General features: G+C 50.8%; 6 protein-coding genes across 16 annotated transcripts; 4 read left to right on the forward strand and 2 right to left on the reverse strand.

Moving 5' to 3' along the window:
* The first annotated feature begins 6,268 nt into the window (after nucleotides 1-6,268).
* Nucleotides 6,269-13,067, forward strand: Tle5 (TLE family member 5, transcriptional modulator). 2 transcript variants are annotated; one of them, XM_021174432.2, is made up of 7 exons: nucleotides 6,269-6,506; nucleotides 8,088-8,185; nucleotides 10,993-11,056; nucleotides 11,571-11,615; nucleotides 11,747-11,809; nucleotides 12,193-12,267; nucleotides 12,375-13,067. In XM_021174432.2, exons 1-7 carry the CDS (start codon nucleotides 6,480-6,482, stop codon nucleotides 12,594-12,596), a joined length of 594 nt encoding a protein of 197 aa, XP_021030091.1. In that variant the 5' UTR covers nucleotides 6,269-6,479; the 3' UTR covers nucleotides 12,597-13,067. The 2 variants fall into 2 exon arrangements, with proteins under 2 accessions (XP_021030091.1, XP_021030092.1); XM_021174433.2 differs by having other exon boundaries at nucleotides 12,378-13,067.
* Nucleotides 13,068-22,570: 9,503 nt separating this feature from the next.
* On the forward strand, nucleotides 22,571-37,626 carry Tle2 (TLE family member 2, transcriptional corepressor). 6 transcript variants are annotated; one of them, XM_021174427.3, is made up of 20 exons: nucleotides 22,571-22,961; nucleotides 23,075-23,172; nucleotides 23,504-23,567; nucleotides 23,865-23,909; nucleotides 24,891-24,953; nucleotides 27,306-27,380; nucleotides 27,533-27,716; nucleotides 27,960-27,979; nucleotides 28,703-28,813; nucleotides 29,497-29,541; nucleotides 29,821-29,970; nucleotides 31,765-31,903; nucleotides 33,364-33,524; nucleotides 34,001-34,074; nucleotides 34,238-34,487; nucleotides 34,699-34,946; nucleotides 35,020-35,167; nucleotides 35,981-36,131; nucleotides 36,586-36,662; nucleotides 37,378-37,626. In XM_021174427.3, the coding sequence occupies exons 1-20, from the start codon at nucleotides 22,938-22,940 to the stop codon at nucleotides 37,483-37,485; spliced, it is 2,235 nt and encodes a 744-aa protein (XP_021030086.1). In that variant the 5' UTR covers nucleotides 22,571-22,937; the 3' UTR covers nucleotides 37,486-37,626. The 6 variants fall into 6 exon arrangements, with proteins under 6 accessions (XP_021030086.1, XP_021030087.1, XP_085699171.1 ...); XM_021174428.3 differs by having other exon boundaries at nucleotides 34,004-34,074; XM_085843045.1 differs by having other exon boundaries at nucleotides 33,364-33,488; nucleotides 34,004-34,074.
* A 425-nt stretch (nucleotides 37,627-38,051) lies between these two features.
* On the reverse strand, nucleotides 38,052-48,017 carry Tle6 (TLE family member 6, subcortical maternal complex member). Its single transcript, XM_085843047.1, is given in 15 exon segments — nucleotides 38,052-38,287; nucleotides 38,408-38,484; nucleotides 39,021-39,174; nucleotides 39,864-40,005; nucleotides 41,184-41,431; nucleotides 41,516-41,774; nucleotides 42,375-42,412; nucleotides 42,490-42,572; nucleotides 42,647-42,722; nucleotides 43,062-43,376; nucleotides 43,379-43,480; nucleotides 45,730-45,775; nucleotides 46,208-46,269; nucleotides 47,167-47,247; nucleotides 47,952-48,017. Coding segments are annotated over 14 exon segments (1,752 nt in total). The 5' UTR covers nucleotides 47,212-47,247; nucleotides 47,952-48,017; the 3' UTR covers nucleotides 38,052-38,182.
* A 20,337-nt stretch (nucleotides 48,018-68,354) lies between these two features.
* On the reverse strand, nucleotides 68,355-74,033 carry Sirt6 (sirtuin 6). Of its 4 annotated transcripts, none has more exons than XM_021174311.2 (8): nucleotides 73,922-74,033; nucleotides 72,945-73,072; nucleotides 72,198-72,380; nucleotides 71,525-71,584; nucleotides 70,609-70,704; nucleotides 70,454-70,534; nucleotides 69,319-69,442; nucleotides 68,355-69,249 (listed from the first exon to the last, which is right to left on the reverse strand). In XM_021174311.2, the coding sequence occupies exons 1-8, from the start codon at nucleotides 73,985-73,987 to the stop codon at nucleotides 68,983-68,985; spliced, it is 1,005 nt and encodes a 334-aa protein (XP_021029970.1). In that variant the 5' UTR covers nucleotides 73,988-74,033; the 3' UTR covers nucleotides 68,355-68,982. The 4 variants fall into 4 exon arrangements, with proteins under 4 accessions (XP_021029970.1, XP_085699174.1, XP_021029971.1 ...); XM_085843048.1 differs by lacking the exon at nucleotides 73,922-74,033 and adding an exon at nucleotides 73,698-73,813; XM_021174312.3 differs by lacking the exon at nucleotides 73,922-74,033 and adding an exon at nucleotides 73,346-73,689.
* Nucleotides 74,034-80,440: 6,407 nt separating this feature from the next.
* On the forward strand, nucleotides 80,441-94,721 carry Ankrd24 (ankyrin repeat domain 24). 2 transcript variants are annotated; one of them, XM_029482176.2, is made up of 21 exons: nucleotides 80,441-80,485; nucleotides 81,392-81,478; nucleotides 81,590-81,720; nucleotides 81,795-81,883; nucleotides 82,595-82,659; nucleotides 83,515-83,572; nucleotides 85,323-85,393; nucleotides 85,524-85,630; nucleotides 85,814-86,001; nucleotides 86,539-86,576; nucleotides 87,088-87,168; nucleotides 87,260-87,367; nucleotides 88,017-88,052; nucleotides 88,132-88,230; nucleotides 89,208-89,280; nucleotides 89,526-89,644; nucleotides 89,742-91,082; nucleotides 92,126-92,293; nucleotides 93,449-93,577; nucleotides 93,933-93,998; nucleotides 94,240-94,721. In XM_029482176.2, exons 1-21 carry the CDS (start codon nucleotides 80,447-80,449, stop codon nucleotides 94,315-94,317), a joined length of 3,171 nt encoding a protein of 1,056 aa, XP_029338036.1. In that variant the 5' UTR covers nucleotides 80,441-80,446; the 3' UTR covers nucleotides 94,318-94,721. The 2 variants fall into 2 exon arrangements, with proteins under 2 accessions (XP_029338036.1, XP_085699175.1); XM_085843049.1 differs by lacking the exon at nucleotides 92,126-92,293 and having other exon boundaries at nucleotides 88,008-88,052.
* Nucleotides 94,722-96,195: 1,474 nt separating this feature from the next.
* Nucleotides 96,196-107,614, forward strand: LOC110302713 (uncharacterized). The gene is made up of 4 exons (XM_029482623.2): nucleotides 96,196-96,317; nucleotides 102,895-103,021; nucleotides 103,224-103,284; nucleotides 103,832-107,614. The coding sequence occupies exons 1-4, from the start codon at nucleotides 96,315-96,317 to the stop codon at nucleotides 105,138-105,140; spliced, it is 1,500 nt and encodes a 499-aa protein (XP_029338483.2). The 5' UTR covers nucleotides 96,196-96,314; the 3' UTR covers nucleotides 105,141-107,614.
* Nucleotides 107,615-118,552: the final 10,938 nt, after the last annotated feature.

The following is a 118,552-nucleotide window of genomic DNA, read 5'->3' on the forward strand; positions in this document are numbered from 1 at the left end:
TATCTGCCTGCATGTTTGTACATGCTGTGCATGCAGTGCCCACAGTGGCCAGAAGGGGGTGTAGTGTCCTCTGGAGCTGTTGTTACAGACAATTGTGAACCCCATGTGAGTGCTGCGAACTCTGCCGTCCTCTGTGGGAGTATCCAGTGCTGTAGCCACTGAGCATTCCTTCCAGCTCCCTCCCTTTTTTTCTGGGCCTAGAGTACAGCAGTGAGGCCGAGCCAGCCAGGGCTCCCCGGGGCTCCCCAGGGCTCCCCAGGGCTCCCCAGGGCTTCCCTTGCCGTCCCTCCTGCCACCTGAAACATCATCTGGGCCACAAGCCCAGCCATTTGTCACTCTGAACCTGGGTCCTTGTAGGCCCACGATAAGCCCTCTACCCACTCAGCAAACTTTCCAGCCACAAAGTTTTGGGTTTTTGAAACAGGTCTTGTGTTGTTCAGGCTGGCTCCAAGCTCAATTAGGGAGCAAAGGATGCCCCTGAGTTCCTGATTCTTCTGCCTCTGCCTCTGTGATTCTCTGCCTCCCATAGGCCCAAACAGAGGCCTAGAGATGGGCATTGCCTCCCTCTAGGTGTTGGCTGCTGAGCACCTCAGAGACCAACAAAAACCATCTGGGAGCCCAGGCCTTTCTGTTCCCCAAATAACCCCAAGTGTCTCCAGAGACACACTCAACCTCAGAAATACAACGACAGTCCCCCTGGGAGGCTGGGCAAGACCTTAAAAGCCCTTAAGCACCCCCAGGTGACTCCCTGATCTGAGGTGCCAGCTCCCTCCAGTGGGTCAGGTAGCCCTGAGCAGAGAGAAATCTCAAAAACACAAGACGTTGTCCCTGAAGACATGGGGGGCGGGATCTAGTGGGGTAGGGATTCCAGTCCCCTCAGCCAGTCCACAGGCTCCTGTCAGCCTCTGCTGCCCCACATACCCAGGAGGATACCAGACTCCACCCCCAGTGCTGCATAAACCAGGTATGGAGGCAAGGGCCTCAGATGTTCAAAGTCAGCCTCAGCTACAAAAGAAGTTAGGGGCCAGCCTGGGCTACACAGACCCTGTCTCAAAAAGAAAAAAAATAATAATAACAAAATAAAACCAAGCATTTTGAGTGTTGGTCCTTGGCTGAGGTTTTGGAGATGAAAGGAATGAAGGCAGGATGGGCAAATTTAATACCTTCCTGGACATGGTATTTACATTACAACAGGTGGGGAGGGCAGAGGTCACGGCCACCACTGCCTGGGAGCTGGGTCAAGGCCAAGTGATGGAGGACTGGAAACCCCAAGGTGAGCCAGTGAAGGGATGGTGTGTGGTCAGTTGTTTTGTTGTTGTTGCTGTTGTTATTGTTTAAAGTGCTGGGGACCCCAGGGATCTGTGCTCACTCAGAGAAAACCAACCCCCCCCCAGCCTCCCCCCCCACCTCCCCGCAGCCTTGAAGTCTCAGCAGAAGGACTCACTCGGTTCTCCCAGACTGGCTTTACATTCACTAAGTAGCTGAAGATGGACTCCACCACGCTCAAAAAGGAGGAAAATGAGGGCTGGAGAGATGGCTCACCAGTTAAGAGCACTGCTTTTCCGAAGGTCCTGAGTTCAATTCCCAGCAACCACATGGTGGCTCACAACCATCTGTAATGGGATCCGACGCCCTCTTCTGGTGTGTCTGAAGACAGCCACAGTGTATTCATATACATGAAATAAATAAATTAAAAAAAAAAAGGGAAGAAAATGTATATAAAGTCCTAAAAATACTGACTATACGCACATCCAGTTTTGACTCTGCCTGGATTCCACAAAACAAAACAAACAAACAAAAACCCAAACCACCCACAGCCTTTGTGCAAAGGCCCTGAGGCAGGATTGTTGGAGGAGCAGAGGAGCAGCTGTCTGGTGCACAGGGAGAGCAGTGTCAGGGAGAGGGAGGCATGGGTAGGGGTGGGGTGGGAAGACAGGTGAGCGCCTCCTCGGGTTGAAGGCTGCACACCCTCACTCGAACCACCTGGCAGTCAGCACTTGCTTGCTAAATGCTCACAGAGGGGGCAAATGGGAAAGACTCCATTTTTGGAAGTGATCCCTTGGGGCAGCCTCTGCCTTGCTAATGGGGAACTCAGTCAGGCCAAGGTGGCCGGCCTGAAGCTCTAGACTTGATGGACAGAGGAGCCCCACTTCTACCTCACTCTGTTCACAGAGGGAGGCCTTGCCGCAGCCCAGCGGCTGCCTGCCCGTTTGCCCTGACCTGTCACTCACACTGGGTCCTCTATCCATCATCCACCATGGAGCCCTGTATTCTTCCATGTGGCTTGTTGGTCATTTGTATCCCAGCCAGAAGAGACGTGAGTATCCTACTATTGGATACTTGAGACAGGTCATCACAGTGAGTGGCCCCGAGGACCCAAAGCTGGGGACTGAGTATGTGGGTGTCAGGGGAGGCTGGACTCCCACAGTCCAGGCCGCAAACTGTTCTGTTTTGAGTGGCAGGTTGACAGCCCCCATTCTGGGATTTTTAGGTGTGGTTCTTTTGGGAGGGTCTCATGTAGTCCAGGCTAGCCTGAGACAAACTGTTTTGGGTGATGGCTCTGACCTCCTGACCTACTTGCTTCCACAGCTGGTTTTCTGTGGTGCATGCTGGGTACACTCTGCCCAGTGAACCCAGGTTTTAGCTGGGGGTGACAGTGATGTCACAGGACTTGATGCCTGGGGACATGTATCACTCTTCACATGGAGTGGAAGCCAGGCATAGTGGCCAGCACTGGCAGAGCCCAGGACACCCACAGAATTCAAAGGACAAGGCTAACAGAGAACTCCCCTCTCTCTAGCACCTCACAGGGTGCCCAGCGCCTTCTGGGTAATAGCTCAAATCCTAGTTCCCAGAATGCAGCTCACTCCAGCCAATGTCCTAGAGTCACCTGCCATCATGCCCAACCCTGCAAACAGGCCCAGTACAATGAAACGGAGACTACATCTGCCCCTGTGCCAACTGCTGTGTGATTTGGGCCATGTCAACTCCCCTCTCTGAGCCTCTAGTTCTTCATTCTTTTAAGGACACTGGTAGCTCCTTCCCATTCAGGTGTTTAAGCCAGAGCATGGTGCAGACAGAGGGAACTGGAGTGATGGTCCAGTGGTTACAGCACCATCTGTGACTCTAGCTCCAGGGAACCCAACACCCCCTCTGGCCACTGTGGGAAGTGCATACATGTGGTGCACATAGACATGCATGCAGGGATGCATTAAATAAATAAAAAACAAAAAACAAAGCCAAGAATGTTCTGACAGAGTCAGGTTGCATGGCCCAAGCCTGTTATCCTGGCTTTTGCAGGGGCTGAGGCAGAAGAATCCCAAGTTCAAAGACAGCCTGGGCAACTTAGTGAGACCCAGCCTGAAAACGGAGAGTGCATAGTAAGAGGTTGGAGCAGAGTCCATCCCAGACCTCCTAACCTGTCATGCATGAGGGAGAGTCCTTAGACATCACAGCCAATAAGTTAGTTTATATGTCAGCTCATGCATTAAACACATCTTGACAATAATTCTCTCCTTCCCTGCATGCTATAAAAAATTACTTGTCAGCCGGGCGTGGTGGCACACGCCTTTAATCCCAGCACTCGGGAGGCAGAGGCAGGCGGATTTCTGAGTTCGAGGCCAGCCTGGTCTACAAAGTGAGCTCCAGGACAGCCAGAGCTATAAAGAGAAACCCTGTCTCGAAAAACCAAAAAAAAAAAAAAAAAAAAAAATTAGTTGTCTTGGGGAGGAGGGCTGTGATTGGGATATAAAATGAATAAATGAATTAATGAATAAATAAATAAATGAATAAAGGGAAAGGGAAAATTGCTTGTTTGTTGTTTATTCATCCACCCACCCACTCACCCACCCATCTATACATCCATCCAACCATCCATCCATCGGCTTTTTGGGGTCTCACTATGTAGTACTGGCTGTCCTAGAGAGGTCTCTGTAGACCAGGTTGGCCTTGAACTCACTACCTCTTCCTCTTGAGTGATGAGACTTAAAAGACATGTGCCACCACTGCTCAGATGATAAACAAACAAATTCCTGTCTCAAAAACAGCAGCCATGGTGATTCCTGGGCCCGCAGTAGCCTGCCCTGCCCTCCTGTGTCTGGCCCTCCCTCAGTGGTGTCCAATCCTCTTAAGCTGCTGAGTCTGGCTGGGCAGTGATGGCCCACACCTTTAATCCCAGCACTCGGGAGGCAGAGGTAGGCAGATTTCTGAGTTTGAGGCCAGCCTGGTCTACAGAGTTCCAGGACAGCCAGAGCTACACAGAGAAACCCTGTCTCAAAAAACAAAAAAAAAAAAAACAAAAACAAAAACAAAAAAAAAAAAAAAAAAAGGAAAAAGAAAGAAGCTGCTGAGTCCTGTACTTAGCACCAGACTAACTAAGTAACTAAGTAACTACTTAGTAGTTACTAAAAGAGAAACTGTGCCATCCTGGAGGCTGGGAAGTCAAGGCAAGGATGTGGCCACATAGGACCAGCTGCTGCTGTGACACCTGACAACTCTGGCTGTGTTGGAATCAGGGACTGCCAGAAAGCCACAGAAAGGGGTCTGTATGCCCCAGAGTGGAACAGGTGGATGATCATAGGGAAGGCTGGTCTCATGCAGGAGGGCCAGGAGTTCAGGGTTTTCATGTGCTACAGAGTTCCAGACCAGCCTGAGCTACATGACACCATTTCTATAAAATAAGACAATGTCACAGGTCAACAGTGGGACCCTCATCCAAAAGTCCTGTGAGCAGGATATGGATAGGTACCAGGAGCAGCCGCGTGGACTCCTGCCTCTGGGGTACCAGAATCTGAGGCCTGCAGTCTCCAAGGCTTCCTCTTCCCTTCTTCTGCCCTCTGTGGCTGGGAGAGGTCCCAATCTCTCCCCACCGGGGTTTGCCATAGCCATGGCCTGGCTGAGCTTGGCTGGCCACTGTAACCTCTCCTCTCTAACCTTGTGGGCCATTTGAGTATGGCACTCAATGATATTTGTCTCTGTCTGTCTCAGGTAAGGAACTGTTTGAGACAGGGTCTTGTTATACAGCTCAAGCTAGCCTGAGATTGTAGGACTCCTCCTGCCTCAGCTTGCTCTGAAGTGTTGGGGTAAATAGTATTGGCCCAAAGAACTATTTTATGTATCTATTTTTTTTTTTTTTATTATTTTTAAGACAGGGCTCATGGAGCCCTGGCTGCCCTGGGACTCACAAGGTGGGCTTGAATTTACAGAGATCTGCCTGCCTCTGCCTCCCAAGGGCTTAGATTACAGGCTTGTGTTACCACACCAGCATATTTGTTTTATTCATTTGTTTTTGTTTTGTTTTGTTTTGTTTTTGGACAGGTCTCACCTCAGTACGCTGGGTCACAGGTTGATGCTGAATTTTTGATAATCCTCCTGCCTCAGCTTCCTAAGTGTTGGGATCACACTAGGACCTGGGGAACTCTTACGTTTTATTTTTATTTTATTTTATTTTTATTTTATTTTATTTTTGGTTTTTCGAGACAGGGTTTCTCTATATAGCCCTGGCTGTCCTGGAACTCACTTTGTAGACCAGGCTGGCCTCGAACTCAGAAATCCGCCTGCCTCTGCCACCCGAGTGCTGGGATTAAAGGCGTGCGCCACCAAGCCCGGCTCCTCTTACGTTTTATTTATGAGACAGGTCTCTCTTTGTAGCCCTGGTTGTCCCAGAAGTCTCTATGTAGACCAGGCTGGTCTCAAATCAGAGATCCTCCTGCCTCTGCCCCCTGAGTGCTTGGATTAAAGGTGTCCGGCCACCACCACCTCCTGTGGCCCGATTTAACTTTTTCATGTTTTGAGATAAGGGCTCCTGTAGCCCAGGCTGTATTCACTGTGTAGATCAGGCTGGCTTCCACCTATCTCAACCTACCCAGCACCCGTAATAGGTCTTGTACCCCAGCACAAACCATGTCTTACTTTTTGTTGTTTTAAGACAGGCTCTCTGGTAACCCAGGCTGTCCTGGAACCATTGATCCTCTTGCCTCTGCACCCCAGTCAGTAGATTACAGGCCTGGGCCCCCATCCTACCTCTGTGGGACAGGTGTCACTCTGCTGCCCAGTGTGCCCCCCAGCTGTGCCAACCCTCCCGACTCCAAAGAGGACCTAGCACACTGTAGGCACTCCATAAATCCACCGTGAAGCCTGGGCGTCCAGGCTGCGAGTCTGTGGCCTTGGGACTGGGGGCGGGGGGCACTGATGCAGGCCTCCGGCCGGGGTTCCGGGCCGTGGCGGGGGCGGGGCGCGCGGGGCCAAGGTCACGGGTGGGGCGTCCGGGCCTGCGCAGTGCCGGGCGCGGCAGGTGGAGCGGGAGCCCGGGCGGCACCGCGTCGCCATTACACAATAGCGCGGGCGGCGCGGGCGGGCGGCGGGCGGCGCAGGAGGCGGGACGCGGGGCCCCGGAGCTGTCGATCGGGGACAAAGCGCGGCCGCCCGGCGCCCCCCGAGCCGCCCGAGCCGGGGCGCAGCCCGCGCCCCCCGCGACTGACATGATGTTTCCGCAAAGCCGGCACTCGGTAAGGGGAACCCCGCGCACTGCACCCCAGAGCTCTCCCTGCACCCCCAGCTCAGCTCACTGCACCTCCGGCGCTCACCCTGCACCCCAGCTCAGCTCACTGCACCCCTTCTAGGTCGGATCCTGTCTCTCTCCCCGCCCTGGGCCTGTCCCAGGGGCTCCCTACGCTTCCCCAGCTCCCACAGGCCTGTTCTGTCCCCCCAGCCCTGGGCTCGTCCCCAGGGTCCTTGCACCCCACAACCCAGACCCTACGCACCCCACCAGTCCAGCACAGCATCCTTCAGCCCAGATCCCTGAACTTTGATCCCTGCCCTGAGTCCCCTCACCGCCTCCCCCACACCTCGCCCAGCCCGACTCCAAGGTCTTCTCCCCCACCCCCCCACCCCCCGGGCTCCGGATCAGCCTGTCTTCAATCTTGGGCCCGCACCCCACTGCGGCCGCCTTCGGCCTGTCTTCCTGACCTGGGGTTCAGGCCCAGAGCTGCAGCACCCCAGTCACAAGCCCATCATCCCCTCACCCCAGACCCGCATGTCCTCCAGCCGAGACCTTGCATCCCCACCTCGGTACACCCCCCCCCCCCCCAGGCCCAGCTCTATAAGAGCTTCAGACTGGCCTGCCACCAAGTCCAAGGCCCTGCACCCACCATCACCTCGGCCCTGCACTTCCTTACACCTCAGATCTGCCCTGGCCCCAAGTCTGGTGCCCTCTACCCCCCAATCCAGTCCCCACACCCCCTGTCTCTCCCTCCAGCCCTGTCGGGCCTGGCGTCACCATCCGGGCCCAGCGCCACCCCCAACCTGGCTCCGCGTCCCTCCTCCAGCTGTAGGCCCCGCACCCCAGCGGCCTTCCTCCTCCTAGCCCCCATCCTGCACCCTCAGCACTAGGGTTGGTGGGACCCTGTGCCCGTATAATGCCCAATGCTCCCTTGTCCGGAGCCGGATACCCCGCAGTCTCCCCCCCCCCCCGCCCCCTCTCATGTCCAAGCCCATCTGTCGCCTCCCACACCAGCTCCCAGTGGCCTTGCTCCCCACACCCTACCCCTTGCCTTGCTCCCCAGATCCGAGATCTTACACCCTAACTCATGACCCAGTGCCCTCAGATGCCGGCCCTGTACATACCCCACCCCACTCGCTCCCCAACCCCCCAGCTTCCAGCTCTCCCTAACTCCCAGGACATGATTTCTCTGTGGCTTTGGCTGGGGCCTGGGGGGGGGGAACCCCACAAGGCACCCCTGGGCCTGGGCAGCTTTGGGAGGTCCCTTCCTGAAAAGCACACCCGTGAGGAAACAGGTGTGATGGGGGTACTCCCAGGAAATGTAGGGTGGTAAGCTAGGTGCCTCTTCCATGCTGGCTTTGAAGGGAGGCCTGTGCCACCCTGATTGACTTAGAGGGGCTTTCTGGGGAATTCCTCTGGGAGCAGCTGAAGGACAGAGGTGCACCCCGCCCCATGGATGCCCGCCCTTCCCAAATGACCAGTGTGTAAAAGTGTCCCCACTGCCTAGGGGCCTCACAGCCCCTTCCTGGCAGCCCAGGAAGTGGGGCATGGGCGGGGCAGGACGCTGCTTACCCTCCTGCCCCCGCAGGGCTCCTCCCACCTCCCTCAGCAGCTCAAGTTCACCACCTCCGACTCCTGTGACCGCATCAAAGATGAGTTCCAGCTGCTGCAAGCGCAGTATCACAGGTGAGCCCGGGCCAGGGCACCTCCATGTGTCTGTAGAGTTGTCTGTGGCTTGAAGGAAGGCGGGGTGGGGGGTGCCTCTGACATCTCAGGGCTCAGGAGGTGGGGCCAAGAGGGTCAGCAGTTCAAGGTCATCCTCAGCTACTTAGCAAGTTGGCCAGCCTGGGCTACATGAGATCATGTGTCCAAAAACAATCAGCCCCATGGTGTGGAGGAAGAAAGTAAGGCATACAGCGTTCATGGTTCCAGAGGCCCAGTGCCTATGTTTAACACAGGCTAGAATGGGTGCCCAGAGAGGGTGAGTAATCGGCTCAGGGTCACACAGCCCTACCTTCTTCTGTCCAGTTTTGGAGTAAGGTCCCACAGACCCTCCAGCCTGGTCACTCCCACCACAAATACTTTTCTTGTTCCTAATGGGTTCCTCATGTGTGAAACTGAGCACTCCGAAGCCCAGGGTGTCAGCAGCTTCCTGGGGTGTACAGCACAGACGCAGGAAAAGCTGCAAGCAGCCTGAAGCTGGGGAGTTGGGGTCCCAGCACGGGTTCCTATCTAACCTAGGCAGGGTTTGAGTGGGCATGGAGATACAGGCCCAACCTTCCAGCTCTCACAGGCAGGTGAATAGAGTCGTTCTGGGCTAGCCTGAGGTACAGAGCAAACCTCTGTCTCAGAAAACAAACTAATAATAATGATGATAATGCCTTTATTTTTTATTTTTTTATATGTAAGTAGCTACACTGTAGCTGTCCTCAGACACTCCAGAAGAGGGCATCGGATCCCATTGTAGATGGTTGTGAGCTACCATGTGGTTGCTGGGATTTGAACTCAGGACCTGAGGAAGAGCAGTCAGTGCTCTTAACCGCTGAGCCATCTCTCCAGCCAATGACAAAACCTTTAAAAGACCCTTAGATTTCTCCAAGAAACAAAAAGTAAATCTCAGTGTTCATAGAGTTTTCTATTTAAAAAAAAAATGTTATATTTGAGTTTTTGGTATTTATTTTGAGACAGGATCTTAAGTGATCCAGGCTTCACCCAGCTCCCTATGTAGCCAAGGATAGCCTTGAGCTTATACAGTAGATGTCAGGCAAGGCCCAGGGTGCTAGGCCAGCCATCGACCTGCTTGGCTGCTCCCCCAGTGTTTGCCATTCTAAAGAGGAATTTAGGGCACCAGTGTTTGCACCCCCATGGTTCTGGGGCCAGTCTTAGGCTGACTTCTTCCAGGACCTGCAGGGCACACGGTGGCTACAGGGCTGTGTGTTGTCCCCTTGGCAGATGCCATCTCTGAGCTGCATTGTGCTGTGCCCTGTGCACTGGGCCTGGGCCGGGCCTGGGGGGGCTCCTGGAGAAGTCCCGTGTTGACTTTCTCCCATCGACCTTGGTGTTGGGCCTCGTGCAAAGTGCAATCACCGGTGAGGTACACTAGCCTTACTTATTATGTAAACGTGGGCTGGGGGCCCACCCCTCAATCCTGCGCCCCTGAGTGAGTGGGGATGTCAGCACTTGGGGAGCGTATCAGAAGCCTGCTGGCTAATAAGCACCATCCCAATTTCCAGGACAGGGTCTCACTCCGTAGACCAGGCTGGCCTCAGACTCACAGATATCCATCTGCCTTACCCTCCCAAGCTCTAAGGGCTGTTTGGATTTAGAAAGAAATACCCTGATTGGCTTGATGGCACAGGACTTTAACCTCAGCACTCGAGAGACAGAGGCAGGCGAATCTCTGAGTTCCAGGACAGGGCTATACAGAGAAACCCTGTATTGGAAGAAAGAAAGAAAAGGAAGGGAGGGAGGGAAGGAGGGAGGAAGGGAAGGGAAGGAGGAAAAAAGAGAAAGAAAGAGAGGAAGAAAGAAAGAAAGGTTACATTGGGGGGTCGTGCTGTTGTTCAGGTGTGGAGGTCCAAGGACAACTTGGGGGAGTCACTGCTAGGCATGGTGGCAAGAGCCACACCTAGGAGTAGCCTCCTAGGACTGGAGAGCGAGCCACAGGCCCAGTCCCTTGACTCCACTGACCTGTCCTGGTCCCTCCTGGTCCAGGAAGGTTGCCGCTACAAAGAGAAAGCAAGTGGGGCCCACAGAGGTAGAGCAGCCGGCCTAGAATCACACAGCATGGGAAGGCAAAGCAGCCCTAGCTGCCGGCTCTGATGTGACTAGAGAGAAAGAGGGGCTGGACATGACAAAGGTTCCTGAAGCCAGGACACCTTGGGGTGCTCTGTTCCTCTCAGCCCCAGGCCATCTCAGTCTTCAGCATCTGTCTGTCAGTGTGGAGAATTCTCCTCGGGTTTGAGTACTTGGGTTACTGCCCACTGTGTGACCTTGAACCTCTCACTCACCCTCTCTGGGCACCCACTGAGTCATGTGTTAAGATGAGATTAGATGGATGACAAGTTCTGCAGCCCTCATCCGCCCCGGAGGAGGGCACCTCTGACTATGGTGGTTGTTATTCCATTGAGAATGCTTTCATAGTTTTAGTGGAGGAGACCAAGTAGCCCCACCCACCTGCCTGGGATCGCAGAAAACCCAGGGGTGTCCTTAAATGCAGCCAGATGTGGTGTTTGGCCCTTCGCAGTTTGCAGCTTGGGGCAATAGCTCAGTTGGCATGTCCCAGCACTTGGTAGGTGGAGGCCAGGAGGATCAGGAGGACTTCTGAGTCATCCTCAGCTACACAATGAGTTCAAGGCTAGCCTGGGCTACATAAGACCCCGTCTCAAAAAACAAAAACAAAAATAAAAAATCCAAAAAGTTTTTAGCTTGACCCTCCAGAGGTGCCCCCCACCCCGAGGGAACCTCAGTTGGCTTCCCTTATGTGTCCTCAGCCTGAAGCTGGAGTGTGACAAGCTGGCCAGCGAGAAGTCAGAGATGCAGAGGCATTACGTCATGGTAAAGCCCCCTCTGGGACTGGGGGTGGGGGGTGGGGTGGCGACCCAGACTCCCCACATACCGCAGATGCCTGCTACCGAGTCCCCCACGGGCTAAGGGCAGCCTGGCCACCGGCCCAGGTGGTGGCCGAGGTGCCAAACCACCGGCTCGCAGTGTGGGCCGGCCAGGTCTCGGCTGGCCTTGGCGGCAGGAGGAGGAGGCAGCTGTGGAAGCCAGTCGCAGCCAGCCACAGCCAGCCGGAAGCAAGAGTCCCCTCCCTCCAGGCCAGGCATCCCTTAACCCATCCTTGACCAGAGCCCTCCTAACCTCCACAGGACCAAAAGGGGATTGTGCCTCGGCCCTGTAGTTCCCAGCAGGGGAGGTTGCTGGGGTCTTGGGGCATTGTGACAGGGGTCTTGAAGAACAAATAGGAGCTCACTGGATTGGGGGTAGCCTTGCTGGAATGTGTAGGGAGAGGCAGGCCACCCACAAGGCCACATCCCTTTGGTTCCTGACACCCCTCTCCACCTCACAGTACTATGAGATGTCCTACGGATTGAACATCGAGATGCACAAACAGGTAAGTCTTACTGTCCCTCCTTCATGTCCTCAATGCCCTGTGATTCCCAGACTGAGCGTTAAGGCCACTCCTGTTACCCCCTCCCACCCCTCCAAGTGCCCCAGGTACTGAGGGAAAATCATGTGTTCCAGGCTGAAATTGTGAAGAGGCTGAATGGGATTTGCGCCCAGGTTCTGCCCTATTTGTCACAGGAGGTAAGCAAGCCACCAGCAGGGGGCAGTGGGGTTCCCTCTGCACCTTGCTGAGCGCTCCCTGGGCACACACCTGCCCTTTCTGAGCTTAGCAAAGGTGAGACGTGGAGCAGCTGCACTCAGACCCCTGTGGCAAGGCAGAAAGAGCTCCCTGGGTGGGCGGGCACAGGCGATGGGAGCCCCCACCACCAGCTCTGAGGATATTCCTGTGAAGTTGAATTCCTAGTCTCCCACCCCAGCAGCCCCTGAACCCCTAGGACAGGACTTCTCTTGAGCATTTGCACTGGTTGCCCACTGCACAGGAGTCGCCGTTCCCCCGCCCCCACCCCTCAGTCCCTTTCCAGCTTTGCCTGAGAGAACTCTGTCTCCTTCCTTGCCGATTCCAGCATCAGCAGCAGGTCCTGGGAGCCATCGAGAGAGCCAAGCAGGTCACGGCTCCTGAGCTGAACTCCATCATCCGAGTAAGTCGGAGCCTCTGGTGGACTGGGGACCGATGGGTGACCTGGGTGGCCAGGGTCAGGTGACAAGACCCTGGGCTGACTCTGTCACCCCCACCCCCACCCCACAGCAGCAGCTCCAGGCTCACCAGCTGTCCCAGCTGCAGGCACTGGCCCTGCCCCTGACACCGCTGCCTGTCGGGCTCCAGCCACCGTCCCTTCCTGCAGTCAGTGCAGGCACAGGCCTGCTGTCACTCTCTGCTCTGGGTTCTCAGACCCACCTCTCCAAGGAGGACAAGAACGGACACGATGGGGACACCCACCAGGAGGATGACGGAGAGAAGTCGGATTAGCTCTTGGGGAGGGGGGAGGGGGGAGACCAGGGGAGACAGGCACAGAGAGCGCAGTGTTCTAAGGGCCACACAGCACACAGCTCGGTCACTACCCAAGCTTCCACCTCCAGTCCTGGTTCTGGCTGTGCACCCTGGGCCTAGGGGATGCCAGAGAGACACCCCAGGCTAAAGGTTCTTCCCCACCTTCAACATTTCCCTGGGCCACAGCCACCAATCTCGGCCCAGAATGTACACAACGCTAGCTGCCCCTTTCCACCCTGTGCACCCCGAATCTGCCCCCATCCCCTTCTCTGCTTCCTGCACTGCACACCTGCTAGTTCCAGACCCCTCCCCCCAGCTCACCCAGCTCCGGTTCCCTCAACCACAAAAGAAGGGGACAGAGAGAAAGCATTGGCTCGGGACTGCAGTGGGGGTGGGCACCCCACAAACTTCCCTCCCCTCTTCCCCAAATAAACATGAGGGTTAAAAGTTGGTTTGTTTATGATTTCTTTCTCGTGCCAGTATTCTATAGCTATCATCTCAGAAAGGAAAAGAAGGAAGCCCCAGGAGTGTCTGTGCATAGGGTTAGCTTTGCTGGTCGCCTTGGTCTCTGCCGAGAGGTCAAAGGCCAAGCCGCTGTACTGAGGATGGGGTCTAGCTGTGCCTTCAAAATAAAAACATGAAAAGGTTGGCCACTGTGTCCCTGCTTCTGTCTTGTGGGTGGGGAACCCCCTTTCCTCAGGGTACCCTGTGTCCTGCAATAAGACATCCCTGGAGCAACCAAAGACCCAGAGAGGGTGAGCTGGGGACCTGGGCCCAGACAGTGCAACTCAGTGCTCAGGTTTCACACTTTTTTGGCAGGGTGGCTGTGGTACCCACATGGATCCCTTGGTTACCTTCTGGGAGATGGCCTGGATGCTCCCTGTACCCCTCCCAAGCTAGGCTGTCCCCTGGGCATGCGCCTCAGTTTGGGGGCCTTTTCCTTTCTTGTTTTTCTGAAATGGTTTTCTCTGTATAGCCCTGACTGCCCTGGACTCATTCCTCAAACTCACAGAAATCCTCCAGCCTCTGTTTTCCGAGGCCAGGGATTAGCCTTGTGTGCTACCTGTTTTCTTTATCTGCTTTGTTTTCTGTTTTGTTTTTATGTTTGCTGGTTTATCATGTCTGTGTCCTGTTTGAGGACACCTTGCAGGGATCTGTTCTCTTTCTACCGTCTGTCTCAGGAATCAAACTCGGGGTGTCAGGCTTTGCAGCAATTGCCTCTACTGGCAAAGCCACATCTCACTGGGCTACTTTTTGTTGTTTTTAGGCTGGCCTGGAACTTGGTTTGTAGCCTAGGTTCACCTCACTCAGATCCCCAGACTGTTTTTGTGTTTTGAGGCAGGTGCTTACCACAGCCCTCAGACCAGGCACCAAGTGACCTGGAGTTCACCCTGGACCTTGGGGTTCTGTGCCCACAGGGTCAGAGGGTCTAAGGGGACCAAGGCTTCTCATCCCTCAACTGGGAAAAACAGTTTGAGGTGTCTCAGTGAGCGGGGTGTTGTCCTCTTTGCCTCTGGGGCTTATGGAGAAGGTCCTGCCAGCACCTGGCAGTGGGGGACCTCAGGGAGAGCACTGAGCCAGCCTGACTTTGTGTAACTGGTCACCAATGTTCTGGTCACCTGATGAAGTAGGGGGGAGGACAAAGAGGGAGCTGAGGGTCCCAGCTCCTTATGCCCAAGACTTGGGCCCAAGGCAGTAATGGTGACCAGGTGACACCCCTCACCCCACCCCCAGCTCCTTCCTTGAGAATTTTGCTGGCTCTCTGGAGTCCTCCTGGGGGACCTTCTGTGATTCCATCTCTGTGTCCCTATCTACTCGGTGGCACGAACATCCTCTATTCTGGGATTAAGCTGTGGCTTGGGGACTCGGGATTATAGGTCCCCACCCCAGGGCCAGGCCACTCCAGGGTAAGGCACCAGTTCCTAAGGCTCCATGGAGACTGGGACCCTACCCTGTACCCAGCAAGGAGAGGACACCTCAGGCAGCAACTGTTCCCCTTTATCTGGCTTCGGAGACTGCACCCTGAGACACATAAAATGACTCCCTTACCTGTTGTACAGACAAGGAAACTGAGGCCCACTGAAGTCAAGGAAACCATACAAGGCTACAAAAGAGTTGCTGCGTCCCCTCTGGGTGGTCAGTCTTTCTCTTGATGACTCTACAAAGAGAACAAGCAGGGGAGACCAAGACAGCACCCCAAACCAGCAAGACATTAAAGCACCAAGGCTTGCTGGGTATTGATTGCCCTGGCCTCAGCTAACTCTGAGTCCCTGTTGCCTCACATGAACAGGAGAGAAGCCCAGAGACAGCAAGCATCTGTGTATGTGGAAACCCAACTTTCTTTCTTCCTCCTCTCTTTCTTTCTCTTTCTCTTTCTCTCTCTCTGTCTTTCTTTCCTTCTCTCTCTCTTCTTTCTTCCTTCCTTTTTGTGTGTAGATTTGTGTTTTTCTTTTTCTTTTTCTTTTTTCTTTTTTTTTTTTTTAAACAAAACAGGGTTTCTCTGTGTATCGCTGGCCTTTCTGGAACTAACTCTATAGACCAGGCTGTTTTCGAACTCTGTCTTCTGCTGCTGTCTCCCAAATGCTGGGATCAAAGGCATCTGCCACCACTCTGCTCAGTAAAAACCCAACTTTTTCAAAATTCACTTAGTGTAAGGAGTCCATAATAGTGATGGCGTGGTGAAGAGGGGGATCTGAGGGGAGAGCAGATGAATGCCAGACTGGTGAGACCTGAGGGGGCGCTGGGCACAGGAATGCCAGACTGGTGAGACCTGAGAGGGCGCTGGGCACAGGAATGCCAGGTGCTTCTCTAGGATGCAGTGTTCCTGTAGATACTCAGAGCTCCGGAGAGGGGGAGGGAGGTCCTTGTGGAGTGTCAGGGCCACTAAAGCAACAGTGGGTGTTTGAACAGGAGAGTGGCACCCTCAGATGGGAGTAGCCCTAGATCATCTGGGCATGGGGATGCAGAGGGACCAGGATGAAGACAGAAACAGGCCCAGCTCCAGGGAGGGAGTCCCCACATTGCTGCTGACTCTCTGATTGCCCGTTCTGTTCCCTCCTTCCCTTGCCCCCCCCAGTTCCCTCGTTCCCTCAGTGAAGCTCTTTATCCTTTGCTGTGCCTGCTGGGTCCCTACTCCTCTTCCCACGTGTCCCCTCCCTCCCCTCCCCTCCAAACCTCTCCACAGCCTGTGGGGCCTGGATGCTGGCTGCCAGCCAAGCCCTAGACAACCTTGACCGCCTCCTGCAGCCACCTCCCCTCCTCCTCTCCCTTCCTGCTCTCCTTTCTCCCTCTCCCATCTCTAGCTTTATTTCTCTCCTGCCTCCTGCTTCTTCTCTTCCTCCTTTTACTAAAGCAAATCCTCCCTCCCAGCCCCCCCTCCAGAGCTGCAGGGCCTGCTGGGTGGCACTGTGGCCTCTCCCTGCTGCTAATGTCCAGCAACAGAGGAAGAGGTGGCAGGTGACCTGTATTTGGCCTTTAGATACAGATATTGGTGACCCCAATCCTGGGTCATGCTAAGAGCTACCTCACTTTGCTGTTGGGCCCCTGGCCTTTTCTGGGCCACTCTGACCACCCTGCAAACCAAGGTGAAACCAAAGGAGAAAGGACAGACAAGGGCCAGCAAGTGCAATGGAGGTGACTCCTGCCCAGCAAGGGCCAGGCTCCAGGTTCATCCCCAGACCCAGACAAGGAAACCCCTCCCCCAAATTTTACAAACCCTCAGGTCCAGGTAAGCAAACTCTTTTTTTTTTTTTAAAGATTTATTTATTTATTATATGTAAGTACACTGTAGCTGTCTTCAGACACTCCAGAAGAGGGCACCAGATCTCATTAAGGATGGTTGTGAGCCACCATGTGGTTGCTGGGATTTGAACTCTGGACCTTCGGAAGAGCAGTCGGGTGCTCTTACCCACTGAGCCATCTCACCAGCCCATAAGCAAACTCTTACCATGCAGCCATGTTCTTCTCATGGCTAACTTCAGTATTTATTAGGCACCTACTGTATGCCAAGGACTCCCAGTGCCGCGCCCCCCCCCCCCCAGGGAACACACAAAATGGGGACAAGGGCTGGAAGGCAAGAAAGCATGGGGCAGATTTCACAGACCTGTCACCAGGACACCAACCCCACCCCCACCCCGTGACCAAGATAAACTTGCCTGGAGCCCTGACTGCTGCAGAGTGGAGGCCTGTGCAAGCAGCCAGTGCTGAGTCTCCACCTGACCAAGCCCCAGGTCCCTCACTAGCCAAAGTCTGGCTTTCTGTATCCCGTGCAAGGGCACTGAGGTCCAGGTGTGGATAATTCCAGTTCAACTGAGCCACTTAGGAATTTTTTGAGGGCAATGGGTAGGTTCTTGAGCTTGTGGCAAAGGCTAGAATGGGATTCACACTGAAGTGGGTAATCACAGATGTTGGGGAAATCAAGTCCCCACCTCTCTGTGGGTGTGAGTTGTAGGTAGCAGTAAACATCATCCCTTTAGCAGGACCCTGTAGAACAGTCATGTTGGTTAAACATTTGCATCGTTTTGTCTTGGCTTTCTGCTGTGTAGACCAGGCTGGCTTCGAACTCAGATATGCTTGCCTCTGCCTCTTGAGCACTGGGATTAAAGGCATGTGCTACCATGCCTTGTGGGTAAGCATTTTCTAATCTCACTGAATGTTTTTGTTTTTGTTTTTTTTTGTTTTTTGTTTTGGTACCTCCAGGTTCGGGAGAAGGCCTGGACCAGGGCCTGCTTGGTTCCAGGGTTCACAAGCCCCCTTTGTCTATCTAGCTGTTCACTTACTGCCTACATCTTCAGCCAACCCTGGTGCTTCCTTCCCACATGCCAAGCTGCAGCCCACCCTCCTTCTACTTCTCCTAGTCTTTGTCAGAAGCTGAATCAGGGGCACACAAGCAAGGTCAGAGGTCAGGGCTCTCCATTTTAGTTTGACCAGTGTTTAGTTAGAGGGATTTCTAATGAGCCAACTCCTATGCCCTCTGCAGAGCCCCAGTATAAAACACCTACATCTAGGAAGTCTTGGGAATTTTCTAAGCAGCTTTGTGACTCCAGACTAGGCTGTCCCGGGCTTCTCCCCTCCTGAGCCCTCTCATTAGCCTAGCCCAAGCCACAGCAGGGGGCAATTCTATGGGAAAACTAAGCACTAGGTTGCGGGGAGGGGATGGCTCCCCCGTATTCTTAAGGAGAAAATGATTGTGTGTGCGCTCCTGTGCGTGATTTTTTTTTCCCCCTGCCAAGCCAGGCAGGGAACTGGGGCTCGGGGGTCACCCGTGAGCCCTGGCCAGCAGGAGGGGACCGGCCTGGCTGGTGGCCCAGTGGCTCAGCTGGGGGCGCGGGGAAGGGGGAGGCTGGCGCTGTCGGAAGCCAAAGGCTTTGGCCTCCCTGAGGGAGTCGCTTTCCCGGCCCGGGTCGGATCAATGGGCTGTAATTATACCGCGCCGGGCCGGGAGCCGGTGGGGAGGGAGCGGGAGCTGGCAGGAGGGAAGCGGCGGGCGGGGGCGCAGACCCACGTTACTTTGATTGACAGCCAGAGCAGATGCGGCGCGCGGGAGCTTCTGGGATACGTAGTTTTTTTTCCTTCGGTCCAGAATGCTTGCTCGCAATAGCAATGTCCACTCTGGTAAATTGAGGCACACCCGGCACCTCCAACCTCACAACTCCCTGTAAACCTATTCTATCCCCTCCTGTGATCTAATGGGTCAAACTAAATAAGCTTGGGAAGTTAGCTGGGACAAAAATCAAATCGCAGTCATTCCCTAAGCGGCCAAGGTGCCTTCTTTGCCTCAGTTTGTTCTATCTCTGAAACAGGCCGAAGGAAGCTTTGGCTGCTGAGTCTTGGCAAGGTAGCCACCGAGTCAAAGGACTTACTTTTATTTATTTTTTTAATATAAAATGTTTTGAGACAGTAGTCCACGTTAGGCTTGACCTCACAACGGTCCTCCTGCCTCAGCTTCTCAAGTGCTGGAATACCAGGAATCCGCTACCACGGTCAGCTTCAAGGGGCTTTTACTTTTAAAAGAGGGTCCATGATCCTCAGGGACCACCACGCGGGGCCCCACTCACGAGGGGTGGGGGGTGTCGGGGAGGAGGAGCTGCACGCCCCAGACCCATCGGGAGCTTTCCTATTGGACTATCCTAGACCACCGTTCTCTGCTATTGGCTACAGGGTACCTAGCGTTCATTGGTCAGTGCTTTTGGTGACGTCAGAGACCCATGTGGGATCTTCGGGAGCTGATTGGCTGGCATACCCGACCAACCACGGAGGAGATAGACGGGTCCCTCGGCAGCGGGGCGGCTAGTCTGATTTAAGGTGGTCCGAGCAGTCCCGGCTCCGAGTAGTAGCCTTTTCCCTTTTCTGTTTTTTATTTGCACCGCGCAGAACCGCGGAGCTTGTGTGCACTGAGGCAGGGGCTCACTTTGAGGCGCTGAGCCCCACTTTGCAAAGTGTAGGATCCAGGACCAGGCTGAATGGGAAAAAGTGGCCCAGGAAGGTGGGAAATGCTGAGGGTGCTCCCCACTTCTCCACTTCGGGTGTGGTGTCTGTGCACTCCAGGGATGGGGTTCAGGCATTCTAAAAGGAAACCCCAGATCATATCCTCTGCTTCCACGGAAGCTCAGAGGCAGTGGCTTCCCAGGCCGCACAACAGAGGGGCAGTGGCCCCCTCTTCCAGGAGCTCCCACCCTCTAGGGGGCTTCCTTTGGCCTTGGGTTCCTTCACAGTTGCCCTTCTGTGGGGAGGCTGCAGCGGGTGGCCTTGGGCTGATCTTAGAATAAGATGGAGATAGCTTTAGGGGGAGAAGAGATTCCAGGAAAAGAGAACTCAAATTAGGTCATTCAATCATGACAGGGTACCTGAATAGGGGAGGGTAGAGGGTGTGGCCAGCACAAATAGTGCAAAGAGGGAATGCCCTCCGGGTAATAGAAAACCAGCGGAGATTGTATAGGCTTAGAGAACCGAGGTTGAGGGTCACTAGCAGGAAGGGTGCTGCTTGGGACATGGGGGCAGGGCTGGTCTGAGCAAATCTTGGCAGTGTAAGCACGGTGACACACACCTGCGACCCTGACTCCCCAGATGAGACCAGCCTGGGTTAGATTGGGAAACACAACCAATAGCAAACAAGCTTGATTTGGGGAGATGGTGAGGGTTGGCAAAGGCGATGGCTCAGGGAGTGGAGTCCCGGGGGCCTCTGGAGATCAGAAGTTCTCAGACACCAAAAACCGGGAATCAGGAACCGCTGGGACCTGGGGACAGCTTGTGGGACACTGTTTTCTCAGACTTCCCAGGAGCCAGGTGTGTTCCTCGGTCTGCAAGGGAAAAATGAGTAAACAGTAAAGCAGAAACTAGGGCTGAGGAGTAAGATGCCGCCGTGTTCCTAGTAGCAGGTGCTGGGAGGCGCTTCAAGGCACCAGCACAGGCCTCTGCGAGGGAGAGGATGAGTGGCCAGAACCGTAAAGAATGGTCCATGTAAAAGGACCTGCACCTTGTACAGCGCCTGCGAAAGTCTTAAATCTGGGCAACGCCTTGGATGCTGGAGAGCATGGCGGTCCAGATAGTGAGAGTGCTCCACCCCGGCCATGGCTCCAGCCACTTAGGGTGGGGAATGGGGTGAAGGGGGGCTCCACTACTAATCATGCCCCAGCCTCCTCGCTGGAGGATTCTAGGCTGGGCTCCACCCTTGACCACGCCCCCAGTCTCCACTCTGGGGGATTCTGGCAGATGCTCCAAGGAGTTACTGAACACTCATTCTCAGAGGGCTAAATGTCTAGGTCAGAAAGACTGTCACTTTCTGGGCCCACGGACTTTGTAAAGCTCCATCTACAATGTTAACCTTACTGAGCGCTCTCCCACACATATGATCGCAGTGGCTCATGTTTGTTCCTCTGTCATCGCTTGTCTAAATTTGTTGCTTTTCATACAGCTCCTGACCAGCCAGCTGTGATCTTGGCTGCTCTGTGGCTTATCTCCCAGAGTCTGATCAGAGAGAGCTCCATTCTGTCCTTTTATCCTGGAAGTCCTAGGTTTTCAGCTAGTATCCTCCTGCTGGAGAGCGCTGGCCCCGTGCAAGTCTCATAAAGGCTCCTGTCCTCTGTAGTTGACTTAGCTGCCCACAGAGATCCAAACGTTAATGTGGGTGTGAGGTCTTTCCCCTGTGATTGTTGCCCACTGTTTCCCAGTGTATAGTAGTTCACAGTAGCACCAGGCATACATTTATTGATTGATTTAATGATGGACCAGAGCTCAGGTTTCTTTCCTTGGTTATTTTTTTTCCCCTCCCTGAGACAAGGTTTCTCTGTGTAGAACCTGGCTGTTCTGAAACTTTCTCTGTAGATATCTTAGTTAAGATTTTACTGCTGTAAACAGACACCATGACCAAGGCAATTGGGGCTGGCTTACAGAGTCAGAGGGTCAGTCCATAATCATCGAGACAGGTGCATGAAGGCCTCCAGGCGGGCATGGTGCAGGAGGAGCAGAGAGTTCTGTGTCTTCCTCTGAAGCCCCTAGAAGAAGTCTGACTAAGGCACTTAGCAGAGCTTCAAAGCCCACTCCTAGAGAGACATACTTCCTCCAACAAGATCACACCCACTCCAACAAGGCCACACCTCCAAATAGTGCTACGCCCTGGGTCAAGCATAGTCAAACCACCACAGTAGACCAAGCTGTCCTGAAACTCAGAGAGATCCGCCTGCCTCTACATTTCAAGTGCTGGGATTGAAGGTGTGGGTCTCCTCCTTCCTCTTCTGAGGTTTCTTCTATGTAAAATAAGATAAAGAGCTGTCTAGTCCTGCCAGAGTTGGAAACAAAGGATGATTCCTGGGGGGAAGGGGGTTTCCATGGTGACAGGTGGCTTCTCAGCTCTGGGGGACACCTTTTTTTTTTTTTTTTTTTTTTTTGGTTTTTCGAGGCAGGGTTTCTCTTTATAGCTCTGGCTGTCCTGGAGCTCACTTTGTAGACCAGGCTGGCCTCGAACTCAGAAATCCGCCTGCCTCTGCCTCCCGAGTGCTGGGATTAAAGGCGTGCGCCACCACGCCCGGCTACTGGGGGACACCCTTAAACTTGATGGGATGTAGGAGGTGGCCTGATGACACACAGTGGCCTGTTGTCCCAGCTACTACAGGGACTGAGAATTCCAAGCTCAAGCTTTGCAGGGGCAACTTAGCAAGACCTTGCCTCCAAACGTAAAAGGGGGCTGGGGGCGTGGTCAAGAGTGGAGTCCCTAATCCCTAGTGAGGGACTGGGGGCGTGGTCATGGGTGACTTCTGCCTAGAATCCAACGGCGAAGGGCTGGGGGTGTGGTCAGAGGTAGAGCTGCTGCCTAGAATCTCCCAGTGAAGGTCTGGGGGCGGGGTCAGTGGTGAAGCCCCTGCAGAAGATTTTCTAGTGTTCCAGTTCAAGATACACAGAGTTCTATGCACTAAGTTTAAGGAGTCTGGTCCTTTAGGAGCCCAATCTGGAAAGAGGAGGCCACCCAGTTGGCTGTGGTGGGCACTAGCATGCAAGTCTGTAGTGGGCTCTGAGCCTGACCAAGCTGCCCTGGGCTGTCCTGGAATCTCTCCAGAGTGGGGCAGCATTGGTTGACAAGCATAGCTTGGGTCTGCCCTTCCTGGGACAGGTGTGTATCTATCTCTCTTTTGAACTTGGGGATGTTTATCTTTCATAAGGGCACAGTGTCGCTGTCCCAGAGAAGCCACTTGCAGCCCCCAGGGCTCCGGAGGCGCGCACAGAGATTTTTTTTTTTTGCCTAATTTCTCTCCCCCCGTTTTTTTTTTTTTTTTTTTTTGAGTGGGAATGGGGCGGGAACACTAGGATCGGACCCAAGCCTCAGTTTCCCCAGCGGGTCTTGGAACCGAAGAAGCAGAGCAGGCGGGGGCGGCGGTGCCACCTTAAGGCGGGTCCCGCCCGCGGCTCCCAGCCGAGCCCCGCGGAGGGAGGCGGCTCCGCAGCCACTGAGGCCACCAGCGCCGACCCCGGGCGGCGGCCACGGACCTGCGGCGCTGACTGCAGCTGCCCCTGGGCTGTACAAACCGGGACGCGCTGGCTGGAGGGGGGGCGCAGCGCGGGGTCCTGGTTCCCTGCCCCGACAGGCTCTCCCTGGCTGCTCTTTCTTTGCGTAAAAATCCCTCCCCCAGCTCCGGCTTCTCTCCTAGCTTTTCCAGGCTCAGTCTCCTTGCACCCCAGCTCTAGCTTAGCACCCCAAATTCTACTGCCTGCTCCTCCCCGCACCCAATTCTCTCCCCAGCGCCACCCCTGCACCCCAGAGTCCCTTTGCTACATCCTCAAGCCTCCAAGAAGCTGGGGGGTCCCTTCTCTCACCCATCCATCAGCAGGATGTACCCCCAGGGAAGGCACCCGGTGAGTACGGAGACTCCCATCTCTGGCTGCAGGAGGTGGGGACCAGGGAGGGGACTCCTGCCTGCTGTTGCCCTGGAACTCACCCTAGTGTCCTTTCCCACTCTCCTCCTCAGACCCCGCTGCAGTCTGGCCAGCCTTTCAAGTTCTCAGTCCTGGAAATCTGTGACCGGATCAAAGAGGAATTCCAGTTTCTGCAAGCTCAGTACCACAGGTGAGGGAGCCCTAGTTCTGGGCCCTGGGAAGCCCCATGGGGGTAAGCGGGGCCTCTTGGGGGGGCGTGGTTTCTAGGGCAAGGGGCGGAGCTCATTGGGCCTACTGGAGGGCTTTCTGGTGGAGGCGGTGCCCAGAAGCCTGTGAGATGAGTGGATCCTGGGAAAGCCTTCCCTGAGAATGTTTTGGTCCCAGGAGTAGACCTGGGCTAGAGGACTGGGGACAGTTTCTAAAAGAGTAGGGAGCCAGCAGCTTCTGACTGTCACTGTGGAAACTGACCCATGTGGGGTGTGGCAAGTCAACCCCCATTTTTGTCTATTCTTCCTGCCCAGCCTCAAGCTAGAATGTGAGAAGCTGGCCAGCGAGAAGACAGAAATGCAAAGGCATTATGTGATGGTAAGGAGTACCTGCCCATTTTGCCCACCTCCATGTTCTCCCTAAAAAGGGCAGGCTGGGATACCAGGCACTGTTCTGTGGGTCTCCCCCCGCCCCAATTTGGGGGCCTGCCTGCTTGTCCTATCTCTCTGAGACCATCCGTGATCCATCTTGTGGGTTCCCTGTCTGGATCCCCATGGGGCTCAGGGTGTTTGTGTCTTGCCCCGATACTCGTACCACCCCCTCGAGGCTGCACCCCATCAGTGTCCCCAGGGTGGCACCAGCTGTCCACACTGGCCAAGAATGTCTCCTTTGCAGTACTACGAGATGTCCTACGGACTCAACATTGAAATGCATAAACAGGTGACCATGTGGGGTACGGGTGTCTGCCGGGAGGGTCTAAGTTCATCCACATTTCAGGTGGTCATCCCAAAGGTTCTGAGTGGATCTGAGATTTGAGATAACCCTGAAGGTTCTGAGGGTTCAAGGATCTGAGATAGCCCTGAAGGTTCTGAGATAACTGACAGTTCCAAGGACTGGAGGTTCTGAGATAGCCCTGAAGGTTCTGAGGACTGGAGGTTCTGAGATAGCCCTGAAGGTTCTGAGGACTCAAGGTTCTGAGATAGCATTTGGAGTTGCATGGTTGATCCCATGGGTTTCTGAGACTCCAGCCTGTGGTGTTAGGGTTCTGAGATACACTCTATGTGGAGATTGACTCCAAGGTCTGTAATTAACCCTGAGTCCCCAAAGTGGCCAGTGGCTCTAGGGGGTCCTGAGGGTTCAGAGATCTGTTGATGAGTGGATTTATAGGTTTTGCCCCCGAACACTCATGATTCCGTGCTGGAGCCCTACCCTAGGCTCCTTTCTGTGCAGGTAGATGCTGAGTGAGCCTCACCTGCCATTTGCTTCCCCTGGTTTCTGTGAGACTTGGTGCCAATGTGGGCAGCAGAGAGCTGGTCCTTACTGGTCCTTACCTGGTGGAGGACACAGGCCTTGTAGGGGACCATAGGCAACCACAGAACAGCCCCCCAAAGACCTGCAGAGAGCTGGGTCATGCCAGATGAACACACACCCTTTCACACAGGTTTCTAGGGCCTCAGGGAATGATCACAGTGCTGCCTTGGGCATCATCGGTCCATCTATGTTTGCATCTCTGAGGGCTTCGTAGGGCGGTGGGGAGGTATCACAGACTTGCAGGACTCCCTAGCCAGGCAGCTCCACGAATGCTCAGTCCAGCTGGGGGCTGGATGGTGGAGGAGACTGTCCCCCTCCAGTGCTGGGAGCTGGATGGTGGAGGTGATTGTCCCCCTCCAGTGCCACCCAGCTTGTTGCTTCTCTAACCAGGCTGAGATTGTGAAGCGCCTCAGTGCAATCTGTGCCCAGATGGTCCCGTTCCTCACTCAGGAGGTGAGTGCGAATAGTATATGTACGGGTGTTTTGTCCGCATATCTGTGCACCATGTGGTGCAGTACCCTCAGAGACCAGAGGAGGGCGCTGTGCCCTCTGAAATTGGAGTTACAGATGCGTTGTGAGCCATCATGTGGGTGCCAGGAATCAAACCTTGGTCCCTTGAGAGAGCAGCCAGAGCTGAGCCAACCCATAATTTATTTTTTGGGGGAAGAGGTGCATGGGCCATAGCAGACATGTGGAGGCCAGAGGTCAACTTGCAGGAATGGGTCCTCTCCTCCCACTATGTGGTTTGCAAAGATTGAACTAAGGTTGTTGTTGGCTTGGCTGCAATATCTTTACCTACTGAGACATCTTACCATCCCACCCCCTCTAAATAGGCAGGGACTCTGACTGGCCTGGAAGTGGTTGGTGAAGCTGTCTGGTCAGTGAGTCCCAGGGTCTTCCTGTCTCCTCACCGGTGCTAAAATCACACACACACTCCATGCCTGGCTTTTTTCAGTGTTTCTGGGGAATTGAACTCAGGTCCTTATGTTCCCATGACAAGCATTTTACTGACTCAGCCATTTCTCTAACCCTGGCTCTTTGCTCTGGATGGAGCTAGCTAAGGGTGCTCCTGTACTCATGGCTTACATCTGCTGGTACAAGTCCTGACTTGGTGTCCTCAGGCAAGATACATGCCTCTCTGTGCTTACCTACTGGTTAGGGTGCCCTGAGAGTTAGCTGAGCAATTATGGGACTAATCTTACAGGGTGACTCTTGGTGAGCCAGGGCACACACAGGACACTCTGCAGGTTTCCGTTCCCAAGAACTCTGAAGTTATCAAATCCAGGGCCAGGAGGTGTGATGGTGGGTGAGTGGGGCTGGGGAGAGAGCAGGAACAGAGCTTCAGGTAAGGGAGTTGGAAGCTCCAGAGATGATGGTGGGGAAAGCCACAGGGCCCTGTGAATGAGCTTCATGTTCATCCATGTGCTTGAGATGGCTCCGATTAGCAAGTTTTGTTAGGCATTTTTACGACAGTGATTTTGAAAACACAGCGTCAGTACAGACAGAGGCTGACCCACCAGTGTGACTAGCTCGTGAAACATCAGAAAGCTCCGTGGCTTGCCTTGCTCCTGCTGACCATAGGACCTTGGTGTTGGCCATTGCCACTTCTGTGTGGAGATGTTCCTCCAGAGACATGGGCAGGTCCCACCTCAGGGTGGGCATACTGGTTACCCCGACACAGCCAGTAGCCTCAGCTTTTCTGTGGGACCTGCTGCCTTTCCCCTGAGGGTGGGTGACAGATCATCTCACAGTGAGGCCACCAGCCATGTATGCTCAAGTTTATTGAATCCATCCATATTTAATGTTGTTGTGCTGGGGATAAGCATGCTGGGTGGGTCCTCTCCTGACCTGCATGCCCAGCCCCAGGCTGCACATTCTGAGGTGGGTGCTTAGTATGTGGGTACTTGGCAAGTGGGTCCTTGGTATGTAGGTACTTGGCCTGTGGGTAGTTGGTATGTGGGCACTTGGCATGTGGGTGCTTGGTTTATGTGTACTTGGCATATAGGTAGTTGGTATGTGGGTACTTGGCAAGTAGCTGCTTGGTATGTGGGTACTTGGCATGTGGGTGCTTGGTTTATGAGTATTTGGCATGGGGGTACTTAGTGTATGAGTACTTGGCATGTGGGTACTTGGTTTATGTGTATTTGGCCTGTGGGTAGTTGGTATGTGGGTACTTGGCATGTAGGTGCTTGGTTTATGAGTACTTGGCATGTGGGTACTTGGGCACTTGGCGTGTGGGTGCTTGGAATACAGGTATTTTATTTTCTATGTGGTGCTTATTCATGACACACTGTCTATGCAGACAGAGTGTAGTGTCACACGGAGCTCCTAGCAAGTGATTTGAGGCTGGGACACTGCCCAGCATCCCTCAGGGTCCAGTATGCCCTGCAAAGCATGACCTGGAACTGTGGCCCCAGAGCCTGGGGAAGAGGCCAGGTCTCTGAAGTGTCAGTTAGGCAGTCAGAGAGGGGCTGGGGAAGGTGTCCCACAAGCATGAGGACCTGAGTTCAAATCCCCAGCAACTGGGAAAAGTGAGGTGTGGTGTTCCTTGCCTGTAACTGCAGCAGGGGAGACAGGGACAGGAGGAGATCCTGGGGCTACTGGCTAGATTCCAGCTGGGCTGTGAGACCCACCTCAAAATAAGGTGAAAGACAGCAGCAGCCTCCACCCTCCACATGCAGAAACACACAGCAGCCTCCACCCTCCACATGCAGAAACACACATAGACAGACAGACAGACAGACAGACAGACAGAGTTGGACTGCACAGCCTGTGGCTTAGTGCCCACATCCCCTTTGGCCCTAGCATCAGCAGCAGGTGCTCCAGGCTGTGGACCGAGCCAAGCAGGTGACCGTAGGGGAACTGAACAGCCTCCTGGGGGTAAGTCACCCCAGCCGGTCTTAGGAGACGCCCTGCTCCCAGCCCAGGCACGCAGTGGGTGCTAACCTCCCTGCACTTAGTATTCACCCTCCGTGCACCCTGTACCCGCCACTCGCTGCCTGCCTCCCCCTGGCCATCCTCTCCCCATTCAGCAGCAGAATCAGCTCCAGCCGCTGTCCCACGCACCCCCCGTGCCTCTCACCCCGCGCCCAGCCGGCCTGGTGGGTGCCGGGGCCACTGGGCTGCTGGCCCTATCTGGGGCGCTGGCTGCGCAGGCCCAGCTAGTGGCTGCTGTAAAGGAAGACCGTGTGGGTGTGGACGCCGAGGGGTCCAGAGGTGAGTGGGTGACCCAGTGCTGGCGGGACGGTGACAGCTAGTAGGGGCTGCAGCTGTGGGGTTCAATGTTCGTGCTGTTTGTCCTTGGGAACACATTAGCTGTTTCTGCAGAGGCATCTGCAGAACATCCACATCCCTGGGATGTGGGAGGTCGGGTTCTGACCGGGAAGGAGCTGTTCCACCCACTGAAGCCTTGCAGGGTTACAAACCCCTAATCATCTGTTTCCTTTCGGCTTCCTACAGTGGACAGAGCTGCCAGCAGGGTGAGTGCCCGCTGTGAGAACCTGCTTGTGTTCAAGTAGGCTAGGGGATTGTGGGTGCGGCTTGTCCCCAGCCTTCACCACCTGGGCGCTGCGAGGACACCAGCGCCACCACATCCAATGTACAGGGTGCCAGGGATAGAACTCAGGGCCTGGTGAATGAGATATGTGCACTGTTGTTTTATGAGACAGGGTCTCACTCACAGAGATCCTCCTGCTTCTTGGATTCTGACATTAGAACCACTGAGCCAGCTATGGTTTATTTCATTTGAGGCATGGTCTTGCTTTGTAGCCCATACTACATTGAATTTAGGATAATCCTTCTGCCTCCGTGTCTTAAATTCTGCTATAACGTGTGTGTCTCAGCAAGTCCTGCCTGGGTCCTTATGCAGACAGACTTCTTGCTCAGCTGAGAGCTCCCATCCCCCACTCTCAAGGGGTTGGCAGTGAGTTTTTGGTGGGTTTCAAGTCTCACTGTAATGCATTTTCATAGGACTCAGTTTTCCCATCTGTACAATAGTTCACTACTCTATTAGCTGACGGGGCAGAGAATTTAGCAGTGAAGCTGAAGTAGAGCCCTGCCTAGAATCCTAGAATCCCCAGTGAGGGGCTGAGGGCACGGTCAGGGGTGTGCCCCCCCCCACCTAGGATCCCCCAGTGAGGACCATTCAGTGTTGGCCGGACAAGAATGTAGTCTGGGAGCCCACCTTACACCCTTTCTTGTAGAGTTCTTCCCCGTCTCCCCCTGAGAGTCTGGTGGAAGAGGACCATCCCAGCAGCCGAGGCGGCAGTGGGAAACAGCAGGGAGCTGAAGACAAGGATGGGTCAGCGCCTTATGTGAGTTCGGGAGAGAGAAGCAGAGGACTGGGGTGGACAGGGGTGGACCCGGACTGGCCCTGGTCAGATCCATGGGAACTGTGTCCATGGTGCTCACTTCTATAGCCTCCCAGAGTCTGTGGAGTGCCTGCTAATCAAAAGACACTTTGTCCTACCAGGCTTCACTGCTAAGGGGTTGAAGCCTAGGGACCATGCAGCTGTTTTGATATTATATTTCCACGGTGAGCTGAGTGCCTGCCTAGAGTCCCCCCAGTGAGGGTGTCGGGACATGACTCAGGGGCAGAGAGCTTCCAAGAGACCCTGGGCACCATGCTCAGAGCACAAGGGAAAGTATGCTTTGGAGGGAAATGGGAGGTGGCAAGTCTGCAGAGTTCAATTCATGTGGCCCCCTTGGCCCCTGCCAGCCGCGTGTCGTGTCCGCCTGGTCTCTCCTGTTGTTTGGGTCAGGAATCAGGTCCGGCATCTGGGAATGAAGCTGGAGCCTGGCGTTCCTCCAGAGGACAGTGGTAGCCACAGAAGGCTATAGAGCAGAGGCAGTAGGTGGTCAGGCTCCCTGAAGGCAGTGAGGCTGGAGTGGGGGCGCTGTGTGGGGGTTGGGGTGGGTCAGAGCCCCCCCAGAGGGCTGGGCATGGGTGTCGAGATAGGGGTGTGACTGAGGTTGTGTGTTCTCTGTCTTTTCCTAGGACAGTGAGGAAGACAAAAGTGACTATAACCTGGTAGTGGATGAGGTGAGACGGTGGGGGTCGGGCAAGGGAGGGGGATGGAGGGAAGAAATCCTTGCTATCTCTGGCCCACTCAGACTGGGGAACATGTGGGGCAGGCAGTCTGGAGGACTCTGGAATGCCTGTTACAGCACAGGTGGGGAAACTGAGGCCCACAGGACGATGGAAGAGGCTGCGCCCCACCGCAGAGGCTCCCAGTCTCCATGAGGTGGGGGCCACATGGCAGCTGTGGGAGTCTTTCCTGCTTCACTGGTCCCCAACCCAATGTCACCTTCTTGAATTCAGGACCAACCGTCAGAGCCCCCCAGCCCCGTGACCACCCCTTGTGGGAAGGCACCCCTCTGCATTCCTGCCCGCAGGGACCTCACAGACAGTCCAGCCTCCTTGGCCTCCAGTTTGGGCTCACCACTCCCCAGAAGCAAAGACATAGCCCTGGTAAGGAAGACGGGGTGCCTGAAGCCCCTTTTATTCGTCCCGGGGTGCAAACAGTTCAGTGAGCAAGCCAGCCGGGATGAGCCAGGGCAGTCTGCAGTTTCTTATTCATTTTATTTGCTTGCTTTTGTTTGGTTTTGCTTGTTGGTTTTTGGTTTTGTTTTGTTTGGGAGACAATATTTCTTGGCCTCCAACTCTTCATGTAGTCTAGGATGACACCGAATCCCAACCCTCCTGCCTCTGCCTTTGTGGTAAACTCCCTTACTACAAAGAACCCTTTTTTTTTTGATTCTTTGGGCTTCTCTCCCCCCTCCCCCAAGTCTCTGGTTGAGCCTCAGGAAACTATTTTAAAGCAGCTAGTTGACCAAGCTGGGCAAAGAAATAGGACTGAGTCAGGTTACTCGCTTTCTGCAATGGTGACCCCCACAACCACAGCACTGGCTCCTCGCTGGTCTGAGACTTGGTACCAGTGTTAAGTGCTCCTAGAACCCAGCAGAGGCGTCCACTAGATGGTCCACTAGATGCACGGAAGTCTAGCTCTCTCCCTGCATCTTGCCCAGACCCTCTGTCCTCCAAGTTACCCAGGGACAGAGAAGATTTGTTTCTAAGCCTCCCCACCCCTGCAGGTTACCATGACAACTGCCAGCCACTGTGGGCTCCCACTTTATCTAAACTCCTCCCCACTCAGAGAGACCTTGGGGATGCAAAGCCACTCTAGTCAGCTGGGGAAGCCATCAAGGGCATCCCTCAGCCCACAAGGGTCACTGTCACCCTGTGTAGGAGACAGACACAGGCCAGAAGGCATGGCAGCTCCCCATGGTGGCACATGTCAGCCCAACACTGAGAGGTTGGAGGTAGAAGAACAGGAATGCAAAGTCAGTCCAGGGCTAGCCTTGGCTACCTGAGCCCTGTCTCATGAAACATGCTCCCAAAAAGCAGAGGCTTGGCCGGCAGCCCTCTTTATCAGGGCTCCCCTTAGGGAGGTACAGAGGCGGGTGACACGTTTCACCTAGGGCTGAGGACCCCTCTTGGGCCAATAGTCCCATTGCTCTGGGAGCTGTGATTTTTGTTGATTGCCTTTTGAGACAGGGTCTTGCTATATAGACCAGATTGACCCAGGACTCAGAGATCTACCCACCTCTGCTCCGGAGAACTAGGATTAAAGGTTGCACCACCACATGTGGCCATGTCTAAATTAAAACATTTTTTAAAGCCAGGTGGTGGTGGTGCGTGTCTTTAATCATGGCACACAGGAGGATCTCTGAATCTGAGGACAGCATGGTCTACAGAGTGAGTTAGAAAGACAGAGCTACACAGAAAGACACTGTTTTGAAAAACCAAATAAAAAAAAATTTTTTTAAACTTTGTGTGTATGTGTGTGTCTACACAAGTGCTGTAGTGTGCATTTGGTGGTTAGCGTCAACTCTGGGGAGTCTGTTCTCTCCTTCTACTGTGTGGGTTTTGGGGATTCAATACAGAGTATAACTCTTGGCTAAAATCACTTTTACTTGCTGAGCCATTTTGCCAGTCCAATAGCCTCTAACCTTGCTGCTGCTATCTACTGGTAACACAATTGCTGTCCCCAAGGGCCCCTCTATGCACGAACCCTGTACTGTGGACCCAATTAACACCCACAATCCTGAGGATGTATTTATACCCCTGACCCAGTCTCACCCAGCTTTCCTCTGTGTGCCCACCAAGTGTCTGAGAGATTGGCTGGCCACTGTACATGTGCCCTCGATCCCCTCTGATGGCTTCAGTCCGCTATGGTGATTCGTGGTCTTTCTTTCTCCACAGAATGATCTTCCCACAGGCACTCCTGCCTCCAGGTCATGTGGTACCTCTCCACCCCAGGACTCGTCCACCCCGGGGCCCAGCTCAGCCAGTCACCTCTGCCAGCTGGCAGCTCAGCCGGCACCACCCACAGACAGCATCGGTGAGTCCCCACCTGCCCAGCATAGCTCCCCCAAACAGAAATGATAAGAGTTGGCCGTGTTGGCACATGACTTTAATCCTGGGTGGGTTAGAGGCCACCCTGGGCTACGAAGTGAAACCATGTCTGAAAAAAAGAAAAGGGTGGTAAGGGCCAACCTTGGCTTAGAGAGGAGTTCTGAGAGAAGGGGTGTCTGGGAGCGCTGAAAACAAGTGACTTGAAGTCAAACTGTAGGTCCAAGCTGGTGGCCTGTGTTGTTCTCTGTCCTGTCCTTTCTTCCTGACCTGGTTTCTCTGGAGATCTCCAGTCAGCCCCTCTGCCCCCCATGTTCTGCTTGAGACAGTTCTCTAAGAACTTTTCTCTTGGTATTCTAAAACCTTTCTCTAGTTAGCTCATCTCCTGCAGGTCATAAGCCCAGGCTTTTATTTTCCGTATCAATCCAGTTGTTTACTTCCTCTTGATTATCCTATGAGCCCTGTGACCCCAGCCCCTTAATCTTTAGGAGACAGCAAGCACACATTTCCTTTTAACATTGCAAAAAGGATTCAGAGATCTGCCTGCCTCTGTTAAGCATAGATGCTAAGCTAGCTGGGGAGTGGGGGGAACCCTCCCCCCCACACACACACCTGAAATTACCATTTTTACCACATCTGGGCCTGGAATCTGTATTCCAGGCTGACTTTGAACTCAGGAGTCTGCTTGCTTTTGTATCATTCTGACAAGCTGGCTCCTAGCGTAGCTACCTCTGTTCCTTTAGATTCGTGAGGCTCCTTATACACTTTATATTGCATCCTTATATTTTTGCATAGTTGAGAAATTATGTATTTTCAAACTTGGGTTTTTAGCCTTAAAGGCTGTCCTGAAGGTCCCTGAGTTTACCATTTTGCTAAGATATTGGCTACACCTTCCGCTCCTGGACTCAGAGCTGTCTGATTATCATGGAGTCACTCCTGTTAACAGGGAGAACATTCCTTAAAGGAGGAATGTAATATCTGTCCGTTAGTATGCACACAAGTCTTTTGGCCTTGGCAGCTCTTGGAGACCACATCTGCTCGTCCTGTCCCAGGAGCAGGAACCTTGTCAGTCTGTCCCTACCAAGGCCATGCCAAAGGAAAAAAAGATAAAGGGCTAGAGAAGCTGACGGCACACCCCAAATTTACCACCTGGAACTGCTTATAACCCCCGACCAGGTGCTACCTGGCTCTGGGCTCAGTTTCTTTGTTGCTGCTGCTTAGGTGAGGACACTGAGGCCCAGAACACCAATGTGACTTCCCCAGTTTAATGATTGTGAGACAAACGTGTGCCTTCACTAGCTGTGTGACCTCAGGCTAGTCGTCCAACCTCTCTAAGTCTTGGCTTTTCCTCTCACTGGGTCTGGGTTTTTAAAGACTTTGTTCATCAGCTGAAGGCAGGGAAAGTGTGGCTTGGGTATCTGAGCGTGTGTCCCGGCCCTTTTCACTCAGCCCTGAGGAGTCCCCTGACCCTGTCCAGCCCTTTCACCTCATCCTTCAGCCTGGGCTCCCACAGCACCCTCAACGGGGACCTCTCCATGCCTGGCTCCTATGTCGGCCTCCACCTGTCCCCCCAGGTCAGCAGCTCTGTCGTGTATGGACGCTCACCTCTGGTGAGTCCTTGGGGAATGGAGCACCAGGATGGTCAGCAGAGTTCAGAGGTCTGGGGGGTGGGGGAGGAGGAGGAGAAACCAACTCACCCAAAGAATGAGAGAGAGGCTGAAGCTGAACTCAGTGTAGGGCGCTCACCTGGCACGCACAAAGCCCCAGGTACATACCCAGCACCATATAAACCAGGCATGTGGTGCCAGCCTGTCACCCCAGCATTCAGGAGGCAAATGCAGGGCAATCAGAAGTTCTAGGCCAGCCTAAACCACACATTAAGTTAGCACTTGCCCTGTGGGCAAAACAAAAGGAATAAAGCTGGGTTAAAAAGCCTGGCCCAGGAAGTTACTTAAAAAAAATCCAAATAGCAATTTTGCAAGCATTTCTGCTTGCTTGGGGAGGGGCCGAGGGACAGAGGGGTGTGGGCTGGGGCCTGGGTGAAGGGGTGCTGGCCCCCCCTGCCCTGGGACTCTCTGCCCTCCAGCAGATGGCATTTGAATCGCACCCCCATCTCCGAGGCTCATCTGTCTCCTTGCCTGGCATCCCTGTGGCTAAGCCGTGAGTAGCACATGGGCTGGGCCATCTCCAGGGTGTGTTGGAGGCCTGAGTCCCTTCTTCCTGGGAACGCCCCCTGGGTTACACCTTGAGTGCCTGTTACTGGCAGCATGGGTACCTGTGCTGGGGTTAGCCACCCACCCACCTGTCTCTGCGGCCTCCACAGGGCTTACTCCTTTCATGTGTCTTCGGATGGCCAGATGCAGCCTGTGCCCTTCCCGTCGGATGCTCTGGTAGGCACAGGCATCCCTCGCCACGCGAGGCAGCTACACACGCTGGCCCACGGTGAGGTGGTGTGTGCCGTCACCATCAGCAGCTCCACACAGCACGTGTACACAGGCGGCAAAGGATGCGTGAAGGTGTGGGACGTGGGCCAGCCGGGTAGCAAGACCCCTGTGGCACAGCTGGATTGCCTGGTGAGGGTGGGGCCTGTGCGGCTGGGTAAGGTTTTGGGGTGGGGGCGTTGGGCAGGGTCTTTAGGATTAGGGCGGGGTTTACAAGGCTGGGTGGGGTTTGTAGGGGCTAAGCCAGGTCTTTAGGGTCAGGGCGGGGCCTACAGTAACACATGGATCTGTGGAGACCTGGGGGAGTACCAACCCTGCCTGGCCCTGCTTCTCGCCGTGGTAGAACCGAGACAACTACATCCGCTCCTGCAAGCTGCTGCCCGACGGGCAGAGCCTGATTGTAGGTGGCGAGGCCAGTACCCTGTCCATTTGGGACCTGGCAGCACCCACACCACGGATCAAAGCAGAGCTGACTTCGTCCGCCCCGGCCTGCTATGCTCTGGCCGTCAGCCCGGACGCCAAGGTCTGCTTCTCCTGCTGCAGCGACGGTAACATCGTGGTCTGGGACCTGCAGAACCAGGCCATGGTCAGGTGTGTGGGGCGGCCCCGGGGGTGGTGAGTGCACAGGTGACTGCAGTCTTGGACGTCTGCTATCGCCCTGTAGACAGTTCCAGGGCCACACGGACGGGGCCAGCTGCATCGACATATCAGACTACGGGACCCGGCTGTGGACTGGGGGCCTGGACAACACTGTGCGCTGCTGGGACCTGCGAGAGGGCCGCCAGCTACAGCAGCATGACTTCAGTTCCCAGGTGCGCTCACAATCCTTGGCCTCCCCGGGGGTGCCCCTACCCGGCCTGAAACCGGATAGGACACGGGCTCTGTGGAGACAGCTTGGTGGGTAAAGTATTTGCCTCGATGGCATGAGTTCAAATCTCTAGAATCCACATAAAAAGCCAGACATAGACAAAAAACCTGCCTATAACTCTGGGCATGCCAAGAGCTGGAGGGTCAGAATAGTCAAATAAGTGGGTTCCAGGTTCAGTGGGAGACTGACTGCCTCACACACGCCTTTAAAAATAAGATTTACTTATTTTACTTATATGAGTACACTGTAGCTGTCTTCAGACACACCAGAAGAGGGCATCGGATCCCATTACAGATGGTTGAGAGCCACCATGTGGTTGCTGGGAATTGAATTCAGGACCTTTCTCCAGCCCAGGACATGTCTTTAATTCCAGCAATGAGAGGCAGAGCAGGTGGATCTCTGTGAGTTCCAGGGTGGTCAGAGCTGCATAGTGAGACAGTCTCAACACCCCCCCCCATACATAAATAAAAATAAAAATAAAATACCACTGCTAGACTAAGAGTGACTGCAGCTTCTACCCCTGATCCTCCTGACTCATCAGTCAGAAGCAGGACACAGCCTAGGCTCAGCCCTGGACCTTGAGCCACCTGTAGAGCCAGCTCCCTCTGCCCAGAATCCCAAGGTTCTATGTTCCTCTGATGAATGCTAAGGTGTGACACCTGTCACTGGTCACCTTGTCCCCATATGGGGCACCTCTGGGCCTTCTTCCAGCATCATGTGTGACCCTAGGGTCTCAGTGCTCTCTCTCTTGACCTAGATTTTCTCATTGGGCCACTGTCCCAATCAGGACTGGTTGGCCGTGGGGATGGAGAGCAGTCACGTGGAGGTCCTGCATGTGCGCAAGCCTGAGAAGTACCAGCTCCGCCTCCATGAGAGCTGCGTGCTGTCACTCAAGTTCGCTTCCTGTGGTACAAGCCTGGGAGACCCCTTGGCACAGCAGAGGGAGGGCGGATGGATGGGGGGGGCGAAGCCTCAAATTAGATAACGAATTACCCAGGCCTGCCCACCCAGCTGCTTATTCAGGACAAAGCCAGTTTAGATAAATGCAGAGACACATTTAAAAAAAAAAAAGATGGACCAGGCAAGGTGACTTGCTGCCTTTAATTCCAGTACTCGGGAGGCAGAGACAGGTAGATCTCGGAGTTCAAGGCTAGCCTGGTCTGTAGAGCCAGTTCAGGACAGCCAGGGCCACACAGAGAAACTGTCTCGAAAACAAGACAGCTATCAAGGACACTCCATGTTGACTGACAGCTCTCAGCTTTTTGATACTGCATAGTAGGTGGCTTCCGGTTGGAATGAATTTCTAAGGTTTCCTACCCTGGTGGTCACTCCCATCCTCCTCTCTGCCTCCTCCCCTCCCAGGACGCTGGTTTGTGAGCACAGGCAAGGACAACCTGCTCAATGCCTGGAGGACACCTTATGGGGCCAGCATTTTCCAGGTACCTGATCTCCCCCAAATGGAGGCCAGCTCGACATTTCCTGTCCTAGACACTTCCTGTTACAGAGCCCCACACCTTGGGTCCCTCTGTGTACCACAGTGGATTTACTATAAGTACACTGTAGCTGTCTTCAGAAGAGGGCATCAGATCTCATTACAGATTGTAAGCCACCATGTGGTTGCTGGAATTTGAACTCAGGACCTCTGGAAAAGCAGTCAGTGCTTTTAACCGCTGAGCCATCTCACTAGCCCTAGGCGGCAATTTCTAATAAGTCTCTTGAACCTTCTATGGATGTGCTATAATGGTCTTTCACATTTCCTGTCCTTCCTAACCATCAAAGACCCCAGGAGTCTCCAATCCAGAGCAGTACCATTATCAACCCTTCATATGTCAGGGATACCCCTGTCCCTCCAGGACATGGTGACACAGATCTGTAATCCCAGCACTTGGAAGGATGGGGCAGAAGCCTGGTTGGTTTGAGAATGAGGGAAGAGGAGGGAGGTACTTTGCTGTGATGCCACCTGAAGTCGAGCTGTGATGAGTTAGGTACCATCTCTTAAGTCACTAGTCAGGCTAGCTCAGTCCCCAGCTACAAGGCCCTGGCAACAGTCACATCTACCAGCCTTTGTTGTCCTCCCAGCCCCATGCTTCTGGTCTGTGAACTTGGTGGTGGTGACCATGTGGCCACCCCTCACCTCTCCTTTCTCTGTCCCAGTCCAAAGAATCATCTTCTGTACTGAGCTGCGACATCTCCAGGAATAATAAGTACATCGTGACAGGCTCAGGGGACAAGAAGGCCACTGTGTATGAGGTGGTGTACTGAGCCATCTGCTGCCTTTTCAGGTCACCTGCCCTGGATGGCTGGCCACTCGGGACACGGGCCCCTCTGCTCATACCTGGCTTGCTCCCTCCTGGCTGGGTGGGGCTGGGGCACTGGGGAAATATAACACATTTATCAACTTGCTTTCTGTGTGTGTGTCAAGCGTACAGGTGAGGGGCCCGCCTGGGTATCAGCCTTCATTTCTCTTTGCCCTGATTTTCAGAGTGTGGACCTCACTAATGAGCCTGGCAGACAGGTCAATATGCCCCAGGAATCCTCCTGTCTCTACCTACAGAGCTGGATCAGGGATTTACACTCCTTATCCTGCCTTGCTCGGGCTTTATCAACTGAACCATCTTCCTGGCTCTCTTTAAAATAAAAACAAACAGGGTGGGGCTAGTTTCTTAGTGTAGCACTGGCTGTCCTGAAACTATGTAGACCAGGCTGGTCTGGAACTCAGAAATCGCCTGCCTCTGCCTCCTGAGTGCTAGGACTAAAGGCAAACACTCAGAAGTTGGAGGGCTCAGAGCTACAACGTTCTTCCAAAACCTGGGTAAAGGACAAATCTCTGCCGTTTCAATTGTTTTATTACATGCAATTCAGGGTCTGCACACCCCATGGAAGTCTCTAGAAGCACTGCAGACCCATCACACCCATTGCCATCCACCACTGTGCAGTTAGGGGAGGGGAGTTGAAGTTGTCAGTACTTGATATGGTACACCGAGGCACAGTCCCCGGATCCTGTGACGATGAGCCTGCCGTTCTCAGTCATGTCGAAGCATCTGACAGAGCCAACCTCAGGAACCTGAGACAGCAGCTGAGTGAGCTCAGTTCCTCTCCACCCAGAGCTTCAGAAATGACCCCTGTGGGGATGATGCCGAGGGTCCCGCAGACAGAGCCCCCAGTGCCCCCTGCACATAAGTACCTGGAACAGTTTTGCTCCCGTGGGCATGCTGTGGACCGTGATGAAGTTGTCCATACCGATGCTCGCCCACCACTGGCCTGGAAGGACAACAGGGAGGTTACAGCAGACCCCACCCATTCACTAACATCCAGCAGCACCCAGGAGGCTGAGGCAGGAGGACAGAGTTTGAGATGAGAATGAGTCTTGCCTACATGAGACCTTGCCTCAAAAGACCAAGGCAGAACAGCAAAAAGTTCTACTGTTTTGTCTTTTGTTATGTTTTGCCGTCTGAAGCCTTTTATAGCTCAGGATAGCCTTAAACCCCCCAAGTAGCCAGAGAGGACTCTGAACTCCTGATTATGATTATGTTAATAAAAGATGTTGGGTGTGGACAGTACCCAAGCCCTGACTAGGCATTAATTAGTAGGGTCCTCTGAGAGGCCAGTGGCCACAGTGCGCACCCATCCTCAGTGGACTGGTTTCCCAGACAGGGTTTCTTTGTGGAGTCCTAGCTGTCCTGGAACTCACTCTGTACACCAGGGCTGGTCCTGAACTCAGATCTGTCTACCTCTGCCTCCCCAGTGCTGGGATTAAAGGCGTGTGCCACCATGCCCAGGCTCAGTGGACTCCTTACCATTTGGGGAGAACTTGAGGCCTAAGATGGTGCTGTCCTTGGTGTCCACAGTGAGCACCTGGTCCCTCTTGCTGCTGTTGAACAGGCAGTGCTGGCCATCGGCCAGGCCCAGCAGCAGCAAGTCTTCAGTCGGACTGTGAGCCAGGCTCATGATCTGGGTGAGCCAGGCAGAGGGAGCAATCAGACCCCAGCTGGGCAGCCAGGCTGCAAGGCCCCTGCCCGCCCGCCCCATGACTCACTGGCCGTGGCCTGACTGTGTCTCCACACCTTCCTTCTGTGAGGAGTATGAACTTCACAGGGTTAACTACGGCAGTGACAAGTCTGTCTCCCTGGTTGGTTTTATTGGGACATGGTCTTGCTCCATAGCCTAGGCTGTAGTGACTTGTTCACATACCCCAGGCTGGCCTTAAACTCCAGCATAAAATATTTGCAATGATAGTCTTTGAGACTGGCTTTCATGTAGCCCAGGCTATCCTTCAGGTTCCTGTGTAGCTGATGAGCACCTTAAACTTCTGACCCTCCTTACCCCAGCTCCCTAGTGCTGAGGGACAGGAGTGGTGGTGGAACCCAGAACTTGGAAAAACATTCTACCCCCTAGATCCAGATCCTTCTCCACTATGTAGCCCAAGAGGGACTCACTTTTTCATCCTCCTGCCTCAGCTTGAGTACTGGGATGACAGCCTTCTCCACCATTGTCCAGTATGACAAAAGGTATTTTAAAGCCCCCTGTGACTTCTCAAAAAATCCCTTGAGCTGACCTGGGCTGTTCCCTCTCCTGACACTGAGTGCACATTGTCATTTTACCCAAAGGCCCACGCCTGTGCAGCCACCCTTTCTGTGCACCTGGGACTGGAACAGATACTCCAATGACATCTTGGCCATCCGCAGGTCCCAGCATCGCAGGCAGGCGTCCAGACCCCCTGTCCAGACATTGTTATCTTTGACCACAAGGTTCTTGGCCGAACTGGTAGGGCCTTTGAGGTTCCTGGCCAGAAAGCAAAGGGGTAAGCCTAGGCTCGACAGTCTGTGTCTACGATTCCCTCAAAGCCGTGGGACTAAGCCAACCTGAGGTACTCTTAACACCTTTGGCAAGAAGGTAACAGTGACATCATCCTAGTCACTGCCTCTAAAAGGTAATGTTCCAATACCTATAAATCCAGTACTGAGGAAGTTGAGGCAGGAGGATTGCCATGAACTAGTTCCAGGCTAGGCTGGGGTACATAGAGACCCTGCCTCAAAAATGAGGGTGATCGAGAAGACCCAAAGCTGGCTGTGGTGACTCACAATTGTCATCCCAGCTACTTGGGATTAAGAGAGGATGATTGCAAGTTAGAGCCATCCTAGGCTACAGAGCAAGTTCAGCATCATCCCTGAAAACGTCACCTGATCCAACCTTAAGATAAAATCTGAGCGGGGCTTGGCAGCACAAGCCTGTCATCCCAGCACTCTGGAGGCAGAGGCAGGTGGATCTCTGAGTTCCAAGGTTAGCCTGGTCTACAGAGTGAGACGCTATGCCAGATAAAATGAATAAAAGTGTTGACCAGATGGCTCCCAGGTCACTCAGTGGGTAAAGGAGAGCCGAGTTCCAGGAACCCACTTAGTGGAAGAACAGGAACAGGCTCCTGCAGGGTGTCCTGAGCCTCTGTTCTCCCTTGTCCTACAAGAATTACAACGAGCTGGGCGTGGTGGCGCACGCCTTTAGTCCCAGCACTTGGGAGGCAGAGGCGGGTGGATTTCTGAGTTCCAGGCCAGCCTGGTCTACAGAGTGAGTTTCAGGACAGCCAGGGCTGCACAGAGAGAAACCCTGTTTTGGAAACAAAACAAAACAAAAACAAAACAAAATAACAACAACAACAAAAAAGCCCACGAAAAACAAGATTTACGAATAGGCGGGACACACAGCACTTGGAAGGTGAAGGCAGGGTAGATAAGGAGAGTTTAAGGTTATCCTCCTCTGTGCTTGAGGGCAACCTGGGCTACATGAGACACTTACCCTAAAGGTAAGCAAGCAGGCTGGGGCATGGTCAGGGGTAGGGTAGAGTCCCACCCAGAATGCCCTAGTGAGGGGGGACTAGGGTGTGGCTCCACTCTGGGGGAGTGGGGTTTGGGTAAGAAAGAGCTTATAGTCCGCAGCTCACAGTGCTCCTGTCCCTGTGTCTGCACCTGACTATTTCCTGAGTCCGTAGGTCCCATATCCTGACCGTGCCATCTGTGAAGCCGGCAAGGGCCATGTTTTCCTTTGTGTTGGCCAGTGCCTGGCAGGACAGGCCCTCGCAGGGCAGCTGGCACTTCTCATACAGGGATGGGGCTGCCAGGTCCCACACGATCACGCCAGGTAAGTTGTATCCACCCGCGAACAGGGTCCTCCTGTTGGAGGACAGCAGGCAGGTGCACAGGTACACCTTGTCGTCCTGCAGAGGATCGTCCCGGCGAGTGAGGGTCAGCCGTGGCTCTCCCAGCACATCCCATCCCCAGCACTGTCCCTGCCCTGTCACCTGGACGCTGCATTGCAAGTGGCTTTCAGGGTCTCTGTCCTCGGCCACCTGGTTCGCGAGGTTCCACACCTTGATGCCGCTCTGGCTGCAGGTGAAGACGTGCCGCGTGAAGGAGCTCACGGCTATCACCAAGAGCAGTTCCTGGTGCTTCAGCACACGCACCTTCTGCAGCGCTTGGGGGACAGTGAACCTCTCTAACTGCCAGAGTGGTATACCAGTTTGATTACAGCTGCTCTCTAAGACTTCAGAGCCCCAGGACCTAGGGATATGGGACAGAGTGAAGTTTTCAAGACAGGGTCTTAGTCCAGGTTGGCCTTGAACTTTGTATGGAGCAAAGGCTGACCTTGAATCCCTAATGATCCTGCCTCTACCTCTTGAGTGCTAGGAGCCTGGCTCCAATCACATTCTTCAGTTCTTGCCATAGCCACGCATGCTTCCCTACTCTAAAATGCTTTGCCCAAGTCGACTGAGCTCCTGTGCACCCTTATAGACCTAATTATTACAGCCCCTTCTCCAAGACATCGTTCTTCAACTACAAGACTTGAGAATCTAGGTTGAGATTTAACCCTTTACAAGTTATTCTTACATTTACTCATTAATGGGGGCGGGGGGCTGGAGGGTAGAGAGGAGGCAGTATAACCTGTGGGAGTCAGTTTTCACTTTCAACTGTGTAGATCCCCGGGATCAAACTCAGACCTAGGCTTGGGAGCAAGCACCTTTACCTGCTGAGCCCTCTCACCAGCCCCTCCATCTTCCACCACCAGTTAAGAACACGGAAGAGGGACAGAGACAGGGAGGCGGGGTGGGGGAGACAAGGGTGAGGTAACCCCGCTTTCTCCCTGCAGAGGCCAACACTCACAAGGGCTTCAGAAATGTATCGGCTCTTCCAGAAGATTCCTGTGGTACAAAGAAAGCAGCTGACTCTGCTGGCTTGTGACCTCCCCTCCATGTCTGCATCCAGGTCTCCCACTCACCTGGGTCTCAGGTTGGGGCCAACTGATGTCTTCTTGGTAATAATCTAGAAGATCTGAGGGAGACTTGATCAGAAAGGGGTCAGCTGTGTGGAGGAGACAGGATTCAGGGGTGACCCAGGAACTATGGCCCTGCCCTCCGAGGCCACACCCCTCTCACCAGAGTCACTCAGGCTGTTTCTGTGCCTGGGCTGAGGTTCTGGTTTAGAGTCACACAGGCCTGAATCTTTGCTTTCCTGGGAGACAGAATTGGGTCAGATGAGGGACACGTCACGGTGTGTGTGTGTGTGTGTGTGTGTGTGTGTGTGTGTGTGTGTGTGCCGGGGGAGGGACCCAGCAGATGCCTGGGGGTTCCTGGCTGCAGCGGGGATGCTCCTGAGGGGTCAGAGTGCAGGGATGAGGAAGGAGGGTACTGAGGGGACACTATGGGGTAAAATCCTTTGGGGTTCCAGTCAAGGGTACTCACCAATTCCAGCAGCTTCTCTGTTGCCATGACAACAGGCAAGGGTGGGGGAGGAGAGAGAGGGAAGGAGAAAGAGAGAGAGAAAGGCTTGTGCCTGGGAGTTCCCCCTCACCTGTGAGGAATCCTCACCCCCATGTTCCTGTTGGTTCTTTTGGCGGCTGTCCATGAAAAGTTCCCAGAGTCCCCGGATCAGGAAGCCTTGACAGAACTGGGGCTCTGCGTCCCAGACCGGCTGTGGGTCCTGGAGCTCATCATTTTTTGAGAGGAACCGACGTCTGGTGGGCAGCTGAGGCCCTGGGGTGCTTTTGAACTTGGGGTGCTGGGGGGCTGCAGACTCTGGGACCTGCTTGTCTTCTTCCTTAGCTGAGTTCTCGGTGGTCTGGGCAGAGCCCGTTGGGGCCTCATGAGACACATGGCATGGCCAACTTGGCGCCTGTTCCCTCCAGCCCCAAAACCAATACTCACCTTGTTCCTCTCCAGGAGGTCTGGGGTCCTACTGAAGCGCTCTATCGCCTGGAAGAAATTTTCTGCCTAGAACAAGTTAGGATGGAGCCTTGCTGAGGGCACGGATGTGGGGAAGGGGAGCCTGTGCCAAAGCTTGGCACTCGGTAAGCTCTTCACGCCAGGATAAACCACACCCTACACATCCAGGCATGGTGGTACACACTTGTTCACCCTTCCCTTCAAAAGTTGAGGCAGGAGGATCAGGAGTTCAGGGTCATCCTTGGCTATAGACTGAGTTTGAGATCCTATCTCAAAAAACTTCAAAAAGAAGAAAAAAAGAAAACCAGTATCACCATCATCAAGGGCTTAGATGCAGCCCTTGATGCACAAAGCCCTGCCCCTCACCCACAGCAAGGCCTATAAACAATTTAGTGTTATTTTGCACATTGGAAAACTGAGGCCCAGAGACTCAAGCAGCAGCAGCAGTAGCTGTTGCCGCTGCTGCCAGGCGCTGTTTTTAATTTATCCCTGCTCCTCCCCTGGGAGCTTTTGGAGAGCACCCAGGATAGAGAGGGGAGCACCTGGGATGGAGCTGGAAGGCCCGGGATCTGCCTCCCTGGGAGATGATGGATTGCAGGGCAGCGCCAGCCTGGGGCTGCACAAAGCCCAGGGGAGCCCTCCCAATTTCTCCCGACTCATTATTGTGCAATTTACTGGCATTCTAGTGTGCCTGGAGCTCAGTGGGAATGGGGGAGAGAGCTGTTGCTCTGGGGGATTTGGGGGTATAGAATTGGGGGGGGATGTTGGCACAGCAGGGACTGGAAAGTGAGGCTGGGGGCAGTTAAAAGCCTGGGAGCTCAGGAAGCCTGGAGCTGCGGGGAAACTGCCCAGGATATCATAGGCTCCAGCCACCCCCACACACACTTCAGTCAGTGGCCGCCCCACACACTGGTCAATCATTCCCTCCCCCTTCGCCCTTGCTGCTGCTGCACTTGAGACCTGATCATCTCCACCCACCCCACCCACTTTGGTCAACCACAGCCTTCTAGGGCTCCTACTGCCCACAGGGTCAACACTTAGAACTTGCCCAGCCTCCAAGTCCGAGTCCCCATCTCTGCCTTCCGCCTTCCCACTCACTGCTCCTCCTGCCCCTCCCACTCCAGGCCTCATCCCTGCCTATGGGCTTTGCAGAGGAGCTGTTCCTCTCCTAGACAAAACCATCCCTTCTCCCACTGCTGACCTACTCAGTGCACCTTCCGGTCCACCCTCTGCTGTAGTTCACACTCCAGCCCCTGCCTGGAGCTCTTGGCTCCCACCCTGGGCCCCTCAAATGTGCCCACAGCTTCCTTCAGTCCCCAGTCTCCTCTGGCTGATGGTGGCAGTTGAATGAACAACTGTGTTCTGGTGGCTTCCTGTTCCCCTGCTGCCCACTCCCCCCTGGGCCCCCGCTAAGCTGCAGTCTTGGCTCTGGCTCCCTGCCAGTGACATCTGGCCTTGGGCATCGCCTCCTTCCTGCCAGTGCCCTTGAGAAAGGGGCCAGGTGGCAGGGGAAAGGCTGCTGGGGACACACGTGTCTTGGCTTGGGCAGGGGTTTGGGGTGCGGGGAGAGCCGGGTGCCCCTCCACAGGCCTGTCCTCTAGTCATGCTCAGGACCTTCAGGGCACCTGGGAGCCAGGTAGGAAGGATGCTCTACAGCAAGATGTGTGGACCCTAAATCAACTCCCTCCCTGACTCTGTCCCCATCACTCTGCAGCCCCTACTTCCCTGGAATCAAAGACCATGTCCTGCCAGAGGCTGACAAGGCTCCCATTCCCTGCCTCTGTCCTGCCAGGGGACGTGTACCTAGCTCCAGTCCCCAGTTCACCTGTGTGTGATGATGTTCTAGGAAGGGCTGGTTTATAGTGGACACCTGAAATCACACAGCAGGTGAGAGGTAGGTCTCAACAAGGAGTGACCCTGAGCAAAGGTCTTCACCTCTTTGAGACTATTTTGGAGACAAGAGTCCCAACATAGCCTGACCTGGTTTTGAATTCACTATAGCCAAGAACAATCCTTCATCTTCCCAGTGCCAGGATGACAGGTGAGTGCCACTTTGCTCTATCTTAGCTTTTAAATACTACTTACTAGATTGTTCTTAATGAAAAGCCACGCTTAATTTTCTTGCAGTCCTCAGGGCCCTGCCTGCCTCCCTCTCCCTAGGTGACATACAGAGCATTTTCTTGCTGCCTCACCCCCACCCCCAACCAGCCAGGCTCCCTCCTGCCCCAGGGACTTTTGTACAGGTCATGCCTTTGCCCCACCCCCACCCACCTTGGCTGCCACCAGGGTGGACTCACCAGGCTGAAGATGTTGTCTAGGTGAACCATCATTTCAGAGACGATGCTGAGTGGGGGAAAGAAATTGCACATTCTTCTAGAAAAAGCCCCTGCATCTACCCTAGGGTGGAACCCCAAGAGGATGAGCTGCCTAATCTATAAATGAAGGGGAAGACGCCATCCAAACTCTCAACACTGACCCCGGCCTTTGCCCAGGCCAGGCAGGCAGGCAGGCTTGTTTGTTTTTTTGTTTTGTTTGTTTTTTGCCCTTGAGCATTCTCCCAGCCAGCAATCATTTGAAGACAGGTTTGGTGGCTTAGAACTTGCCATCCTCCTGTCTCAGCCTGCACCACTACAAAAAACAACCCCTGGGCTTAAAAACAAACCCAAACATTTCACTGGAAACCAGGCTGACTGACTTCCCAGTGTCCAGGCACGGCTGGTTCTTTGGGGACAAGGATCCGTTCCTCAGATGTGGGGCCCTGAGAGAAACCCTCACCTGCTGAACTCCTCCGGAAGCTGGTTTATGATGGACAAATACCGACTGGATAAGGTGGAAGGCTGGAAAGGTCAAAGGTCAAAACTATAAAGTCTGCATCTCCCTGAAGTCCCAGGTGTGGAGTCATGTCTAGCTTCAAGCCCTGGATCTCTTTAGGCATGGAGGAGCATGGTAGAACCTTCAAGGCTCTGGAACAGTGGTTCCTAATCTTCCTAATGCTGCGACCCTTTAGTACAGTTCCTCATGTTGTGGTGACCTCCAACCAAAACATTACTTTTGTTCCTATAACTGTAACATTACTAGCGTTATGAATGCAAAAACCTGACATTCAGGATATGGAACCATGGAGGGGTCGCGACCCACAGGTTGAGAACCACTGCCCTACAGTCAATTTAGTACACAGACTTCTGACATTACCTTAACTTTTAGAGAAACAAGGAAGGAAAAGGAGAAGGGAGGAGATATTAACCCCCCCCCCCCAAAAGGGTCTATGTAGCCGATTGTTCTGGCATTACCTAGAGCTGGCTGTCCTTGAACTAAAAGATCCACCTGCCTCAGCCTCCCAAGTGTGGGGATTAAAGCTGGGCACCAATCTTTAATCCCAATATAGTGTTAACTCATGGAACTAAAGATCCATTTGCTAGGAGAGGCTCAGCCCTGACCACACCAGGTGAACACCTAGTGTTAATAATCACTTGATTGACATTGGGAAAATGTGGGCCCGGTCTGGTCTATGGGGGTTTTCACCTGGGCTGTCAGGGATCACAGGTGCAGGCACTGAGGGGCTCGGGCTGGGGTGCAGGCCTTTCATCTTAGCTAGGCAGGCAGGATTGCATGAGTTCCAGGTGCACAGAACTCATGGGGGTGGGGGGCGGTCAGGGAGACCTAGTCTCCAAAACCCCAAACCCAGTAGGAAGAGAGGAAGCTGACTGTGCCCCTCACCACCATTTCTCTCTCACCAAAATTCCACCAAAGGTGCCACTGCTCTGTCTGTGGGAAGCCATCTAGAAGATTCTTGAGGTCACAAATCTGATTAAGTCCTACAAGAACAGGTATAGGTTGTTAGAAGGCAGAAAAGCCGACCCCCACTCCCATCCCCATAGCCTCTTCATCATCTGGACCCAGCTGGGGAGGAAGCCCCTTCCCCATCCCCATGTCCTCTGTGCTCCCTTTCCCTAAGACCCGGCTTTACTACTACTAAGGTTTCAGACACACACCCCCAGCTAAGCACCAGGGCCTCATTAGTATCTCTTCAGATACCAAGAATAAAGAACCAGGCACCTCCAACTCCCTAGAGAGATCAGCCAGAAATGTGGCTAGTCGTGGACGGTTTGGGCAGTGGTGGCACACGCCTTTAATCCCAGCACTTGGGAGGCAAAAGCAGGCGGATTTCTGAGTTCGAGGCCAGCCTGGTCTACAAAGTGAGTTCCAGGACAGCCAGGAACCAAAAAGCCAAAAAGAAAAACAAAAAAAACAAACAAACAAACAAAAAAAAAGTTTGCCAGGTGTACTAGTTAAGCCTGCATGTGGTACACATATATACGCCCAGGCACACACTTAAAACATTTTTCAAAAAAAGAATAAAGGAGACAAGAGAAACGACACTTGGTTCACTCCCAAATCACTCAACCTGGGTAAAATCCCCGCTGAAGTCGGTTTTGTGAGGGTCCACATCCCTCCCTCGGGCCCCCTCTTCTCCCGACCCGCGTAAACCGCCCGCAGGAAGCGGGCTGCCCTCACGCACCACCTCTGAGGTTAGGGAGGCCCCAGGGATCTCAGAGGAAGGTCTCTGAGGTCAGCCAGAGTCAGGCCAGGAGGAAGCCCCTCCTGCTGGACCCCGGACCATTTGACCCCTCTCACCCCGCCCCTCCAGCCCAGGCCACGCCCCACTAGACCACACCCACACACACCACGCCCCCTTCACCCACCGAGGGAAAGCCTGTATCAGGGCCCAGGCCACGGGTGCACGTGGGCCCCGGACTCAGCGAGCCGCCCCTGCAAGCCCTGACCAATCAGAAGGCGGTGAGCCCACGTGGGCTGCGAGCCAGGATGCTCATTGCTCAGTTTGTGGCCGTGCTGTCAATCACGGAGTTCCTGCTTCGGCTTAACCCTCGCGTTCCAGGTGTGGCGATTCGGGAGCTGGGAGAATTTCAGAGTATTTGGTGAAAAGTCTGATTATTTGGGGCATTCGAGAAGGGTCAGCAGGCGAAGGTGATTGCGGCCTAGACGTTTGATCCGAACTCGATCCCTGGGATCCACAGGGTGGACCGCGAACTCTTGCACGTACACACACACACACACACACACACTTTTCTTTTAAATCTTACTGAAACAGGAGAATCAGGATTCATCCTGGCTGGCCCGCATGTGCCCTGGGCCCTATCCCCAGCACCACTTGAACCTGGCATGGTCAGACACCTTCATCACCCCAGCACTGGGGAGGTGAAAGTAGGAGGGTTAGAAGTTCAAGGTCGTCCTGAGTTAGATAGCAAATTCCAGGCTAACCTGGAGTACAGGAGACCCTGTCTCAAATGAGAGAGAAAGGAGAGACATAGGGCACAAAGCCACACAAGGGCAGACCCCCATATTCAAGGACAGGAAGTGAGGCAGACCCCTGAGCTCCCTGCAAGGCTCAGCCCCCAATCCCTGGCCCTGGATGGAGGATCCTGGAGTAAACTGAGGGTGGCCTGGGTTAGAGTGGACTCTCTGGACCTCTCTACCCTCACTTCTACATTCACTCTAGCCACAGATGGGGGATGTGAAATTAAACCAGAGTCATCACTTTGGACTCGGAGGCAGGGGCAGTGATGGTGAGTTTGGGGCCAGCCTGGTTTCCATAGTACAAGCAGGTGTAAAGCAGACAGGGCTGTGAGAGGGCTTAGTGGGTAAAGGCCATTGCTGCCCAGCTTGAGTTTGATCCCTGCGACCCACACTGTATAAGGTGTTCTAATTCCCAAGAAGTGTCCTCTTGCACCCACATACCACACATGAACAAGTGACTGCAACTCAATTAGGCCTCTGTCACAGCAACTTTTCCTTCATTGAAAAGTATTTAAGGGACTGGAGAGATGGCTCAGCAGTTAAGAGCACTGGCTGCTCTTCCAGAGGACCCAGGCTCAATTCCCAGCAACCACACGGTGGCTCACAACCATCTATAATGCGATTTGATGCCCTCTTCTGACTTATAGAGCACTCACATATATTAAATAAATAAATCGTTTTTTTTTTTTTTTAAATGGTTTTTTGAGACAGGGTTTCTCTGTGTAGCCCTGGCTGTCCTGGAACTCACTTTGTAGACCAGGCTGGCCTCATACTCAGAAATCCACCTGCCTCTGCCTCAGGCCTTAAATAAATAAATCTTTAAAAAAAATTTTTTTAAGGCCAGGCAGTGGTGGTGCATGCCTTTTATCCCAGTTCATGGCAGAGGCAGATGAATCTCTGAGTTTGAGGCCAGCCTAGTCTACTGAGCAGGTTCCAGGACAGCCAGGGCTACACAGAGAAACACGGTGTGGAAACAAACAAACAAATTAAGTGTACAAATGTTTGCTTGCATGCACTCAAACCATGTGTGTGCCAGGTACCCTCAGAAGCCAGAAAAGGGTATTGGGTTTCCTGTAACTGGGGCAGACATGTGGTGCTGGGTCCCCTGCAGGAACAGCTAGTGCTGGTAAGAGCTGAGCTGCCTCTCCAGCCCCATATACATATATATTTTTTCTTTTTATCCCAGTCCTGCTTTTGACCCCAGGAGTTTTGCCCATACTAGGCCAGTGCTGAAGCCATTACTAACCATTTCAGCCAGGACTGTCATTGAAAGGACCAGTGGGACTATAGGATCTTCATTTCCAGAGGGCTGCCCATGGCAGGAAGCTGAAGGGGGAGGGGTAGTCTGTCTTTCTCTCTCTCTCTCTCTCTCTCTCTCTCTCTCTCTCTTTCTCTCTCTCTCCCTCCCTCCCTCCCTCCCTCTAGTGGTCATACCTACTAAGACACATTAACGACAAATTTACATGAGATGATGTCACCACCACAGCTCAAGATGCAAAAATATTCAATCATTGTATCAGCTCTAGCCACCATCCAAGTCTGAAAAGGTTAAGTCTCTTTTGCTGGCTGTGGTGGTTCAGGGCTCTAATCCCCACACTCAGGAGGCAGAGCCAGGATGATCTCCCGTGAGTGACTTCATGTCTCAAAATAACAATAGCAACATTTTTTTAAAAAGTCCCTTTTGTCTTTTTTTTTCAGTCCTGAGAGAGTCAGGGCCTTATATATGTTGTTTATTGTATTTAATTGTTCTATTTACTTGTTATTTTACTTAATTCTCTCTTTCCTCTCCCTCTCTCTTTCCAGAGGGTTTCTCTGTGTAGCCCTGGCTGTCCTGAAACCCACTCTGTAGACCAGGCTGGCCTGGAACTCAGAAATTTGCCCCTGCCTCCTGAGTGTCTTACTTAAATTTATTTAATTCCATAGTGTTGTTTTATTACCACATTTATTTTCTTTATTTCATTCTTTTCTTTCTTTCTTTCTTTCTTTTTTTTTTTTGGTTTTTCGAGACAGGGTTTTTCTGTGTAGACCGGGCTGTCCTGGAACTCACTTTGTAGACCAGGCTGGCCTCGAACTCAGAAATCCACCTGCCTCTGCCTCCCAAGTGCTGGGATTAAAGGTGTGTGCCACCACCGCCCGGCTTATTTCATTCTTGTTACATATTTATTGCAGGTTCTTTTTTTTTTTTTTGTCTTTTTTGTTTGTTTGATTTTTGAGACAGGGTTTCTCTGTGTAGTCCTGGCAGTCCTGAAACTGGCTGGCCTTGCACTCACAGAGATTCTCGTACCTCAGGCATGGGCCACCACACTCATCCCATTTTATTTTTAAATTTATTCTTTCTTTCTTCCTCCAGCCCTCACGATTCTAAATGTATCCTTATATAAGAATGTGGGCTGGAGAAATGGCTCAGTGGTTAAGAGTACTGACTGCTTTTCTGAAGGTCCTGAGTTCAAATCCCAGCAACTACATGGTGGCTCATAACCATCCGTGATGAGGTTTGATGCCCTCTTCTGGTGTGTCTAAAGACAGCTATAGTGTACTCACATATAATAAATAGATAACTCTTTAAAAAAAATAAGAACATACATGGACCTTGTGATCCTCACTGTAGCTGGGTTCCTAGAAGGCAGAAAGAGGATCCGGGCACTGTGTCCGACCTCTGGGCAGAGTGGAGGTGAAGGAACACACCCAGGCTGGCACATCCTTGCCTCAGGGTGCGCTCAGCAGCTGGACATGCACAGGGCCCACTGCAGTAGCACCTGTGTCTACCTCTCCCCACCCCCAAGTGTCCCCTGTATTGTAGGTCCCACCTCCTTTATTCCATGGCCCCTGTGTGTGCTCCTTCCCCCATGGAGGCCCCTGTGCCTATCATCATCCCCACCATGGTAACCCCTTGTAATGAGCATAGAAAAAAATGCCTTTTAGACTTGTAAAAATAGCGTAGGATCTCCAGGACTGCATCTGATTACTAGAACCCAGTGACGTCACTCACTCACGTGACTGACACATGAGGCCATTGCACCTTATATAAGCAGAGGCAAGAGCAATGTTCTGCTCTGCACGCCTGGAGAGTGAGCTACCTTGATCTGCCCTGCAGCTAGAGAGTCATGTCTGCCCTCCACCCCCCATCCTGACCCTTAATTCACAGACTTCTTTTAGAGACTGTCCTTCAGCTAAGATATGGCACACAGGTGAGCAGCCTGGTGGAGACAGGCTTAGGACCAGAGTTAGGAATTTAGAAGGTGAACCTTGTGTGATGACCCTCAGCATAATAAAATACAACTTTTATTTTACGATGTGTGTCTACCTTCTTGCTCTCAAGTCCTCGGTGTCCAACTTCCCCAACACATGTGAGCGTGCACACACACATACCACACTAAACACACACACCATACACCAACCACACACATATATGCACACATGCACGTACACATCATACACTAACCACACACACCATACACTAACCACACACTGACACACTACAGAGAACACACTAACCACAGACACACACCACACTAACCACACACGCACACGCACGCGCGCACGTATTCGGTGGCTCCTGTGCTCCGCCCTGAAAGTAGCCAAGACTCCAAGGCTCTGCTTCACTTCCCCCTGCCCTCCGACCGTCTGGGGTGCAGACGTTGATCGAATATTCGCTAGAGACACATGAGCATTTGGGAGTGTCTTGTGTAGGGTGACACCGGTTGTCACCTACAGGAAGTAAAGACTTTTCCTTCTGGAAGCTTTCTTTGCAACGCTCAACCTGAACGCAATGCGGTGTGCAGAGGAGAGCGCTGTCGCCATCTGCTGGTCGAAAGCCAGACTCTACAGGCTTCCAGAGACCGGAAGAAAAGGAGTGGGGGCAGGGTGTGTGTGTGTGTGGGGGGGGCATGCTGAGGAGCCAGGGGTCGGGGGAAGGTTGGGGGATGGGTGGGTGACTGTGAGGGACCTGGGGATCCTGGGGGGAAGTGGAGGTGGGCCAGAGGTGGCTAGGGTTGCTGGGCGTGCAGAGACCGGGTGGCACTTCGGAGGTATAGTCAGAGGCAGAGGGAATCTCTGAGTTCGAAACTTGCCTGGTCTGCATAGTGTGCCCTTGTCTCAAACAAAAATTAAAATTAAAATAAAACGAAGAAACAAAGAAATTGAAAATGTTGAAAGCAGCCGGGCGTGGTGGCGCACGCCTTTAATCCCAGCACTCGGGAGGCAGAGGCAGGCGGATTTCTGAGTTCGAGGCCAGCCTGGTCTACAAAGTGAGTGCCAGGACAGCCAGGGCTACACAGAGAAATCCTGTCTCGAAAAACCAAAAAAAAAAAAAAAAAAAAAAAAAAAAAAAAAAAAGAAAAAGAAAATGTTGAAAGCGAACGAAATTAAGGAGGGATAATTCCCAGCGTTGGTCATACTGTGCTTTCGAGGGAAGGTAGTACTGTGTGGGAGTGCTGAGAACTAAGTTTTATTTATTTATATGCCTGTGTATTGCCAAGCCAGAAAGGGGTTCGGATCTCTGGACCTGGAGTTAAAGGTGGATCGAACCTGTACCTTGGCAAGAACAGGCTGTGCTCTAACCACTGGGCCTCTCGCCAGCCTTATCGATATACTTATTTTGTGTACATGTGTGGCCGCGAGAGCCGCAGGGAATATGGTGGACGTCAGAATTAACACCTGCGGGGCTCAATTCTCAACTTCCACCACCTGGGAGTCTAACTCGGGTTCTCGGTCTCGGTTGCAAGCGTTCCCAGGCGTTGAGCCATCTTGCGGAGCTGAATACGAGCGAGCATTAATGCATTACTTCAGCATTCAGAGATAACTAGGGCATCCCAGCATGCAAAAAGGACGCCCTGGGCCCAAACCAGATCATAACCCGTCCCAACCCCGCCCACCAAGCCAGTTTTCTTCTCCGGGGCTGTCAAAGGAGCGGATTGTGCTGCTACCCAATCACATTCGAGCAAAGGCGGGGACCAGCGGTTCTGGGGTCCGCTAGTGGAGGAGTGAATGGTCTTGCCTATTTTTTAATATTCCACCAATCACTTGGTCCACACTAATCTTCACTTCCGGTTCATGAAAAAAGCCGGAAGTTCTTTGTACGAAAAACTGGAACTTGATTGAAGCCGGAACAGGATGCTGAGAATGACCGGAACTGGATGTTAAACTCGACCGTAGGATAACCAGAAACGTAAATATGTTTCTCTGCCGCCTTGGTCTTCGTCGCTGTCGTTCTTGACCCAAAATAATTCCTCATTCGCTCAACGTGCCCAGAGCCAAAAACAATCCTCGGGTCAAGGGCAGGGAAGGGCTAAAGATTTGTGTGACTGCGGGAGAGCATGACCTTGGGTTAGAGTACATGGAAGCATTAACTTCGGTGCAGGACAACACGTGCCGGTCCCCGCAGGGCTACGGGAGGGGTGAGACGCGGTGCTATTTCCATGGGAACCATGCGCCTCAACACTGTACCTGGAACGCAGATGCACAGGTGTTGAAAGTTTTAAGGGACATCTGCAGATGTTACATACAAATAAGTAAATAAGTGAGACTGCAATGGGGCCCAGTGGATTACAGTGTTTGCGGCCAAAGTGATGACCTAAATTCAGGTCCATAGGTGGAAGAAGTCCCGTGTTCAATCACATCTTCACTAGCTTTCTATTTTCCAAGGTTTCCTTTGCTGCTTAAGCTCGGCTGTCCTGGATCTTGCTCTGTAGACCAGGCTGGCCTTGGACTCAGACACTTGCATGTCTTTATCTCCGGAAAGCTAGGATTAAAAGTGCCTGGACCCAAGCTCTTCTTCAATTCCTTTTCACAAGATGAAAGCCTTGCTAGGTGGGATCTCGCCTGAGGTCATCACTCCCTTTATTCTATTTAATATCTTTAGTCTGTTTTTCTCCCAGGCTTTAACTCCACTCCACGCTCCTTTTCTCCTTGAACCATGCATTTTGTATTTTTCCTTGGTCAGCTTGCTTCTTTTCATTAAAACACTCTTCATAAGAGTGGAGCACAGCACAGAGTCTATACCAGGTTGCTTTGAGATTTCCTTTGCCAATTCAATTAATCCAAAAATTTTCCCCTTAGCCTCAGGCAGGCTTTCAACACTGGCAAAAGCTGCCACATTCTTCCTCAGAATATCAGGAGAATGATCTCTAAGCTACATAGTAACATTTTTTTTCTCCTCAGAAACCTTTTGCAGGGCAGTGGTGGCACACGCCTTTAATCCCAGCACTTGGGAGGCAGAGGCAGGCAGATTTTTGAGTTTGAGGCCAGCCTGGTCTACAGAGTGAGTTCCAGGACAGCCAGAGCTACACAGAGAAACCCTGTCTTGAAAAACCAAACCAAACCAAACCAAACCAAAAAAAAAAAGTGTTCTCTGACCTTCCCGTGATCATACACACAACAAATATGGATTTACGTTTTAAATTTTATTTGCTTAAGAATTCTATGCTAAGCCGGGTGTGGTGGCGCACACCTTTGATCCCAGCACTTGGGAGGCAGAGGCAGGTGGATTTCTGAGTTCGAGGCCAGCCTGGTCTACAAAGTGAGTTCCAGGACAGCCAGGGCTACACAGAGAAACCCTGTCTTGAAAAAACAAACAAAAGAAAAAGAAAGAAAACCTTTTGAGCCAGGTCCTCACAGCTCAAATCGCCCCCAGTATCAATGTCTTCCATATTCCTGCTAGGTTGGCCCTTTAAGCCCCACTTAAAAGTTCTACTGCTTTTCCAAACCGTGGTCCCAAATTCTGCATTACTTCAAAAGCTTGAGCAGTCGGGTAACAGCAATACCTCAGTCCCTGATACCAACTTCTGTTTTAGGATTTTATTGCTGTGAACATGACAAAGGCAACTCTAACACAGGACAACATTTAGTTTGGGCTAGCTTACAGGTTCAGAGGTTCAATCAATTATCATCATAGTGGGAACCATTAGAAGCATACAGGCAGACATGGTGCTAGAGAAGCCAAGAGTTGTACATCTTGATCTGTAGGCAGCAGAAAGAGTGTGCCACACTAGGCATAGTATGAGCGTATAAGATCTCAGAACTTGCCTCCACAGTTACACAATTTTCCCAACTAGGCCACACCTACTCCAACAAGGCCACACCTCCTACTAGTACCGCTTCCTATGGCCAAGCATTCAAAGGCACGAGTCTTTGAGGGTGATACAGGTTTTCTCTGTGTAACAGTACTGGCTGTCCTGGAACTTGCTTTATAGACCAGGCTGGGCACCCAGAGCACCTCCATGAAACTAGGGGCCAGGAAGAACAGAAGACGGTACAGGTACAACGGGAAAGTGTTCAGCTGAGCACACCACCAGAGGATTTGTTTGGGCCTTCCCAGTCTTTGAGATCTGCCTGTCTCTGCTTCCCAAGTGACTGTGCCACCGCTGCCCAGCACAAGACATTGTCTTAAACAAAATTCTGAACATTGAATTTAAGCTATTTGTAATCTCTGATGACTCCTTCACTGTTCTTTCTGCTTTGAATGGCAGTTCTTTTATGGACAGACTGTGAAGAAGATGGCTTTGGCCAGGCCAAGGGTCCTACTGTGTCCTGTAGGTGGAGCCAGTGATGGCACAGAGCCTAGGCAAATCTCTGAGAACCAGAAAATGCCCCTCACAAAACACAAATTATATCCTTGTGAGGACTGTGGGAGAGTGAGCCTGATGTGCTAATGCCCTTGGTGGAGACTGGTGTTGAGGAGGGCACTTGCAAGTCTGAAGACACCGGGAAAGCATCTTAGAAAAATGTGCAGAGTCCTAGTAGGACAAAAATCCTGAAATGTGGACGCTTTTTCCTGTTTCTCCTCCTTGAAGGGACACACAAGAGGTCACAGAGCAAAGTCATGCATGTGACTCATTCAACGTTGGAGAGCCTTTAGCTTCTACTTCTGTCTTAAAGGACACATGAGGACGCACGAGTGTAAAGTGTGTGGGAGAGCCTTTGGCTGTCACTCATCTTCCCGAGACAACCACACATGTGTCCTGAGTGGAGCAGAGCCTTCTGGTACTCTGTGTCCCCGAGGGTACACTGGATGATGACACATTTGGGAACCAGTCTTTTTTTTTTTTTTTTTTTTAAAGATTTATTTATTTATTTATTTATTATACATAAGCACACTGTAGCTGTCCTCAGACACTCCAGAAGATGGCGCCAGATCTCGTTACGGATGGTTGTGAGCCACCATGTGGTTGCTGGGATTTGAACTCTGGACCTTCGGAAGAGCAGTCGGGTGCTCTTACCCACTGAGCCATCTCACCAGCCCGGGAACCAGTCTTTACTATGTGAGCAGTGTGGGAAAACCTTCCACTCCCAAGCCTACTTCCAGACACACCTGAAGATGCATGGTGGGGTGAAGCCCCACGCACGTGCACAGTGCTGTAGGGCCTTCAGCTTCTCAGCATCCCTCAACATCCACATGAGGACACACATCAGAGAGAAACCCTACAGATGCCAGCAATGTGGGAAAGCCCTCACTTCTCAGTCTTCCCTTTAAGAGCACATCAGGATGCATAGCAGAGAGAAGCCTCAGATGTGTGAGCTGTGTGACAAAGCCTTCGGTCCCTTCAATATTTCCAGAAACATAAGATTACATAGGGAGGAAAGGCCCGTCTGTGCAGCAGGTGTCCGTGCAGCAAGCGTGGGAAAGCCTGTCATTCTTCCTAGTCCCAGTGCACACGTGAGGACACATACTGGGGAAAGACCCATCCCTTCGAGGATATGTGAAAATTCATGCTAGATAGAACCTGTAAGGGGCTCCAAGGAGCCACCCAAGAAGTGTGACCTTGTTAGGGTTTTGGACAAGCATAGCCCAGGGCCTTGGCCTCATCCCACACAGAAAGAAGACCATGGATATGAGAAGTGTCCTCTGCTGAGTGGAAAAAAGCACTCTGGGAAAGGGCCTCACTTAATTGGAGGACCTGGGAAAACCTGAGCTGTATCACTTCATTTATTTTCTCCGAGCTCCTTGAGGGAGGATTCCGCCATGAGATAGACTCATGCCTCAGCCCTCTGCTCCCATGTGCTCGGACTCTGCATGTACACAAAACACACCTTGCCCTCTCAATTTCTAAAACAAAACAAAACAAAACAACAAACAAAAACAGTTTATTTTATTTTTAGTTATATGTGTGTCTGTTTGAGTTTGTGCACGTGAGTGCCGTTGTCTTTGGAGGCCAGAGGGGTCAGATCCCATGGACCTGATACCCATCCAACCAGTGTGGTGTAGGCACAATCTTAGGTCCTCTGAAGATCAGTGTTCGCCCTTGAACTCCGCGCTGAAGTGGAAGTTTCTGGTTGTGTCATGCAGTGCAGACTTTTGTGGTATCTTTGCTGAGTCAGATTCACTCATGTGACATTTTGCTGAGGCAAGACCTGTGGGAGGACATGTGATATTTGGAGAGAGTATATGTGTGACTCAGTGTACAGTGACTGGGCACTTACATAGCTAGCCTTGCAATGCTTCATTGGTTTTGCATCTTCACTTTGTTGAGAGAGGCACGGCAGAGAACTCCTGTCATCCTGGCTGGTTCTGGTCACTCCAGCTGAACATGCCAGTTCAGCAGAGGCCTGGCTGTTTCTGCTGGATCTTGCCACCACTGCTGATTTGTGTTTGATATCCTGGCACTACTGAACTGGACTGCTGTTCTCCTGACAAATGGAGATAGGAATCACCACAAAGAACTACTTCTAAACAGGTCCACATCCCCTTGTCCTATTTACCATCTTTTCTCCCCTGCCTCAGGTTTATGATGGGCTAGAAGGGGGCTTGAAGCATTTGAGAACCCTTATTAAAGTAGGTTTTGAAAAGTCCTATATCCTGGTGCCCAGTGTGGCTTAGGCATAATGGATAATTCTGCTCTGAATGTGGTAGAGGAAAGGTAAGGTTATGCAGAGGTTAGCAATGTTCTTTAAGGAGGTTGACACAATAGCCGCTATGGCTCCTGAGTGTTTCCTACCTTGTTCCAGAGGGTATTTTGGTTTTGTTTCATGGTTTTCATGTATTTTCTTTTGAAAAAGACGGGCAGGGGATGGGGGTGACAAATCTCTTGTATTAGAGAAGATTGAGGAGTTTGCTGAGCATGTAGAGAGTTTGCGAACAGAATTCTTAGGAAGCAAAAAGAGCCAGTGGGAGAACAGCACACTTCAGGATTCATGTCTCAGACCAGGAATTTACTTCATGATGAAAAAGGGAGTCAAAATAGGCTGGAAGGTAAACTGCCACCTTGCCCTGCTCCACACACTTTCACTACCAGGCACCCAGAGCATCTCCATGAAACTAGGGACCAGGAAGAACAGGAGATGGTACATGGACAATGAGAAAGTGTTCAGCTGAGCCCAACACCAGACACAGGCACCTTCTGCCATCCCAGGTTTTGTGCAGCACATGCCTATGATGAGCTAACTTGGCATCTGATAGGAATGCTAGATTTAAAGTACTTTAAGGAAGCCGTGGTATTATATGGCTTACACTCTCCATATGTTAAAAAATGTTAAAATCTTGGGCTATAGGGTTTCCTCCCAAGATTAGACAGGATTGGTGTTAGCTGTTCTAGATGCTGGACAGCAATTACAGTGGTTATTGTGGTGGAGTCAGGAAGCCACAAAAATAGAAGAATGGAATATAGCGAGGAAGATAAATGTTACTAAAGACAAATTGCTTGGTGAAGTGGGTTATGCTGATTTATTAGAACAAATCCAATCTGATGATGGTGTAATGGAACAATGTCGTGTTGTGGCTTTAAGAACCTGGGATATGGGCCTGTAGAGATGGCTCAGCAGTTAAGAGCACTGACTGTTCTTATGAAGGTCCTGAGCTCAAATCCCAGCAACCAAATGGTGGCTTACAACCATCTTTAATGACATCTGACGCCCTCTACTGGTGTGTCTGAAGACAGCTACAGTGTACTTACATATACATAATAAATAAATCTTAAAAAAAAAAAGAACCTGGAATATGATTGAGGAGCTGGGGGGTGGAAAATCTGTCTCATTTACAAAGGTAATATGGGCCTCTAGAATCATTTGCTGATTTCTTTCTTTCTTTTTTTTTTTTTTCTTTTTTTTCTTTTGGTTTTTCGAGACAGGGTTTCTCTGTGTAGCCCTGGGTGTCCTGGAACTCACTCTGTAGACCAGACTGTCCTTGAACTCAGAAATCCACCTGCCTCTGCCCCCCCAACCCCAAGTGCTGGGATTAAAGGCATGTACCACCACTGCCTGGCAATGTATTTATTTTTATTCCATGTGCATTAGTGTTTTGTCTGCATGCATGCTGTGCAAGGGTGTCAGATCCCCTGGGTCCAGAGACACAGATGGTTGTGAGCTGCTGTGTGGGTGCTGTGAGTTGAATCCAGGACCTCTGGAAGATCAGTGAGTGCTCTTAACTGCTGAGCCATCTTTCCAGCCCCTAATGGTTGTTTATTTTAATGACAATTAGTTATTTTATATTATGTGCATGGGATGTTTTGTTTGAATGTGTGTTTGTGTACCACTTCCATTCCTAGTGCCCACCAAGGCTAGAAGAGGGCGTTGTATTCTCAGGTACTGAAGTTACAGTTGTGAGCCATAAACCTCTAGACTTCTGTTCTCTGCAAGAGCAGCCCCTGCTCTAAACACTGAGCAAACTCTCCTGCCCATGGCTTTATGCATCCCATACAAGATGCTTTATGCATCGAGAGAGAGAGAGAGAGAGAGAGAGAGAGAGAGAGAGAGAGAGAGAGAGAGAGGTGCTCCAGGGAGGGTAAATCACAGGCATGTGTGTTCATGCGAGGATGTGGATTTGTGTGCACATGGAAACCAGAGGTCAACAATGGGTGCTTTGTTCTATTGTTCTTCACCTTTTCTGTGCTCATGCACACTCCCATGTGTGCATGTGAGTCGGGTGCACTTGTGTCCTGATTACTCACACCCAGCCTTATTCCTTTGGTGTACAGTGTCTCTCTGCACTTAGAGCTAAGTCAGCCAACAAGCCCCAGTAATCCTCCTGTCTCCACCCCCACAGCGCTGAGGTCACAGGGCCACATGACCTTGTGTGGTGTTGAGGATTCAAAACCTGGTCCTCATGCTTGTGTAGTAAGTCCTCCTACATGCTGAGCCATCTCAGCAGCCTCTCTTTATTTTTTGAGACAAGTATGTCATGGCTTCACTTGGGCGGACTGTCCACTGAACTCCAGGGACACCTCCTGCCTCTGCCAGCACTGGGCTTACAGATTTAATAAATAAATAAATCTTAAAAAAAAAAAAAAGACGGAGGTGAACTGGGGTGGGGGTGGCGCTGGCGGGGTGGAGAACTGCAAGCTGTTTCTGAGCTCAGCTTCAGAACACCTTGCAGCGAGTCACCTGTCAGCATGCACCTGTATCATTGCTTGAGACTCAGATTTTGCACCAATTCAGTCCCTCCATTCTCGAGAACCCTGAAATGACAGAGGCTGGCCCTGGGCAATTATTATTACTACTGCTACCACTACGAGTGCTACTCTTATTATTTTGACAAATTCTCATATATCTCAAGCTGGTTTAAATCTTCCTATGCAGCACAGGCCAACCTGGGCTACAGGAGACTCTATCAAAAAGAAGGCAGGTGTGTGTGTGCCCAGGAGAGATGGCTCAGCAGTTACTTGTTGCTTTTGTGGAGGACTTTTGTTCAGATCCTAGCACTCCATGGTGGCTCACAGACATTTGTAACTCCAGTTCCAGAGGATCTAACACTCCCTTCTGGCCTCTGTTAGTGCTGAAGTCGCATGGGGCATGCATTGCTATGGTGGTCAGGACTTTACCTGCTGAGCCATCTCCTCAGCTCATGAATATCTGTCTCTCTTGTTTGTTTGTCTGCTTGTTAGGTGGTGGTGCGTGCTGCATGACACACATGTGGAGGTCGGAGGGCAACTTATGGTTCTCTCTTCCCAGGGAATTCACTCAGCTTGTCAAGTTGGCAGCAAGGGTTAGTGATCAGGCATTTCCACCGGCCTGCCTCCAGGGACCTAGTTTATGTCATTGTAAGACTCTGGAGAGCCTTAGCTTACTGGAGACTCCCTGAGTGAACATCGCAGAGCCAGGAATTGATGCAAAAAACAAGAGGAATTTATTGTTCTAACATGTTGGGATCATCCTGCGCATGGAGAGAGACCGACCACGCGCAGCCCATCTGGCAAGCCTTTATACAGTTCTCAAGGCAGCAGCCATTAGGCACAATGTGATTGGCAGAACAGTGTGACTTTTAAACTGGTTGGTCTATAGGGAATGAGGTGGGTGGCCAATGGTTGCAGAATGTGTCTATGGGTGGTCCATCCCCCCTCCCTGAAGTCTGAGGAATGCAATCAGCCCCTTCCTGCTGGAGCGGGGGGTGGGGGGGTGCCTGTGTTCTTCTTGACCTTCCAAGGAGGGGAGGGGTCTGGTGGACTTTTCTAAAGTTCCTGAGCTGGCCTCTTCATCATCACCTACTGCCAAGAGCTCCAGGTGTACCATGTGTGGTGCAGAAAACGCTCTGGCCACCCCAGATCTTTCTCCTGTTCCTCTGTGGCTCTGTCTCCTTCCTGTACTTTCTTATTCTCTGTCTTGTTCATTTTCGCTGCCTGTCTGTCTCTTGTCTCTCCCTCATGTCTCCACTCTGAGACAGCCATTCACTCTCACCGCCTCCTCCAAACCTCCTACACTAGATCTGTCACACAACATAATTTCTTAGCAGCACATCTTGACATGGGCCCTGCAAAAGTACCCTCATCTTTGCTACTTTAACTTATCAGCAAGCCCCTTTCTGCACCTAGCTCTCTTGCTGGTCCAAGTGCTTATAATTTCTAACATTATTATTGAACCCAGATTTGGGAATTGCATACTTTAGGTTGCATGCAATAGAAATCCTCCCAGGCCCTAACACTCGGGAAGGAGTAGGTCAGCACACTTAATGAGGCACCCAGAGACAAAGTCCAACATAGTGTCTGTGCAGAATCAGAGATATGAGAAGTGTTCAAATAATGAGGCATTCACCACCCAATTAGACATTTTAGTAACACGTAAATATCCAAAGAAGACCCAGGTAGTGGTGGTGCACATCTTTAACTCTAGCACTTGGTGCGTGTGTGTGTGTGTGTGTGTGGGGGGGGGAGGGTGTCAGGCAGAGGCAGGGGGAATCTGTTTGAAGCCAGCCTGGTTTACAGAGCTGTAATAGAACTCTAGTGGAGCCATTCATTGTATATGGCAAGTTCTGGAGTGATGGCTTCTAGGCTTTGACGGATCCTTTTGCACATAAGATTGCTATCTGAAGCCGGGCATGGTGGCACACGCCTTTAATCCCAGCACTCGGGAGGCAGAGGCAGGCGGATTTCTGAGTTCGAGGCCAGCCTGGTCTACAAAGTGAGTTCCAGGACGGCCAGGGCTACACAGAGAAACCCTGTCTCGAAAAACCAAAAAAAAAAAAAAAAGATTGCTATCTGAGGGTTATGCAGTTGCTCTTCCTGAAGGATTCTCAGAGCCTTTGTGGAACAGTCCTGAGACATACCTGGCAAATCCAGAAGTCTCATTTGGCTGAGAAGTGCTTAGTTAATGGTTCCTTCAGACAACTCCTAGATCTGATAAGAGGTTTGGTATGTGGAAACTGACTTGCTAAAAGTGCCTTTTTGGAAAAGCTCCTAGGTGTTTAGTCCTACAGAGGCTGAATGACGCCTCAGACTCAAATGGTGTGTAGCCGCCAAGAGTGCTTTGTTCTGCAGAAGTCCAGCATGCTGGGGTCTCCCTTTACCAGGACAGAGAGACCCTGACGTGAGCTCTCAGGCCTGATTTAAAGCACAGAGAGGAGTCCCAGGGTAGGTGGGCTTTGTCTTACTCTGTCTCTAAGGACATCCCTTTACCTGGGTGTGGAGGCTGCCTGGAAACTGCTGACCCATTGTTCTTGCTTCTGGCCAGGTGGTAGGGCAGTTTCTGACTAGCTGCCTGAAGCCTGAGTTTTTTTTTTTTTGTTTTTTGTTTTTTGTTTTTTCGAGACAGGGTTTCTCTGTGTAGCCTTGGCTGTCCTGGAACTCACTTTGTAGACCAGGCTGGCCTCGAACTCAGAAATCCGCCTGCCTCTGCCTCCCAAGTGCTGGGATTAAAGGCGTGCGCCACCACGCCCGGTGAAGCCTGAGTTTTTAGGCCTAATCTCGCTGAAACCTGTCGTGGAGTCAGCCTGTCTTGTCAGTTGATCCTTTCGCTGCCGAGAAGGCTAAATTCATCCTGGAGTGTCTCCTCTCTCCAAGTACTTGGGAACCATGGAGGAAGGCTTCCCATTGACTGCTTCCTGGGCTCCCCCGGACGTGGCCACCCCCGTGGCTGGGTCCTTGAAGCTCACAGAGCAATGTCCCATAGAGCAAGTTGAAACTCATGCTTCCTTGTTGGCTCTAGGTTTGTGTCAAATGAACAAAAACAACAACAACAACAAAATGAACCATCACATAGGTGATTGGAGGCATTTGTCAACTTCACAACCAAACAGCAAATGGCAGATGCCAGAGGGGACCAGGCTGCCCTGTTCTTCAAGTTTTACATTATTTGGCACTTCTGATACTTTATCAATGAAGAACATATGCTCTTCTGCTCAGTGAGTAAAATAATCCCAGTAGGAAAGATAGAAAATGCAATGGGTGGGCTCCCACATTTGCTCCACTGAGGTCATGAGTAAGTATCACAGCACTCATGGTCCAAACAGCCCCCTAAGAGATATTTACTAATGGCCACTGGATGGAAAGTGAGCTGTTTAGTGAGGGCCACCAGGGAAACAGAACCGTGTATGTGCACGTGTGAGTGTTCATGTGCACGTGCTGAGTCATCTCTAAAGCAGTGATGCCAGCACAAACCCACCTGAGACCCCGAGACCCAGATCCCCATCATTGAGGCTGGAGACCCAGCATCACAGTAGTCCCACAGTAGCGTCTCTCACTGGGGCCAACTGGCAGTTATTGAGTTCACAAGGTGTGATGCCTCAGTAGTACCAATCTGGCACCAGAAGGTTCCTAGAGAACCAGCCACCGGCTATGTTTGGGGATACCAGTTCCGCCATCAGCCAGAGGGAGGCCACAGGAGCAGAAGGTGAGATGGTTTCCCCTGACAGACTGTCTGGGCTGCTACCATCGGCATGGACTGTTCTACACGGGGAAGGCAGTCAGGGCATCTCTTCAGGTGTGTCTTCTGCTCAGGTGATTTTGATTTGTGACAGGCTGACATCAAACCCAGCATAATCCAAGCCTAGCTGCATATAAAGAGTTCAGTTCAGAGACCGCAGAGATGACAGCTCAAACTGAAGGGAGCTTGCTCTCCTCCGGCCGTGAGATGTGGGCTTGGATCCCAGCACTCATGAAAAAGTTGTGCTTTGGTGCTGCCTGCAACCCTAGTTCTGAGTGGGCGGACGCATGGAGATCATTGGACTTGCCGGCTTTCAGCTCAGCTGAGATGCACATGAGGCCCAGGTGCAGGGAGAGTCTGCTAGAATACGGGGGACACGAACACCTTCTTCCAGCCTCTGCATATGTGCATAGGCAAATAGTCCTGCACAGGTGTGAGCACATCTGCACACAGAAGCTTATGCATATACTCACACCATGAAAAGAAAAAATACACTTTATGACCGGACAGTGGTGGTGCACGCCTTTAATCCCAGCACTTGGGAGGCAGGGGCAGATGGATTTCTGAGTTTGAGGCCAGCCTGGTCTACAGAGTGAGTTCCAGAACAGCCAGGGCTACACAGAGAAACCCTGTCTCGAAAAAACAAAAAACAAAACAACAACAACAAAATACACTTTAGGGCTGGGAATGTAGTCCTGTGGTGGTGATGGTGATGTGTTTGTTTAGCACATGCAAAAGCCCTGGGATCCATCCCCAGCACACCATACACACACACACACACACACACACATTAGTTGCTCACACAGGTGCCATGACACCTACAACACTAGTAGGACTGCATCTCTTGTGTCAGGTTGCCTCTGGAACACTGTATGTTTGTGAGTCCCTTTGTAGTGTGACCCCACACTGTGCATCTGCTGGTTTTTGAAGGGTGCTGTCTCAAGTGTCTCTGTAAGGAAGAGGAACAATTGAAGGTCCTTCCTGACTGCCAGCCTTCTCTCCCATGGCCCTCTCGTATGGACACATAAAGACAGTGCCCATCTGAACACTTTCCTGCCTGCTTTCCATTCACAGGCTTTCTCTACAGAGCACAACCGCAGGTGTTGCTGTAAGGCACCGTCTGTCTGGAGTCACTGCAGTGAGTGCATGTGCTGGTGACTACGTGGCTATGTGGAAGTCAAGAACTTTCCTGCCCACTCTGCATCCACACGCTTGTTCTTAAGGAACACCCCACATTCAGACTCCGCCACGCCATGCACACTGACAGAGCTTCTCTGTGGTGCCACCTCTTGTCCTCTTTAAAGGATATTGCAGTGACAATTTTGGGATTTAGGCTTCTTTTAAAAACACAGAAATATTATAAGAATGTGTCTTTGTCTGTGGGGGGTGGGGCTGCTTCGGACTGTCCCCAGCAGCTGACAATGATTTGCCTCATGCTCTAGCAGAGGCGTGGTTTTGCCAGCTGCAGATAGTCTCTGTGATTGTGCAATGTTTGGAATTCTGGGCACTTCTTGGAGGACATATAAAATGCAAGGGCTCCGAGGGGCAGTGTGGTTGGCTGATGGTCACTGGGGCACGGGGTGGAGGGGGGTGAATTAGGGGGTTGGTTGATTGGTTGTTTGGTTTTAGTTTGTTAGTTGTGCTCAAAGAAGAAAAAAGAAAAAAGGAATTATGCCTGGCGTGGTGGCTCACGCCTTTAATCCCAGCACTTGGGAGGCAGAGGCAGGCGGATTTCTGAGTTCGAGGCCAGCCTGGTCTACAGAGTGAGTTCCAGGACAGCCAAGGCTATACAGAGAAACCCTGTCTCAAAAAAACACCCCCCCCCAAAAAAAACCCCAACAAAAAAAAAAGGAATTAAATTCAGGAGCCTCCCCCCACCCCCATATAAGGAAGAACCCACAAAGTATCAAAAACCACCTACACGCCTGGCGTGGTGGCGCACACCTTTAATCCCAGCACTCGGGAGGTGGATTTCTGAGTTCAAGGCCAACCTGGTCTACAAAGTGAGTTCCAGGACAGCCAGGGCTACACAGAGAAACCCTATCTCGAAAAACCAAAAAAAAAAAAAAAAAAAAAAAAAAAAACCAAAAAAAACCAAAAAAAAAAAACCAACCACCTACAGGATATTAGCCAAGGGAGGGTTTCCCCTTGTCTGCTCTCCAGTGTGGAATTTCATGCACATCTGCAAGGGTGAGAAATGTCTGAGGGCTTTCCCACTCGGATCACGACTGCAGGGTTTTTCTCTCCCTCACAGATGAAATCTGTAGTTTCTCTCTGAGGTCCTTTCTTGTCTTTGAAGATTGTAGATAAATGCAGGCTTCTCCACACTATTGATACTCAAGGACAGACGCGGTTTCTTTCTGAGGGATGGATGATGGATGTTCCTCCACAGTCCTTACACTGTGCGTGCTATCAATGCTCTTAGGAGAGACCTCTGTGACCCTGATCTCACTGCTGCACTGGATGGTGAGCTGTGAAAGGAGAACGTTGAGTGGAGACTTTGCTGGGTCATAACCCTGCTGCTCAGGGTTTGGGGTGGGAGACTTTCTGGTCTGGGTGACGATTTGCAACGCATATGAAGATGCCTCCAAACTGAGCGGGATTTCTGTGGCATTTCTCCACCATTCAGTTGATAGAATGGAGACCACTGCCATTTGCAGGGCATCAGTCATGATCCCGCCTCTGACTCTGATTGGACAAAGGTGAAGTCGGTGCTCCTGATTGGGCAGGTACCCAGCCCCGCCTCTGATTCACTAGCTATCACTGCATGTCATGACTAGGAGCTCATGTACTTAGCATCTATGATTCTCGAGGTTCTCCAGGTTCTACCCCTAAAATATGAGTGACCAGGTCCTCTAGAATGCTGGTGTGGGGAACCAGGCCCTGTAGTGGGACCAAGCCCCTGACCAGACAGTGGGAAGACAGAGACAACAGAGACATAGACAAGGGAGGCAGTGAGACCAGAGCACTTTCTGCGTATCTTCACTTTTACCAAGTTGGGCGCAGCCTGTGACACATGGATCTTGGGTGAGTGGGTTGACCTTGACTAACCAGACATCTAGGAAATCCTGGGATGTGGCTCAGTGCAAGCATGGAGGACCTGAGTTTGAAACCTCAGAACCCACAGAAAAATGTCAGATCTCTTGCATGAGCAAGAGAGTTGTGGGAGATCTGTCTCCAGGCCTGGAGTGGTCAGGAGGCCAGCTCCAGAGGTGAGGTGTCACAGGAATGGTTTCAGCCATGGATTTGGCCATGTTGGGGTGGAATGACTTCAAAACAAAATAACAAAACAGGTCCTTCAAACTTCTGTTTTTGGCTGGGTGGGGATTCTAACACACTTAGGTAAATAAAGGAGGTGGGGGTGGGTTGGGGGAACAGGACTGGTGAGAGGGCTCAGCAGGTAAAAGTGCTTGAGCCAAGCCGGATGCCCCGAGTTCCATGTCCTGGAGCCATTTGGTAGGAGAGAACTGACTCCTTCAAGTTGTCAGCTGACCTTCACACACCACACACACACACAAAGGGAATAAGTAAATGTAACAAAATGTAAAAGAATGGAAGGGATTTTGTATTTATTGCATTGGAAGCTTCTGGAAGCCTGGGGCCCTTATCACAGATGGCTGCCTGGTGGGCCCTTGGTGGCTCTGTGTCAGGGCCAGGGGGTTGGGGGGGGCGGGGGGAAGATGCGTGCAGGGGGCAGCAGTGGTGTGTGGAGTGTGTGAGACTGCTGCTCCAGGCACATCCTGAGTCACGAGCGGCTGTGATTGGTAGAGAGGCACGTGGATCCCTGGGACACGGCCTCTTCCACATGTGTGGGATTCCCCATGCCCTGAGATTCCCTGGAAGGACCTGGACAAGGGACATAGTGAGACTTTGAAGAAAGGAGCTGTGTTGGACATGGTGTGCCTGCCTGCCGTCCCTGCTACAGTGGAGGCTGAGGCAGGCAGGCTAGTTCCAGGCCAGCCTGGGCTATAGCAGTGAGTTCCAGACTAGCCTGAGTGACCTAGGGAGTCCTGGTCTCAAAAAAAAAAAAAAAAAAAAAAAAAATCTGAAGACGCCAGGGTGGGATATGCAAACCTGGGCTCAGTCCCCAGGATATAAAAAACAAGCAAACAAACAAAAAACCTTAACATGTGTGGTTCCTTCAAGTACCCCTCCCGCCCCACATACCCGGGTCAGCTGGGGGCAGCCTCGGTCTTCACTCTTTTGGGGGGCCTGTGGAGTATAGGGCTGTTGGGCTTGGGCTTATACGAAACATGCACTGCACCATTGAGATGCACGGGAGGCTCAGCCTTGAGTGCTACTGGGCGCGGCAGTGGTGGCAGGGCTTTGTCTAGCACGCAGGGTCCATCCCAGGCGGGAATCTCCAGCCCCAGATGCTTCATGAGTTTGCACATCACCTCATCCACGTAGCCGTGGATGCGCAGGTCAGCCTGGCGGTCCTGCCAAGGGAGGGACAGTCAGTGCGGGCTAGGGGGCACCGGGGCACTGGGCAGGGCACTGGTACATACATGTTTTGTGGGTTGCAGGTTGACAATGACCAGACGGCCTCCGCGGCGCTTAGTGGCAAGGGGCAGGTTCCCACTGGGGCGGATCTGCAGCGAGGTACCCAGGGTGACAGACAGGTCTGCGGTCCTGGAACAGGGAGCAGGAAGTGGGCGGGGCCCAGGCCCACCTCAGGTTCCGTTCCAGCCCTAACCTCAGGTTCCAGGCCTCATGCCCACCCACCAGGCACTGGAGAAACACTTGGGAGCTGAGATTCAGTCTTAGTGTCTCACTGTAAACCACTGTCCAGTTTTGGGTTTTGTTTTTGTTTTTTGTTTTGTTTTTTCGAGACAGGGTTTTTCTGTATAGTCCTGGCTGTCCTGGAACTCACTCTGTAGACCAGGCTGGCTTCGAATTTAGAACTCAGAACTCCGCCTGCCTCTGCCTCCCAAGTGCTGGGATTAAAGGCGTGCGCCACCATCACCCGGCCTGTTTTTTAAAAACTAACGACAGCCAGGCTGGGTGGCACAAGCCTGTTGTCCTAGTTATTCCACAGGCTGAGACAGGAGGATCCAAAGGTTCAAGCTTTGAGCGAACTGCATTCGCATTTAATTCCAGCATTCAGAAGATAGACAGACCAGACCTCTTGAGTCTAAGGCCAGTCTGGTCTACACAGCAGACCTTCTCTCAAAACAGGAAAGCAAAGATTCCTGTATGGTGAAATGACTCAAAGCTGGAGGTCAGAGTGGAGCCCCACCTAGGTACTGGGGGCGTGGTTAGGGCGGAGCCCCACCTAGGATGCCCCAGTTAGGTACTGGGGGCGTGGTCAGGATGGAGCCCCCACCTAAAATCCCCTGTTAGGTATGGGGGCGTGGTCAGGGTGGGGCTCTTGCCTAGAATCCTCCAGCGAAGGGGCTGACTCTGCAGAGGGCTTGTTTACTGCTCACAGGCCCAGGATTCTCCCCACTACCACAAAAACCTGAAAGCAGGAACGCGAAGAAACCTTCCACTCACTCTGTGTCTCAGCTTCTCCTCTGCACCTATCGTGCCCAGGGCTGGGGTGATGGGGACAACCCTGCTGTCCCACCCGAGTTCCGACCTTCTGTGGAGGTCTGTGCAGCCATCCCCACCCATTTCCACCTGGGGAGTGTGGGGTCCCACCTGCTGGCCTCATCAGCGAGCATCAGGTCCCGGTCAGGCAATGAGTCCTCCCAGTCCAGAATGGTGTCTCTCAGCTCCCCCCTGTGGCAGTCAGGGAAGGGAGTCAGGGGGCGCCCACCTCCTCACAGGTGGAGGGTGCGAGGAAAGTCACCTACCTACAGGCCCGAAGTCCCCTGGCCTTGGCCACGGTGCAGAGCCGGCCTGTGGCCTTGAGGCCCATGGTGCCCACAACCGTGTCTCTGACGTACTGCCTGTAAAGGGGGAAGGGTGCACACGCATTTTCTAATGTTCTTTCAGCTGTGGGGTGGTGTAGCCAGGCTCAACCCATGGGCTACTGAGCAGGACAAACAACCGAGGGATAGACAGACAGACTACTTAGTCTGAAAGTGCCTGGCAAGCAGACTCGGGGCTCTGTGTTTGAGTCACCCATGGAAAAAGAAAGGCATGGTGGAGCAGGATTGTCACCCCAGAGCTTGGGAGGCTGAGCTGGGGACCCCAGGAGTTCACTGGCCACTCAGCTAAACCAAAGAGGGACAGGTTCTGAGAGCAAGTTTGCCTCACAACACAGGCAGAGGGGGCCGAGCCGGTGTCAGCTGCTGGCATCCACACGAGGAGGAAGGGTTCGGGAGGGAGGAGGCTAAGGGAAACAAGATGGCTCACACCTGTGAGCTCAGCACGCAGGAAGCTGAGGCAGGAGGATGCCAAATTTCAGGCTAACCTGGGCAACTTTAATGAAGTCCTGTCTGAATAAAGAACCCCTAAGAGGGAGTCAGGGGCTGAAGCTCAGGAGGCACAGCTCCTGCTCAACACCCCGAGGCTCTGGTGTGCAAGCCATGTTGACACCCAGCCCAGAGCCATAGCAAAGGCAGGGCAGGGAGAACCCCTCATTGCCAAGGGCATGACTATAGCTTCTCCCTTGGGGGGCTGTGAAGAAAGGGTTTGCCCCATTTGTCTACGAGCCTTTGTTGGTCTGTTTTCATCTGACAGTCTCTGGCCTTCTCTAGGCCATTCTAGGACCCTGAGCTGGCTTAGGGGAGGAGCAGGGTCTTGTGTTACACGGGCAACACTCACGTCTTACACTTGGGACATTCCTCTACAAACATGTTTCCGTGCAGCTCTGCCAGCTTGTCCCTGCAGAAGAAGATGCCATTAAGGACCCTTCCCAGATCCTGGGGCTTGGACCAGCTGCCAGTCTGCCTCCTTCTCCAGAAAACCTACCTAAGTGCCTCACTCACAAGGGGCGTACACTTCTCTTTCCTGGAGGATGCCCCAGCCTGTCCCATTCTGAGGAACTGTTGCATGCATAGCTGTCTGACTGTGTCTTCACAAACTCACAAATACCTCCTCCCCACTACAAAAATCTGTTGGCTAGCCGGGTGGCATTGGCATACCCCTTTAATCCCTCCATTGGGAGGCAGAGGCAAGTGGATCTCTGTGAGCCTGGTCTACAGGGCAAGTCCCAGGATAGCCAAGACATGGAGAAATTCTGTCATGTACTCGCCCTCTGGTCCCCGCCGCCTCAACAGTCAGTTGGCCCTAAAGCCCCTGCCAACCTCCCCACCCCACCCCAGTGAGAGGTGGAACCCTGCCTACAATCTCCCAATTTGACCAAGTACTGCCCGGCTTTGGGCTCCGAGCCTTCCTCTTTGCATCCCTAATAAATGCCCCTGAGCTCGGGCACCCTGGTCCAATAAGGAGGAAGAGATGCAATTGAGCCCCAGCCCCCCCGGCCGACTCATCGGACCTGGGGAAGCCTGAGCGCACGTGCAGCCCGTCTACGTTCTGGCTGACCAGGAAGCTGAGGAAGCCCATGCGTTCCAGCTGAACCAGGGCCATGTGGGTCTTCGAGGGCCGAGCATTCTCGAAGGTGGTGTCAAACTTGGGGGCCAGGCCGCGTTCCTCCATGGTCCACACGCCATGGGGGCCCCTGAGGATAGCAAGCAGAGGAGGACAGGCACAGAGGTCAAACATTCATTTTCCAGACCCATGCTGGCCCCAGCCCCGTTCTTGGGGTGGTTCTGAATCCTGTGGCAGAGACAATGGCTGCCAGGTAGGCAAGAATTCTAAGGAGAGTGGGACGTCTTCATGAAAGAGGCAGAGGGGCTGAGGGCCTGGGGGTAAACAAAGGCAGGGGAGCTCGTGGAGCTGGGGCTAAGTACTGGTTAAGACTGGCTGCGGATTCCCAGAATGCTTTACAGTGGTCATAGGCTGCCACCGAAGATTATGGATGAGATAGTCACTCCATAACATTAAGTCATTCTGACCCTATAAAACTCAGCCAGTGGCTGGCTGAGCTGCATAAAGAATACATTTCCCAGCATGTCTTGCAGCTACTATATCACGTGTGTATGCTCTGGTCCTTGGGCAAGTGGAGTTTTTGCTGGGCCTTTCAGAGACATAGGAAAACTGAAAGGTCCTTCTGCCACCTCACCTTGGTCCCCAGAGGTATCAGCAAGAGCCCTGCCTCAGTTTCCCCTCCTTGTTCACCGACCTGAAGTCGGGGATGCCAGAGGCGGTGCTGATGCCGGCGCCCGTGTGGAAAACCACGCTGGAGGACTGCCACATTAGCCGGGCCAGCTCCCACACCTTGCGTTCCAGCTCCTCTGGTGGGTCGAAGATCTGTAGGGTCAGAGGGCAGGAGGAGGCAACACGTGACCTCCCAAGTGGCAGGCCTCCAGTGGGTCAATGCTATGTCTGCCCCTTCTCAACATCCCTCAGTTCCAGCCACACTCTAATACATCGCTGTGTCCTACCCCAGGGCCTTTGCACACTCCGAGCCCTCTTCCCAGAGTGCTGTTCCTGCAGGCAGCCACTCCTTTGTCCTGGTCCGGTTGTGGCCCACGTGACCTCCCCACTGAGGTCATCCCCCATCCTGGACTTTAGATAACCCACCTCTCTCCCCTAAATCAAGATGCAGCTCTACTTGTCTAGGGGCTCCGTTAACATGAGGCAGGCAGGGCATGGTGGCGCAGGCCTTTAACACCAGTACTCGGGAGGCAGAGGCAGGGAGATTCCTGTGAGTTCCGGGCCAGCCTGGGCTACAAAGAGAGAACCCTCCACCCTACTACACCCCTTCAGAAACAACAAAGACTGACAGCCCCACTCTCAGGATCCATCTGGCCCAGATTCAGGAAGGAGTACAGAGTGGGGTACAGGGGTGCCCCCAGGAGAGGGTGCCGGCTTCCCGTCCTGCAGATCTTCCCACAGCTCCAGGTTTTCCCTGACAAGACGTCCGCTCCCTGACCTGACGATTTGGTCTCGTTCCCATTAGCCCCTCACTCCTTCCCTGACCCAGGTCCCTTCGTGTCACCCAGCCTGAGCAGGGGGCGTCACTTCCCGCCCCCTCCTTCCAGGGAAGTCCCTCCCATTGTCTAGACTCTATGCTTCGTGCTGTTCCCACAATGCCCCGCTTCGCCCGGCCGCTCCCCGTCTGGGGTCATTCGGTGACCCGAACACTGCAGCCCTCACCTCGGGCAGCCCGCACTTGCCCTTATCCGCGTAAGGCGACAACCCTGCTGCATAATTCACCGACATCGTCGCCGGTGCTGCCGCACGGGAACAATAAAGTTTCCCTTGTTGAGGCCGCTTCCGCCGGAAGTGGTGAAGGGACAGTCAGGAAAGAGTAGCCGCCTTCCCTAGATACGTGCCTGAGGGTGGGGTGGGTACGTGAAGAACAACATTCTTTCCAGAGCGCATGCGCCCTCCTGATGCAGCAAGCGCATCTGACTTAGTGGATTCCCCAGTCCTGGGATCCGCGACCAGAGTCAGAAAAGTGATGAGGCCACTCACAGGAGCCGAGGCAGGGGGATTGCGAGCCCCAGACCAACTCCGTTTCAAAAGAGACAACATCAGCAAAACCCAGAAACCAAACAAAGCAAAACAAAGCCCCACAGTTCTCAGTGTGTAGAGCCCTGCCCGGAGTGCTTATAGCACTGGCGGGAGGGGACAGAAAGTTCGAAGCCACGCTAGGCTACATGATAACCCTAACCTTTGTGACTGTCATCCAGTGTCTGCCTGACTCTCGCTACAGGAGAGAATGAATGGAAAACTGGGGTTCTTGGACAGAGGAAAGACCTCTGGGCCCCCTGCCAACATTTCCTGGGTTAGTTTCTGGAGTGCACCTCCCGGGATATCACAGAGCATAGGGTCAGGTCCACAGAACTGGGTGAGTTCCACGTGTTACCCAGAGGTGCCCAGAGATGCAAGGAGAGAGATGAAGAGCCCTGCTTCCGTGGCCATCTAGAGATGGGAGGCACCATCTGACCATTCTGCCTGTTGGTAATCAACAGACACAGGAGCCATGTGATGGGTCAATGGCAGGATATAACAACCGAAGCCTCCCGATCCCCGTGGAGACCCCAAGAAAGGCTTCGAGGAGGCAGGAGCACACAGGGAGGTGGGAGAGGCCGTCCTTGGCTGCCCATCTGAGCAAGCTGGCTAACAGCAGCTTGTCTCCTCCCTTGGCTCATCGGTCCCCCGCCCCCACCCCCTCAACCTGATCCGGTGTCACCTCTACTCTGCTGCTGGTGGCTCACAGCTGGAGCGGGTAACCAGAGAGGCTGCTTGGACGCTGGGTTCCGGCCTGGAGTCGCCTGAGGTAGGGGGATGTGGGTGAGGGAGGCCAGGGAAGTCTGGGTGCTGGTGAGGGGTGCTACCTGCAACAGTATGAACACACGCATCTGCACACTTGTGACAGGCGCACATGTCCCACGCGGGAGCCATGGCCCAGGCCCAGTGCGCAGCGTCACCTGTGCTGTGTCACCTCTTCTAGAAGGCAAACCCTTAAATCCACAGGCCTTCCCTGCCACCTTGCCGCGGCGATTTCCTTCAGATTGGTAGCATGTGGACAACTCTTTTGGGTGTTTTGTCACCCACCCTTGGTGGTAGGTGTGGGGTGAAAGTGAACCTGAACCGTCAGACTGATTAGTAGAGGAGGTGAGATCAGTGAATGGATGGATGGATGGGTAGATGGGTGGGTGGATGGGTGGATGGATGGATATGTGGATGGGTAGATGGATGGATGGGTGGATCTGCCCTAAATAGTGAGAGTTTTGACCAGACTTTCTTGCAAAGCACTGACTTTCCAGTGTGTCCTCCCCTGTAGCTCCATTACATATGAACCCAGGTTAGAGGTACAGGAGGAGACCCAACTTGGGAGAACTTGGAAGCTCCGTTTGGGGAGGTAGATAGTTCTGTGTGGGAGAGAAGTGATTTTGTGAATGGAAATTTCACAGAGAAGTGTATTTGTGTGGTGGGGAGTTCATGGTATCAATGATCGCACAAACTCCAGGTTGCAGCCTGTGTGAGCTGCTGAAATAGTGCTGCTGGTTGTGATGCACGCTCAGCCCCACTTCAGGGGACTGCCTGGACAAGGAGGAATTATCTCTGTTTACAGTTGAGGACAGTTCCCTCAGAGGGTGCAAGTAGCCTGAACTTGGACACACAGCAGATCTGCCCAGGCTGTGTTGTGAGGACAGTGTGGCTGATCACTCCAGCATCCTGTCCCTTACCCGACCCACGCCTTGTCCAGAAACAAGACGAGAGCCCCTAGCAGGTGTGATGAAGACCCTCCGGGCACGGTTCAAGAAGACAGAGGTGAGTCTTCAGGCTTGGGGGAGGGCATGAACCCACCACTCCCTCCTCCTGCTCAGTCCTCCCTGCTGTGGCTCAGAACCCACCAGTCCTTTAGGCTCCACCTGATCCCCTATCCACTGTTCCCCCAGCTGCTCCAATAGGTCAGCTGCTCCAGCAGGTCAGCTGCTCCAGCAGGTCAGCTGCTCCAGCAGGTCCATGGTTCAGTTTTCTGGATCAAATGCTGACTGCCCACGTAGGGTCACTGAGTCCCACTCATGGTTCAGTTCTGCTCACCCATCCCCCACTCAGGGTCTCAGTGGTTACTGGGGCAACCCTTCCTCCTTTGCACATGCTGGCAAGGGGTCACCGAGATACCCCCAAGCTCTTCCTGCCCCCGTTTTCATTTTCATCGTCTTCTGAATTTAGTGATTCCTGAGGGATTCCCAAGTGCTCTGCTCTGTGAGCCCTGGTCTTTTGCTCACTATGATTCTTTAAGGAATGAACTTATATTATGTGTATTTGAGAGAGGAAGGATGGCTCCGAGAGGCAGTGGAAGCTCCTCAAAGCCACACAGCAGGGAAGTGATATGCCTGTCTCCATTAGAAGATGGGGATAGGTATCAATGGGTGTGACCTGCAGGGGGAATGGGGAGGGAAGGGCTGGGAGGGGGGAGGAAGCAAGAGATCCAGAGAGCCCAAGAGAGCAAGGGAGAGCATGAGAGAGAGAGAGAGAGAGAGAGAGAGAGAGAGAGAGAGAGAGAGAGAGAGAGAGAGAGAGAGAGAGAGAACTGTTGCTTTCCTACACAGTAAAGCTGGACTGGTCCCTTAATATTTTCCACCTGGTCCCTCTTTTCCCCAGAAAAGTTTTTGACAGAATCCCTGAGTATCTCAGTCAGTTGGAAACCAAGTCATTGCAAATGCTGAAGAATGGGCTGGCAAAATGGCTCAGCGGGGCCGGGTGTGGTGACACACGCTTTTAATCCCAGCACTTGGGAGGCAGAGGCAGGCAAATTTCTGAGTTTGAGGCCAGCCTGGTCTACAGAGTGAGTTCCAGGACAGCCAAGGCTACACAGAGAAACCCTGTCTCAAAAAAACAAAACAAACAAACAAACAAACAAACAAAAAAAATCAAGATGACTCAGCAGGGAAGGGTACTTGCAGCCAAGGGATGCATACCTGAGGGATTTCAAAGTATATTTTATTATTTTATGTGTGTGGGAATTCTGCCTGCCTGCTTGTCTGTCTGTGCTGGGAACTGAACTCTGGTCCTCTGTGATAGCAGCCATTGATCTAACTGCTAAGCCATCTCTCCTGAGTTTGATTCTCAGAGCCCACTTGGTGGAGGGAGAAAAATGACCCAGCAAAGTTGTCCTCTGACCTCTGCCTCCATGCATGTGTGCATGTACACACCTAAATGCAACTTTTTTTTTTTTTTTTTTTTGGTTTTTCGAGACAGGGTTTCTCTGTGTAGCCTTGGCTGTCCTGGAACTCACTCTGTAGACCAGGCTGGCCTCAAACTCAGAAATCCGCCTGCCTCTGCCTCCCGAGTGCTGGGATTAAAGGCGTGTGCCACCACGCCCGGCTTAAATGCAACTTTTAAAAAACTCTTTAAAAAAAAAAAAGATTTATTTACACGGTAGCTGTCTTCAGACGCACCAGAAAAGACCATGGGATCCCATTACAGATGGTTGTGAACCACCCTGTGGCTGCTGGGAGTTGAACTCAGGATTCTCGAAGAGCAACCAGTGCACTTAACTGCTGAGCCAGCTCTGCAGTCCCTATAAATGCAATTTTTAAGTTAAAGAAAAAATAGTTTTTGAAAGCTTAATCAGGCCAGCTGTGATAGCTAAAGCCTTTAATCCCAGCAGAGGCAGCTGGATCTCTGAGTTCAAGGCCAGCCTGGTCTACAGAGTGAGTTTCAGGAAAGCCAGGGCTACTATACAGGGAAACCCTCTGTGGAAAAAAGACTCACCTACTTAAAAAGCTGAATTATTTCAAAATCTTGCAGCCTACCCACCCTTGGCAAGAGACACTTAGCTTGGAATGTGGGTGTATATTGGTGGGGCTTCGAAGAAGGGGCAGCAACAGAGTGGGGAGGGGTGGGTCCCTGGTGCTGGACCAGCCTGGGCAGCAGATGGGAGGCCTGGTCGGCTCCTCCCCGCCGGGAACCTGTCTGCCACCCCCACCCTTCTCTGGTTTCCTCATAGCAGCCAGGGTGAAGCTTGGCTTTTGTCTCTGCAGCCCCTAGGGAAGAAAGTGAACACTCATGGCTGCCTGGAGGCCCCTTGGTGCCCTGGGCCTCTGGGTCCTCTCCTGCTGTGGCCAAGTGCCAGGCTGCAGCTCTGCAGATGTTAGCTCAGGCTGAGCTCATTCCCAAGGTGTCCTCAAGGTTCTAGCAGGGGCTCAGTGGGCTCTGGGCCCCAGATACTCTTGTATGGAATGGGGACTACGTTATCTGGGGCATCCTCACTGACATTCTGACCTTATTGGAGGAAAATCCCTCCAGGCAGTGATGGAGGCTTATACAGTTTTGGAAGTGGGAACCCTGGCTGGCCTTCAATCACAGTCTTTCCTCTTCAGTCTCCTAGTGTTGCGATCATGGGTTGTACAGTCACACCGGGCTCAAAGTATACTTTCTCCCTTTTTTGTTTGTTTGTTTGTTCTGTGTAGCCCTGGCTCTCATAGAACTTGCTCTGTAGACCAGGCTGCCCTCAAAGTCACAGAGATCTGTCTGTCTCTGCCTCTCAAGTGCTGGATTAAAGGTGAGAGCCACTGTGTCTGGCTCAGTATTCTCTCTCTCTCTCTCTTTAAAGGTAGCACATGTGTGTGTGTGCGGGTGTGTGTACATGTATGTATATATGTATGTATATGTGTGTCTCTATATGTGTCTATATACATGTGCATATATGCATATGTGTATATATGTATCTATGTGTGTATATATTTATCTATACATGTGTATATATGTACACATATTCTAGGACTCTCTGCAGAGAGGGACACACCAGTATCTAGAGTGTTATGGGACACAGAGGCAGGAGTTGCTTATTGTTTATTAGGGAAACCATATCTCCACCTGTGCAAGGCAATTTTATGAACGACTCACTTCTCCCCAAGTTCTGCCTCTCTGGGATTCTCATCCCACAGCTCCTGTTGTGTGTCCCTGCCTGCTGCTCTGTCTCCAAGACAGCTTCTACAGTGCCAACTTACATGCACAGAAGCCAGAGAGCTAGAAAGGCATTCCACAGTCACTTGATAAATGTAGAACAGAAGAGTCTCAGGCTGTGGCCCAGAGATATTTTGTGGGCCCTGCATAGAGGGCTCTAATTTCAGGCAAGGCAGACAAGTGCCCACACAGCTTAAAGCCAGAAACGGGGGTTGCAACCCACACTTCCAGTTGATCTAAAGATTCCTCTGACCCAGCCTGGAAGCTGTGCACAGATCCAGATGCATGTGCCTGAAGAATGAAATGCAGTCCTTATTGTGTACTCATGGTGTACCAGGCCTGTTGTGCAGGGTGGTGGGTTCTGCTCAGCCTCTGCACAGCCCTCCGGAGCTGTGTCTGGAAAGTCTATGTGAAACCCCATTGCACATATGAGGAGGGCGGATGCTCCAACAAGTGAGGTCTAGGTCAGTCCCATAGGTGGATAATGGCGAGGCAGGCCTGGGATTCAAGTTTGGAGTGAGATTTGAGAGCCACTGGAGCGAAGTAAATAATGAAAGAGTAGATGGGTGGGTAGGTAGGCTGGAGGAGTGAATGGGTAAGAGGATGTGTGCGTGAATGAAGGGATGAGTGAGCCAATGAATTTGCCCATGAAAAGACGTGTTTGTTAGTAAATGGGTGGTAAGGAAATTAATGAGCGAATGGGTGAATGAAAACATTAACAAATGTGCGAATACTGACTGTTGGAGAGAGCGAATGTGTGAAACGATGGATGAACGAATGAATGAATGAAAAGAGGCATAAATGTATGAATGAATGACGACTGGAAGGTGATGGCTGAATGAATGATGGACCACCTGTCCATCATTGTAAGTAAGGTGAGCTGGAGGTGAGGAGTTAGCGGGCTGACACCCTATAGGGACCATCATGGAGTTGCGGGTCGGAGCCTTTTCAGTGTGATGGAGTGTGTCAGTGCAGGAGTGGGGTGGTGGGGAAGAGCGCGCTATATAGCGGCGAGCTGGCCTGGGGAAAATTGAGTAACTTGGAACATAGAACGGATGTGAGCGGGGCCTGAGCTTTGGTGGAAGAGGTGGGAGGGGCCTGAAATTTAGGGGGAAGCTGGGCGGGCTCTGTGCCTGAGCCTGGTGAGGAAGGGTGCTGAGTGTAGAGAAGAGGTGTGCCATAGGAGGAGGGCAGAGCCCTGTGTCTGAGGAGGTAGGCGTGGTCTGACCTGGCCCCGCCCTCCTGCGGTTTGCCATGAAGCAGCTATGCCTGTGCGCTGCTGCCTCCTTTGCGGTAGGCGTTTGGGTCCCTCTGCGCCTTCCCCTCTTTCCTAGAAAGCAAGTTCGGCAGAGGGCGGGGCGCCTGTAGAGCCTGGGCGGGAAGTGGAGGGCGGTGTTGAGGGCAGACGTGTCTGTGCAGGCGTGGGGTCAGCAGGCCGTTGCGGGATGCAGGTCTTGGAGGACACTGTGGACAGTGACTCGGGAACTGTCCATGTTCCTGGGCAGTGAGTTTAAAAACATTTGCGGCTGCAGTTCTGCTGGCCAGGCCTTGATGCTACCTGGGGGCGATGGTCTTGGCTGAGCAGCTGTGAAGGACGGGGGCGAGGTCGTGGGCGCTGGGAGATAGTTTGGAAAAGGCCAGTCATCCCAGCATTCGGAGGCTAAGGCAGGGGATCTTTAATTTTAGTTACACCCAGTCTCAAAAAACTAAGACAGTAAAATAATTGTGAACGAGGAGTTTGGCACCACCAAGCCCTGCCTTCCATGCCCAGCACTACATAAACCAGGTGTGATGTTCCACACCTGTCACCCCAGCCTTGAGGACTGGGAGGCAGGAAGTTCAGGAATTCAAGGTCATCCTGACTCTCAGGGGGTTTTGACAGCAGCATAGGCTACTTGAGGCCCTGACTCAAAAAACAAAAACAAAGCTGGATCGTTGAAATCCTTGCACTTTGGGAGATTTCTGTGACTTTCAGGCTACCCTGGTCTACATAAGAGACAGACATGCTATTAAAAAAAAAAAAAAGTTGTACACTGTCTTTCAAAACTGGCTTTGGATTAAGGCACACAGAGGTGGTTTGAGGAGGATTGATATCTGGAAGCTGCCCTCCCCTGGTGGTGGGCCTGGATCACAAGCTGGGGGATGCAGGTTTCAGAGACACTGTCTGAGGCCCCCAGCCCAGGACCACCTATCCCACAGCTCCGGCTCAGCCCCACCGACCTCAGCTCCTGCCCACCCTGTGGCCGGTGCCCTATCCCGAAACCCGCAGCCAGAGGCAGGCGCCAGGCAAGTGCTCAGGGGTGGGTGGGGAGAGCCCGGAGCAACTGCCCCTGTTCCTTGGTGGGGAGGGGATGTCGACCCACTCAGTCCTTCGCACCTCTGGGTGTGCCACCGCAGGGCCAAGACTGGGGCAAAAGTGACCAGCGACTGCTCCAGGCAGTGGAGAACAACGATGTGGCCAGAGTGGCCTCGTTGATCGCCCACAAGGGGCTGGTGCCTACAAAATTGGACCCCGAGGGCAAGTCTGCGTGAGTGTCCAAGCCCTGGGGCTGGGGTGGCTTTGGACATTCTTCTGGGGTTGACCCCTGACTCGTGCCTCTAGGTTCCACTTAGCAGCCATGAGGGGTGCGGCGGGGTGTCTGGAAGTGATGCTGGCTCAAGGTGCCGATGTCATGAGCACGGATGGAGCAGGTACTTATGGACGCGCCCCTGGGTGGATGGCAGGGCTGCATCAGCTGTGCAGAGCAGAGACCACAGGTCCAACTGTGGGAGCTCACTGTCCACAGTGGGGCTGTAGCTCAGTAGGTAGGACATTCAGCAAACATGAGGGAAGTCCTAAGGTCTGTCCTCTGAACTGCTGGCGCACACCTGTCATCCCAGCACTTGTGTGGAGGCACGAGGATTGGGAGTTCAAGGCGATCCTCAGCTATATATGAACTGGAGACCAACCTGGGCTATATGAGAACCTGTTAAAAATAAAAGTAAGGGCTGGTGAGATGGCTCAGTGGGTAAGAGCACCCGACTGCTCTTCCGAAGGTCCAGAGTTCAACTCCCAGCAACCACATGGTGGCTCACAACCATCCATAACGAGATCTGGCGCCCTCTTCTGGGGTGTCTGAAGACAGCTACAGTGTACTTACATATAATAAATAAATAAAATCTAAATAAATAAATAAATAAATAAATAAAAGTAAAATACCCCTTTGATCGCAGCACCAGATGTCAGAGAGATCCTGTGAGTTTTAGGATTTTTAAATTGTTTCAAAAACAAAGATAGCCAATGAATACATAAAAAGGCCTCTGGGAACAGCACAGTTTTAAGAAGTAGCTGAGTTTGGACATTCAGGCTTGGGAGGCAGCTGAGAATACCTGGAGGACACTCCTCTTCTCTTCTCCCCTCAGGTTACAATGCCCTTCACCTGGCAGCCAAGTACGGGCACCCAGAGTGTCTGAAGCAACTCTTGGAGGTCCTGATGTCCATTCCCTGTCCATACTGAATTCCAGCTATTTCTCCAAACCCCAGCTGCTCCTGGTCCCCAGCCCTGCCTTGCCCCTTTGTTACAGTCATCAAAGTAGGGCTATCTGGAGGGCTGGAACATGGGTTCTCAGGGGAGGAAGATGGTAGAGGGGAGAAAAAGAGCCTGAGGGGCTGGAGAGATGGCTCGGTGATTACAGCACTGGCTGCTCCTGAGAGGACTGGGTTTTGATCCCTACTACCCCCATGGAGGCTCATAACCATCTGTAACTCCATTTCCAGGAGATCTGACTGACGCCCCCTTTTGGTTTCCTCAGACATTACTCTCTCTCTCTCTCTCTCTCTCTCTCTCTCTCTCTCTCACACACACACACACACATACACACACACACACACACAATTTAAAATAGATCTTCAAAAATAATGAATCTGCCGGGCATGGTGGCACACGCCTTTAATCCCAGCAATTGGGAGGCAGAGGCAGGCGGATTTCTAAATTGGAGGCCAGCCTGGTCTACAAAGTGAGTTCTAGGACAGCCAGGGCTATACAGAGAAACCCTGTCTCGAAAAACAAAAACAAAACAAAACAAAAAATAATGAATCTGTGGGTCTCATTTGCCTCAAGCCTGATCTTTGTTCCCTGGGACACACATGGAAGGAAAGAGCAGTCTCCCACAGGTTATCTTCCACTCTCAGCAGTGTGCCCTGCCATGTGTGAGCATGCACACACAGAAAGAAGGCCATAGAGTTACAGGAAAGACCCTGAGATAAAGCAGGGAGCAGGAGAGGGCAGGAGAAATCAGTCACTCCGGAAACAGAGATGACATCACCTGTCACTCCTTCCCAGGCTTCCTGCGTGGTGGACATCGAGGACAGCAGTGGGTGGACAGCCCTTCACCATGCAGGTAGGTGCAGCTATATTCTCCCGAATTCAAGGAAGGCCCTCTGCCAATGAACTATACCCACAGCCTTCACTCGGGAATTCTATGTGGGGTTCCTCCCTGACCACGACCCCCAGCCCTTCACTGGGATTCTAACAGGGACTCCACCTTGACCATGCCCTTAGTTTTTAAAGAATGTGTGTTCATTGTCCCTGAGTGTGGCCTGTGGAAGTCAAAAGACGATCTTAAGGTGTCATTGTCAGGTACCCTCCACATCCTCTGAGACAGGGTCTCTCTCTGAACCTGGTCTTCACGATTTAAGCTAGGTTGGCTGACCAGTGAACCTTGGATCCTCCTGCCTCTGCCTCCCTGGTGCTGGGGTCACAGACATGCACTCCCATACCTGACTTATGTGAGTTTCGGGAATAAGGCGCAGGTCCTCAGACTTCCTAGCCCTCTCAGTATGTTGACATAGAGTCTCTCTCTGTAGCCTAGGCTAACCTTGAAGTCAGGGTCTCTGCCTCTGCCTCTGGGTTTTTGGGTGACAGATGTGGGCCACTGTCCCTATCTGCTTTGCTTCTTTTGACCTGAATGCAGTCCCCAACAGAACCAGGCCCTTTTGCCCATTGCACAAAGAAGTTAGGCACATGTGCTAGTGGGGGAACCCTATTTCTTGGACCCGAAAGCCTAGTCCCTGGGTGTACAAAGTGGGGTGCCTAGAACCCTAATTCCCTCCAGGGTCTCCTGGGTGCCTTGATTGCAGATAGGTCCTCCAGCACACCCCTCAAACCCAGACTCCATCCTCAGAGCAATTAAGGACTTACTGGAGCCAGTGAGCACAGGGTCCAGGTTAGAGCCACCTGTTCCCAGGGACAGCACACTTGAATTTACTTTAGGGGTAATTAGCCACTAATTCCCCAGTCAGAGTGACACCACCAGGTGGTGTTGATGCCAATAGGGGATATCTTAACAATTAAATTGCATTTATTCACTTATTGTGGGGTTAGGGACATCCTTGTCATGGTGCTTGTGTGACAGTCAGAAGGTGACTTTTGGGAGTTGTTTGTCTCTCCACCAGCTGGGTCCTGGACGCTGAACTCAGGTCACTTGGCAGCAAGCACTTTTACTTTTTTTTTTTTTTTTTGGTTTTTCGAGACAGGGTTTCTCTGTGTAGACCGGGCTGTCCTGCAACTCACTTTGTAGACCAGGCTGGCCTCGAACTCAGAAATCCACCTGCCTCTGCCTCCCAAGTGCTGGGATTAAAGGCATGCACCACCACACCTGGCCGAGACCCATTTTTTAATAAGTTGTTTTTATTTGATTTTACATTTTTGTGAAAAAATATTTTAAAAATGTGTGTGAGTGTGGTTTGGTTGCATGCATGGCTGTGTTCCATATAAGTGCCTGGTACCATCAGAGGCCAAAAAGGGGTGTCAGATCCCTGGAACTTTTACATACATGAACTGCCATGTGGGTATTGGGAATTGAACCTGAGTCCTCTGTGGGAGTAGCCAGTGCTCTAACTATTGAGCCATCATTCCAGCTCTGAGGTTTTAGTTGAGGTATGGTCTCAATCTGTAGCCCAGGCTGGCCCCTAACTTGCAGCCATCTTCCAGCTTGGGCCTCCCAGATGCTGAGATGACAAATGTTAACTGCTATAATGTATAGTGAGTTCTAGGCTACAGACGAAGACACTGTCTCAGCAATAAAACTATAGTGATCTTGGCAGGCAGCTGTCTCTCCCACCCACTCTTCTTTTTCTTGTCTGTCCCAGCCGCTGGTGGTTGTCTGTCCTGCTCAAAGCTGCTCTGTTCCTTTAAGGCACACATGAACCCCCGGGATCGGGTGAGCTGCTGGGGTCTCATTGGGTGGGAGGTACATGTTATCCTTATAATAGATGCCCACCAAGGGCAACACCCCAGGCATCGTCTGCAAAGTACGGGTGAGACTCATGCCGTTTCATCCTCTCTACCAGTCGGGTGCCACACCCCTCATCATAGCGGCTCAGATGTGTCACACAGATCTGTGCCGCCTCCTCCTACAGCAGGGGGCTGCCACAAACGACCAGGACCTGCAAGGCAGGTGAGCACTTCCCCTCTAGACCTTTCCATCATATGCTGCAGGATTTGGGGCAAATATCTTGACCTCTTTAAGCTGGTGACCTAGTCACCTCTTCCTCCCTTCTCTTCCTGGCCTGGGTACAGAGACAGTTGTATGGTGTTGGGGACAAGCCTTTGTCCCCTCAGCAGCTCCTTTACCCCACAGGACAGCCTTGATGCTGGCATGTGAGGGGGGCAGCCCCGAGACCGTTGAAGTACTCCTGCAGGGTGGAGCCCAGTTGAACATCACTGATGCACTTGGCCAGGATGCCACTCACTATGGAGCCCTGACTGGAGACAAACTCATCTTGCAGCTTCTACACGAGTCTGCACGGCGCTCTTCACCTCCCAGTGGTATGCAAGACCTACCCTTGCTCTCCTAGGCAGTTTCTGGCCATCTCCTTATATGTTACTGATAGTTTTGAGGTACTCCAGTCTGCTGTCATGAGCATTTTCATGCTTCTTAACTCAGGGCAGTTTCAAGAAGCCCCAGTGGTCTGAGGGTCCACTGTGATTTTCTGGGTCATCCTTAGTATAGAGACTCTGCTTTTCCTAAGAGGTGGCACCCCACCCACCCACTCTAACCTGGAGCTCCAGTGCCCTGAGTCTCTGAGAGATTAAAGGTCCTCCCCACCCAGGACTCTACCCATAGGTCTCTCTACATTACTGTTCCTTATTCAGAGGCTGGACTTTGTGGTGCCTGACTAGGAGACCAGAGCCGTTAGATCTGAGTTTGTGGTTAGCCTGAGGTACAGAGCGAGACTCACAGTATGAACAAAAGAAGCACTAATGCTTTGGAAGCTTTGAGAGCCTGTGGAATACCTTAGGTTGGCCAGTGACCTTTCTGAGAACTGAGAACTGTGTGCCCGACTGCTTCCCCTCTCTCCCCAGCCTCTCTAGAGGAGGACTCCGGAGAGGCCTCATCCCAGGTAGGAATCCGGAAGATGTGAATGTCTCCCATGCTATGCACCACTCACTGTCCCCTGACCTACAGGAAGAGACAGACCTCTACGTACAGAGTTCTGTCATGGCCCCTATCCAGGATCTGTCCCTGCTCAGTGGCAGTGACATGAAAACCAGCAGTCTTACACACTAGGGACAGTGGATCTGGGACAGGTGACTGAGGACTGGGGTTGCTAAGAGCTGCTTCAGGCAGAGCAAGAGCGGGCCTGGCCACTTTCCACATTCCTGCCCTGGGTCTGCTGTGTCTCAGGCTTCACGGAGAATAGAAAATGACATAGAAGCCGACAGAGCCAGGGAAAGTATAAAGTATGAACAGTGAACCGTACGATCTAGAATAAGTGGGAAGACACGTGGTCCTTTACAGTATGGAGGAGGCAGGGGAGCGGAGGCTGCTGACAGCAGCGGGTGGTCACATTGTATCCCCGAAGTGGATCCTGGCCTTGTACCCATGTGCTACACCCCCTCTGCCCACATCAGAACTCAGTGTCGAGCCATGAGAAACAAGGAGCCCCCAAGAAGAGGAAGGCACCCCAGCCTCCAGCCAGCACACCAGTTCCTGTGAGAGTTGGGGGGAGCCTGTGGCAAGGTGGGATTCTGCTAGCTCTAGAGACTTTACCTAAAGTGGTGTCCCCTGATGGGGAGGGGACAGGACGATCGGGATGCTTATGAGGAGATTGTGCGCCTGAGACAAGAGAGAGGCCGGCTTCTGCAGAAGATCAGGGGCCTGGAACAGCACAAGGAACGGAGGAGGAAGGAGGTTAGGAGGCTGCAGGCCCTGCAGTCTGGAGCAATTCCCTGGGATATCCTACAACCTACCTTCCCATCCTTCCTTCTCCCTCTCTTCCCCACTGTCCCTTTGATCCTGACACGCAGTCCCCTCACTGGCCTTTCAACAATCCAGGCTCTATTCAGCCCCAGGGCCTTTGCCCATGGTGTTTACATTACAGAATTGCTGTCCCTCCAGCTGTCCCCAAGGCTGCCTTTCTCCAACATCTCCCCTGCCACCATATTTGAAATTGTACCCTCCTTTTCAGCTTCTTTCATTTCACCAGAGCACTCTACCACTCAAAGGCATGCTCATGAGGGCGGGCTCGCCCATGAGGGCAGGCTCAGGTGAAAGTGCTGAGCTCAGAGTGGATGAATACTGGATGAGGAGTGGCCCACAGTGAGGAATGAGTGAATGCATGCATGAGTGAATGAATGGCCCTGCACAGGATCTGCTACACAGCAGGCAATGTACCAAAGTGCCCTGAGTGAAAGAATGGAATGGGGTCTGACAGTGTGAAAGATCAGTCAGAGTGGCACACAGTAGGTGCTCACTGTACATGGAGAAAAGACATGGCTACCAGACACTAGGTGGTACATGGCTGTCCAGTCCCAACCACTTCTACCTGCAGCCCCTGGAGGCGGAGGCCAGCTCAGTGCACAGCCTGGAGAGACAGGTAGGTGGGGAGGGCATAGCCAGTGTTTGGGAGGGTCCAGTGTCCTGAAATCCTCAAGTGCTGACCTCGGTCTCTGTAGGTGCAGGAGCTGCAACAGATGCTGGCGGAGAAGCAGGTGGAGAAGGAAAGCCTGGGCCGGGAGGTGGAGAGCCTGCAGAGCCGTCTGTCCCTGCTGGAGGTGGGCGGGGCTTGGAAGTGTACAGCCAAAGAAGGAGAATCCTCCGGATGGATTAGGGTGTTGCCTTAGGGGCAGGGCAAGAGGCTGGGTGGGGTGGAGCTTGGAATGGCCAAAGAGATGTAGGGAAAAGCAGGGAGTGAATGTGGAAAGGGGCTTTCATCAAAGTGTGACCTGCCAGTGTTGGGAGGGGTAAGGGGTGGGGTCCCGGCATGGGTGAGGAGTGTGGTAGAGTGTGGCCAACTTTGACATGCCAGAACTTCACCTATGCACCATGGTGCATCTATAATGTCCCAGCCACGCATGACTTCCATAAAAATCACACACTTATCAAGACTTCTGCAAACACACGCACCCATGCAAAGATTGCAGCCCCTCTGACACACACATCACACGTGCCCCAAACATATAAATATACCAGTCACACACAGGCCACAGCCCTCACACAGACACCCACACACTGCTCAGAGTGTGCAACTAGAGTTGGTGATATAGACCAGTCAATAAAGAGGTTGCTGCCAACCCTACTGACCTGAGTCCACTCCCCACATGACAGAAGGAGAGAACCAATTCTTCTGACTGCTACCTCGTACTGTGGCGTGTGTGCACATCCTGCAGGCACACACAGAATAAGTGTGATAAAATATCCCTCCAAGCACATCATGGCACAGACATACACAGAGATGAGCATGTACTTGGGGATGTGCTGGGATTCAAGCCCAGAGCCTCGACTCTGGCCAGAACATCCCTCAGTGGTGAGTGCTTGTCTAGCATATGTGAAGGCCCTGGTCCATACCTGCATCTCACTAGAAGGTGGAAGGGCCATTTGGGTGCTCAGCGGACACAGACACAGCCAGTTTGGAGCTGACCCCCAACCCCGCTGTTGTGTGGATATATGGACATTGTCAGTTTGGGAGGACCTAAAGTCTCTTGTCAGTAAGGAGCAGGGTCTGAAGGTCTACTTTGTGCTGGACTCCTAGAATGAGAGAGAAAACACAAGCTATGATGTAGCTACCCTGCAGGATGAGGAGGGTGAGATGCCTGACTTCCCAGGTGAGATCTGCCCGCCCCCCCCCCCCCCCCCCCGCTGCCTACCCGGGATTCTGAGGGGTGGATGGCCATGTGGACACAAAGCCACGACCATGGCCTTCCATGGAGGAGGTGCGTGATGCCAGAAGGGCACAGGCACTGTGATCCCCACCTGCCTGAGGCAATGCAGCTCCCCACTGAGCAGCTCCTGACTGTCCCTCATGGCGTGTGTCCCCAGCCTGACTCTGTGCTGTTCTCAACCTTGTCAGGAGCTGATGCACTGATGCCAAAGAACCAGAGTCCATCAGCAGAGGAAATAGTTGCTTCCCTACAGGAGCAGGTGGCTCAGCTCACTAGGCAGAACCAGGAGCTGCTGGAAAAGGTCCAGGTGGGGAAACTGAGGCAGTGGACATCTCTGCAGACCTCGGGGTGGGCAGGGAACATGGTGAGCCCACCTCTTAGCCTGTCTGCCTCCCCACCCCCAGATCCTTGAGGAGTTTGAAAAGGATGAGGCGCAGATGGCAGAAGAAAGTCAGCCTGAGGTCGTCCCCCTGGTCTTGTATGAATCCTTACGGGCAGAGCTTGAGCAGCTTCGGAGGCAATACACAGAGGCCATGCATGCGCAGCAGCAGCAGCAAGAGGGGGAGCCACCCAGGGTTCAAGGAGAAGAGACAGCATACCAGGAAATCAAGGATAAGGGAATCACTATCCAGAATGGACCCAGCGTCCCAGACCTCAATGGCACCACATATGCAGAAACCACAGCAAATGGAATGGAACTCCAAGCAGGAGGCTCCAAGGGCGTCCTGAACACTGAAGCAGGGGTTTCAGAAGCAGCACCCATAGAACCCGAGGCTGCAGGTTCAGAGGCCACGGGGAAAGACAGAGTGGCAGCCGAGGAAATGGACACTAGTGCTACTATGGCTGAGGCCCTAAATGTTAAAGCTCTAGGCGACAATGCCGAAAGTGAGCCAGTGGCTGCCGAAGATACAGCAGGAAAAGAGAATCCAGGAATGAAAGCTGATGAGGTGGATGTGTTGGCACAGGCAGGGCTCGCAGGAACAGTGATTAGAAACATGGAGGCCATCGGAGTGCGGGATACAGGAATTCAGGCCACAGGATTAGAGGCTAAAGCAGTGAAGACCACTGGAGTGCAGGCCACAGTGGCGGAGGTCATAGGAGTGCAGACCACAGCGATAGAAGCCATAGGAATCAAGGACACCACCCAGGAGGCCACGGAGGCAGACTGCACCGGAGCGCAGGACACAGCTATGGAGCCCACGGGGGCACAGGCCACTGTGACAGAGACTACGGAAGCCGAGACCAGCGGCACGGAGGACCCTTGCGCTGCGATCCTGCACCCGGGAGCGGCGGCGGCGGCGCTGCAGGCCGAGCTGGAGACCCGGATCCGCGGTCTGGAGGAGGCGCTACGCAGGAGGGAGCGGGAGGCTGCGGCCGAGCTAGAGGCTGCTCGGGGCCGTTTTGCAGAGGCGGAGGCAGAAGCGGAGGAGGCTGCGCGGGGGCGGAGCCGCGAGCTAGAGGCGCTTCGGGAATTGCTGGCCACGGCCACGGCCACCGGCGAGCGCGCACGCACAGAGGCTGCGGAGTTGCGCCAAGCGCTAGCCGCCTCCGAGGCTCGGGTCGCCGAACTCAGCTCTACGGTGGACGCCGCTCGCGAGGAGCTGGAACGCATGCGCGGGGCCTCGGTCCCTGCGGACGAGCACGAGCACGCGCTGGGCGCCCTGCGCGACCACGTGACCCGGCTGCAGGCTCAGCTGGCGGACTTGGCGCGCAGGCACGAGAAGACTAGCGCAGAGGTCTTCCAGGTGAGCGCCTGCGCCAGGCTGTCCTTTCAGAGGATTTCCGCGTGGGCCTGGGCGTCTGCGTGAATGTCTATCACATATACGCAGTACTCCGGAGGCCAGAAGAGGGCGTCCGATTTACTGGATGTTGGAGTTACAGACATGAGCCACCGCGTGGGTGTTGGGAACTGAACCCTGGTCTTCTGCAAGAGCAGTGATCTAACCCCCTTCCCTATTTCTCCAGCCCATAGTATTTCTATTTAGTTTTAATTTATTGTGGTGCACACACATGGCATGGTGGGAAAGTCAGATGGCAGCCTGTGGGACACAGTCCTCTCTTCCCCATGTGGATCCTGAGCACCAACCAAGGCTATTAGGCTTAGCTGCAAGCACCTTTACCCTGAGCCATTCCCGAGCCCCCTAGTCTGTGTGTGTGTGTTTTGTTTTTATAGCAGAGATTTGTGTGGTTGAGGCTGATCTTGAAAGCCTGATCCTTTAGCGTCTACCTCCCAATTAGAGGGATGATAGGTGTAGCATCAGTAGGACATGTATACACAGAGGTGCATGCTGGGCCAGCTCTCTACCCACTGAGTCCCATCTGAGTTGAAAATTTTGTTTTTGCCAACTATATTGTGTGCCCACAGCTTCACAGTGAGGCCCTGTCTCAACAAAACAAAACAAAAAAAGCGAACAAACTTCCTTAGGGATTGTGTGTGTGTGTGTGTGTGTGTGTGACAGTTTCCGTTCTTGCTTTGGCCTTGAAGTCACAGTGTAGCTTTGGAACTCCTGATCCTCCTGCCTCAGCTTCCCGAGTATCTGGGTCACAGGCTTGCACCACAAATGAGGCCACCAGGGCACAAAGAGGCCTAATCAACTGTCCAGGGACGAACAGCCAGTAGCCAGTGGCTCTTGGCAGGACCAGGATGTTACCAGGGTCGGGTGGGAATCAGAACCTTCCTTGAGGTGGAATGGTATCAGCTCAGCATGGAAGGGTGGGAAGAGCCGAAGGATCCAAGCCACTTTGGGGTCTAAATGTCCCGAGAGTCACGCATGGGCTTGGGTCACAGGTGCAGCGTGAGGCATTGTTTATGAAGAGCGAGAGGCACGCAGCCGAGGCCCAGCTGGCCACGGCCGAGCAGCAGCTCCGGGGGCTTCGTACAGAGGCCGAGAGGGCGCGCCAGGCCCAGAGCCGTGCCCAGGAGGCCCTGGACAAAGCCAAGGAGAAGGACAAGAAGGTGGGTTCCCTCCTTGCTCACTGTTGGTGCCCACTAACCCGAGATTACACAAAACTGAAGAACCTCCCAGCCAGCAAGGGCTTGAGAATGTAGCCCATTTCTCACATGGGAAACTGAGTCCCACAGAAGGAAGAAAGTCACAGATTCACTTTTGGTGTTGATGCGCAATGGTAACTATGGTAACAGATATCCAGCCTGTAATGTGTTCTTTAATCCCCATTTGAAGTAATATGCACAGAGAGGTGATACCACTCCGACAAGGTTACATGGCCACGAAATGGGTCATAAGCTGGGATTTGAACCCATTTACACATTTAAAAAATGTTTAAAATGACACATATTTATTTATGTTGGACTTGGAGCATGCATGTGTGGTCAGAGGACAACTTGCCTGAATCCATATTGTGCAAGCATGTGGGTCCCAGGGATTAAACTCATGTAGAGAGACAGGCTTGGCAGCACGTGTCTTTACCCCTGAGCTGTATCATTGGCCCCCAATTGTATTTTTTTGTGTATGCCCCTTGTGTGCATGTGCATGCATGGAAGTCACAGGTCAATGTTGGGCATCCCATAAAATGAGATAAAAATCCTAAGTTGGCTTTATGGGTTGCTGGGTCTGGCCAGGCAGCTCCAGGCCCTGTTTTTTTCCAAGGTGTGCCAATATAGGCCTTAAGATAAGGGGATGCAGGGTGTTTTCTATGAAGAACCAAAACAAAACAAAAAAAAACTGTATTTATTGACCTGGAGGCTCCATAATGTCTGGTCCCTGTTTGCTGTGAACAGACACAGCCATGTAACAATAAAACTTTATTAATAAGTGTTGTATGTGATTTGGAATCCCTTCAGTGGTCACAAAATAGATCTTTCTTTGGATTTCTTTTTCTCCAGATATTTAAAAATATGAGGAACATTTTAAGCCCTGGGCTGTATAAATACAGAGTTTTTTGGAGTGTTCTCACAGCATTCGGAATTCTCCTCAAATGAGGGGATTCCTGGACTGTGTTCTGGCAAGCAGGAGTGTGGTCAGAGGCTGAGTCAGCTCAGCTCCTGGCTCGAATCAGTGACCCTGTGCCAGGCTGCCCAGGAAAGGTGCAGAGGTCCCTGGTCCCTGCCTAGCTCAGCATGTTCACTCACAGGGTCCCCTCCCTTTGCCAGATCACAGACCTGTCCAAAGAAGTCTTTACACTGAAGGAGGCTCTGAAGTTGCAGCAGTCCACCCCAGCCAGCTCCAAGGAGGAGGAGGCTCTACGCGGCCAGGTGACAGCCCTGCAGCAGCAGATACAGGTACTGGCTCTGTATATGGAGCAGGAGTGATGGGAGCCATAGAGAAATTGGGGTAGAGGTGGGGGTGGCTGGCAGGGTGCAGGCTGGGCAGGGGACCTCAGACACTTCCCGAGGCAGTCACTAGCAGCCACTGGACATGGGGTTTTGACTCTGTGGGCGTGTCTCCCTCTAGATGGGCTTCCCTTCCTTTTCCATTCCAAATCCCCTTCTCTCCTTCCCTTCCCTCTTGTTCCCTTCCTCTTTCTCCACCTCTCTTTTGTGGCAGGGTCTCATGTAGACCAGGCTGACCTCAAATTCACAATGTACACAAGGATGACCTTGTACCTCTGATACCCCCCCTCCCGTGTGTCCACAGGAGGAGGCCCGGGAGCATGGCGCTGTGGTGGCTTTATACCGCACCCATCTCCTGTATGCCATTCAGGTGAGTCCTCTGCCTCCTGACTCCAGCCCAGCTTTATTGATCCCCTGCCACTACCTGGGCCTTAGTTTCTCCTTCTGTTCAGAGCCAGCCTCATGGCTTCTGGGAACATCCCTGTGCACTGACTTATTTCTTGGGGGCATTGACACCCTGGGTTTGAATAGACAGATTTGCAAGGGACAGGGTAGCATCTACCAGAAGCATCAGGGTGTGACTCTGCCTCTGTCATCTCCCACCTCACCAGGGACAGATGGATGAGGATGTACAGTGCATTCTGAGCCAGATCCTGCAGATGCAGCGGCTTCAGGCTCAGGGTCGCTGAGGACACAGCTCAACTGTTCAGTCTCCATCCTTCACCTCTACAGGCAGAAGCCACAGACACCATCTTCCCCAGCTCCCAGGGAATGAACAAGATTCAACACTCAGTGGGAGACCAGCCTGGGGCCTTATGGATGGTGGCCAGCTGACCACCCCACACTCCCTGTAGTCTGTCCCTCTGATTCCCAGCACTCCCCATTTGATATATTGGGAGCCCTGATATGCCACCTACATCACAACCCCCACTCAGGAGGACAAGCTTGGTGTGTGTATGTGTGTGTGTAAAAGGGCGGGGGTGGGCAGGAAAAGGGCAGCCATGGGGCAGGGCACTCAGAACACAGTTTGATCTTCTGGTTCCATCATGCGACTATGGCAATAAATGTAAGTGCAATGTAACACTTAAAGAAACCAAGTCACAGAGTTGTGTCTCTCTCGGGTGGAGATACACCTAGGAAGGGGTGGGAGTGTGGTCAGCGGTGGAACCCTGTGACCACTCTAGAGGTGGTGGGGTCTGGGACGATGGAGTTGATAATTGAGGCAGACTAAAATCTCATGCGATAGGCATCTTTATTCAAAGTCTCAGACAGTGTATGCTCTCGGGTTTATGAAAGGTTGCATGAGGACAGGCAGGGCTACAACGAAACCCAACCTTGGAAAAACAGAGAGAGAGAGAGAGAGAGAGAGAGAGAGGAGAGAAACATGTTTTCCCTAGGAGCAAACCAGTTTCTTGAATAACAGCAGCAAGTTATGTAATCTGAAGTAATTTCACTCCAATGGACCAACAAACGCCAGGAGGAGCATGAACACACAGAGGCCGCAAGACTCTTGTCTTGTTTCTGAGTGTTCCCACAGCATTCGGGAATCTCCTTAAATGACTGGATGCATGGACTGTGTTTTGACAAGCAGGAGCCTGCTCAGCTTACACAAGCCTATGACACCAAACTAACTTTCTTATTTTCTCTTTCTTTTGTCCTTCCTTCCTTCTTTCCTTCCTTCCTTCTCTCTCTCTCTCTCTCTCTCTCTCTCTCTCTCTCTTTCTTTCTTTCTGCTTCTTTCTACTTCTTTCTCTTCTTCCTCTCTCAGTCTCTCTCTCTCTCTCTCTCTCTCTCTCTCTCTCTCTCTCTCTCTCTCTCTCTCTCTCTCTCTCTCTGAGACAGGATTTCTCTGTGTGGCCCTGGCTATCCTGGAACTCACTCTGGATTCAAAGTCACAGAGGTCCTTCTGCCTCTGCTTCCTAAGTGCTGGAATTAAAGGCGTTCAAAACTGCCAATGCCAACCTTTTTTTTTTTTTTTTTTTTTGTCATCTTTCCATCCCAGATCATCACCCTAGAACCTCCCCTTTGGGACCTTAATTTTGGATGTTTTTGGTCTCAGACCAAGTTGGTTTAAGCTTTTGATGCCCTGCTTCCACCTCCCAAAAGGTGGCATGAAAGGCCATTGCAACCACAGAAGGCTGGGAAAGTGTTAATATTTGGCCAACAGTGTACAGCTGAGAGAGATGTGAGAAATCTTAATTGTGCCTTAATAAAATTGAGGATGCCTGGTGAGTATCAATTGGGTGGCTTAAATTTGACCTGAATGGGTTGGGCGTCATTCAGCTGTGAGCAGAGAGACCACACAGTGCACATAGAGTAACGATCTATGTGTACTAGACACCCTATGACTACCCGAAGACGTGCCTACTGTGTGCAGGAAAAGTGCAGGGACGACTTTGCAGTACCGGTGCAGGTTCTATGGTCTGTGCCTGGGGTGGAGCCCAGGGCTGGGAACCACAGTGTTGAGTCCCTGAGGGCTACTCTGTCCCTAAGGAAGATGCTCCTGTCACTCAGGCTTCATTAGCCAATCAGAGTCTCGAGGCAGCAGAGTGGAGGCGGGAACTTCCGGTCCGCCATTCTCAGGTTTGACTGTGAGTCTGAGGGAAGCTCTAGTGTGTCCCGTGCTTTGCGCTGTGACCGGCTACTAGGAGCTGTGAGGAGAGCGGGCGAGCTGGGGATCCGCGCCATGGTGAGCGGGGCCGCCGTCCCCACGCGGGTAGGATCCGCGGGAGCCCGTGTGGGTTGCCCTGGGGTGCGGGAACCGGCGGCGTCCGGTGTGATCGCGTTGGTTCCCGAGGTCTCTGCACCTCCAGGCGGAAGCGGGACCTCTCTCTGACTCCGTTCCCCTGGCTGAACCTGCGCAGAGCATGGGACGCGGGAGTCGGTGCTTGGGAAGTGGTCACGCACGCGTGGCTTTTCTCGTCAGGAAAGGCAGATTTTCTGACAGGCAGAGCTCTAGTTTCTCTGTGTCCTCTAAAGTTCTGCACCGGGCACTTGACATTCGGGTGTAGCATCCATCGCAGTTAACTCTGCGCAGTGTAAAGTCTGTGCCATTAACACATTCGCATGTGGATGCCACGGTGGTTCAGTCACGTGTGTTAGTAAGGCCAGACTCACTGTGTTCCCCTGCATAAGTTGTCAAAATCGACCGAATATTAATTGTGTTTCTGTCCTAAGTGTTCTTGTTCTCTCATGTTCTGTCGGTCTCAAACAGCACAGTCTTTATCGCAGGTGTAGGGTAATTTAGAAGTCAGACGGTGTCACCGTGCTGTTTATTCAGTCTTGTGTGCTCATGTTTTCATTCATGTTGACCTTTTGTGTCATCGGCTTCCTGTCGCTCATTGCAGAAATCGTTAGACTCTTTTAGTGGACGTTTGTTCAATCTATAGCTCAGATTCTGTACTAAAATAATATTGAGACTTCTTGTCTACAATCTTGCAATTTCTCTTCTTTGAGTTCCTTGATCCTTTTAATTATAAAGTTATAGATTTGGCTACAGATATTTGTTCTATTTCTGTGTATTTCTGGCCAACTTATCAATTGTGACGTATAAGTGATATGGGGATCTGTCTTCTTTATTTACTAAACTTTCTTCATGTGCCTGTATTTTGCTTCCATATATTTGTGTTCATCATTTGGGTGTTTGGGGCCCATAGAAGACAGAAGAGGCCATTAGATGTCCTCCACTTTTTTTTTTAAAGATTTATTTTATTTATATGAGTACACTGCAGCTGTCTTCAGACACACCAGAAGAGAGCATCAGATCCCATTACAGATGGTAGTGGGCCACCATGTGGTTGCTGGGATTTGAACTCAGGACCCCTGGAAGAGCAGTGAGTGCTCTTAACCACTGAGCCATTCCTCCAGCCCTCGAATCAGCTTTTTTATTGGCAGGTGATGCTTCTATAGTGCACAAGCAAGTCCCTTACAGGCCACGGGAACTCTTGTAAAGGAGCAATTGCTTACCATCTCAGAGGGTTAGTCCATCATCGCCACTGTGGGGAGTATGGTTGCACATGGGCAGGCATGCTGTGACAGGTCTCAGTCCAGATCAGCAGGCAGCAAGAACAGAGACACTAGGCATAGCTTGAGTCTAGTGTGAGGTGTGTAATTTTGGTTTCTTTGAAAATACACAGAAATGTTATGGGAATATGGTTTTATTTTAATTCCAGGTGCAGGGATATGGGAGTGCTTCACAGCAGGTGGCTAGGATTTGCTTCATGGTTTAGCAGGGGTGTGATTTTGGCAGCTGGAAATAGTTTCTGTGAGTGTGTAATACTTGGAATTCTGGCAAGTTTTCAGAGAAGATATAAATACTAGGGCCTCATGAGGTGTGTGGCTGGTCGGTGCTTGGATAATGTTGGCTGCAGTTGATCACAGTTTGTCAAGTAGTTGTGCACAAAGAAATGAGAAGAAGAGGGCTGGTGAGATGGCTCAGTGGGTAAGAGCACCCGACTGCTCTTCCAAAGGTCCAGAGTTCAAATTCCAGCAACCACACATGGTGGCTCACAACCATCCGTAACGAGATCTGGCGCCCTCTTCTGGAGTGTCTGAAGACAGCTACAGTGTACTTACATATAATAAATAAATCTTTAAGAAAAAAAAAAAAAGAAAGAAATGAGAAGAAGAGAGTAGATATCCTGCTTCTGAAGATCAAAGAACTTGCTCCAAAGAATCCGATGCCCCAGTCAGTGGACAGTAATCTCATGGTGATGATGCCCTGTCTCCCTCTGTTCTTCTTTCTCTACTATCTAGTGTTAGGGGGTTGAGAGGGAAAAAAAAGTGGAGAAGGGTGGAAGCCAGAAAGGAACCTACAAAGTAGCAAAGGCTGGCTACACATGGGCATTTAGAACTTCAAAGCCCACCCCTGTGATACACTTTCTCCAAGCAGGCCACATCTACTCCAGTAAGCTAAAGTCCTAGTTCCTGTATTCAGATTGCCACAGGCAGTAAGCAGCATTTACTAGGTTGACAGCAAATGTGAAATGCATAAGCCTCTGGTTTATAGTTACATGAGTTAGCAATTCTGTTAGCCAGAGCTGGAAACTTGTTGTTATAAAGACATTTTTCTTTACTAATCTCTGAATGTGTGGTGTGATTTCACATTGGGAAGGCACTTTACTTTCAGAACAGCTTCACCTCCAGGCTTTCAGAAATATATTTTTTACAATAAGGACTCCCATGTTGACTCAGGTTGCCTTCATCCCACTGTGTGGCTACAAGGGCTTTGCTGTCTTCCAGAGCAAACCTCCTCAATTTTTGGGTTAATGGTTTGTAGCTCCACACAGTTCTAAAAACTATCTGTGTGCAGCCGGGCGTGGTGGTGCATGCCTTTAATCCCAGCACTTGGGAGGCAGAGGCAGGCGGATTTCTGAGTTCGAGGCCAGCCTGGTCTACAGAGTGAGTTCCAGGACAGCCAGGGCTACACAGAGGAACCCTGTCTCAAAAAACAAAAACAAAAACAAACAAACAAACAAAAACAAAACCCCAAACAACAACAACAAACAAACAAACAAACAAAAATATCTGTGTGACTCACATAGTGGTCTGTCCATATCAGTAACAGGAAAAGGATTTGTGTGTGGCACATGGCTTCTCTCTTGAGACCAGAGTAGAAGGAAGGGAAAGTTTACTGTGTGGACGCTGCAGGGGAAACGGGTTAGGTGATAGCTGGATTACAGTTGGTCCAAGCTTGTGTGAATCAGTGAGCTACAGGGGTCTGAAATGGCAGGTGAGTGGCTTGGCCAGCATACACTCATTCACATTGTAGGAATGAAGGCAAATCAAATGGGTGGATATACAATTTGGGGAGGTTACCTTGGACCATTGAAATTTCCAATGGGGCAACTCTCATTGTAAGTGCAAACCTGGTTGCGTCTCTTCAGTGTGGTTAGAGATTTGAGACACAGGGCATTTGGTTGTGGCTTGTGCCAGCTCACAGCACGCAGCAGCTAACTCTTCACACATGCAGTTCAGTCGTCTGAGCAGAATTTCTTCCATGCCTTGTCATCTGGCATGAAGCAAGAATAGGTAGCCAGAATGAGTAAGCAGCCCCCTGGGAAGTCTCCAGAACCTAACCAATGATAAAATCAGTCAGACCCCTTGAAAATTTAGCTGAGTGGGGTCTTGACTGGAAGTCACCACTCCCTTTATTCCATTCACCATCAGACTTTTCTTTAAACCTTCATTGAATCTCTTTGTGCCCTGATTCAGCTTCCATTGTGCATCCTGGTGCTCCTTCTCTCCTCAAATTATACATTTTCTATCTTTCCTTGCTCCTGTTCATTATAAATCTGCATAAGAGTAATCGCTAATTACCATATGACAGAGTCATATATGTAATTGAAATCTCCTCTGCCAGTGCCTTAAATCCAACGCCTTCACTTTAGCTTCATGTGGATTTTTTTTGAACAAGGCTGGAAAGCAGCCACATTATTCACAGAAATGTCACAAGAATGGTCTTTAGGCCATTTATATTCTGAAAACTCTTGAGCCAGGCCATCCTGATTTATTGTCCTCAGCATCATTGTCCTCCATGATCTTTTAGTGTGGCCCATTAGGCCCAATTAAAGTATTCATCCACTATTCTAATTCAAAGCTCTAAAGTCCACATTCTGCTAACAAGCAGTGTGCATAGTAGGAAATTTAAAAGTGTTAGTTTCTTCTATCTCAGCTAGCTCCCCAGTAATGAGACAGAGACCTAAAATTTTATTGAACAAGCTTTAATCACAATAACAGATCAACCTATCTCTTGATGCTATACTTGCCACTCCCCAGTCACATGCCCCAACTTGCTTGCCGTTTTAGAGTTGACCAGGCACACTCTGTTCCTTGTGTGTCTTCATGGTGAATCCTCAATGCAACCTTACTTCTCCTTCCACCTTGGGCCCCTTTCTTTCTCTTCCTCCTCTTTCTCTGGGACCCATGGCTGAGATTGGAAGTCCAGCCTGTCTCTTTGCTCTGCTAAGTCATTGGCTGTTCAACCTTTTATTAACCAATCAAAGATAATTGGGGAATGTTGATTCAGGGGGATGGTCCAATTTTCATGACAATGCCTGTGTCCAGACTGTAACCAGATCTTGGGGCAAAGAAATGAGCAGGTGAATGCAACAGGCATGCTCGGGCCTTTCAGAGAAATACCCTGCTCTCTGGCACCAGCTCCCATCTGAGTGTTGAATTGCTATGAAGAGATACTGTGACCACAAAACAGTCGAGGCTTGCTTACACTTTCAGAGGTTCAGTCCACTGTCATCAAGGCGTGGAATGATGGCATGCAGGCAGACATGGTGCTAGAGAGGTAGCTGAGAGTTCTACATTGAGATCTACAGGCAGCAGGAAGAGAGAAAGCCTGTGGGCCAGCTTGGGCCCTTGAAACTCAAATTGTGCCCCCACCCATACACCCATTCAACAAGACCACACCTCCTAATCCTTCTGCAGTGTCACTCTGTGACTGATGGCCGTGGGCCTTGGGGGTCATTTTCATTCTAACCAGTGCATTATCACTTTTAAAATTCCATTTTTGTATGTGAATCACTGCCCTAATCTCTATTTGCTTCTGTTCTCCAATATTTCTGTTCTTAAGAACTTCATTCAATTTTCCTTAAGTGGTTATTCATTTATTTTTTTAAAGCAAGATGTCACAGCAATGTTTTCTGTGATGAAAACCAAGGGGAGGAAAGGGTTTATTTGTCTTATCCTTCCATAGCACTGTTCTTCATTGATAGAAGTCAGGACAGGAACTCACACAGGGCAGGAACATGGAGGCAGGAGCTGATGCAGAGGCCCTGGAGGGTGCTGCTCACTGGCTTGTTCCCTAGGGTCTGCTCAGCCTGCTTTCTTATAGAATCCAAGGAAGGCACCACTCAAAATGGCCTGGTCCCTCCCCATTAATCTCTAATTTCAAAAATGCCTTTCAGGTCTTCCTACAGCCCAATCTTCAGAGACATTTTCTGAGTTGAGATTCTCTCCTGTCAGATGACTTCAGACTGCGTTGACTTGACACAAAACTATCCAGCTTAGTATGCCAGGCTTGCCTTGCATGATGTCATTGAGAATACCTTTGAACACCTAAAACTGCCTCTGCCACTCAGTGCTGGGAGTATGGTATTCAGGTTAGTGAGAAGGAAAAAGAGACAAGGGAATGAGTGTCCTAATGGAGCCCATGCACTTCCTGGGGATATTCAAATGCAGAAGGACCTGTGTAAGAATCCACCAATTGTCCAAGTGGTGATTTGAATATGTTTGGCCTATGGGAGTGACACTATTAGAAGGGGTGGGCTTTTTGGGGGAGGTGCATCACTGTGGGGGTGGGCTTTGAGACTTCCTACTAGGTGGGCAGCATGGTGGTTCGTTCTTCCTTTCTTTCTCTCTCTCTTTCTCCCTCCCTCCCTTCCTTCCTTCCTTCCTTTCTTTCTTTTTTTAAAAAAGCATTTTTTTTCTTTTTTGTTTTTTTTTTTTGTTTTTTTGTTTTGTTTTGTTTTTTTGAGACAGGGTTTCTCTGTATAGCCCTGGCTGTCCTGGAACTCACTTTGTAGACCAGGCTGGCCTCGAACTCAGAAATCTACCTGCATCTGCCTCCCAAGTGCAGGATTAAAGGCGTGTGCCACCACTGCCCGGCGTGGTGGTTCTTTCTAAGGTTCTCCAGGACCAATATGTGAGTCTACTGTGTCTACTATGCTGCTATGTGTCAGAGTGTTTGAACCACATTGCTTTCCCAGGAATACATGGGAAGAGGAAAGGGAAAGGCCAAAAACCATGGAGAGTAAGAGGAAGTCTGGAGGACTGATACAGAAACAATAAGAAGTAAAATGTTCTGTACCCCTGCCTGTCATGGAAATCACTACATAGGCTAGCAGCCTATGTAGGTCTAGAAATCACAGAGATCCGCATGCCTCTGCCTCCTGAGATCTGGGATTAAAGGTGTGCATTATGACATTCATCATGTCCATCCTATTTTGAAGTTAGAGATTTTGATTCAGTTATGCTAATGTATACTCAGTAGCACTGATCTGTTTGAGTGTCTCTCTGTATCGTCTGTTAGTAGTCATTTCTCTTGCAATGCTTTATGGAATTCAGTGGGCCCAGAAATGAGAGATGTGATCTTCCTTTTCTGTTTCCTTCTAAAAACACTTGGAGACTTCATTTGAATGTCTGTGATATGGAATAAATGTGTGGAGCACCTAGAATTATATATTCTCAATGAAATGTACATTTACAGTGCAGTCAGTCTCACTATTTTTCTTATGTATATGTATGGGCTCTTTTAGGATGCAGTGACCTATGAGGATGTGTATGTGAAATTCACTCATGAAGAGTGGGCTTTGCTGAATCCTTCCCAGAAGACTCTCTACAAAGATGTGATGCTGGAGACATGCAGGAACCTCACTGCTATAGGTAAGAATGTGAGTTTTCCTTCACTTTCTAAACAAGGGGACAAGGTTTCTTGGTTATTGGTGTACTTCTCTGATTTCTCTTGTGACAGAGGAAGAATGTGGTGACTAATGAGACATGATTCTCGGGTTTACCAAAGATACTAACTTAAAATTTGCAAACTATCCAATAATAATATCATAAATTTTCTGTTACTATATTCTAGGCTACAAATTGCAAGATGACAACATTGAAGAGCACTGTCCAAGTTCTAGAGGATGTGGAAGGTAAATGTCAGGTGCAAGCTGATAACAAATGCATCATTGAAGAAATTTTAATGTACTCTGAAGTTTTAAAAAAGCAACAATGTAAATGAGCACAGATTTAAGTATACTGGTGATTATTAAATTCTCACAAGACCATGTCTTTTAATTTCAGGTAGCTGACCTGTGCTTGTAAGGTGTTCCTCTAAGGAACAAGACAAAGAAACAATATCTTAACACAGGACACTCTTTTAGTCCTAGTCCTGTGAGAGCTGTGTATAGAACTGTCAGTCCATTTAGTTTCATCCTATTCAAGGATCATAAAAAGCATGCACATTGATTAGGGGATCAGTGTATATCCAAGACTTTATAAGCAAGTAGTCCGTACTAAAGCTAGTCTTACTCATATACTTCTAGTGACTTAGAACAGTGTTCAGTGAGAACAGTTATGGGAAACAAGAAGGTTGTTGTTGTGGAGAAACCTTAATTCCTATAGCACATATCTATGCAGAACAAAAAGTTCACCTGTGTGTATGTAGTATGAAACCTTTTGTTATTTCTCTTTTAATAGGTATAACATCTATGGATACAAGTCTTGTGAGCATAAGGGACATGGACAGAAGCAATGTACCTTTGCACAGAAGAGTTTTCTTCAAACATATGAAAGAATCCGTTCTGAAGAGAAACCCTATGAATGCAATCAGTGCAGTAAAGCCTTTGCAAATTTCCGTAGTCTTCAAAAACATGAAAAAAATCATACTAGAGAAAAACCCTATGAATGTAATCACTGTGGTAAAGCCTTTCCAAGTCGCAGTGCTCTTCAGATTCACCAAAGAACTCACACTGGAGAGAAACCCTTTGATTGCAGTGAATGTGGTAAAGCCTTTGCACGTCATAGTAATCTTGATATACACAAAAGAACTCATACCGGAGAGAAACCCTATGATTGCAATGAATGTGGTAAAGCCTTTTCAACTCGCAGTCATCTTCAAATACATGAAATAATTCATACTGGTGAGAAACCCTATGTATGTAATCAGTGTGGTAAAGCCTTTGCATATCGCAGCAATCTTGAAGCACATGAGAAAACACACACTGGAGAGAAACCCTATGAGTGTAATCAGTGTGGCAACGTCTATGCAAGTCGTAGTAGTCTTCGAAATCATGAAAAACATCATACTGGAGAAAAACTCTATGGATGTAATCAATGTGGTAAAGCCTTTGCACGTCGTAGTAGTCTTGAAATACATGAAAGAACTCACACCGGAGAGAAACCTTATGTATGTAATCAGTGCTGTAAAGCCTTTGCACGTCGCAGTAGTCTTCAAATACATGAAAGAAGTCACACTGGAGAGAAACCCTATGAATGTAATCAGTGTGGTAAAGCCTTTGCAAGTCGTACTAGTCTTCAAAATCATGAAAAACATCATACTGGAGAGAAACCATATGGATGTAACCAATGTGATAAAGCCTTTGAATTAAAGTGTGATCTTCAAATTCATGAAAGAATTCACACTGGAGAGAAACCGTATGTATGTAATCAGTGTGGTAAAGCCTTTGTAAGTCGTCGTTATCTTCGAAATCATGAAAAACATCACACTCTTGAGAAACTCTATGATTGTAGTCAATGTGGTAAATCCTTTGCAATTTTCAGATATCTTCAAAAACATAAAAAAACTCATACTGGAGAGAAACCATATAAATGCACTCATTGTGGTAAAGCCTTTGCATATCGCAGTAATCTTTATAGACATGAAAGAAGTCATACTGGAGAGAAACTGTATGAATGTAATGAATGTGGTAAAGCCTTTGCATATCATACTAGTCTTCATAATCACAAAAAATGTCATATTGGAGAGAATCCTTACGAATGTAATTGATGCAGTAAGTTTTGGCACATCAGCTCATCAAAGAACTTATATTGGAGAGAAACCCTATGAATGTAATCAGTGGGATAGTGCCTCTGCATCTTATAGTCTTCTTCAAAAGCACGAAAGAATCCCTACTGGAGAGAAACACTATGAATCTAATAAGTGCCGTAAACCCTTGCACACCAAGCATATATTTTTTTTTTTTTGTCACTAAACCATCTAACTGGTGCTCATGTACAATTAATAGAACCGTTTCATCATTAAAATATTGTCTTGTTTTCAAATTGTATACAAATTGTCATTCATGGATAGAGGAACACAAATATTTGAATAATAAAACCTATTTGCAAATGAAAATGATATACTGCCATCTATTTTTGTTGGCTATGTTTTTTTCTGAGGAGTAACTACTTCCCAACACTTCCTCAGAAACACGAATGTCAGAGAAGTTTCCCAGTGAGTAAAGATAGTTACTGCTAAACATGATGACCTGAGATTATTCTGGGAGACCCATGGTACTCATGCAAGTTTTTTTCTGATTATTAAATACTTGGGCTGTGACATGTGCACACCCAGACAACAGCACATACATAAATAGTTTTGAAACTTAAATAAGGACCAGTGAGTTCACTCACTACTTGAAGGCACTGCTGTGTAACTTGACTGTCTGGGCTTGATCTCTCAAACTCAGAGGAAGAAGGAAATTAAACACCTGAAAGTTGTCTTCTGATTGACACATGCTCATCATAGCACAGGTGTGTTTTTTTTTTAAATTTATTTATGTATATGTGTACACTGTTGCTATCTTCAGAGGCACCAGAAGAGGACATCAGATCCCATTACAGATGGTTGTGAGCTACCATATGGTTGCTGGGAATTGAACTCAGGACCTCTGGAAGAGCAATCAGTTCTCTTAACCACTGAGCCATCTCTCCAGCCTGCAAAGGTTATCTTACACAGGTAAAAATTATTAAAGATGAAATTATGAAGGAGAGAAAATAAGCAAAATATTGAGAACCTAAGAAATGATTTACCACTCACAATTGATACATTGTATTCCAAGAAGTGTTCATCAAAAGAATAAGGGTTCCTGTTTAAATATTACAATATCCTTTCATTCCTTATTCAATGATAGGTCATTTAAAAAACGACTCTGCTGGGTGTTGAGTTGCACGCCTGTAATCCCAGCCTTGGGAGGCAGGCAGATGTATTTCTGTGTTTGAGGCCAGCTTGGATCACAAGATGACATAGTTGTGTAGAGATATCCTGTCTCATAAAGTCCAAAACAAACAAAACATCAATAACATTCTCCTCATCCCCAAACCAAACAACCATATCTCTCATTGTGGATCTTTTTCTTTTTTTTTTTTTTTTGGTTTTTCGAGACAGGGTTTCTCTGTGTAGCCCTGGCTGTCCTGGAACTCACTTTGTAGACCAGGCTGGCCTCGAACTCAGAAATCCTCCTGCCTCTGCCTCCCGAGTGCTGGGATTGTGGATCTTTTTCTAATAATCTGGATGTAGTGAGAATATTGTAATATTGGTATCTTTAAAAAACTGAAATATAGGATTTTGTTTGTTTAATCCCAGGTTTGAGGATATGGGGCTGATTCACAGCAGGTAACTATAATTTGCCTTATGGTCTAGCAGAGGTGTTATTTTTGCCAGAGGCAGATTCTTTGTGCAGTTGTGTGACACTTGTAATTCTGAGGACGTTTCAGAGGGCTTGTAAATGCTAAGGCCCTGACCGGTGGTGTGGGTTACTGGTTGGTGGTGGGATGCTATTGGCCATGGTTTGTTACATAGTCATGCACAAAGAAACAAGAAATTAGATCTCCTGATGAGGAAAATCAAAGTTGCCCCAAGGAACTTGACATTCTGAATCAGCAGGATGTAGTTTATTGATAGCATCACTCCCTCTTTTCCTCTATACTTTTTTTTCTCACCTATTTAGTATTAGGTATTTGAAGGAGTAAAAGAAGGGAGGTGGAGGAGGGTGAAAGAAAGAACCCACCAAGTAGCAAACACCTGCTACATCTAGACTCACCTCTAGTCAACGAAGTTTGTTGTCCTCACTCTTATCAAAAGAACTGTGATAAAGAACCAGTGAGCAGCAATTTGTAAAGCCCATTTGCAAAGAGATGGATAATGCATTCAATTCTTCAAATGACCATGTACTAGGGACTTTTCAGCACCAGAAAGTGATTGAAGGCAGAGGCCTAATGGGGCCTGTTCATTTTCTGCATTATAATGGCATATTTAGGGTCCAGAATGTTGTCTTAATAGTACTGATCGTGTTGGGTACCCAGCTGTCTTCTAGCACCCACATCAGATGACTCAGAACTACCTGCAATTCCAGGTGCAGAAGGTCTGATGCGCTCTTCTGGCTTCCTTAGACACCATGTCAAAGGAAAGACACACATTCACCGCCACACACATACATGGGACGACATATTATAAATCATGCTTTCTTCACGTGTGTATGTTATTTTTTCTAAATAAAAATAATTAATTCATGTGTATTGTTGTGATAGAGTCCTGGAATCGAGTTGCGTGAGAAGTCGTGAGTGCTTGTGAGGACACTCCTGAAAAACAGGAGGAAGAGTCTTGTGACCTCAGTTTCTTCAAATCACAGACTTGTCTTTGGAACCTCTCAGGTATAGCAGACAGTAGCGAGTGAGAATACTCATTGGTTGCTGTTGTTCAATTTAAAGTTTAGACTATGCTATATATGCTTCCATTGGAAAACGTGTGTGTGACACTTGTGCTTGTTCTTGTCACTGTATACTGCTTGAGTTCCTGAGAGCTGGACTCAGGTAGCATTTCTTAACCCTCAGAATATAGATTGACTCAGGCTCTGTATAACATTGGCTATTGTATGAGACATCAGTCCAGCACTTACATTGGCTCGCTCTCTCAGGAACCCCTACTTGTGGCACACTGACAGAAGCTGAAAGGAATTGTAAATCAGCAATGAAATCAGAGTGGGAGCCCTCTCAGGCCGTGAGTGAGCACGATGGGAAGACACCAGCAACGGCCTTGCCTTATGTTGAGCTTGTGCATTTTGAAAGAAAGAAGCATAAATATTAAGATCACACCTATTAAAGTTCTTATAAGTTATTTATGGTTATAATTCCTGTTTTCTATAAGGAGTTTGGATAAAGAAGTATGGGACAGTTTGAAAGAATATTCAAAAGGAAGATGAACATCATGGGTAAGGGATAGTGAATTCCTGAATAAATCAAAACTAGATAGTCACACTTTAAAATTGGTAAAAGGCAAATTTCCCTGTTGAAGCAAAATGTGGACACAGCCTCAGCAACCGACAGCCCCCTCAGCTCCATTACTGTAGTGTCTTTTAGATACGGATCTTGCCCTGCCTGAAAACCACCCTGAAGCGTGGGGGAAGGAACGGGATCATCAATTGTATCTCAGATCCCTACTGTTTCCTGAGGAGGACTTAGGAGAGCCTGTTTTACAACCTAGGTAAGCTAGGCACACAGCAAAGAGGAATTTGTTCATCAATTTCTTTCCTGCATCATGAACTACACTTTGTATTTCAAGTAAATTTCAGCAAAATCAAAATATTCAACACCTATTTAAAACTCTGGAAAGGCTCTTTCTCTCTTGCCTCTCTTCTCCCTTGTGCCCCCTCTCTCCTATTCCCTTCCCCCTCTCTCCACGTGGCCATGGCTGGCCTCTACGTCTCTCTGCCTCTGCTACCCTCTTAACTCCCCTTATCATGCCCCTAAATAAACTATTCTGTACTAAAACAAACAAAAAACCCAAAAAACCCCAAAACTCTAGAAGGATGGATGACATTGAATACTGCTCTCAGATTATTTCAAGAGGCAAGGGAAGAGCCACAGCTATTGGATTCAGACTAAAAGGCATTTGTACATTATGTGGATCCTAAATTGCCTTTAAATTTATTTTCAGGCTGGAGAGATGGCTCAGCGGTTAAGAGCACTGACTCCTCTTCCGAAGGTCCTGAGTTCAAATCTCAGCAACCACATGGTGGCTCACAAACATCTGTAATGAGGTCTGATGTCCTCTTTTGGTGTATCTGAATACAGCTACAGTGTACCTACATATAATAAATAAATCTTTGGGCTGGTGCAAGCAAGGCTGTGAGTGAGTGAGCAGAGGTCCTGAGTTCAATTTGTAGCAACTACATGATGCCTCACAACCATCTATACAGCTACAGTGTACTCAGATACATAAAATAAATCTTTAAAAACAAAACAAAAAAATATCTATTTTCCCCACTAAATTGTCTCCTACAGGTCCCCCCCCGCCCCCAGACAGGGTATCTCTGTGTGTTGTCCTGGCTGTCCTGGAACTCACTCTGTAGACCAGGCTGGCCTCGAACTCAGAAATCTACCTGCTTCTGCCTCCCAAGTGCTAGGATTAAAGGTGTGCGCCACCACTGCCTGGCTTCCTACAGGTTTTATAATACCAGATGGTAAGCTTTAAAATGGATTTATTTTCAATGTAAGGGTTAGAATACAGGAACTGCTCTCCTCAGCCTCCTTGCTCAATGAGTAAATCATGAGATGACCTGATGGCAACAATTACATGGGTGTGATACTTGCTGTGGTATGTTACCCCTAACTAACAATGAGGTTTTAAGAGTGTTACACAGACTATGGAATTTCAAATTTTTTTTTTTTTTTTTTTTTTTTTTTTTTGGTTTTTCGAGACAGGGTTTCTCTTTATAGCTCTGGCTGTCCTGGAGCTCACTTTGTAGACCAGGCTGGCCTCGAACTCAGAAATCCGCCTGCCTCTGCCTCCCGAGTGCTGGGATTAAAGGCGTGCGCCACCACGCCCGGCGGAATTTCAAATTTTGTTTGTAGATTACCACAGAAGGACAGGAAATCACTATCCAGCTGGCAAGATATGGGATTCCCTCATATGAACTGAATTTGTTATTACAAAAGCTGTCCTAACTCCTCCCATTCCACAGGCAGACACTAAAGTCATGGATGGCGAATCAAATGGTATAGGAGGGATTCAGGCTCCAGATACTTTTTTTTTTTTTAGATTTATTGATTGATTATATGTAAGTACACTGTAGCTGTCTTCAGACACTCCAGAAGAGGGAGTCAGATCTCTTTACGTATGGTTGTGAGCCACCATGTGGTTGCTGGGATTTGAACTCTGGACCTTCGGAAGAAAAATTGGGTGCTCTTACCCACTGAGCCATCTCTCCAGCCCCCCCCGATACTTTTTATTCATCAATCTATTAATACTTCATTTTCCTCAGCCCAACAATTCGACCTAGCTGATTTGATTCCTCTATTATTGCTAATTAATAAACCCTTATAAATCATTTCAGATTCTGCTCATGTAGGATTATTTGCAGCAATAGACACTGCTTTAATTTTATCTTCACTTCCTGTTATGCTCCCATTACAATGGAACTGTAACGTCTGTTTAAAACCTGCCCACATCCTTTGTTTCTTAGTCTTACCCTCCCACCAGGTATTAACCCACCCTGGTACATCAAGTCACTTAAGGACTGGGTACATTCTTTCTTACTGAGGCCAGACAACCGGATCCATAGGCAGGCAGCCAAGTCTGAGACAGTCCTCACTCCAGATGTTAGAGGAACATGAACACCAACATGCACATCTGCCATCTGCTACATGTATGGGGGGGGGGGGCTAGTTCAAGCTCATGAATGCTGTTTGGTTGGTGGTTCAGTTTCTGGGAGCTCCCAAGGGTCTGAGTTAGTTGACTCTCTTTGTCTTTCTGTCAAGTCCCTATCTCCTCTAGGTTCCCAAGGGGGTATTCTTATTTTTTTTTTTTTAAGATTTATTTACTTATTATATGTAAGTGCACTGTAGCTGTCTTCAGATGCACCAGAAGAGGGCATCAGATCTCAATACAGATGGTTGTGAGCCACCATGTGGTTGCTGGGATTTGAACTCAGGACCCCTGGAAGAGCAGTCAGTGCTCTTAACCACTAAGCCATCTCTCCAGCCTCCAAGGGGGTATTTTTTTTAAAAGATTTATTAATTATTATATATCTAAGTACACTGTAGCTGTCTTCAGATACACCAGAAGAGGGCATCAGATCTCATTACAGATGGTTGTGAGCCACCATGTGGTTGCTGGGATTTGAACTCAGGACCTCTGGAAGAGCAGTCGGTGCTCTTAACCACTGAGCCATCTCTTTAGCCCCCCAAGGGGGTATTCTTGTACTTTCTTTTTAACCTTTAAAAATTTGCCCACAGTCATATATGTTCAAGATCTAACAAACATTTCTCTACATAGCATTCTGAATGGCCTTTAGATAGGGCTGTGTAGTTTAAACAGTTTGAGACTTGGAAGCCCCCTTGGCTGAAGAAATTTGAAAGGTGGTATTCATCTGTGGTTTCAGATAGATCTGCTCTGTAAAATGTATTTCAGTAAAGTAAAAGCACTCTAATGCAACTCTGACATCACTACTTTATCTCACCAAAACCCTTTGCTTACAAATGTCAAGGAAAGTAGGCTGCTTAATGGTGCTTGCAACCAAACCTTGTGACCTGAGTTGGAAGCCATGGGGTACCAATTCCTGCATACTCTCTGACCTGTGCACATGCACTGTGGATTATAGAGCCACTTCCCACCCTACAGCATATGTGCATACATACCTTCCCACCCAGAAGAAATAAATACACAAATGAATAAAAATGCAAAAATATCAAGTTCTTATCTGTGTGTTCAGTAGTGACAAAGCTCTCCAGTCAGCACTAACCATCTTCACACACATATATGCCAAAGCACCAGCACGAAGTGAATTGAGCGCACACCTTTGAAAGTCTAGACTCTTTCCAGTTTATCTATTTCTTCATCTGTTTTTATGCAGGATAGCTCACAGTGGACTAAATTGGCCTGAATTCACAATATACCTCTGACTGTGTTAGAACTTATGGAATCCTCCTGCCTCAGCATTCTAAGTGTTGTGATTGCATGAGTGAGCCCAGGCGCTGTTTCCATTTCCTTAAAAGCAACAGAACTAATAGCCTGAGGGAGGACCACTTTTAGGTGTTATAATTTATGTATTTCCAAAGCAGACCCCAAAATGTCAAGTGACAAATTTGATATGACCCACTACTTGGCCAAGTGTGGTATAATAACATTGTGTGAGGAACAGGGAGGACATGCAGAGAGGCATCAAATCTAATACATGAAAGAATTCAGACGCTGTCCTTCAAGCTCAGTTTGTAGGCTGCTTGTTTGCATTGTTGGTACAGCAAAAGCCAGATATGGTGGGCTGCTCCTGTCATCCAGCATTCAGGAGGCATCCGGGGAGGCTCAGGAATTTGCTGAATCTGTGCCACCCTGCGTTACACCAGACCCTGTCTCAGGACAAAGTAACAAGAAAATGAAGAGAAAGACTGGAAATCTTTCCCCACTTGGACTCCATGCAACAAACCACACATTTAAGAAAAGTGCAGGATAAAGGGACTCAGTGGGCTTTATGTTAAGTAACCCACAAAGGATCAGAGCTTTCGGGGATGGATGGCTCACACGGTGTACTGGACCTGCAGGCACGAAGTCCAACAGCATCTGAGGGGGAAGTGAGTGCGATTATAAGAAACACAGAAAGAAGAAACGAGATAGATTGGGAGGGCTGCCAGTAAATACTGAAGCATCAAGTTTAATTGGTACAGCCTTTTATATCCCACAGTGCAGTGAGAAACAACATCACAAGCTAGCAGAAACAATTGCTTACATACATAAGATATCTGTTCCCAAATGGAGGCCTCCCTGTTCCTTACACCAAGATTAATAGAATATCCAGCCCCTCACCTGGAGCCTTGAGTATATCCATGTTAGCAGACCCTTACCTGCCTGAGTACCTGGCCGGCACACTTTCACTGAAGCAGGCAAAATAGCTCCTGTCAACAGGTAAAATCATACTTACTGTGCAAAGCATGAGGCTGAGGGTTCAACAGTATATCCCTTGTATGGATCTGGATCTGGCCCACATGTCTTCTCTCCCCTGTCCCCAGAACTTAGAGTCTAATCACCAAGAATGAGGAGCCTGCAAGAAGAGGAAGGCCCTCCAGCCTTAGGCCAGCTTACCTCTTCCCATAAGAAGTAGGGGTAGCTTAGGCTGGAATGGGCCTCTGCCTCACACTCAGGAGGATGGAATAGCCCTAGAGACTTTACCTAAAGTGGGGTTCACTGTTGGGAAGGGGACAGGATAATCAGGAGACTTGTGAAGAGATCCTGCCTGAGCAAGACAGAGACCAGCTCCTGTACATGATCAGAGGCCTGAAACAGCACAATGCAAGGAGAAGCAAAAGAAGCAGGAGGAGGAGGAAGAGGAAAAGGAGAAGCAAAAGTAGAAGGAAGGAAGTTAGGAGGCTGCAGGTCTGTCGTCTGGGTGTGGGGGAGCAATTCCCTGGGATATCATACCACCTTTCCATCCTTCCTTCTCCCTCTCTTCCCCACTGTCCCTGTGCTCCTGACACGCAGCCCCCTCACTGGCCTTTCAACAATCCAGGCTCTGTTCAGCCCCAGGGCCTTTGCCCATGGTGTTTGCAGTACAGAATTGCTGTCCCTCCAGCTGTCCCCAAGGCTGCCTTTCTCCAACATCTCCCCTGCCACCATATTTGAAATTGTACCCTCCTTTTCAGCTTCTTTCATTTCACCAGAGCACTCTACCACTCAAAGGCATGCTCATGAGGGCGGGCTCGCCCATGAGGGCAGGCTCAGGTGAAAGTGCTGAGCTCAGAGTGGATGAATACTAGATGAGGAGTGGTCCACAGTGAGGAATGAGTGAATGCATGCATGAGTGAATGAATGGCCCTGCACAGGATCTGCTACACAGCAGGCAATGTACCAAAGTGCCCTGAGTGAAAGAATGGAATGGGGTCTGACAGTGTGAAAGATCAGTCAGAGTGGCACACAGTAGGTGCTCACTGTACATGGAGAAAAGACATGGCTACCAGACACTAGGTGGTACATGGCTGTCCAGTCCCAACCACTTCTACCTGCAGCCCCTGGAGGCGGAGGCCAGCTCAGTGCACTGCCTGGAGTGACAGGTAGGTGGGGAGGGCCCAGCCAGTGTTTGGGAGAGTCCAGTGTCCTGAAGTCCTCAAGTGCTGACCTAGGCCTCTGTAGGTGCAGGAGCTGCAACAGATGCTGGCGGAGAAGCAGGAGGAGAAGGAGAGCCTGGGCCAGGAGATGGAGAGCCTGCTGAGCCGCCTGTCCCTGCTGGAGGTGGGTGGGACTTGGGAGTGCAGAGCCACAGAAGGAGGGTTCAGAGGGATTAGGGTACTGTCCTATGATAGATATTCTTCACTGATGGTATAAGACAATTGAAGCCAAATGAAAGTTTTAAGGCAGGTTTATTTGGGGGAGCTCTCAGGTGGGTTCACTGATCTCATAGGAGAAGTTCAGGGAATATGTTGTTCAGACAGGCAGATATAAAAGCAAGGAGCAGAGAGAGAAATCAAGGACAGAGAGAGAAGAGAGAAGAGAAAGAGAGAAAGAGGGAAAGAGAGAGAAAGAGGAAGAGAGAGAGAGGGAGAGGGGAGTGAGAGAGAGGGGGGAGGGGAGGGACAGGGAGAGGGAGAGAGAGAGAGAGAGAGAGAGAGAGAGAGAGAGAGAGAGAGAGAGAGAGAGAGAGAGAGAGATTGGAGGCAGAGACAGACAGAGAGAAAGAGAGATGGGGTAGGGGTGCCAAAATGTCTGAATTATATAATGAAGAACCTCTGGGGGAGAGGAGACCCAGCCCCTGAGCTGAAAAGTTCAGTGAATGCCAGCTATGCCCTGTAGCAAGTAGGGACTGAGTGATTCTGGAAATAACCTGGAGGCCAGGTCTCCCTTGGCATGTTAAATAAGTACCTTAGGTACTTGTCCTGGGTCTGAAACCCAACATCCCAGCCTTTCATTGATAATAAATGAACAAGAGGCTATGCAACTGTCTAGGACTACTACCGGCTGACATTGGGACATTTGGGAGAGGGTAGGCAAAAAGCTGGAATGTTAATCAAGTCTGGGAAGAGCATACCATGTTACTTGTTGCTTAGGTTGTGGGAGCATCTGGGCCTATTCACTTGTGGAGCTGTTGTGCATGAAGATCTTTAAAAAAAACATCAGGACCTGGCAGGATGCTGGAACAGATACATATATTGGGGTAGAAGATAAGGAACTCAGGGGGAAAAATTGGGGCATTGTCTTAGGGTTTTTTTTTGGGGGGGGTATGGAGAGACACCATGACCAAGGAAACTCTTATAAAAGCCAACATTTAATTGGTTCTGGCTAACAGTTTCAGAGGTTCAGTCTTTTATCATCAGGGCTGAAAAATGGCATCATGCCAGTTGACTTGGTGCTGGAGGGGCCAAGAGTTCTACATGTTTTGTTTGTTTGTTTGTTTTTTGTTTTTTGGAGACAGGGTTTCTCTGTGTAGCCCTGGCTGTCCTGGAACTCACTTTGTAGACCAGGCTGGCCTCAAACTCAGAAATCTACCTGCCTCTGCCTCCCAAGTGCTGGGATTAAAGGTGTGCGCCACCATGCCCGGTTGAGTTCTACGTGTTAATCAAAGGCAACAGAAGTGGACTGTCTTTCCAAGGCAACTAGGAGGAGGCTCTTTTTCCACACTGGGGAAGCTTGAGCATAGAGACCTCAAAGCTGACACACTTTGACACACGTCCTCTAACAAGGTCATACATTCTCCAATAAGGCCACACCTTCTAATAGTGCTACTTCCCATTGGCCAGGCATATTCAAACTATTACAGGTGTTCGTTTGAAACTTTTAAGCCCATGGTCAGTGTTGCTGGAGGAGGAGGAGGAGGTCCCAGGAAAGGGGAATAGATCACAACCCTCAGGCATAAGCAGATGGGGAGGGAAATATGCTGCTGATGGACAGAACTTCTCTGGAGTCCATTTGACCTTTGAGAGGCAGGTTCAAATGGATTCCATGAAGCTTACAAGAATCTTTTCAAGTTTACAAAAAAATTAAAGAGATAAAATTTTGATATGTTAGTATTACTAGTGTTTGTAATCCGTATTGAAATCTACATTGAGGAGAAGACAATAGACTCCCACTTTTGTGTCATAGTAGAAGCTTGTTCCTATGATAGTGGATCTATAGTGGATTTTATTTTATTTTTTTAAAGATTTATTTGTATTCTATTTATTATTATATCTAAGTACACTGTCGCTGTCTTCAGAAGAGGGCATCAGATCCCATTACAGATGTTTGTGAGCCACCATGTGGTTCCTGGGATTTGAACTCAGGACCTTTGGAAGAGCAGTCAGCGCTCTTACCCGCTGAGCCATCTCCCCAGCCCCGGATTTTATTTTTTTTTAACCAGAGTTAGACTAATAATTTATCAGAACTCAACTGATTAATGTTAAAGCTCTAACGTTTGAAGTCCTAATACAACAGTAGCTTAGTAAGGGGAAGAAGTCTGAAGCTTTTTTTTTTTTGGTTTTCTGAGACAGGGTTTCTCTGTGTAGCCCTGGCTGTCCTGGAACTCACTTTGTAGACCAGGCTGGCCTCGAACTCAGAAATCAGCCTGCCTCTGCCTCCCAAGTGCTGGGATTAAAGGCATGCGCCACCACGTCTGGCAGCATTTTTCATTCCTTTTATACACCTTAAATCATTTTCCTATCCCCATTTAAATTTGTACTCCCTCTAATCTCATAACTTTCACTTACCAACCTTAAAACACCTTTTTAGACCCTCAAGGACTTGCTTAGATCATCATAACACGCGCTTTCATATCCTCAGGCCTTACATAAACTTTAGATTTTTATATCCAATTATTTACCACCTGTAGGGAGTGGTTCTGATGCTTTGGTCTGTGTTTATTGACGCTGAAGGTCCTCACCCCCAATTGGTTTTTGATCTATCAATAAAGATGCCAGTGGCCAATGGTTGGTCAGAAAGAAAGAAGCGGAACTTCAAGGTTTCTGCGGGCTAAAGAGAGAAATAGAATGGGGGATGGGGTGGGGGGGTGGAGACTGGGAGAGAGAGAGGAGAAGGGGACACAGTAGTGGAGGAGATAAAGCAGAGGAATTAAAGCTAACCAGCCATGTAAGTTTTCAGGTAAGTGGCCATTTGCCACTTCCCTGTCTGGGCCTAGGGTATCGGGAAGATTTAGGAGCGCCCAGTCATTGAGTCAGCCAAGAATTTCAAGATGTGCGTGTGTGTTTCAAGGTGAGTGTGTGTGTGTTTCTATCTGTGGATCAAGATATCTCCTGGATGGGTGTGTGCCTTCGACTTGCCAGGAGTTCAAAGCAGTGTAGATAAAACTACATGCTACAATCACCATAAGACACAGGTCATTACTGGGAGCAGTAACCTTGTAAAGTGAGTTTCTTTAGACAGGGGAATAGTAAAGTTTACTTCTTTTACTAGTATAGTCTTCAAACCTATCAGAGACTTGAGAAGAAAAAATTTCACTTGAATAAGCAGGACATGCAAACCAAACAGCTTCTGCATCTCTTACAATGACTTAGACCAGCTGCTTATTCCCCAGCTTCCTCTTTCATCAGCGGGGCATCAGGATTCACATGCCAAGCCCTGACAGGGCTTTTCTGTGAAGTCGAAACTTGGGAAAACTGTCTATCTTTGTCTATACGAAGAAAGGCAGTCATTTTTCCAGTGAGGCAATGGGCAGTCTATAGTCCAGTGGGCAGCTTTAACGTGTTTGAAGCAAACTTCAGATGGATGTTCTTCTGTGCCTTTCCTCTTCAGAGGAGGAGATTAGCGGTGCTCTTGGGAGCTGACATGTCTGTCCTGAAAAGCTTTTTATTAAACATTTTTTTTTTTTTTTTGCTGAATGTAATGTTTAATAATAGTTTTCTTTTTAAAAATATTTTATTAGCTATTTTCCTCATTTACATTTCCAATGCTATCCCAAAAGTCCCCCATACCCTCCCCCCCACTCCCCTACCCACCCTTTATTAAACATTTTAAAGGCCATATTCTTCATGTCTCTGAAGTGCCTGAGGGACCATTTGTTTATCTAAATTGACAAACTTTGCTTTTTTTTTTTTTCTAGTTATCCATCCTAGGCTTAACCTTGAAGACATACTATTGAACTTTTTTTTTTTTTAAAGATGCTAGAATACGTTTGACCACGTATCCTGAAAAGATATAAGAATTATGCACAGCAGTGCAGAGTAGCTCCCCCTTTTCTTTCTCTTAGAAATAAAGATTCGAGTCTATTTTCAAAGTGAGTCCTTTCTGGGAAAGTAACTTTCTCTAGTTGACAAGTAGTTAACAAACTTCCAGCCTTGGGCCCCTGGGCTGTTTTGATAGAGTGCAGAAAAAGAAAGAACTTCTTTTTTTTTTTTTTTTGGCTTTTTTGAGACAGGGTTTCTCTGTGGAGCCCTGGCTGTCCTGGAACTCACTCTGTAGACCAGGCTGGCCTCGAATTCAGAAATCCGCCTGCCTCTGCCTCCCAA

Source organism: Mus caroli, unplaced genomic scaffold, assembly GCF_978045245.1.
Source record: "Mus caroli unplaced genomic scaffold, Mus_caroli_1 scaffold_9, whole genome shotgun sequence".
Lineage (NCBI taxonomy): Eukaryota > Metazoa > Chordata > Mammalia > Rodentia > Muridae > Mus > Mus caroli.

Excerpts from the sequence above, each read along its gene's own strand:
- Sirt6 (XM_021174311.2), bottom strand. The coding sequence starts at position 73,987 with ATGTCGGTGAATTATGCAGCAGGGTTGTCGCCTTACGCGGATAAGGGC. Across the intron at positions 70,705-71,524 it reads GAATGTCCCAAGTGTAAGAC|GCAGTACGTCAGAGACACGG; the intron begins GTGAGTGTTGCC and ends CCCCCTTTACAG. Across the intron at positions 69,250-69,318 it reads ACCTGCAACCCACAAAACAT|GACCGCCAGGCTGACCTGCG; the intron begins GTATGTACCAGT and ends CTCCCTTGGCAG.
- Tle5 (XM_021174432.2), top strand. The coding sequence starts at position 6,480 with ATGATGTTTCCGCAAAGCCGGCACTCG. Across the intron at positions 8,186-10,992 it reads CTGCAAGCGCAGTATCACAG|CCTGAAGCTGGAGTGTGACA; the intron begins GTGAGCCCGGGC and ends ATGTGTCCTCAG. Across the intron at positions 11,616-11,746 it reads ACATCGAGATGCACAAACAG|GCTGAAATTGTGAAGAGGCT; the intron begins GTAAGTCTTACT and ends CATGTGTTCCAG.
- Tle2 (XM_021174427.3), top strand. The coding sequence starts at position 22,938 with ATGTACCCCCAGGGAAGGCACCCG. Across the intron at positions 23,910-24,890 it reads ACATTGAAATGCATAAACAG|GCTGAGATTGTGAAGCGCCT; the intron begins GTGACCATGTGG and ends TTCTCTAACCAG. Across the intron at positions 36,663-37,377 it reads ATGGGGCCAGCATTTTCCAG|TCCAAAGAATCATCTTCTGT; the intron begins GTACCTGATCTC and ends TCTCTGTCCCAG.
- LOC110302713 (XM_029482623.2), top strand. Across the intron at positions 103,022-103,223 it reads CAGGAACCTCACTGCTATAG|GCTACAAATTGCAAGATGAC; the intron begins GTAAGAATGTGA and ends ACTATATTCTAG. Across the intron at positions 103,285-103,831 it reads AGTTCTAGAGGATGTGGAAG|GTATAACATCTATGGATACA; the intron begins GTAAATGTCAGG and ends CTCTTTTAATAG.
- Ankrd24 (XM_029482176.2), top strand. The coding sequence starts at position 80,447 with ATGAAGCAGCTATGCCTGTGCGCTGCTGCCTCCTTTGCG. Across the intron at positions 81,721-81,794 it reads GACCCCGAGGGCAAGTCTGC|GTTCCACTTAGCAGCCATGA; the intron begins GTGAGTGTCCAA and ends TCGTGCCTCTAG. Across the intron at positions 88,053-88,131 it reads TGCACAGCCTGGAGAGACAG|GTGCAGGAGCTGCAACAGAT; the intron begins GTAGGTGGGGAG and ends CGGTCTCTGTAG.